The sequence below is a fragment of the Lagenorhynchus albirostris genome, chromosome 5 (genome assembly GCF_949774975.1).
Source record: "Lagenorhynchus albirostris chromosome 5, mLagAlb1.1, whole genome shotgun sequence".
In the NCBI taxonomy this organism is placed as follows: domain Eukaryota; kingdom Metazoa; phylum Chordata; class Mammalia; order Artiodactyla; family Delphinidae; genus Lagenorhynchus; species Lagenorhynchus albirostris.
The window spans coordinates 16,969,676-17,113,854 of record NC_083099.1 but is presented as its reverse complement, the minus strand read 5'-3'; the positions used below and the strand labels follow the sequence as shown (position 1 = coordinate 17,113,854).

General features: G+C 38.1%; 1 protein-coding gene and 1 long non-coding RNA gene across 4 annotated transcripts; one reads left to right on the top strand and one right to left on the bottom strand.

Moving 5' to 3' along the window:
• Nucleotides 1–59,407: 59,407 nt before the first annotated feature.
• On the bottom strand, nt 59,408–81,109 carry LOC132520868 (uncharacterized). Of its 2 annotated transcripts, none has more exons than XR_009540632.1 (3): nt 80,762–81,109; nt 63,083–63,408; nt 59,408–60,366 (listed from the first exon to the last, which is right to left on the bottom strand). It is a non-coding gene; the product is annotated as an uncharacterized LOC132520868 (long non-coding RNA). The 2 variants fall into 2 exon arrangements; XR_009540631.1 differs by lacking the exon at nt 80,762–81,109 and adding an exon at nt 73,245–73,280.
• On the top strand, nt 79,768–130,493 carry TSC22D2 (TSC22 domain family member 2). 2 transcript variants are annotated; one of them, XM_060149633.1, is made up of 4 exons: nt 79,768–82,711; nt 95,957–96,028; nt 127,960–128,011; nt 129,037–130,493. In XM_060149633.1, exons 1-4 carry the CDS (start codon nt 80,763–80,765, stop codon nt 129,295–129,297), a joined length of 2,334 nt encoding a protein of 777 aa, XP_060005616.1. In that variant the 5' UTR covers nt 79,768–80,762; the 3' UTR covers nt 129,298–130,493. The 2 variants fall into 2 exon arrangements, with proteins under 2 accessions (XP_060005616.1, XP_060005618.1); XM_060149635.1 differs by lacking the exon at nt 95,957–96,028.
• Nucleotides 130,494–144,179: the final 13,686 nt, after the last annotated feature.

Sequence of the window (144,179 nt, the reverse complement as noted above, 5' to 3'; positions counted from 1 at the left end):
CTATGTATAAATACTGACATTTTGTCACATGAAAAAAGTTACTCATTAAACTCAATCAAAGGACGTAGCAAAATTTGCAATATCCAACAAGTCATGATGTATAATTATAGCAATCAGTCATCTGTATTTTCTGGGGCAGTTTCCATTTTAAATGTTCTGCTCTATGATCACCCTGGATGACTCTCTAGTTCATCATTATAGACCCAGAAACTAGTACAGTGTCTGGCACACAGTGGCACTCAAGCAATGCATGCAAAATGAATGATTGTATAATACTGTTTGGCAGACTATGAGCTCTGCTTTGGATTTTAAAACTACGGTCACTGACTATTTTTATAATGGGCATATACAAGCAACTTAACAAATCTTTTTTTGACTTTTAAGTCTATATGTTGGCAATTATGCAAATGTATATAATTTTCCAAATCTCATCTGCAAAACAAAATGGCTTGGATTTCAACAGAAGACATAATATATACATTAATGTCTCTATCCTCAGTGAAACATTTCTTTCCCAGACGATTATACAGCCTCTTCCAGAATACTGTGTTTATTTTCTTATTCATGCGGAGGAATGCTTTTGTATCAATTTTGGCATGTAAATAGTTTTATTTTTAAATAATCTGTAGAGTTACAGCATTCTAACCTCCCACATAGTTCTGCTAAATGCTACAATTCCATTACACACACTCCAATTTTCAGTCTAAGAACTCATTAACTTTCAGTGAGCCTACGGATTCCCTCCAGCAAGTAGATTAACAAGGTGAGTATGATGAATAAAAATTTTTATGTAAATTATCTTAATCCTTCTAAGAATCCAAAAGGATTAATTATAATAAAGTGATGACCAGGAATGTCTTTGATTTCTGTATTCCTGGACCACACCAGGATTACAAATTGTTTGCAGCTTCTCCACTGCCTCTTGTCCCTACTTTTCTACTCCTTCACCCCAACGAGAGAAGTTAAGAGTCAACTGTTGGTGTTTGGGGAACACATTTGGAAAAAAAATAGCAAGCAGTTTTTTTTTTTTTTTTTAAATTTCAGATTGAAAATAACTTCTTGGGTCTAGGAAAATTTATAGCTTTGGAGTTAGTCTGGGGATGGAACCATTCATTTCTCCATCAGAATACCAGTCATTAGCACAGAGATATGTTCTCCTGACACCATTGGTCCTTCTCCCCATCCCGTCTCCCACCCACCCAAGAACACTCCAGAAGAAAGTTCTTTTCCTGTCCTCTTTTATTCACTACAAGTGAATTTGCATCCCAAGTCATACAAGAGCATATCAGCAAATCTCTTGGTCCTGTATTGCAACATATGTGGGTGTCCACTTCCTTTCCTGACTTTTAAAATAATCCCTTCCACCTTTATTCCTGATCTTTGACCAACAGAGTGAGAGATACAGCCAACTCCCTTCTCCACAGAGCATGACTCATGCCTTTCATGGCTGGGAACTTACCTGGAACAGACACAGAATGGGATAGATCTTACAGATTATTATTTTTTTATAAGTACATGAGTGGTCTCCACACAAGCTAGGAAAGTTGCTGAAAATCTGGAGAGGTTTTCAGAATACCTGAAAACCAGATTCCATTTAGCCATCCTTTGAAGAAAAAAGCTTCAGGCATTTCAAAGGAGCAGTTCTTTCAGACAACTGGCTGCTCCCTCTGCAAAGCAGCTCCCATCCCTCCCCCACCACCTCCCCACCAGAGGGCTATTAGAATACTGTTTGAAATGGTGGTGGTTTTCCAGAAAATACCAGGTTCCCCCACTTCAAAGAACAGCCAACAGAGCCGTGAGTTATTGCTTCTTCCTGGGGAGTTCTCCCTGCCAGAGTGTAAGGAGACATTCTCATCTTTCCCTATTCTTCCCAGGCAGAAGGAGAGGATTTTTTTCCTTCCTAGTTCTCTAAACTAGCCCAAAGAGAATTCCTTGTGAAGAGCACTTAAAGCAAGATTTCAGAAGATCTCAGGTCTACGACCTTGTTTTATGGTTAGAGAGGAGGAAAAGTGGGAATTGTGGGACAGGAGGGCAGTGGTGAATTTAGTGCTTTTAAAAAACCATGATTCAAAAGCGTCATGTACCACAATGTTCACTGCAGCTCTATTTACAATAGCCAGGACATGGAAGCAACCTAAGTGTCCACTGACAGATGGATGGATAAAGAAGATGTGGCACATATGTACAATGGAATATTACTCAGCCATGAAAAGAAACGAAATTGAGTTATTTGTAGTGAGGTGGATGGACCTAGAGTCCGTCATACAGAGTGAAGTAAGTCAGAAAGAGAAAAACAAATACTGTATGCTAACACATATATATGGAATCTTAAAAAAAAAAAAAGAAAATGGTTCTGAAGAACCTAGGGGCGGGACAGGAATAAAGACGCAGACGTAGAGAATGGACTTGAGGACACGGGAGGGGGAAGGGTAAGCTGGGACGAAATGAGAGAGTGGCATGGACATATATACACTACCAAATGTAAAATAGCTAGCTAGTGGGAAGCAGCCGCATAGCGCAGGGAGATCAGCTCGGTGCTTTGCGACCACCTAGAGGGGTGGGATAGGGAGGGTGGGAAGGAGACGCAAGAGGGAGGGGATATGGGGTATATGTATGCATATAGCTGATTCACTTTGTTGTACAACAGAAATTAACACAGCATTGTGAAGCAATTATACTCCAATAAAGATGTATTCATTAATTAGTTAATTAAAAATTAAAAACAGAGCACACTAGTGAAATAGATCATTTTCTCCCCTTCAGGAAGGGGGTGGGAGCAGGGCAGGGAGTGAGGCAGTCTCTTGATGACCTTGGTGCCTGGGTACTGGAGGAAGAGGAAGCAGTTCCATCTAGTTGCACAGAGATGGCCATGAAACTCTTTGCTCACTTACTTCCAGCCAGCTGGGGTCTTTAATTACCAGTCTGTGTTCACAGAAAAGAAGAACTCAGCAAGAGGCTGGGAACCAGAGCTCTAAACACTAAATCCTTTTGCCTAAGGCTTGCTGGGGCACCTGATGAATTCTTGACCTTGTTCATAAAACTTGCTTCCAGCAAAGTCAAATGGAGCAACCTTAACAGTTTTGAATATTTGACTATATTAACCATCTTGCCTTTTAAAGCAACTTTCCACTTAGAGCAGGAGCCTCCATCCTTCAGCCCTGGGAGAGACAACAACAATCTCTGTTATCCAAGTTGGAAAACCAGAAGCAAATTGTCAGTGGACTCAGAACACCTCCTTTCCAATTCTTCTTGGTCCTTCTCTGAATAACTGAGCACAAGCTCTGTCTCAGAAGCCATGTTGAAGGAATTCCCTGGTGGCGCAGCGGTTGAGAGTCCGCTTGCCGATTCAGGGGACACGGGTTCGTGCCCCGGTCCTGGAAGATCCCACATGCCGCGGAGCGGCTGGGCCCGTGAGCCATGGCCGCTGATCCCGCGCGTCCAGAGCCTGTGCTCCGCAACGGGAGAGGCCACAACAGTGAGAGGCCCGCGTACCGCAAAGAAAAAAAAACAAAAAAGCCATGTTGGGATGCCGTAGGGCTTGTCCCCTCCCTCCCTTAGTAGCTACTTGATCTCCGTGCCATTTCCTAAGAAGGAACTCCATGCTCTTAAGAAAAGGTAGGGATGGTCAAATCTTTAGGCATCAGAGAAATGCAAATCAAAACCAGTGAGGAGGTACCACTTCAGAACCACTAACTAAAAAGACAGACAATAAGTCAGACAGAGAAAGACAAATATCATGATACCGCTTACATGTAAAATCTAAAAAAATGGTACAAATGAACTTATTTACAAAACAGAAATAAAGTCAACAGATGTAGAAAACAAACTTATGGTTACCAAGGGGGAAAATGGGGGAAAAGGGATAAACTGGGAGATTGGGATTGACATATACACACTACTATATATAAAATAGATAACGAATAAGGACCTAGTGTATAGCGCAGGGACCTCTTCTCAATATTCTGTAATGAACTATATGGGAAAAGAATCTTGAAAAGAGTGGATATATGTATAACTGATATACTTTCCTGTACAACAGAAACTAACACAACATTGTAAATCAACTATATTCCAATAAAAATTAATTTTAAAAAAAGACTAGGGGATATGGAGAAATTGAAATTCTCATATGTAGTGGTGGGAATGTAAAATGGTGCAGCCATGGTAGAAAACAGTCTGGCATTTCCTCAGAAAGTTAAACACAGAGGTACCACTTACCCAGCAGTTCTATTCCTAGGTATATTCCCAAGAGAAATGAAAATATGTCCACATAGAAACTTACACATAATGCTCATAACAATGTTCTTCATAACCACCAAAAAAGAGTGGAAAGACCCTAACTGTCCATCGACTGTTGAGTGGACAAATAAAATGTGGTATATTTATACAAGGGGAAATTATTCAACCATAAAAAGGAATGAAATACTGATACATGCTACAACATAGATGAACGTTGAAAGCATTATGATAAGTGAAAAAAGCTAGTCACAGAAGACCACATGTTGTGTGATTACATTTCTATGAATTATCCAGAATAGGCATAGATACGAAGAGTAGATTAATAGTTGCCAGGGGCTAAGGGGTGGGTAGGAGAATGGTGAGTGGCTACTGACAGGTACACGTTTTCTTTCTGGAGTGATGAAAATATTCTGGAATTAAATAGTGGTATTGGTTGCACAATTGAATATACTAAAAACTGTTGAATTGTATATTTTAATGGATAAATTTTATGGTACATAAATCATATATCAATAGAGGTGTAGGAAGGAAGGAAGAAAGGAAGGGAGGAAGGGAAGAAAGGAGGGAAGCAGACTGGTTGGGATAAACACTGACTATGTTTAATCTTGTCCCCTCAATATATCTTTCCCCAACAAGCCCCTCCCAGAAGTTATGGGGAGGGAAGGCCCTCTTTCTTCAATTGGTCAAATTTGCCCCCAGTCAAGACCTCCAACCTCCTTGTAATTCCTGAGGCTGGCCTCAGTCACATCCCCCTGCCCCATCACAGCGGCTCAGCCACCCTGCTAAAGGCTTCCCCCAGAGCCCTGCCCTGGGCGCTCTGCTTGCAAGATGCTGTCAGGGTTTGCCGGTCACCTCCAGGCCATCAGAGCTTACCACTGCTCTCTGGTTGAGAAAGGTCCAGCCTCCTGCCTAGACAGGTAACTGGTCCTGTTCAGACTCACCTAGATAGCTGTCTCTGACTCAGGCAGAGCAGAGGGTGAACTGGCTGTTAGACTTCTGCTTCTTTTACTGACCTGACCTGCGTTTGGCTTTCCCATCGTACCTCTGTGTTGGGGTTTTTGCTCTCCTCATCAGGTTACACAGCCCCAAGCTGCTATACGTGCGCCGGGAGAAGCTAGCTCAGCAATACACACCCAACATCTCCAGTTTTCTCCTACTCAACCCCAGGTAAATTCAGAGTGGCTCCTGATTAAACTTGGAAGAATTGCTCCTCTGAGCCAGGCGCTTAGTATCTACAATTCCACTTAATCTTCACAACAGCCCCGTAAAGAAGGTACTATTATCCCCATTTTTCAGGAAGAGGAAACAGATTCAAAGAGGGTAAACAACTTAAAGTCATGTGGATTAGAGTCAGGATTCCAACACAAAACTGTCAAAGCCCATGCTCCTACTTCCTCAGATAACAATTCCTTTCCTTGGTTGAGCACCTGTCATATGTCAGGTAGTGTTCCAAACATATTAAAAATATTAGTTCACTGATTCTCACAAGTATCCCATGAGACAGGTATTAGCCTCCCATATAAATAAATGAGGAAACTGAGGTTCAGAGTGATTAAGTAACTCTTTCGAGATCATATGTATTTATCACTCACTGAATGCATGGGAGCTTGGAAAGATTTTTGCTGTTCTTGGTTAAGGTGAAAGATGCAAATGGTGCTATCCTTTTTCCCCTTCTTCTTGCCTTTGAGCAGCTGTCCTGGGACCATGAAAGAAAGACAAAAAAGAAAAAGTCAGAAATATTTTCCCAAACATCAACCTGCTAAAGAAAAACCTACCTTCAGATCTTCTGTTATATAAGAAAATTAAAATTCTATTTCTTTAATCTGCTGTGGGTAGGTTTTCTGTTAATTGTAGCTAAACATATTCCTAACTCACACAGGAAGGTCCAGTTACCGCCTTCTTACAAATTAAGAAATAGATTAGGGCTTCCCTGGTGGTGCAGTGGTTGAGAGTCCGCCTGCCGATGCAGGGGACAGGGGTTCGTGCCCCGGTCCGGAAAGATCCCACATGCCGTGGAGCAGCTGAGCCTGTGAGCCGTGGCCGCTGAGCCTGCGCGTCCGGAGCCTGTGCTCCACAACGGGAGACGCCACAACAGTGAGAGGCCCACGTACCGCAAAAAAAAAGAAAAGAAAAAAAAAAGAAATAGATTAAAGGGACACAAAGAGATTAATTTAAGTATTTTTCCAAAGCCACACAGATAGTGACTGATAGTTGACCCCCCTATTCTTCTCTTAATAACTTAACTTCCAAGGTTATAGCTGGGCACACCAGCAGAAGGTCACATTTTCCAGGCTTCCCTGAAGTTTCGTGGACCATATAACTATATTTTTGTTAGTGGGATGTGAGCGGAAGGGAGGCATGTGATTAATTTCCAGGTCATACACTCTAGTTCCTTTTTCCTTCTCCCCACCAGTGGTGATGATGAACCATCTTCAAACACAGGGACCAGGGTAATGACTCAGGAGATGGCAGAGCAACAAGGTAGAAGGAACCTGGGTTCCTGAATGACCTTATGAATTAGAGCTGCCCTACATCCTGGGATCGTCTACCAAATTAGACTTTTAAATGAGAGAGAGATAAATATCTCATTTAAGCCACTGTGTTTTGCTATCTCTTTAAAGCACCACCATCTTAAGTAATACCGCGGCTAATAAATTTTCAAACATAGGCCTGTTTAATTCCAATTTGGGTAATTTCCACTACAACTCCCAATACCTAAATCAGAGACTGCAAACCCCAATGCCTACACACGCTAGGTAGAAAACAAATCAGTGAAGAAGTCTGGGTGAGAACTATAGTGAACTAGAGAACACATCTGTGGTTGCTATGTGGTTACCAAACTATTTCCCTTCCTTCCTGATAGACCGTATTTCTCAGCTTTCCTTATAATTAGTTGGGGCCATTTGACTGAGTTCTGGCCAATATCATGTGGACAGAAGGAATGAATGCTACACCCAGGCCTGGCCCATGAAAAAAGTTTCTGTTTGATCATGCACTCTTTTTTTCCCCAAACTGAAGTGGTGAAGATGCCCAGGGAAATCTTGGGAGGCACGCCATGATGCAACGGACATGACAGAGCCATAGGATAGAAGAAGCTGGATCCCTGGGTCACCACTTAGAGAAGAACTGCCTAAATTACACTGACATGTAGATTTTGACATGAGACTAAGAAACAAAGTTTTCTCAGGTTGATTCTTTACATGCTCAGGTCTATTGTAACCACAACATTGGAGAGCGTCCCCTAATACACTAAGGCAGCCCCTGTAGGAATATCGGCCTAGTACTGCCAGATGGTTGGACATTTTTAAAAGAGAAGACAGAAAGCCTTATATTATAAGAAAGCTGCTGAATATCAGTGTTGGCTAATACTGTGAAGGTCAAACATGACTAAGATCCAGATCTATCCCAGGGACTACCTGTTTGTCCCCTCTGCCTCAGTATTAGAGTTGGGTTCTCTGATCCTGGGACTTCAGGCAGCCTCCCCACGGATCCCAGGCTCCTGAGGTACAGATTCAACTGTCCCTGAGAATCCAGTGGAGGTTTCCAATCCTTTCCACTCAGTTGGTTATGTGGGCTTATTAAACTCTAAGTCAATGGCCTTTGGAATATAACTGTGAAAAGGAGGAAAACACCTATTATCTACAGCTATTCTCTCATTGGATACAAGTAATTTTGCCAAACATTCACCTGGATCTCCAGTGTTTCTCTTGTGTTCATATATTCTATATTTTCTTTTTTAACTTTTTTTTAAATAGATTTATTTTATTTATTTACTGGCTGCATTGAGTCTTTGTTGCTGTGCACGCGCTTTCTCTAGTTGAGGCAAGCGGGGGCTACTTTTCGTTGCGGTGGGCAGGCTTCTCATTGCGGTGGCTTCTCTTGTTGCGGAGCACAGGCTCTAGGTGCGCAGCCTTCAGTAGTTGTGGCACGTGGGCTTCAGTAGTTGTGGCTCGCGGGCTCTAGAGCGCAGGCTCAGTAGTCGTGGCTCATGGGCTGTGTTGCTCCGCGGCATGTGGGATCTTCCCGGATCAGAGCTCGAACCCGTGTCCCCTGTATTGGCAGGCGGATTCTTAACCACTGCACCACCAGAGAAGTCCCCACATATTCTTAAAATTAGTCCTGATAATGTCTACAATTACATTCACCAACACAAAACTATTTCTAAATGTTTCTCTATTTAGCCACCTGCCAAAATTCTTTCCACTTAGTAAAGTCCAATTCAAAGGTTATCTCGTCTATGGAGTCTTTTCCGTAAAGGTCTTTGCCTCTCCCCGGGCGAAATTCACTCACCTCTCCCCGATGTACTCCAGCTCTCTCGCCCTGCCGAAGGAACATGTTTCCCTTCCAAAGTTTGAACTCCCGAAGAGGCCACAACATTTTCCTCTTCATAGAATCAGTTCCTGGAATGACACCTGACTCATAATTAGTGCTCAATACAAGGGCTTAGTATTTGTTTTGTGGTTGTTATGTTATTTTATTGTGGTTTTGTTTCACTTTGTGTGCACCTTAAACAATGGTTCATCATAATGGCGCCCTGCATTGTGTGGAAAAAGGTTCTCAAGGAACCAAGAGCATTGTCTGCAATAATTGAATTCGGAAAGGTTGACTATCTTAGCTAGTTAGAAGAGCAGACTCTGGAGCCAGACTGCCTGGGCTCCTATTCCATTTACCAGCTGTACAACTTTGGGCTAGTTACTTAACCTCTCTGTCCCTCAGTTTCCTTAACCGTAAAATGGGAGCAATAGTAATCGTGCTAGTGTATTCATTTGCTAGGGCTGCCATAACAACATGCCACAAACTGAGTGGCTTAAACAACACAAATTTATTGCCTAACAGTTCTGGAGGCTAGAAAAGCCTACAATCAAGGTGTTGTCAGGATTGGTTTTCTCTGAAGGCTGTGAGGGAAGGATCTGTTCCCAGCATCTCTCCCTGGGTTGTAAATGGCTGTCCTCTCCCTGTGTCTCTTCACATTGTCTTCTCTCTATGTGTGTCTGTCTCTGTCCAAATGTCCCCTTTTTTAAGTATACCAGTCATATTGGGTTAGGGCCCACCCTAAAGACTTCATTTTAACTTGATAACCTCTCCAAAGATGCTATCTCCAACTAAGGTCCCATTTGGGGTATTAGGGGCGTTAGGATTTCAACGTATCATTTTTTGTGGAGCGGGACACAATTCAACCCATAACTATATTACCTGATCAGATTGTTGTGAAGATTAAATTAACTAATACAGGTAAAACATTTAGAATAGTCCCTGGCACACCACAAGCCCTCAAAAACATTAGTTGATGGTATTATGCATCTTAAAATTTTGTTATAACAAGGTGACCCACCCTTAAAAATACATCGGTAAAAATTCTGCTATTCCAGGATAGATGTTTTAGGGGAGTAGTTGAAGAGAGGTAGGGATGATTTCCATTCTTGATCTTAGAATACAGCAAAATGAAAGAAGTACCAGTTCCTGACATTGATAACACAAAAGAAGATAGGACAAGAGATAGGAAATCACTGCACTCATCATAAGCTTGAAAATGACTCAATTTGAGGAGTATGTCACACACTGAGAGGCACACCACAGTTAGAATTTGTCCTTTGATTTATTATTAGGTATTATTAATTCATTTTTTTCAATAATCACTAGATCAAAAGTACAATAAAAGACTGTAGTTTGAAGTGTACAATTTTGGAATTTGACCTCCCTTAAACAGAGATTGGTTTCAGAGTCTTCTTAGATAGTCTAGAGTTAGAATTTTAAAATAAGTCTCTGAGGCCAGCTGATGGTTGTGTGATTCAAACAGATGGAAATATGGCCCAACAAGCCACTCAACGTACAAGATTTATAAATGTAAGAATTTTCTAATAATGCCCAGGAATGCAAATCCCTGAATTGTAAGCATCCCCACAAAAGAGAGAACTCTCCCTGTTGGATAACACTGATCCTTCTTTGAACAAAGGGGAAAACATAAAAAGCCAGGTCCCAATGTTTTCTCTCATTCTCTTGAGAATACACCAAAATTTTACTTCTAGTCCATCTCCTAGATCGTTCATGAATGCAGTTCTGTGATGATGTGGTTTATACATTCCGTTCAATTTTGACAGTATTTTAAAAGTCTGGCCTCTGAGTAAAAATTTCAGTACAGGTCCCATTGCATTTGTTGACTTTACAGTTGAATAGATGTTCAGTAGGGAGAAGTCAGCCTCCTCTCAAAAGCCCTCTTGAAAGCAGAGACTGCTTGGGTGGTGTGGGTGACCTTAATATTGCCTGTTTAAATGAGCAGTTAGTGATGCACATACCATCCAGTCACATGGATAACTTACTTATGAATTATTATACCAGATCAAGAAAATTGGCTCATTAGTATGCACCACAGCGATCCTCAAAGTCCTGATGTTGAATTTCAATTATATTCCATTTGCAAATCCAGACTTTTTTCCAAAGACATGCTTCCATAATTCTTGAGCTTTGAGAAAGGCCGAAGAGTACGCCTGAGGCCTCTTCTCCTCTCTGTTCCCACCTCCTTCCCTGTATCCTCCCAACATTCTCACCCTACTCACTTCTTCATCACATATTTTGTCTAAGGATTCTGGACCAAGCCAACTGTAGAATTCAGTTTTTCACCTTATGTATAGCCATCAGCCCTGGGGTTAAAATTGTTTTTGTTTTTGTCTTTTTTTCACTTTCCTTTGTTTTATTTATTTTGTGACTTTTAATACAGTAAATGAAGATTCAAAAGAAAGCCTTACATATACTGAAAAATAAATTATTTTCTTATTACAGAAGTAATTGTGCTTATTGCAGAAAATATAGAAACACAGATATGTATTTTTTTTAAAAAAAAAGAAATATAGGGCTTCACTGGTGGCACAGTGGTTAAGAATCCACCTGCTAATGCAGGGGACACGGGTTCGAGCCCTGGTCCTGGAAGATCCCACATGCCACGGAGCAACTAAGCCCGTGCGCCACAACTACTGAGCCTACGCTCTAGAGCACACGAGCCACAACTACTGAAGCCTGCGTGCCTAGAGCCCATGCTCTGCGACAAGTGAAGCCACCACAAGGAGAAGCTCATGCACTACAACGAAGAGTAGCCCCTGCTCACCACAACTAGAGAAAGCCCGTGTGCAGCAACAAAGACCCAAGGTAGCCAAAAATAAATAAATTTTAACAAATAAATAAATAAAGAGTTCTTAGAAATTAAAAATATGATAGTTTAAGCAGAAATTTCAATACACAGATTAAAAGATCTGTTTAATCTTTGATAAAATCAAAGAAATCTCTAAGAAAGTAGAAAATACAAGTAGATTGAAAATGTGAAAGGCTAAATTATAAAGTATAATCCAAGAGGCTAATGTCTGATGAATAGAAGCTCCAGAAAGAACAGACAAAATGAGAGGGGAATATAAACAAAGAAACAATAAAGATTTCTCTACTGAAAAGCATGAGTCTCTAGACTGAAGAAGGAAGGAAGAAAAAATATTACAATGCCAGATACAGTGAATGAAAAATGACTGACAGTCACAGAATGGTAAAATTTCAGAAGATCAAAGATTATTTTAAAATCCAAAAACTTTTCAGAGAGAAAAAACAAATTGTATTTTTAAAAATTCAGATTGGCATCAAACTTCTCTTTAGCAATACTGGATCCTATAAGTAATGGAACAGTGCCTTCAAAATTCTAAGAGAAAATTTGAGAGTAGAATAAAGATATTCTAAGTCATGGAAGGACTCAGTAAGTTTACCTCCAACATCCCCTTTCAATGAAAGTGATTCAAGGATGTGTTCCAGCAAAGTAAGAGAGTAAACCAAAAAATGAGAAGTTCAAGAAACAAGTAAGCCAGTCAGGAGAAAAATGGAAGGAAGACCTTTGGTGACAGCTTTTCATCAAATCTAGAGCACAAGGGCTCAATTTAGAGCTTGTGGAAGGAGGCCTCCAAAAGATAGTTGTCTGGGAAGAGAATGTATTTGAGCAGAAAGAATTCACAGATTTGATACTACCTTTGAGAAGTTGAATATCAAGTTGTGGAAAACTCAGCAATGCAGGAAATGGGGTGGGGAGGAGGAAACAATTAGAAATTCCAAGAAACACACAAGACTATGTAAGAAGGCTATGTAATCATAGTAAACTATGTGGCTGAGCTGTGAACAATCTTTACATAGTCATAATGTTGTAAACACTGTTGGTCAAGTTTTAGCTCCTGGAATCAACACACAAGCCACGCAAAAGGAAGACTTGGATCTGGTTGCAGAACAAGATCCATTTTTCTTTCTTGACATCATAAGTTAAAATTAAGCATTTTATCGTGATAAGAAAGCATACAGCAATGAAGGAAAGGGTAAGGACATTCATGTGTTCACCTCACAAAGTGAAGAGTCAAGAGATACTGTCAATGGTTGATGGAATTAAAAATGAGGATGTGAGTATATAAAACTATATTTTACATAGCTACAGAGGCAACTAATAGAAAGAATCTAAAAATAGTGGCATAATCTTATTGAAGTGGAAGAAAGGAAAGCCAGAAGATAAAAGATCGGTGAGCTAAATTCATATCCATCACCAGAGAAATCAACAGATAATGTCTAAAATTGTTAAATAAATAGGAAAATAATAGTAATGCACTGAAGGATTTATAATAGGTAGAAGCAAAATGTACGACCATAGCACGAAGGCCAGGAGGGAACAAATGGAGCTATCCTGGAGGTCTTACACCATACATAAAGTGGTGTTGCATCACTTAAAGGAAGATTATAACATGTTAAAGAAATATACAGTACTTCTGCTTCTAGTCAAATGGACTAAAGCGGTCAGATTTACTATCCTGTCTGAAAGGACTAAAATATCAGACAAAATATATGAAACAATGGCACTCAAGGCATTGGACATTAGTCAATAAGGGACAGTGATCATTGAAAGAGGGAAGAGAAGAAAATATATGTCCATACAAGCATTGCACACAAATGTTCACAACAACTTTATTTGTGATAGCCCCTAATGTCCGTCAAAAGATGACTGGATAAACAAAATTATGTTACATTCATACAATGGAATACACAACTTAGCAATAAAAAAGAATGAACTCTAAATAAATACACACAACTACATGGGTGAATCTCAAATTAATTATACTGAGTGAAAGAGCCAGCAAAAAACTAGTACATACTGTACAATTTTATTTACCTAAAATTATAGAAAAATGGGGACTTCCCTGGTGGCGCAGTGGTTAAGAATCCGCCTGCCAATGCAGGGGACACGGGTTCGAGCCCTGGTCCAGGAAGATCCCACATGCCACGGAACAACTAAGCCCGTGTGCCACAACTACTGAGCCTGCACTCTAGAGCCCGTGAGCCACAACTACTGAGCCCATGTGTCACAACTACTGAAGCCTGTGCGCCTAGAGCCCATGCTCTGCAACAAGAGAAGCCACCGCAATGAGAAACCTGCGCACCGCAATGAAGAGTAGCCCCAGCTCACCGCAACTAGAGAAAGCCCGCATGCAGCAATGAACACCCGACACAACCATAAATAAATAAATAATTTTTATAAATAAATAAAATAAAATTATAGAAAAATGAAACTGATCTGTAGTGACAGAAGCAGATCAGGGACTGCAGAGAGGAGGGGAAGGATGATTTTAAAGGGGCATGAAGAAACTTTCAGGGGTGATGGATATGTTCACTATCTTGATTGTGGTGGTTGTTTCATGGTGTATACAAATGTCAAAACTTTTCAAATTGTTCACTTTAAATATAAGCAGTTTAGGGGCTTCCCTGGCGGTCCAGTGGTTGGGATGCAGCACTTCCACTGCAGGGGGCTCTGGTTTGATCCCTGGTCTGGGAGCTATGATTCCGCGTTCTGCGCAGTGCAGCCATAAATAAATAAATAAAAGCACTTTATAGTATGTCGGTTATACCTCAATGGTTAAAAAGGAAAAAAAGTTACAGTGTAAACATTATGACAATAAACAATAATAAATAACTATGTTACATAGAGTTATCTACATATAACACCTAAAAATATAACAAATAAATAACAAAAATAAATCATAAACATTATTTTAGAGACATGGAGGTAACTGCCAAAAGAGCTAAAAATTAACTTAAAAGTTGTTGCCCATGTGAGGAAATACAGGGACAGGATTAACCGAGGGGAGGGGGCAGGGAACTGTTGTTTCAAATATAAAGCCTCCTGGATTAGTTCACTTTTAAGAATGTACACGTACACCCGTTCAGATGCTCACAGAAGCAGATGCTAAGATGGGCTTTGATACTTGAGAGATTTATTGGAGGAAAGCCTGTGAAGGGTGGAGGGAAGAGGGAGGAGGAATAGATGGGAGAGCAGGCAGACTGTGATCAGGTCTGCACCTGTGAAGGGAGAGAGGGAAGAAAAAAATTGGAGAGAAAGAGCCTCAGAATCCAGAAGGTTCTAAGACCTGCTGGGCTGGTGGGGAGTGTCCCAGCAGAAGTTCTCCATTCCAGGAATCCCGTGTCAGGCAGGGTGTATCAGCACTCACACCCTGGTACCTCAGCAGCGTTTAGTCATTGTCTGCCCAGGGGGCTGGGGCTCGGCCTGAGTGATGCAATGGTTCCAAACTTGTGGCAGCTGGGCTTGTCACTCTGCTAGGTCCCCACAGCAGGCATTGATTTGACTTTTTTTTTTTTGGTACGCGGGCCTCTCACTATTGTGGCCCCTCCCGTTGCGGAGCACAGACTCCAGACGCGCAGGCTCAGCGGCCGTGGCTCATGGGCCCAGCCGCTCCGCGGCATGTGGGATCCTCCCAGACCGGGGCACGAACTCGTGTCCCCTGCATGGGCAGGCTGACTCTCAACCACTGCGCCACCAGGGAAGCCCTGATTTGATTTTTAAATTTCAAAAAGTCTTTTAAGAGAAAGATAAATGCCTCTGATCAACAGGTGAAATGAATAAACATTCAGAGAGTAGCACAGTCCTTTATAGAGCCTATCACCTACCTGATTGGTACTGTAGATTTTGCATTCCTTTTTTGCCCAAAAGTGTTGTGTTGAATAGACTAAATTTATTTGATTCTCTCTTAATTGAGGGGTCAGGGTAGATGCTGGAGAGGCAGTCGTCTTCTCCAAAAAGTGTCCATAAGTTAAGGAATAGTGTTCCTGAGCACAAAAAGGAGAGCCTCTTGAGAACCTATGGATTGTGATGAAATAGCCCCGGAAATTCTATACAACTATGTGGAACAGATTGAGCCACTGGACACCCTCTAATTCTGTAACTTTCACAGCTCTGAGTTTCCCAATGACTTAACAGATAAGACTAACGCATAATAAATAAATTAGGTTCACGGTACAAAGCAATTGTTTTATTTTATTTTTTTATTGAAGTGTAGTTGATGTACAATATTATATGAGTACAAAGCAATTTTTAAAAACTGTTTAACTGTATATGTTTTGCAACTCAGAAACCAAGAGATATATCCAACATTTCAGGTCCTGAAACCTACATAATTTGGGGGGCCATCAAAAAAAAGAATACAAAATGTATGAAAAATAAAATGCCCACCATCAGTCGACACCACCCTGCGTGAAGGAAAGTATTTGTGTTGCTGGGCGGGGGCAGAGTGGAAGGAGATGGCAGTCTTTGCCAATTGTGATTAAAGTTTCTTACTTTTGCAAAGCTTGTAAAAATGTATGACCATGTGAACACATTGCTAGCATCGCTCTCCCAGGCCTTCGAAAGCATCCTGTTGCTTATGCTTCCTCAGCATCCCAGTAAATCCACGTCTCTAAGCAGCCTTCTTTGAAAAGGAAGAGAAAATAAAGGGGTATAGATTCCCTTAGGAAGTTGGTGGATATAAATATGAGTTGAGGGCAGGGAGTGACACTTTACACGCGTGAGTACTGGAAATAAAAAGAATACTCACAGAGACAACTGCTGGTTGGTATAAATCACCTTCCATGCCTCTGGCACCCCCAGTCACTGATCACTGCCTGTCAGGGCCTTGTTCCAACCACAGGACACTCTTCTGCACACTCAGGGCACAGTCACATCTGATTTCCTTGAGAAATTGTCACCCCGAGCAGGGAGCTGAATGACAAAAATGAACAAGGCATGTCATTGGATTTTATTAAGGAAAATGAATTTGGTTTGTCAAAAGCATGGCATAGAGCATATGGTCACAACTGCTTTTAAATACTCTGAAAGAAAGACAGCGGGAAATACACTCAAATGTTAACAATAGTTCTCTTTGGGTGTTAAAACTAGTGGTAATTTTTTTTAACTTTCCCCTCCACATTTTCTTTAATAAGCATGTAGTGTCTTTAAAATAGAAAATGAACTTCAAAAAGTGTTTAGAAAAAAATGCATTAACTTTGTCTATATATGCATATACATGGATATTTATATTAATTAATGCATGCAATGTGCAGGGAACTAAGGAGATTTAAAACTTCCCGAGACACCCAGTAAGAATATTTCCCATGGCAGATATTACCAGTGTGATATGAGAATCAGAGAATCAACAAATCCCAGGTTTGAAAGGAACCTTGTATTAGTCATCTATTGCTGTATAACAAAGTACCCCAAAACTTAGCAGCTTAACCCAACGAACATTTATTATTTCACTCACTTTCTATGGGTTAGGAATCTGGGTATGACTCAGCTGAGTGGTTCTGGCTCAGGTTCTGTCACGAGGTTGCAGTCAAGCTGTTGACAGTGCCTGCAGTCATCTGAGGCTTATGAGGGCCAGAAGATCTGCTTCCAAGATGGCTCATTCATATGGCTGTAGGTAGGAGGCCTCAGTATCTTGCCACATGATGATTCACAGGGCTGCCTGAGTGTCCTCACAACACAACAGCTGGTGTCCCTCAGAGGGAATGATCAGAGAGAGATTGAAAGGCAGAAGCCAGAATGTCTTTATGATTAGCCCAGGGAAGGACATACCATCACTTCTGCCAGATTCTTTTTTTTTTTTTAATTTATTTTTGGCTGCATTGGGTCTTCGTTGCTGCACGTGGGCTTTCTCTAGTTGCAGCGAGCAGGGGCTACTTTTCGTTGTGGTGCGCAGGCTTCTTACTGTGGTGGCTTCTCTTGTTGCAGAGCATGGGCTCTAGGTGTGCGGGCTTCTTGTGCGGGCACACGGGCTCAGTAGTTGTGGCTCGCAGGCTCAGTAGTTGTGACTCGTAGGCTCTAAAGCGCAGGCTCAGTAGTTATGGCAAAAGGGCTTAGTTGTTCCACATCATGTGGGATCTTCCCGGACCAGGGCTTGAACCCGTGTTCCCTGCATTGGCAGGCAGATTCTTAACCACTACACCACCAGGGAAGCCCTCTGCTAGATTCTTTTGTCACACAGGCCAATCCTGATACAGCATAGGAGGGGACTACACAGGACATAAATACCCGGAGGCAGGGAACACTGGGGGACCTTTGTCCCCTCCCCATGGTATCCCTGAGAAACTAAAAATGTTCAATACAGTGAGAAATATCAAGACTGTTAGTCAAAGTAGTTTAAGCTTATCAGGGAAAAAGGTACTTGAATCCAATTTTATATTCTGTCTGATCAGAAATGGCTCTTCTAGATATACAGATTACCAACAAACACATGAAAGAATGCTCAACATCATTAATCATTAGAGAAATGTAAATCAAAACTACAATGAGGTATCACCTCACACCAGTCAGAATGGCCATCATCAAAACATCTAGAAACAATAAATGCTGGAGAGGGTGTGGAGAAAAGGGAACTCTCCCGCACTGTTGGTGGGAATGTAAATTGATATAGCCACTGTGGAGAACAGTATGGAGGTTCCTTAAAAAACTACAAACAGAAGTACCGTATGACCCAACAATCCCACTACTGGGCATATACCCTGAGAAAACCATAATTCAAAAAGAGTCATGTACCAAAATGTTCATTGCAGCTCTATTTACAATAGCCAGGACATGGCAGCAACCTAAGTGTCCATCGACAGATGAATGGATAAAGAAGATGTGGTACATATATACAATGGAATATTACTCAACCATAAAAAGAAACAAAATTGAGTTATTTGTAGTGAGGTGGATGGACCTAGAGTCTGTCATACAGAGTGAAGTTAAGTCAGAAAGAGAAAAACAAATACCATATGCTAACACATATATATGGAATCTATTTTACCAATGTAAAATAGATAGCTAGTGGGAAGCAGCCGCATAGCACAGGGAGATCAGCTCGGTGCTTCGGTGCTTTGTGACTACCTAGAGGGGTGGGATAGGGAGGGTGGGAGGGAGGGAGATGCAAGAGGGGAGAGATATGGGAATATATGTATATGTATAACTGATTCACTTTGTTATAAAGCAGAAACTAACACACCATTGTAAAGCAATTATATGCCAATAAAGATGTTAAAAAAAGAAAAACTTAAATTATATTAACATACATGTAAATAAATTCTATTAAAAAAACAAAAAAACAAAAAAAAAGAAATGGTTCTTCTAAAAACTTACTGTATTGCTGGTAATAAGAGTAATGTGACTTTTTAAAATGTTCATTGGTTTTCACTTCCTGGAGGGTTACAGAAGGTTTTCCCCCCTCCCTTCAGAGAAGATTGGGTAGGACAAAACAGAGATTTTTTTTTCAAAAAAAATTTTTTTGGTTGTATGGCTGTCAGTTAATATTTTCATAGGCAAAACCAATAAAATAAAAACCCTATAGTGGTTGTTTTGAGACTGGCTAGATGTCTAACCGATAAAAAATAATCCATCTCCCTCATCAGATCAAATGTCTAATACTGTCCATGGATTCCAACACGTAGGAAAGGAGGCTCATGATATCAACAGAGAAACCATATTGTTAAAAAAACAACAATCAGAATGGAAGGGCTGTCTGACTTGGGATTTTCTTTTCTAATGAGTTAATTTATGTAGGTGAAAAAGCCTTATAAATAACATAAAAATTAAACCCACTTTTATAAATTTAATGAATTACCTTTATTTAAAAGAGTAAAATGCTGTGAAATGAGCAATGCCTTTAAATTAGAGACGTAAGGTTATAGAAATATGGGGCAGTGCATCCCTCCTTCAGAGCTGCTCCTCCTAATGAGAATGCGGACGGGTCGTTGGCCAGTATTTGAAAATATCTCCAGACTCCTTAAGAGCAAGAATTTTCCTGTATTCATCTTCAAATCCCAAATGCCCAGTAAAATGCCAGGCACCGAGAGGTCATGAAGTATTTGCTGAATGAATGAGGAAGGGAAAAGCAATAAATATTGGGGGGAAATGATACAACTACAAAGCCAGTTCTCACCCTAGAAAACCAGTTCTCACCCTAATTCCCATTCCCCTCTTTGCCCCATGTTCCCAACATCGCTTGACTTCAAAGAGAGTCCCCAGGAAGGGAACTGGCCTTGGCATCAGTAAATTACCAGATTCCCTGATGACTCCTGACTTGTCATTCCACCAAGTCCAGTGAATACCCTGTTCAAACTGATATTTTTAATTCTCATCCATAATACCAAAGGAAAATGAATCTGCCCAACTTCTTGGTTTGACATCTATTTTCAACACCATCTCATAAATTTCTCTGCATATACCTCTTCCGCTATTGTGAGAATTGAACATGGATTCTGGAGCTGATGGATTCTGTCTCTTGCTTTTTTGTTCAGCTGGAAAGCTACTTACTAGTTCATCTTCTTTTAGTAACAGATTCTCTCCCAGGACTCTGCGCTCTTGCTGTTAAACTTCCCAGCAAGTTCAAAGGCGCTCTCAGCTCCCCAGGATCTGCCAGTTAACTTACTGCCACTACATGGTACTGCCTTTGATAATTTAGCCCTGCCCAGAGTCAGGTTTTTCTCTATCTCAGGATAAAATAAGGTTTTCTCAAGCTGTCAAAGCCCTGGATTTTGGCATTGCTTCTAAAAGGGTGTTAAAACATTCCCAAAGGATGAACCCTCTTGAACTAAGGAATCACTGAGAGGAAAGGAATGCAAGCAGGTCTGACGGGCTCTGCAGCTTTCCCCTGATTAATTGCACATTGCTTTATAGGGACTAAATGTTCATTGCGCTGAGTTCAGTAAAGATGAGACACTCTCTGTGGATTGAGGGTTTCGCCACGTGCGAGGGTGTCATGCTTATCAAAACTCAGGTGTGCTCATCACCAAGTTAGTAGTCTCATTATTCACTTGCTTTCAAAATGTTTATCCCAGCACGTACTGTACTACTCCAGTACTTTTCCTTTTTAGAGTTGAGATTTTATCAGGCACCATTACAGTTTCTGATGAGCTCTTCAGAGTTTAAAGTACATATTTTTTAAAAGTCACAGTTCTACATCTGCAAGTACAAGGTGGTCCAGGATAAATCAGACTCACTAAAAAACACAAGCATTATGGTTGAACTTTTTGTTATTGTTGTTGTTAGAAAAGTAATTTCCCAAATTACAGAAAGAACAAAAACAGAAGAAAAATATAACAAATTATTCTAGGCTATTCTTTTGGTATGTTTTTTAAAAAAACAACACTTTGAATTCTTTTTTTTTTTCATTTAACCTGTTATCACAAGTGTTTTGCCCCCATTTTGCTACAGAGTTGGCTTCATTTATAACCATAGGTTTTATAGAGGTGGCTTTTGACAAGGACAGGTTTTAGTGAACAAACTTAGCCTAGGAATTACAAAAAAAGAAAAGAAAGAAATCCAGGTCATCCCACGTTTTTCATTACATTATTTTTCATCATTACAGTTCATCATCAAATTATTTTTCATGTGTATTTCAAAGTATTGCCGTTCCAAGCAATATTTGATAGTACATTGTATACATTTGAAGGGAAATCCTGAATTTGTTTTAAAGTTTATTTATTCAACCAGGTATCAATGGCACTTTTTTATCTTTTTTCTTAGAAATTAAAGAATCCAGTGACATCAAGGAGGGTGAACTCCCAGAATTCTGAGTTCTATAGGAAACTAGTTAGTTTGAAGGTGTTTCCCAAGGGATAAAAATGTTTAGCCAGTCCCAATTTTTTTTATTAAGGTATAGTTGACTTACAATATAAGTTTCAGATGTATAACATAGTGAGTCACAATTTTTAAAGGTTATGCTCCATTTATAGTTATTATAAACTATTGGCTATATTCCCTGTGTTGTACAATACATCCTTGTAGCTTATTTTATACATAGTACCTCTTAATCCCCTACCCCTATCTTGCCCCTTCCCACTTCCCTTTCCCCCCACTGGTAACCACTAGTTTGTTCTCTATGCCTGTGAGTCTGTTTCTTTTTTGTTATATTTACTAGTTTTATTTTTTAGATTCCGCATATAAGTGATATCATAGAGTACTTGTCTTTTTCTGTCTGACTTATTTCACTGAGCATAATACCCTCCAAGTCCATCCATGCTGTTGCAAATGGCAAAATTTCATTTTTTTATGGCTGAGTAGTATTCCATTGTGCGTGTGTGTGCGTGCATGTGTGTGTATATCATACCACATCTTTATCCATTCATCTGTTGATGGACACTCAGGTTGGTTCCGTATCTTGGCTATTGTAAATAATGCTGTGATGAACATTGGGGTGCATGTATCTTTTCGAATTAGTGTTTTTGTTTTCTTCAGATATATACCCAGGGGTGGAATTGCTAGGCCATATGACAGTTCTATTTTCAGTTTTTTGAGGAACCTCCATACTGTTTTCCACAATGTCTGCACCACTTTAAATTCCCACCAACAGTGTAACAAGGATTCCCTTTTCTCCACATCCTCAGGGTAAGAAGATCTTATTAGAATCTAATGAATGACACGATGCAGATAGCCCATCCCAAGTCCCTCGTGCCCTCAAAATTCAAATGCAGCATTCCACTTTCTCCACTCTAAAGTTTAATGAAGAAAAATAAGTGATGTATTGGAAGATTTGGGAAAGTGAACAAAGATGAAAGGAGCAGTGTTTTACGTTTGTATTGCTTTTATATTTGGTATCCTCTCGTATTAAAGAGGGAAAGAAAATATGCAAGAATACGAAGGGCAGTGTTTTTAATAAAACCTTGGCCGCTTGTCTGTAAGAATCAATGCAAGTAATTTTATCTCTTTGTGGGTCACTTTCAAAGCAAGGGGAAGAAATAGGTTGACAGGATCCCATAGGTACTTGGAAAATGCACTCTTGTTGTGCTTTATTTAACTCAGCTAGGGGGGAAAAGACTGAGTGAAAAGGCAAGATTCCACTCAGATCTAGCTCTGCTTCCTGTTACTTTTAGGAATGAGGGAAGGAAGGAAGAGAAGAAGAAAGGGAGGAAGGGAGGAAGGAGGAAAGGAAGGAAAAAGGGGAGGAAAGGGAAAAAAAAACCTATACCCTGTATTACAGTATTCACAGTGGACTTTTAAAAGGGTAATAACATATCTCAGTATTTTTGCAACTAACATTTGACTAATTGTACAAATTTGGGTTATGGGTTTCTTTAGTGAGGAGAATTGTATATAATTAGAGTTTTCTGACATGATTTGAAAACTTAAGTCAGCATGGAGATCCTGCTGTCGAGCTGAGCTGCCATTTGAGCTCACAAGGAAGGAAATCCTTGGAAAGGTATTTTAGAGTCCTGCCCTCAGCAATTCAGCTGTGCTTCATTTCAACATGCATTTCTGCCTCATGTGTTGTAATAACCAGCTAATCTTCTTGCCCCTTGGAGTGGCACTTTTGGAAGATCAAGAGGAGAATGTACTTAGGCCACATTCTCTCCTAGGACAGCTACAAGGCAGGCTGCCATAGAAAATGAAACAGGACACATTTGACTGGTTCTGGGTTTTCTCCTGAAGGCAGGATGTAGACAAAGCTTTCTGAAAGGGTCATTGAAGTTTGCAAAATCCTCTCTGCCGCTGGCTGATTGAGTGAAACAGAGCCAACTCATTGCTCTGATTGGAAATCATGTGAAACTTATTTATGCCATTTTTAATTTTCTCTCTTTAACTCCCTTTTGGACAGGGAGCAGAGGTTGCATCCGAATCTGGAGCTGGTTACAATCATACTGGAAGTAAAATTCAATATGGGGTGAGAAGCCAGGTGAACCAAAGTAAACATGGGCTCTTTGTGAACCAAATCACCGCTGTACACCCTTCTTCAAAGCCTACAAGCTCCGGAGTAGTTCCCATAAATCCGAGCTGCGTTGAAAGGATTCGCTCCAAGCCTTCCACCAGTAGCTTGCATCCACATGCGTCATATTCAGCTGTCTCTTAAACCTGCAAAACGTCATCTGCCTCACAGTGCACAAAACTACTGTCCCGAAGTGTATTCAATCCAGATGGGTGACTTTACTACTTCCTGACTTCCCTTCTATTACAAGTATGAAGATTTTGAAACCAGGCATCTAGGAGACCAATATCCCGACTGAATGGGATGCATATACTGTTCGGGGAAAGATTTCTAGTGGTCTCCAAAAAAATGAGGAAATAATGCCCCTCTTTCCTCCTGGATGTCTGCAATTTTCAATTCCCCAGAATGTGCACCAGATTACATTCACAAAAGGACACACTCTGAATGTGCCCAGGGTCACACACAATTCTCAGTGAACCAGCATGATCTCCACACCTTTGCTTTCACTCCCAAAGGCAAATTAGAATGCAAATGAGGGTAATTGTCACAGGAATAAGCTCTAATCTATTCTTAAAAATAATTTGCAAACAGTAGCACTTCACTATTAGTAACAACAATTTACTTGTGATGGCTAATCAGGCCCATAGATATTTCAGCCCTGATCCACTCAGCCTACCACCCCTCCCACAAGTACCTCCAACTGGGCACTTATCAATCATATATATGGTAACAATTGGTTTCTGTGTCTACTTCAGCCCCAGGGGTAGGGGCCAAGTCTTGGCCATAAGCTTATATAAACCAGTGCCCAAGCTGTAGCAGGGATTCAATAACAATTATGAAAACCAAGAGAAAGGTACATTTATGCCTAGCATATCCCTAGAAGGATCCCTAAGAAACTGGTAACAGTGATGGTCCCTAAGCAAAGGAACTGGGAGACTGGGGATGAGAAACTTGCTTGTCACTGTTTATTAGTTTATACTAATTGAAATTTTTACCTTGGGTTTTGTATTTAATAGAGTAGATTAGGATAGATATTTATTAAATGAATAAACAAACAGATGAATGAACACGCTAAAATCCAAGGTTGACACCTGAATATTTTTAGCTGTACCAACTTAATGGCAGTGGCTTTTCCTAGCCCTGAGTTTTGAATCCTTCTACTGACTCATGATAAGTTGTGTGCCAGGTCAAAAGGATGCTGACACCCTGACTGACTCAGTGTGTCCAGACATTCTTGGCCAAGAAGGAGACAAAGAACTGTCATAAAGACTAGACTTTACTGGTCCCATTTTGATTCATTCAGCAGAAATGGAAATGCTCACTGCTTCTCTCAATATTAGATGTTTCTTCTGTTGTCTGCAATGAGCAACTATGGTTATTTCTTTAAGATAAAGCTCTAATCCAAGTTCAAGGAAAACTGGAATTCTTTAGGAAAAAAACCATTTGTTTCATGACGTTTTGTCTCCTTTTAGCCCCAGAGAGGCATTTTAATACAGTGAATCCAAAAGCACTGGCTTTAGGGTCAAGCAGAACTTTCTTAACCGCCCTGGGCTCCAGAATCCTCAGTTTTATACAAACTGACAGACGATATGTATCTGACAAACTTCCATTAGGTCTAAATTAGCTAATGTGTTTAAAATCCCTGGGACGTAGTGCTCAAAAAGTAGTAGCTATTATTTTTATCCTCAAATAGTCTCATGGCCCCTTTCACCCCTTAAACTGACTGGGAACCAATACCAGTCTTTGCTATGAGACAGGCTTTGAGGCTTACCTCTGATGTCCACCTCCACTGGGAGCTGAAGGATGTTTTGCTCCCTCCTATAATGAATATATGCTATGCATGATGTTTTTTGACCTGTCGCTTCTTTTGCCTAAAGTTGTCGAGATTAGCAATAAGCTTACTAGTTCCAATAACTCCCCATGTTATCCGTCTGCCTAGCATAATCCCCAATCACCTTTGCTACCATCACTTTTTATTCAGCCATGACAAGATTATATAGTTTGGAAGATGGAGCCAGCAAAAAAAAAGATTATATAGTCTGATGGCTGCCCCAGTACTGTTGGAAATTTGTCAGCCCTGCTGTTTGAAGGGTGTTAGAAAAATGCCTGCGCTGGATCAGACTTCCTAGCCGTCTGCCATGCCAAGAGAATTTTTAATGAGGGTTTTGTTTTGGGACGTTTTTTGGAGTTGGGGGATGAGAGAGCAGAGACTAGACTTTTTGAAACCACAATCCCAGATTCCTGAACGTTTGGCAAGTTTGCCAGCGGGTGTAAGCTCTCTTCTAGCTAGTCTGGCCTCTGCTGTCGTCCAGGCCATCTGATGACTGGTTGGGGCCGCCAGGGGCCCTGCCTTTCCCAGCATGGAAGTGTGTGGCTCTCCCCACACTCCCTGCCCTGACAATGCCAAGAATCAGAAACAAGGGCCCAGAGTGTTAGCCGGCCCCGAATGAGTGGCAGCTTAGAGGGCCTTCATTGTGCTTGGTGCACCAAGAGCAGATTGTTATTCTGCAGGCATGAATTAGAGCCTGGGCCGAAAGCGCCACGCTCGCTCTTACCCCGACCGTGCCTTGCTGCTGCAGGGGAGCGGAGGGGGCTGCCACTGTGCAGAACCTTGGTGGGCCATGTTCCAAGAATTGTCTGGAGAGGGCCCATCAGAAGGGGAAAACATTTGTTTTCTGACTCCAAAACCCCCTCCAATTCCATTCGCCTATTATTTCCCCCCGCCTTCCCTATCTCCCCTGTTGCAAAACAGCATCAGGGCATCAACCCCACTTCGGTATGATTATATTCTCACTTCCATTTATCATCACTTGAAAATCTATTTTTGCATAAAGCTTTATTAGATAAAGATCTAAGTTGCATACAATTCTTCCCATGGTCTGTTGGATTGTCATTCAAACAATACTCCCTGGCGGGTTAGTTATAGATTTTAGCCCAGTTGCTGGAAGAATAAAGATACTCTGTTTTTATAGACTTTTTTCCAGACTCGAGGGCTCTGAGGCATCAGTCCATGAAAGGACTCCCTCTTTCCTTCAGGTATTGGAATCCCACCTCTCCATGCTTTCTCACTGGCATGAATGCATAACCACTAGATTTGTGTAAAAGACCTCAACGTCAGAGTGAACTAGGAACGTCTACAGAACCATCCATTATACTGAAAAGTTAAATGATCACTGTTTTTAAAAGTCGTCTTGATTTCTCTTCCAACAGAGATGTGCTAGAACCAGCATCACACTATTCTGCTAATGAGGTACCGAATGGCTTTGTAACAATAAAAAAAAAAGGAAACCATCTGGGCAAATTGAATGGCAGGACATGGTGACCAGGGAGATTGGCAAAGGCCATTTTGGGGAAAAATTTGTAAAGGATTCAACATACACATTTCATCTCCTCTACCTCACCTGTCCCCCTCCCTCTACCCTCATCCCCTCAAAGTGGAATACATCAGCTTTGAAGGAGTGAGAAACACCAAGTGCAAAAGGATCATCTAGGATGGAGTTTGCAGCATTTTCCACTCCACTTCTCCCACTCACTCCCCTTCCATCCTGAGCTTGGAGTACCAAAGACACCAACGGTCTTAAAACTCTTCTCTCACTGACTTAGCCTCACCATCGTGGGTAGGGACGGCAAGGAAGTGTGCATGAATTTCTCTAAGCCATTTTTCTGGTTCAAACAAAAGGCAAAGGAAATGAAGGAATCTGTCTGCTGCACAAAGCACAGACTATGATTCTCCTCTAAGACATGTGCCCACAAGTAGGCTATCATTATTTGAGGCAACTGTGAGTATAATTAAAAACCTTGCAGCACTCCAGTCATATTTCCTGTCAGTAGGGCAAGATGACACAGAGAACTGATCGGGCTTAACTCTTTAGGCAGTGAAAGTAGAGGGGTCATTGTATGAACATACCCTTGTCCACGTATATATGTATTGGCAAAAATGAACGTCCTTCAACCATTCTTGAAAAATATTACATTTTATTCAAATAATTTTTACAAGGAACAGAATTGGGGGATGTAGAAACCTTTCATTCATGCACTCACAATAAATATTTTTGAAATACATAATAGAGGGGATGTATTATTGAACAAATGAACCAATCATTTCTGTAATTCTAATTTTACTCTTAAACTCATGTACTTTAGTGGTGCATTACTTTTTTTTGTTTTGTTTTGTTTTGCGGTACGCAGGCCTCTCACCTCTGTGGCCTCTCCCGTTGCCGGACCGGGGCATGAACCCATGTCCCCTGCATCAGCAGGCAGACTCTCAACCACTGCGCCACCAGGGAAGCCCCTAGTGGTGCATTATTTTAGAATGACTTTGAAAATCACTCTCCGTCAAAGGGAATGTAATCACAAGGTGGTAATAGATTTTATTCTCTTTTTTCCCTCCTACTTAGCACAAGAAAAATTAATATGAAGACTAGGAAAAATACTGTTCACTTCATGAGGTTTTTGCCTGAATAGCCTGATGCCTGTTTTGGACGGTCTTCCCTCCAAAATAAGTTTGTTAAAGGTACACTTTTTTTTTTTTTTTTTGCGGTACGCATGCCTCTCACTGTTGTGGCCTCTCCTGTTGCGGAGCACAGGCTCCGGACGCGCAGGCTCAGCAGCCATGGCTCACGGACCCAGCCGCTCCGCGGCATGTAGGATTTTCCCAGACCGGGGCACGAACCCGTGTCCCCTTGCATCGGCAGGCGGACTCTCAACCACTGCGCCACCAGGGAAGCCCAAAGGTACACTCTTTTGAGAAAACTCACTCTCCAGAGCTCTGATGCCTAAGCTTTGTAAAAGGAGAACATATCACAGGTGGAAGATGATAGAAGAAAGTTGGTAGGAGCACCAAGGGTTCCAAAGCTTCTTCCCTCCTCTTCCCATCTGGAATCCAAATGTAGACCAACATGCACTTGCTTGAAGTGTCTTCTCTTCAAAATATCAAAGTGAGACACAGGAAACCTAGTTTTAAAAACGAATGATCTAATCAAAGGTGAGATTTGTTTATCTGCCTCCAGAGTAAGGGGTAACAACCGTTCCTTCCCCCAGAGTATGAAACATTGCAAACAATTTTAAAAGGACATTTATTTACTTCTTTTGTACTTTACTTAATTGTTAATGCCACAACTTGTTAAATCTGGTAGCAATGACTACTGCTGTTGTGTGATGTTCACTGAGCATTCAGTGTTTTACTAGCTGGAAATAGAATGTTTTTAACTGAAGTATAGTTGATTTATAATGTTGCGTTAGTTTCTTATATACAGCAAAGTGACTCAGATATATATTTTTTTCTTTTTTCCATTATGGTTTATTACAGGATATTGAGTATAGTTCCCTGTGCCATACAGTAGGTCCTTGTTGTTTATTTTATATATAGTAGTTTGTATCTGCCAATCCCAAACTCCTAATTTATCCTTCCCTTTCCCCTTTGATAACCATAAGTTGGTTTTCTATGTCTGTGAGTCTGTCTTGTAAATAAGCTCATTTGTATCATATTTTAGATATCACAACTACGTCATATCATGTGGTATTTGTCTTTCTCTGTCTGACTTCACTTAGTATGATAATCTCCATGTCCATCCATGTTGCTGCAAATGTCACTAAGAAATAGCATTTTAAAAGCATAGCCTCTACCTTGAAGAATTTTACCTAATCAGGAAGAAAAAAATATTGTTTGCTAGCTAGATGTGTGATTAATTATGACTCACACTTCTATTCTGAGCTCTGCCACTCTACCCTGGGTAGCCCTGGGCAAATCATTTAAATCTCCCCATGCCTCAGTTTTCTCATCTGTAAAATAGAACTAAGAATACCAGTCGTCCCCAGCCATTCAATGAAAATTAATTAATGCTTGAGATCCTCAGATGAAAGATTCTCTGGATGTACAGAGGGCTATTACACAAACAATAAAACTGCATCTATACATAGCTGGGCGTGATTCACGTGAGAAAAGACAAATTCCTGTAAGCGCTACATCCTGTCAAGGCCAGGATGCATATCTACCCCTTGATGGTGTAGGGCTTAGACTCTGTCCAGCAGAAATATAATGTGACCCACATATGTAATCTTAGGTTTTCTCATTGCCAAATTAAAAACACATAAAAATAATTTTAATAATCTATTTGATTTAGCCTAATATATCCAAAACATCATTTCAACCTGCAATCCATGTAAGCAAGTACTAATGAGTTCTTTTACATTCTTCTTTTTTTTTTTTTTTTTTGACTAAGCCACTGAAATCTGGTGTGTGTTTTGTACTCACAACACACCTCAATTCAGACTAGCCAAGGTTCAAGTGCTCATCAGCTACGTGTGGCAAGTGGCTCCCATACTGGAGAGTTCAAGTCTAAGAGCTCCTGCAGCTCCAGGTTGTAAGTAATGTCCGCTGATCCATGTAACTTTGGTTTCTCTTAGGTTATAGGTCAACACAAATATATTCTACATTTATCCTCTGTACTCTTGGGCTTGAGAGAGGATGACGCTAGAAAGTCCTGTTTCTGGTAGCAGAAGAGTGACATGATGGTAGTGGAAAATGCTCCAGAAAAAAATAAATAAATCTTCCCCACTTCTCCTATCCTCACAGAGGGGTGTCTTGAGACATTTGGGGGCAAGTTCCCTGTGTTTTCTACCATGATCTCCAGAATCATGACATCCCACAGAGAGCACACAAACTCACAGTGTTACCCCCACAAGTCTCCATTTAAGAACATGCAGTCAGGACTTCCCTGGTGGCGCAGTGGTTAAGAATCCACCTGCCAATGCAGGGAACACGGGTTCAAACCCTGGTCCAGGAAGATCCCACATGCCACGGATCAACTAAGCCCGTGCACTACAACTACTGAGCCTGAGCTCTAGAGCTCCACAACAAGAGAAGCCACAGCAGTGAGAAGCCCACGCACTGCAAAGAAGAGTAGCCCCCGCTAGTGACAACTAGAGAAAGCACGCGCACAGCAACGAAGACCCATCGCAGCCGATAAATAAATAAATTTAAATAATAAAAGAATAAGGTAGTTTTAAAAAAAAAAGAACATTCAGTCAACTTTAAATGACTCCCACTAGAGTTGATGAGAAGTTGAAGTGCAGTAAACAGAATCTGTTTTGGTTTTCTTTTCTCGTTTTATCATTTTGCAGGGAAGTTATTGTTGGATTTTTCTTTGGTTAGTTGGTTGTTTCCTAATATATATTATGAGGGACCTAAACCATTGTTGATTTTAAACTTGAAACACATTTGCTTTAGACAAGTCCTAACTCAAAAACCGTAAGGATTTTTCAAAGTCAATTTCAAACATCCAAGCCAAAATGTAATATTATATAATGGCTTGCATAGTGCAAAATGCTCAAGAAAAAATATGCATTATGTGGACACGATGGCCATTTAGCTCTTCCCACTGATCTTTGGGAAACTCTAATCTTTTCTTTCTTATTTCCAAATCTCGTATTGAAACTTTAGTTTCCACCTAAACTCCAGTCTTGAATTTTGCCCCAGAATTCTGCCTACTACCCTGCCCCAAGCACATTCTCTGTGATCCTCTTCACACAAATTGCTGTCTGACCTTGAGTCTTTCCAAGCTGACCTCAGGTCATCAGATGTTTATTGAACATCTACCAGGAGCAAAACCTTGTACAGGGCACTGCAGGGAACATAAGTATGACAAAGGACTTGCCCTCAAGCTGCCTATAACTAAAAGTACTAGAAAACATACATTATTAGAGGAAAAGAAGGGCCGACCCGTAACGGAAATACAAAGATTCCTTTATACAAGAATGTTTTAGTCAACTCAGGCTGCTGTAACAAAGTAGACTGGGTGGTTTAAATATCAAAAATTTACTTTCTCACAGTTCTGGAAGCTAGAAGTCCCAGATCGGGGTCCAGCAGTGTTGGTTTCTGGTGAGAGCTCTCTTCTTGGTTTATAGATAGCTGCCTTCTTACTGGGGACTCACATAGCCTTTCCTGAGTACACATGGAGAGAGAGCAAGCTCCCTGGTGTCTCTTCTTATAAGGACACTTATCCCATCAGACCAGCACCCCAGCTTCAAGATCTCATCTAATTCTAATTACCTCTCAAAGGCCCCATCTGTAATACCATCACATTAGGGGTTAGGACTTCAAAATATGAATTTGGAGGGGACATAAATATCCAGTCTATAACAAAGGGTCTTAGAGTAAAGAGACCCTACCCAATGGGTTGATCAGCAAAGACTTTATGAAGGAAGTTGTACCTGACATAACTATTAAGGTGCCCTCCCTTCTGGGCACTAAGAAATCATGCATCAAGGGCCAAATAGATGAAATAACTCTTGTACATCAGTGCAGCTATTTCTGGTCAATGAGTCTGTTACCCTAGCAATCAGCTCATGTGGCTTTTACCTCTCCTTTGAGCTCCAGACCTGCATGTCCATCCACCTTCTAGACATCTCCACCTTCATGACCCACAAGTATCTAAAACTCAACATTACCGAAACACATTTCATTATCTTCCACCACCCAACTTGTCCCTGCTCCTACCTTCCCCTACATTTTTGATACCAACACCCTCCACTAAGTCATTCAAGCTGGTTATACACTCCTCCTTTCTTAGTTAAACTGTCAAATCCACTCTTTATCCTTCTCATCTACATCCCCCTCCTCACAATTTCCACTGCCTGTGCCTTGGTTCAGACCATCCTTATCTTTCTTATAAGCTACTGAAAGATAACCATTGTTATATTTTCATAATAGCTAGCATGTATTGAGAGCTTTCTGTATGGCAGGCTCTGCCCAGAGTGCTTTATAGGTGTTGTTTCCTTTAAACTTCACAGCTATTACGATTTGCATTCTACAGATGAGGAAGCCAGGTCAACAGAGGGCTAAAAAGGCTTGCCCAAACACACAGCTGCTAAGATAGAGAAGTAGGTGCTTAATCCCAGCAGTCTGAATTCAGAACTTGCCCTCATCATGACCCTAATGTATTCTACCTTCTCAGCAGTGAACTCCCTCCTTCCAGACTACTCACCATCAGTTCTTCCTGTGTTGCCATAATGATCTATCCAAAATTCAAATCTAATGTTCTCATTCCTGGCTTCAAACCCTTCAACGGCTTCCATTTTCTATAGGATGAGGCTCCATGGGACCTAGGGCCACAAAGCCCTCCAGACAGCAGCTCTCTCTCTCCAGCTTTGTCTACTTTTGCTTCCCCACCTCACTCTTTTTGTTTTAGCACTTCTAAATACTTATCATTCTCAGAAGATGCCTTTCCACTCCATACCTCCAAGATGACCCATGTGCTGTTCCTTCTTCACAGAATATCTTTTTTCATCAATTCTCCGCGTTCCTTCCCTTTCAAACTCCTATGCATTCTTTATATCTCAGCCTGAACAGAGCCTCCCCTCAAGGAAGTGAGCCAGCTAGTTAAAAATCATTTGCTGAAAGGGAATTCCTGAATGATTACTTTTTCGAGGGACCAATTACCCAAATTGATCAAAAAATCTAAACTATTTAGAAAGTTTACAACAATTTATCTTGGATGGAATGGTTTCTACGCTTTTGAAGATTTCTGTGGGTTATAGTTGGCCAGGTTAATCAACTGATCCCAGGACCCTGATCTGCAGGGTTTTCCTTCTTTCTCTCTGTGGCTTCTGTGCCCGAGTCCACAGCTGATTGATGCACGTCATCATGTCTGAGATCCCAGGAGACTGTGAGCGCTACAAGAGTCTGGCTATGTATTCTTATCTCTTGTCCCTGTACCCAGTGGAGTGTAGAATATGGTAACGCTTTAACAAATATCATATTAAGTTGAAACTTAAGTAGTCAATAAATACGCACTTATAGGTACTACTACCTTTCATTCATGAGGAAAAGGTAAATTGTTAAACAAAACAAAATATACATTCTAGAAACTTAGAAGTCATAGAGTATGCATATTCAGGCCTGCTGTTAACAGATTTGGGGCCTACCTTGAGTACAAATGGAAGACCACATACCTACCACGTACAAAATATTTTGATGTTACAAAAGCAATCAAACAAACAGATATTAAATTAAATATATTCTACCTTTCTACCTTGAAAAAGGTAGCTTCAAAGTTATCTGGAAAACAGGATTGCATTCAGAACTGCCAATGGTAGTATGCAGATATCCAACCCCAGACCCTGACCCTTGGTCCCTGGTCCCTGGCCTATAGTCTGTACTTCTTTCTGCCCCCAGCTCAGTTTCACACTGTGAAGTCACACACACACACATTCATGTGGACATCCAGCCACCTGAAACAACTGGCCCTTGGCTACCTTTCGATGCCACAGTGGTGCAGCCCATTCCCCTCAGGAGATCAGGCCCTGGAGTGAGCTGAGGTCTTTGGGGCCAGGAATCCCCAGTCCCATGTAACTAGAATCCCCCTGGCTCACTGTCATTAAATATTATGTTGGAAATGGAAAGGTATCTATGGTATATTAAATTTTAAAATCAGGGTTTGAAGATTTTAAGACATCTGCCTGATACTCTATTTTTGTCAAAAATTACATATGTATACAGAGGTACATAAAAAATCCAAAGACGTATACATCAAATTTATTATGGTCGTTATCATCTCCAGGTGCTGGGATCAGGTGTGATATTTTTTTCTTTTTACTTACTTGTATTTTATGTTTTCACTATGAGCATGCATTACTTATGTCATTTTTTTTAATAATAAAAGTTAAAATCAAAAACCTTAAAAAATAATATACGTAACACTGGGATAATTCCTACACTGTTTAAATGAAACATGATATTTTTCAAAACCTCAGAAATTTAGCACTTCCTATCCAGGAATAGTAGAGGATTTGTAAAATATACCAGAGAACTCACTGACTAGTGAGCAAAATGCATGAGGCTATTGAGAACCTCCTATTTACAGACATGTGCTCATGAGGCTATGAATGTACACATTTATACTGAGTCATAGAAAAATACTCGAAGTATACAGTGCATATGTGTTCTTCCTGGTGCCGGAATTCTTCGGACAGAGAGCTACTCTGTTCTCCATAGAGCCTGTCACTAGCTCACTGTCTGAATGTGGGCGAACTGCTGTGGGCCCCAAACAGTGGAGTCAGGATATAAAACTAGTCATTAGCAAGATGCTTGCAGAGTCTCACAGAACGACCATCTAACTGACTAATATTACTTCACTAACATGGAAGGGAAAGATATTATTTGTAAATAATCCGTGTGATTTTTTTTTTTTTTTTTTTTTGCGGTACACGGGCCTCTCACTGTTGTGGCCTCTCCCATTGCGGAGCACAGGCTCCGGACGTGCAAGCTCAGCGGCCATGGCTCACCGGCCTAGCCGCTCCACGGCATGTGGGATCTTCCCGGACCGGGACACAAACCTGTGTCCCCTGCATCGGCAGGCGGACTCTCAACCACTGCGCCACCAGGGAAGCCCCTAATGCATGTAATTATAAGGAGTGTGTGTGTGTGTGTACATGCACATACATCATACCCCATATACATATGCAAATTGCAAATGGAGCCTGGATGCTTACATGCATGGCATTTTAATAACCTTAGATATTGTTGGGGTTTTTTTCCATTCAAAGTAAACTTCTGCCTAGAGATGGAATCAAAATAATCATCATATAAATTTTCAACAGTCTCAGTGAATAATAAATGGACCGAAATATTCCCTCAAAGTTTTCAAGCTATAAATAAATTCTAAACTAAGCTTCTCTGAACTTATGTTTCAGAGTTAGTTTTAAATTAGCATTTCCTGCCATTTGTAATTTTAAAAAAGTGTCACGTATAAACAAGAATGTGACAACATTTCTATTTTCAAGGGATTCTATCTAGACCATAAATACTCACTTCAGGATAAACACCTGGGGGAAAAAAAGTCCATTCGCAAAACAACTGTTTATTTTCTTCATATTCTAAAAAATGGATGTGTACAAAAATAAGAAAGTAGGGGCTTCCCTGGTGGCGCAGTGGTTGAGAGTCCGCCTGCCGATGCAGAACACGGGTTCGTGCCCCGGTCCGGGAAGATCCCACATGCCGCGGAGCGGCTGGGCCCGTGAGCCATGGCCGCTGAGGCTGCGCGTCCGGAGCCTGTGCTCCGCAACAGGAGAGGCCACAACAGTGAGAGGCCCGCGTACCGAAAAAAAGAAAGTATTATACATTCAGAAGGTTTATGCATTCTCTTATCAATTTTCTCATGATACTAAAATGGAAATATAATTGCCTTCTTGAGCTACACTGGTAGCAAGTGAGAAATCAAAAAAACATTCTATGGTGAAAGAAAATGAAAAACATTGAACATATTGCCATAACATGCCACATTCACAGTCAAAATCTTGTATCTATTCAAGATTTACTTGTCTAGGCAGTTCTCTACTGATTGGAAGGATGCATCCCCAAAGCTGGGCATTTGGACCCTGGAATATATATATATATATATATATATATATATATATATATATACACACAAACATACATATATACACACAGTCTTGGGATCAATACTAAATTTGGTAGGTAGGTATACAAGATAGCCTCAGAAGCCTATATCTAACCTACAACAGAATAGGCTAGCCTTGGAAATTCACCATGATTTATAACATTGTTACCACAGGAAATGAATTCCAAAACACAGCTCAGGAAATATTTTAACCATCCTCCCTCCCCACTTTCTTGCACTTTTGAACACAAGAAGAAAGGAGCATAGTGGCTGGGAATTGCTTCTGCCACCTCAGGGTTAGAGGTGGTCTCTCTCTCTCTGTGTGCTGTTTATTTGTTTGTTTGTTTAGTAACTGTGTTTTGTTCTAATTATAAAAGAAATCTATGTCTGTTGCTATAAAAATTAACAATGTAGAATATAGAACTTAAGAAGTGAACATCTCGCATGATCCTATTCTTCAGCTATACCCACACTAAAAGTTTGGTGCACAGTTGTCTTGTGCTTTTTATGTAATTGTTTATGAGTGTTGGTATCTTACATTTTAAAAAATCTATCATATCATACATAGTATTCTGTCAATAGGCACGTGAAAAGGTATTCAGCAACATTAGCCATTAAGAAAATGCAAATCAAAATCACAGTGAAATACCACTTCACACTCAGAAGAGTGGCTATCACCAAAAGTAGTACATACTATTATGGATGCAGAGAAGTTAGAACCCTTATATGCTGCTGGTGGGAAGGTACAGTGGTACATCCACTGTAGAAAATAGTCTAACACTTCCTTAAAGGGTTGAAGTAGAGTTGTCATATGACCCAGAAATTCCACCTCTAAGCTGTACTCAAGAGAAATCAAAACATGTGTCCACACAAAACTTGTACACAAATGCTCATAGCAGCATTATTCACAATAGCCAAAAGGTGGAAACAACCCAAATGTCCATCAACTGGACTGTCAAACTGATAAATGTTTAACTAAAATGTGGTATATCCATATAAAGGAATATTTTTTCACAATAAAAAGAAATGAAGTACTGATATATGCTATAATGAATAGCTCTTGAAAATAATATGCAAAGAAGCCAGACACAAAAAGGCTGCATACTGTATGATCCCATTTATATGAAACATCCAGAATAGGCAAATCTATATGGAAAGAAAGTACAGATTGGCTGGAACGAGGAGGAATAAGGAGTGAAAGCTAATGTATACAGGGTTTCTTTCTGGGGTGATGAAAAGGATCTAAAATTAGATAGTAGGAGTTTGTGACTCTGCAAATATACTAAAAACTACTGAATTGTGCACTTTAAAAAGGTGAATTTTATCCTTTGTGAATTATATATCAATAAAGTGTTATTAAACTATATATATTAGCTGTATGACCTTAGGTGATATAACCTCTGAGGTGTTTTTTTTTTTTTTTAATATTTATTTATTTATTTGGCTGTGCCGGGTCTTAGTTGCAGCTTGTGGGATCTTTTAGTTGAGGCATGCGAACTCTTAGTTGTGGCATGTGGGATCTAGTTCCCTGACCAGGGATCGAACACGAGCCCCTGGCATTGGGAGCGTGGAGTCTTAGCCACTAGACCAACAGGGAAGTCCTAATCTCTGAGTCTTAATTTCTTATCTCCGTAGGGTTCTGTAGGGTTCTGTTATTAATATATATATGAGTTTAATAAATATTGATATATAATCACTCATAGTTATGCATACATATACATATATAATCACTATTTTAAGTAATATGTATATATACATTTATATATATGCATATATTTATCTATACATCACTTAACACCATGCCAGGCATAGAGCAGGCCCTCTGATAATGATAGTTATTACATTAAATTCTTTATGCTACATAAAACCTCCTTTTTAACATCATTTTTATGTATTTTCTTACGTAAATTAGCTAGCCAATCTCCAATAATTTCCTCAGCTTATATTTGAAAATTATAATTATTAAGCTACTTCTCAGTTCACCTCTCTTCTTGATGAGTAAATCTAGCTTTACAACACTTACCTGACTGGTGAGTTTACATTTATCTGCTTGATTTCATTAATGTGTGTCTTGCACTAAACCATTCCAAGAAGGCAGGGTCCATGCCTGTTTTCATTCAACCCTGAATCATCAGTGCTAGCCCAGGGCCAGACACATGTTAGAGCTTAAGAAATAGTTGTTGAATGAATGAATGAATGAATGCATGGATAGATATTATATCTGCCCAGTGAGTGGCCTTCCTGGAAGTGGGTGGTTCTCAGCAAGGGCTGGGGTGTGGAGAGAAGGCATGTTGTCATACAGGATACAGGTTGTCATATCTGAATCACCTGGGGTGATTTTTTTGAAGTTACCTGATACCTTCTCTCCAGAGCTGCTTCTCTATCAGAGCTTACAGTGTGCTATTTCAGGGGCAGGAAGGCCCACTCCACCCAAAATACACCTCATACAACCAGTCACTAGTGACAGAAATTTCTTTCATAGGATACAAAACCTTTCATTCATAATCAGAGATAAATGTTAAGGTACAAAACCTTTCATTGATAATCAGAGATAAATGTTAAGGTACAAATAACTTTGGTCACTGTGATATGATAGAAACACAATTGACTCACCAGGAGTCAACAAAGCTGGTCTTTAGACCTGCCTTGACTTTGGATATGGGTATATGACAGGAAGGGGAATAAGTACACAGGCTGCTGAGTGTCCGAAGAAGTTGTGGAGAAGCAGAGCACAAGCAGGGGACAAGCACACATGGGATAAAGTGTTTAAGGCTTCATCTTCTTCGTAGTTTTGTTGGAGTCAAGCCTACCTTCTCTTGGGCTCATCTGCTTTCTGCTCTCAAGGGGAAAAGCTCATGTGTCATAATGCCCAAGTTTAGGATCTGCCTTGGCAATTGGGGATCTGACCACTGGCCCACCCAGTGATGTTGCCACACATAAGCTGGAAAAATTTCTTGTCTACTTCACTCTTATTTTCCTACATGTGTTCATTGTTTTTAACAGAGCCCTAATTGCTAGTTCATGTTCACCTTTGATGCAGCCTGATTCCCAAGATCCTCTGCTGTACTCCAACTCTATTTTTACCTTTTTAAACTGTAAAATATAGCACAGTTTTTGCATAGAACACAAATGTACAGTTTAATGGGTTATTATAAAGTCAACATCTGCATAAGTAACATACGTTTTACATTATACATTACATACATATATATATACATTATGCATATGTAAAGTGTTACATTAATTTTATTAAATGTGAGTTAAACCTCAATAAGAATGATGTTTAAAGGAAAAACAAAATGAAATAATATATCGTAGACACCTCAGAAAGTCCCTACCCATAGTCCCTTTCTAATCACAACTCTTACATTCTTCCCTAAAGAAACCATTATTCTGGCTTTTATGGTATTCACTTTTCTTGCTTTTCTTAATGGATTTATCACTTAAATATGCATCTCTTAAAAGGAGTTTAATTTTATCTGCTTTTGAATGCTCCATAAAGAGAATCATATAATATATGTTACTTTGTGAGGGATCTCTTCCACTTGACATTGTTTTTAGGATTCATTCACATTATTGCCTGTAGCTATAGTTTTTGATTTTTATTTAAATGTAGTATTCTAGTGATTGAATGCTCCATAATTTGTTTATATATTCTACTGTGGATGGATACTTGGTTTGTTTCCAGTTTCAGGCTATTATGAGTAATACTGCTATGAACATTCATGTACGTGTCTTTCAGTGTCCATGTACACCTATATCTGTTGCACATATGTCTTTATTAGGTAATATCAAACTACCTTCTGAAATGACTATCAATTTGCTTTCTGACCAAGAGTGTTTGACCTCTGAGCTTAGAAACTCTTGAATACTGACACAGCTTAGAAACTCTTGAATACTGACACCAGCTCCAGTCAATGCCCTTTGGATATTCAATATTGGATTACAAGTTACACCCCCTCAAGGGCCAGCCCTACTCCTACTGCTGGACCAGGTCTCCTGCTACAGAACTGGTTTCCTCTCTTTCCCACTGTACATGAGTTCGAAGGATACCTCATGGCCTACCTCACTCCAGTAATGACAGCTGGACCTTACAAAATGCAAAGAATTCCCAATGCCTGGTATTGTCAGACTTTAAAATTTTAGCTGATCTGGAGAGAAGTAGGTTCTCACCATCATTTTAATATGCATTCCTACCGCATTTGGGGGGTACATTTTCTTTCCTAGTATTTGCTCTTCCTTAGCATTTTCTGATGATTTCTTTCCTATCTACTAGCATGAATTCATTATCTGTTCCTGTGTAGCAAATTATACCCAAAATTAGTGGCTTAAAACAATAAACTTTATCTCGCACACTCACTTGTGTAGCTCAGGAATCCAGGAGTGCCTTAGCTGGGTGGCTCTGGCTTAGGGTCTCTCCTGTGGTTGCAGTCAAGGTGTCTACCAGGGCTGCAGTCATCTGAAGGCTTATCTGGGACTGGAGGACTCACTGCTAAGGTGCTCACTCATATTCCTTGCAAGTTACGAAGCCCATTAGCAGAGGACCTCAGTTCCTCTCCACATGAGCCTCCATAGGGCTGCTCGAGTGTCCATAACATGGCAGCTCACTTCCCCCAAAGTGAGTGATCTGAGAGAGGAAAAGCAAAGAGGAAATCACAATGCCTTTTATGAAATGGTCTTGAAGTCACTTCTGCCACTTTGTATTCATTAGAAGAGAGACACTAAGAATAGCCTATATACAAGGAGAGGGGAAGCAGGCTCCATTTTGTAAAGGATGAAATACCAAAGAACTTGTGGACATGTTTTAAAACCACCACACAACACAATTTAAAATCTCTTGACTTTCACCATTTGGCAAGTACCAAAGTAATTGTTATTTCAGGCATCAATGAATGTTAAAATAACCGAGTAAAAGTTTGATTTAAAAAACAAACAAGAGGGAGTTTTCTGGTGGTCAAGTGGTTTAGGATCTGGCGTTTTCACTGCCGTGGCCAGGGTTCAATCCCTGGTTGGGGAACTGAGATACTGTTAGCCTTGATGTGCAGCAAAAAACAAACAAACAAACAAACAAGAAATGTGTGTAGTTTCAAAGTATCTTCTCACAAGACAACTTAATAATTACAAAGGAAATGATAATAACTTTACAGTGGAAAGACTTAGCAAACGCGACCTTGACCAAGTTATCAACTTTAACATCATCAATAAGGAGACATATCATGTGACTTCCAATATGATGCACTTTCAGTGGTATTCTTGCCAAAAATGCATAACTTAAATTTAATCATGAGGGAACATCAGATAAGCTAAACCCAAGTTGGCAAACATTCTACAAAAATAACTGGATAGTATTCTTCAATAGTATCAAGGTCATAAAAGACAAAGAAGGGCTGAAAAACTGCCCCAGATTAAAGGAAACTAAGGAAACATAACAACAAAAAGCAAGGTGTGATTTTTGAACCAGAAAAGAAAAATACACTAATCAGACAATTGGTGAAATTTCAATAAAGTTGGTAGACTAGTGAAAAGTATTACGTCAATGTTAATGTCCTGATTTTAATAATTGTACTGTGGGTATATAAAATGGTAACAATTGTGGAAGCTGGATGAAGAGTATATAAGAATTCCTTGTATTCATTTTGCAACTTTTTGGTAAATCTGAAATACTTTCAAAATGAAAACAAAAATTAAAAATTATTATAACAAATATATATATAATTAAAGGATCAGTGAAAAACAATATAAGTGATATTGTCCATCAGAAGCTCACTCATCTTTAACAGTAGTAGCTACTGAAAAGAACTAGTCATTTTCTATATGGCCTCTATCTCTCCCTGTTTCTAGTCTTACAATGCCCTCCTGATGAAATCCACAACAGCTGCCTTTCTAAAACACATATCCGATCATGTCAATTTTCTGCTTAAACCCTGTCAATGGCTTCTCATATCTTAGAATAAATCCATCTTTCCTAGCAGGGAATCCTCACACAAATCCTTGGCCATAACTATATGGAATTGAACACACTCCCTAAGACATGCCAAGGGTCTCCCACCTCCAGGTCTTTGCGTATGTTATTCCCTCTTCTTTGCTAGAAAAGTCCTGTTTTTTCTTGTATATTAATCTCCAAATATCTGTTTGGAAAGCTTTTTTGGACTCTTTTTCTCTCCAAATAGAGGTAAATGTTATATCTCCTGTCCCCTATGGCACTTTGTAAGGGATCTCCTTTGCAGCATGTTGCATTGTGTTGTAAGTAGATGTTTATGCATCTGTTGTTGCTATTGGCATTGCTGTGCTGTTTTTCTGAGTACTATTAGCTTCTAGAGGGCAAAAATCTAAGCTATATTCATTCCCAGCACCTGGCACAGAAACAAACAAATGGTAGGCTTATTAGTTGTTTACTGCTATGTAAAAAATTACTCTAAAAATTAGCATCTTAAAGCAACAGTTTCATTATTATTATCGTACAGTTTCCAAGGGTCAGAAGCCCAAGAGCAGCTTAGGTGGGTGGGTTCAGGCTTAGGATCTCACAAGGCTAAAATCAGGGTGTCAGGCAGGGCTGCAGTCATCCAAAGACTTGACTGAAGCTGTTGAATCTGCTTCCAAGATAGCCTACTCACCAAACTGTTGACAAAAGGCCTCAATTCCTCATCACATGGGCCTCTCCACAGGCCACTTCCTCATAACATGGCAGCAGGCTTCCTCCAGAGAAAGTAGCCCAAGAGAGAAAGGAAGGCCGATATCACAATATTTTTAATAATCTATCTCAGAAGTGACCTACCATCACTGTTGCTGCGTTCTGTTGGTCACAGAGAACAACACTGGTAAATGTAGAAGAGTACTACGCATGGCATGCATACCAGGAGGCAGGGATCATTGGGTTCCCTCTTAGAGGCTGACAGCCGCAGTAGTACTTACTCAATCTAAGGAGATGAATGAATGAATGAAGTGACCTCCTCTGGACCATATCCCAAAGCACTTAGTAATCGAAGAAGCAAAATGAACTCATTTATCTTAAGGCAGTCTTGGCTATAATAAAGTCATCTCCAGATACTGACTAGGACCACAAACAGCACCTGAGAGAGGTTCCCATGTATAATTCACCCCCTCTCTGAATAGAAGGACCTTGTCATTTTTCAGGAAAATGAACTCAGACCAGGAAAGATGCGGTGATTGACCTGAGGTCGCTGCGAAGGTCAGGCGACCCAGGAATAGACTCCCTGTCTACTAAGGATGACCAGCGTGAGTTTTAGATGATCACACCTTCTGGGTGCTGTCCAGTTGTTTAGAATGATGAGTGTTCTCCTGTTTTCAGTAAAAGGTGATTCATGGGTCCAAGAAATGGCCAACTCATAGCACATCAATATGTTAACATTTTTCCTCTTCTAATTTTGGTATAAGACACACTTTCCCACTAAATCCTAATCTCTGGTATAAAACCTGCCATCCCTGCAGATTTTTATAGAAGGTTCTCACATTACTTAATAGCTGTGTACCCTAAAGAAGGATTCATGAACTTATACCTTCACCTTGTCTTTTTGTGTCACGCTAGCTCCCTATATGGACCGTCCTTTCTTTAACTTCTCATATCAATCTGCCATCCCTGCAGATTTTTATAGAAGATTCTCACATTACTTAGTAGCTGTGTACCCTAAAGAAGGATTTATGAACTTATACCTTCACCTTGTCTTTTTGTGTCACGCTAGCTCCCTATATGGACTGTCCTTTCTTTAACTTCTCATATCAACCTATTATAATTCTACCGGTTCTAGTTCCAGCCAAGTCTCTGCTCCTTCAAGAAGTTTCCCTGATTATTCTCATCCAGAGAGTTCACTTCCTTATTGTACCAACCCTAGCTCACAATTTGTTTCACTCTATGGCTGGCTTGAGTTTGTTTTGTAAGTATTTAGGTACATGCAGGACATGTCATACATGCTTTTAATCTCTAGTTCCCCCACCCATTATTATTTAAATAAATAAATAGATACATTTGATTTCCTTTAATTGAATAACATTTTTTTAAATCTCTTTACTCTTGAAAACTCTAAGGTAAATATTTTTGTAATATTCAAACTCTTTTTCAATCTTCTGTTGTTTTTTAGATTGTTTATTTTTGCTTTTTGTTGTGATTTCAGATTTTTTGAAGTTATTAGACTCTTGAAGGCAGGACAGATTATACATGTGCAGTGTTGGTACGCTTCTCCTTTAACAAAATTAAACTCACTAATCACATTCATTTCTAAAGCCCTTTGAAAATATGTGTCATGCCTATGGGTGGCCGCATTCCAGAGAACTGAATATGTGCTGCAAAACGAAAGGAGGCTGGGGGTAGGGAGGAAACACTTACAAGGCAAGAGAACTGAGCATGTGCAAAGCTCTGCACTAAGGGAAAGAGGGCAGAGAAGTACATTGTTGGAAATACCGGGGGTGGGGGGGGTGGGGGGAGAATGGAAAGAGAAAGGGAATTTAAGGGAGAGAGGGGAGTTTGGCCACATTTGGGAGATTTCCCCCAGAACCCCCAAATGGAGAGAGTGCATTGAAGGAAGGGTACCTCTTACTCAGAGCACTGCTGACTTCCAGGCCCCTTCTGGCATCTCTTTACCAGCTCCCACCCTTTGAGGATGCTCAGACCAAGCTGTAGCTCCTCACACACAGTGACTCCTGAAATTCCAGCCCTTTCCCTGACATGTGATCTGTCACTCTGCATCAGACTTGTAGCTTCGGATTTTTGAGGGGTAGTGTGGTATGATGGAGTCCGATGGACTTGAAAAACTCCTAGCTCTGCTACTTAGAAGCTGACAGGTTATCCAATCTCTTGAAGCCTCCATTTCCTCATCTATAAATTGGGAATAGTACTACCTACAATGCAGGTATCATTGTGGATCACAGATATCACAGGTATCACAGGATTGTTGTGAAACTTACACATTAGTAGGTACTCAATAAGTAACAGCTATGAAAAGCAGTGTAGCCCAGTTGTTAAAAGCAAAGAGTCTGGATCTAGACCATCTGGGTTTGAATTCTTGTTTCATTACCTATTCTCAGTGTGATTTGTTTTCTCTGTGCCTCAGTTGCCAAATCTATCAAATGGGGATAATAATAGTATAGTTTCTATCTCACATAGTGGATGAAAGGAAATGATGGTTATAATATAGTGCCTATCACATAAAAAGCATTCCGTAGATGGAAGTAGTAGTGGTGGTTGTTTTTGTTGTTGTTATTATTATAAAAGATGCAGTGGTGGGCCACAGTTAAGACTGTGTACTCTAGTGCTGAGCGACCTGGGTTCAGGTCCTCATTCTACTCTCTACCAGCTGCATGATCCCAGAGTCTTCATTCCCTCATCTGTAAATTGGGAATAATAATAGTTCATAAGATGAAATAAATTCCTATATGCAAAGTACGTAGTGCTTGTGCATAGTAAACAATAAACGTGAGCCATTGTTGGCATAAATTCCAATCAGCCTTAGCTCCAGTTTTTATGCATGCCTGTGGGTAATTGTAAAGCTCGATATTTTGTACAGTTAAATAAACTTAAAAGTTTATGTATTCTGCGGTGATTAACCTGAACTACTAGTTCCCTTGGAAATAAGCCAGGCTTTTAACCATAAAAGGTTTTCAGCTGGGTCCCAGCTGACCATCTCTTCAGTGTCTATGCGTCTAGCAGATGGTGAGCTGCATTTTTTAAACTATTCCTTCCAAAGAGAAGACTGTAAAGTTCTCAGAAGAATTAAATGCCCCCATTACAAAAGAGTGCCATGATCTCAGCTCTCTCACTCCACTCCGTCATGACTGGTACACATAAATGGACAAGACCCCAGAGTTAGCCTAGTTGGAGAATCTCCTCATGTGCTACAGACTGATTTTCAAAGACACACCAAAAGCCAGCCACTTCAACTCACATTTTTACTTCGCTCTCTGACTGTACTGCGGTCACAGTACAAGTTGTTCGTTCAGATACCGGAAAGGCTGACAGTCCAGGAAACTTTTATTTCGTTTCTTCAGCCAGTAATCTTGTAGGCCGGTGATGTCACTCAACAATTATGCGATATGACTTAACTGTTGGAGAGGTGACAGGAATTCCACTGACACCAAGATCACAATGAAACTGCTTAGCTACTAAATTAGTCATATTGTATATTACCGATAAGTCACTTTTAAACTGTGATTAACTGCCCGTTCAAACAGTACCATTGTTTAATGAGGGAAGTCAGGGCCCCATCACTCATAGTGTAAATGATCACATCCAGTTATTCCAGTGTCTGAATAATGCAAATGAGGTGGTTATCAAACTTCACAACATCAGAGGCCACTTAAAAAGGAACACAATGTAAAAAGGAAACACTTTCTATCCCCTATATTTAGGGGAAAATTTGTACAATATCTCCTTGACTGTATCCTAAATTAGTCATTTCAATCTCTTGATTTCCCCAATCCAAATAGGATGAGAATAGGATCTTGCTCCTCAATGATGACAGGAATTATTTAGTGTTGTTTTCTGTTCTAACACAAGTTGGCTTCTGTCCTACAATCCAGCTACGCTGTGAAAAGGGACTTTTTATTGACCGCAAGCCGCAAGGTAGGTATCACTTACTGCATAATTCAGTTGAAATTATTCACTTATTCATAATTCAGTTAAAATAATGCTTAAATTTTCCCATTCAAACAGTAATAGATGCGTGTTAGAAAAAGTTGAGGAAATACTGAAAAGTACAAAAAAAGAAGAAAAGGCCCCACAATCTCACCCTCCCCAAAACAGCCATAACTAAAACTCTATACATTTCTTCCAGTCTCAATAAAGAATGAATACAACAGCCTAACAAACTCCTTGCCTGGCAGTGTGGTAGGTGCTGGGTGTAGAAAGATAAATAAGATTCAATCCCTCTCCCTTAAGAAGCACACAGCTTACTGTAATGGGGTACCTGAACACAAAAGAGACATTTAGTGTACGCTGGAGAGAGAACGGAATGTGGAGTGGGGGTGATGGAAGGGATTATCAGAGCAGATTAGAGAAACCCTAGAGCAGGGTGACTCAAAGTATGGTCCACAAAGTGACACCAGATCTTACAAGCTACCTACAGAAACTGAAAGATGGCATGTGAAACTTTTGGAGCAATTTGACAGTCATTGTATGCCTTTTAATCCAATAATAATTTTTTAAATTGGTCCTGTATTTTGCATGTGTTTTTTATTTCACTTTTGTTGTATTTATTTTTATTTTTTTAAAATCAGTCCACAATAGATTAGAAATTAAAAATGTAAATCTCCTCTGTCACTATAAATAGTTTGAAAACTACTGTCCCCAGGGACACAGTAGCTTAGCTAAGTATAGGGTAACCAACTGTCCTGGTTTGCACTAAACCTGGCAAAGTCCCAGGCAAACCAGGATGAATTGGCCACCTTACAAGTGTTTAATTCCAAGAAAAAGTTAGCTTCATGAGAGAATAGATTAGATGAAGGGGAAGCAATCAGCAAAGAAATAAGAGAAGAAAATTTCTGTAGGGTAAAAGAGGTTTTAGTCTTTAGGTCAAGAGGGTTCACTAATAGCCAGGTAAGATTATTGAAAAGAGAACCACACTTAGCTACATCCTGTTATTCTTTCTAAATTCCAAGGATCAGGAGAGAAAAATCCGATGAGACTACACACACACAGCAAATTGAAATGAACAAAATAAACTAGTAAGGTGGCAAAACACAATATTTATATTATATTCCTTTAACAAAAAGATATTTGCTTTAGCTCCCTGAGCTAAAGAGAGAAAAAAAAATAAAGGATTGTCCTTTAAATACAAATATAACAATGAGGGTCATAAAATAGAAATAAAAAACAATACCACAAAAGAGGAAAATGCAAACATGTTGACCTTATTAACATAATTATTTGATTTGGCATCAAATTTGGCTCTAAGCTTCCTGGTTAGTCATGGGGAGGTTAGGAATTACAATCATTCAAAGTGCTGTTATTATGAGGAAGGAAGAAGTATATGAGTTGCTCAGCAAGACATTTTTTCCTGGAGCTGAAATTTAAAACAAATTCTCTCAAGGAGTTTAATATTGGGGGCATCAAGTGGGGTGATAGACTGTACTCAATACTCAACAGCATTTCTACAGCAAATATAGGACTGGATTTCACATACAGGCTTCTTATAAGAATCCTCATTAAAGTCAGTGAAGGGTTTCAAGATATATAAACACATTATAGCCTAAAAACGTAATTGGATCCAAGGATAGAACTTTGAGTATCCTTAGAGAAGATGAATAGTATATTACTTAGTGTTCTCTGAATATTATCTTTCTCAGCCAGACTCATGTAATAATATAATTTGAGGTGTCATAATGTCTGAAAAGAAGTTAACTCTGCTGTTCTTTATTGCTGATTGAGGGTACATAAAAATTCCAGTTTCAAAGGAAATACAGTTAGATTTTGTGTACCCAGAACTTTCAGCACTGTTATTAGCATTAGACATCAAATTTTTGTGAGATTAGGCTATTATGCTTCACATAATGAATGTCATTTTAGAGGATATAAATAGCGTTAACACTCGTTCGTTTTCCTTCTCCTCTGGCACTCTTAATAAATTTAATAAATGTAGCACTTTCATTAATGCAAATGGAATTGTTGATCAAAATATTGTTATAATAATCCGTCCTAAAAATTTGAAGGTAAAGACACTTCTTTCATGTGCCATCTGTTGAAAGAGCAAAAATCAGTTTGCAAATCAAGTATGTACATTATGATCACCTTTTGTAAAATATATATTTGTATAAACATAATATTTATAAATTCAGTTGACTGTTGAACAGCACAAGTTTGAACTGTGCTGGCCCACTTATATGCAGAGTTTTTTCAATAGTAAATACTACAGTACTACACAATCCCAAGTTGGTTGAATCCACAGATGCAGAACCTTCCATATGGAGGGTGGACTATAAAGTTATAGGTGGATTTTCAACTGCTCAGAGGAACAGACCCCTAACCCCTGAGTTGTTCAAGGATCAACTGTACATGAGCATACAAAAAAACATTAGAGAGATAAAATAAAAATATTAACCCTATTTATCTCTGGGTGGCAGGATTTGGGTGACTTTTATTTTCTTCTTTTTACTTGTCCATAGGTGTGAATAACTTGTATTATCTTTGCAAGTAGAAAAAAAACAAACAAAAAACTATTGTTGCTTTACTTAAGGGCATGTAGTGGGACAGCAAGGGATGTCTCTACTCATCCCTAAAGCACGTCAGCCAGGACCACTTTCCTGTACCAACATCTACCTCTTGCATCATTAAAGTTACTCTTTAAGGAATTACATGATGATTTTAAGGATGAGATAGTTTAAGAAAGAGTGCAATTTGGGTTGGCGACAATCCTCAACTTTGCTTCATAAGCAGCTGTGTGATTTGGGGCAAATTTTCACACTTTTGATTCTCTGGTTCCTCATCTTCAAAATGGAGAATGGACTGTTGTGAGCACAAAATGAAATCACTTGCACATAGTAAAGTGCCTGGAACAAAATAGGTGCTCAACAAATACTATATGCTAATTTGCTTGCCTCATCCCTCAGAGAATTTGTCCTGGGTCTACAGACACTAGTTCTCTTCTCTGCAGTGGTTTCACGTGAACCTGGTTTCACTTCAATAAAAGTGTTGGAAGAGTAAGGAAGTCTCTCTTTTACCGTGTTCACTAGTTAAGAGCAGAGAAAAGGAGAAAAAGGAAGACTTGCTGAGGATCTACTGAGTATCAGACACCACGTTGCCTATGTTACTTTGCTTAAGGAAGGCTCCATATTTTCCTAAACGCTTAAACATCTGTGAAGTCTCAAGTTTCTACCTTATTATTAATGCATTTGCCGCTTGAGAACTATCATCCATTATATCATCATTCACCCTAAAATAGCCTCTTTATTCCTACTTTTATCTTCCAGACTTCTAGTTGTGACATAGAACTTTGGTTGGTCATGTCATTATCACAGGTCACGTTTTCAGAACTTCATTCCGTAGCATTTAGGACCCTAGAAATGTAAGTTACATTTTTCCATCACTTCACCTACATGTCAAAATGTCTCCAATTTTTATTTTTTACATTAATCTGTTGTAATCAGTTCTTCGAATATATGTTAAGCATGACTTACTTAAATGAACCTGATTCTATATGGAGAAAATTAGACAGAGAGATAGTGAAATGGGTATCTCTAATCATCAGGCCTTAGTATTGAAAGTTTGACTAGCTTGACCCTTCTAAAAAGAACTGAATCTCCTCAAATTTATAATGCAGAAAAGCATTCCAGAATGTTTCTGGGTCTATGACAACTTGTTCTCTTTATAACTTTGCTTCAATATTTCAGACAGAGACAGTTAAGCAATTGTAGAGAGGCCTGCAAGACTTGGGAATGGGGCCTCCTTCCTAATGATCTATTGCAGTTGTATTACACAGTGCTTGCACAACAAAGGTTTCTATTTTCCTACTTTTTTTCTGTATCATGTGCCAATGAAGCCTTTTTTTTTTCTTTACTCCCTTAAAACCTCACCCTTTCTCATCTTTTACGCTTTTGTTTCCCTGACATGAAAACTCTAAGAAGGCAAATTGCTAATTGCATCCCTCAAAAACCCCAAATAAATGCAATTAGCCACACAAACATGACCTGCATCTGCTCTCCTGAAAGCTTTCCCAGCAATTTATCTCCTAAAGCTCGGATTTTCTCCAAACACATATCCTAGGAAATGTCCCCAGATGGCATGTGATCTTTCCATTTTAGACAAGCTGCCTTGATCAGGTGTCACCCAACTGACCTGCTTTTCTCCACCTTTATTCTCGACACAATGTTGTCTCAACAGACTATCCACTAAGTCCTGGTTTTTCTCCACTGAATTCCATTCTCACCTCTCTCCCTACACCACACCTGCCACATACACTGGTTGTTAATGTACTTTGTGTTATTCCCTCATGATTTTCACAGGGCCTCTGAGTAACCTTGAAATTTCGTAGCCATTTCTCCAGTGTTCTCCTCCAATATTTTGCCTGTACGGAGCTTGGCTCCAGGTTTTCATCTCCTCAATTCCATTTTTAGTTTCCAGTTCGTTGGGAAACTACCTCATGCTCTCTACGCCATGCTCACCTTGCAAGCTACCTATCCAGGTCATCTTTATTCATATTTCCCTCACTACTCAAAAGAGTAAATCCAACTCAAAACAGTAAAAGTGAGGAAAGGGGAAGAAATCCGTAGGGGGCCCGAGGATGCTCTTAGATCACAGATCATAGAGTTGAAGCGATTCTAGTTGCCATCTAGTGCAATTCTGCCATTTAACACATGATAGGGCTGGGATCTCAGAGTTTAAAATCACAGATAATTCAAATGAATCAGTACGAGAGCTGCCAGAAAGAGCATTTCCAAGTGTATAAAATTGTTGACTTTGGATATACAGACTGCCAACAAACACATGAAAGAATGCTCAACATCATTAACCATTAGAGAAATGCAAATCAAAACTACAATGAGATATCATCTCACACCAGTCAGAATGGCCATCATCAAAAAATCTAGAAACAATAAATGCTGGAGAGGGTGTGGAGAAAAGGGAACCCTCTTACACTGCTGGTGGGAATGTGAATTGGTACAGCCACTATGGAGAACAGTATGGAGTTTCCTTAAAAAACTACAAATAGAACTACCATACGACCCAGCAATCCCACTACTGGGCATATACCCTGAGAAACCCATAATTCAAAAAGAGTCATGTACCAAAATGTTCATTGCAGCTCTATTTACAATAGCCCAGAGATGGAACCAACCTAAGTGTCCATCAACAGATGAATGGATAAAGAAGATGTGGCACATATATACAATGGAATATTACTCAGCCATAAAAAGAAACGAAACTGAGCTATTTGTAATGAGGTGGATGGACCTAGAGTCTGTCATACAGAGTGAAGTAAGTCAGAAAGAGAAAGACAAATACCGTATGCTAACACATATATATGGAATTTAAGAAAAAAAAAATGTCATGAAGAACCTAGGAGTAAGACAGGGGTAAGACCTACTAGAGAATGGACTTGAGGATATGGGGAGGGGGAAGGGTAAGCTGTGACAAAGTGAGACAGTGGCATGGACATATATACACTACCAAATGTAAGGTAGATAGCTAGTGGGAAGCAGCCACATAGCACAGGGAGATCAGCTCAGTGCTATGTGACCGCTGGAGGGGTGGGATAGGGAGGGTGAGAGGGAGGGAGACGCAAGAGGGAAGAGATATGGGAACATATGTATATATATAACTGATTCACTTTGTTATAAAGCAGAAACTAACACACCATTGTAAAGCAATTATACTCCAATAAAGATGTAAAAAAATAAATAAATAAATAAAACTCTTAAAAAAAAATTGCTGACTTTGGAATCATATGGATCTGGGTTCAAATCCCAAGCCGCGTGGCCTTGTACAACTAATTTAAACCCCCTAATCCACAGTATCCTTACTATTAACATGGGGATGATAACAGTTGTTTTACTGGATTGTTGAGCTGGATATATGGTAGTTATTAATTATCAACTATAATCCTGCTCTATTGACTTTTAGTCCAATGCTCTTTACAAGATAATTATTATGTTTCTAGTGCCAGTCTTCCAAGATTCCATTTTTAATATTGACTAATAGTGGTGTGACTTTGGACACCTTATTTACAAAACTGTGTTTCAATTAATTAATCCATAATGTAAAGCTAATCATAATACCTAGTGTACAGGTAGTTGTGAGGATTAAATAGATAATCCTTATAAATATAGCATTTCACACACTATCTGGCATATAGGAAACAATGAAACATTGAATGGTTCTAGATAGTGCTGAATGCTCAGAACAAATGCATGAATGATCAGGATAATCTCCTGCCATGTGCCCTCAAAAACAAATGCAGGGCTATATATTTTGTTCTCTTTGGCCCACAATGCCCATATTCATTCATTCAAGTTGGGCATTAAACAGAAGGTAGCATTAGAACATGAGAGATGAAAGAAAAGATGTTTTCCACCAAAGCAACAACTCTGAGCAAAGGCGGGAAAGGGTAAGGTCTCAAACACTAATTAATTCTATTTGGTTTCAAAGGCTTCAAATTGACCTCCCACCTATAGTTTCATGCCTTCCTATCCATCAACCTTGCTGCTGCCAGAAATAAAACACTAATTTGAACTTGATTATAATCCTTCCAATTTTACTGCTGTACATCAAATTCAGAATAAAGACCCAACTCCTTAGCCCAGCTTTCCAGTCCCGTCACCATCTCTTCCTGCCATCTTTGCCAGCCTCAATTCCTCCACTCTGCCAACTGCCTTCCCTCAATCACTTGCATTTATCTGCATCATCTGATTCACCTTCAGCCCTTTGCATGGGCTATTTCCTTGGCCCCAAACATTATATGTCCTACTCGGCCTTTAAGATTCAGTTCAGAGGTTGCCTGTAGGAAGTCTTCTATGACATCCTTTGCCCACCCTCACCACTGCTGTCCAAGAGCAGAGTTCCTTTCTGGAGGTCCCAGAGCAGCCTATGTTTACATCAAGCACAGCTGGTAGCACGTGGGATTTTATATTTGTTTTTCTTTCCCTTCAGAATGCACGTTCCCTGACCACAGAGGCTAGGCCCTTTGGAGAGCCCACTGTGTGTCAGGCACCATTGTAGGAACTGGAAATACAAAGAACAAGAGAGGGAAAGTTCCCAATATCTTGGGGTTCATAGTTCAGTGGGGTAAATCAGACAATTAACAAATACATAAGGAATTCTCTGGCGGTCCAGTGGTTAGGACTCCATACTTTCACTGCCAAGGACACAGGCTCGATCCCTGCTCAGGGAACTAAGATCCCACAAGCGGCGCAGCATGGCCAAGAAAAGAAAAAAATAATAAACCGCAAATACATAAATATTTTCAGATAGTGACAGGTGCTATGAAGATAATAAAATGGCATAATGTGCTACAGAGTGAGAAGGGAGGGGAAAGACAGCATAAGATAAAGTGGTCTAATCGTGGCATTTGAGCAAAAAACTAATGAGGAGCTAATCATCCCTGGGTATATTAAAGGTAAGATTGTTCCAGGCTGAGGGAAGAGTAAGAGCTTGTCAATGTTTGTAGAAGGAAAGAAGGGATTGGTTGAGATCAAGTTCAAGGATGTAAAGGGTACTCAAACTCCTCCCGTATAGAAACCAGGATATACTAACTTTTCAGTAGAGGAATAAAAGGCAGACAAAAGCACCAAAATTATCAGATCCATCTTAGACTTGGGGTTTTTTGCGGGGTAAGGGAGGAGTGGTCAGGAGCTGGCTGAACTGGTGACCTTAGGGTGAAGTAGGTTTCTATAAACCAACATTTCCTGAAGAATGTTCCAGAAACATTGGACTAGACCCTGGAGTCCCCCTAGAGTCACTCTGAAGTCTCAGTTTGGTAAGCACTTCTCTTACACTGCTTCTCCCCACCCCCTACGTCCCCACCACCTGGGCACTCACAATGTACGTTAGCATATTAAAGGCTCTGAATAACTCAACATTTGGAAAACCTGGTTAACTTTTATTTCTCAAATTGTTTTTGAGAAACAAAATTGTTTTGTTTTGTTTTAACACAATACTACTTAAATCCTGCAGACCATTATTTTGTAAAACACATTTTGGGAAGCTCTAGTCTAAATCACTCTCCACAACCCACAAGCCTTGCTGTGGTAATTTCTAGCTTCCAGTTCCATTTTGTGCAGTGGAAGCAGTAAATAAATAAGGGGATATGATTTTTGAAAAGATACAATAGATAGTTTGTTTGCAAGTGTGAAAGTAAAGAATAGAGAGTCTCAGTAAATTTAAATTTCACTACATTTAGTCACCTTAAAATAATTTCAACAAAATTTAAAAATGGTTATTACTTGTAAGGATAAATATGTGTAATATATACTAATATATGTTCTACGAAGAATAGGAAGTTTAATTACTAAAGGTTAAAATCCAGTTTGAATGCTTTTTTATGCACTGCAGCTTAGTTAGACTTTTTAAATTCAAATTAATTTCTGCTCAGCCAAGTGCAAAACAAATTAAGTCGACTCATCACAAACCCATCTTGCTTATTTTGATTACAACTGTTTTAAATGGCAGAATTATTAAGCACTTTAAGATTAATTTTTAAAAATCAAATGCATTAGACTTCATAATAATATAGATACTTAATAGAGGGAAGAAATCGATGTCATAAGCTAATTAACAATGCTGACACTCTCCCAGTAGCTAAAAATAAGACTAAAAGCAAGTTCCTCCAATATCAGGCTGTATTATAATATATTTAAAGTCCATTTGGGAAACTGAATTTGTTTCATGATTAGATTTTTTTCTAGTAAGTCTAATTGTGCAAAACGGTTGTTCCAAACATCTGAAAATGTTCAATTTCAATCATAAAGTTCACCTATATATCATCAGAATATACAGAACCCACTTCCTAACTATTATCACTATCTTTGTCAAATAGCTCTTCATAAGTTTCCATTTTCTAATACCTTTAAAATTATGAGTCATCTCAAATAAAAAGCCTCCATGTCAAAATAAGTCACTGAGGGAATGAATGCTAATAGTGTAATAACAATAAACATTAGTAGTATAATTTATTCTGAAACAAAGTTTCCTCTGGTAAATATCAAATAAGTTGTTGCATTCTCAAAACTGGTCTTCAAAATATAAAAGAGAAGCTTAATTATTCAGCTGATTAAAATACATTTAATCTAATAAGATCAGTACATTGTTAGCTAGAATTAACCCAAGGCCCCTGAAATATTGATTTATACAAGCTTCCAGTCAAAATTCACTTTTTAAAGTCTACCTTTTATTTGGTTGGTAATAGTCAATTCAGAATTAGAACTAAGAGGGTTTTTTTAAACCATATTTTAGCAAATGCTTGGCTGTTTTCAGCATCTTGATATTTATTCTTTATAGAATAAAGTACTTTAGCACTTATTCCAGTAATATTTTTTGGAAGTGACTCAGGCAAGGAAGAATATGTAAGAAAATGCTCAATTAAAATGCTCTCTCAACTGGTTAAATAGCATATCTACATATGGCCTGCATGAACCCATGTAAAACTCACATTGTTTAGGGAAGGAATGGTATCTTCAACAAATGACACTGGGTCGATTAGAAACATAGATAAAAAATGAAAAAATAGTCTTGTTCCTCCACCTAAAACTACACATAAAAATCAACTTTAGATGTATTATAGATCTAAATGTGAAAGGTATAATAATACGACTTTTAGAAGAAAATATGAGAAGATCTTCATGACCTTAAAATAGGCCAAGATTTCTCAAACAGAACACAGAAAGCACTAACCACAAAAGAAAATATTGATAAATTGGATTACATTAAAAATAAGAACTTCTATTCCATAAAAAGTCACCATTAAGAATGAAAAGGTAAGTCACAGAGAAGGAGAAGATATTTGTAGGACATATCCAACAAAGGACACTTCCAAAGATATAAGGAACTCCTACAAGTCAGTATGAAAAAACAGACAACTCAAGAGAAAAATAGGCAAAAGACTGGAACAATCATTTCATAAAACAGAATATTCAAATGGCTGGTAAACATACGAAATGAAAATTAAAACCACAATACGATATTACTATCCTCCCATCCAAGTGACCAAAATTTTCTTGGATTTATTTTAAGTGAACATATCGCCATTGTAATTAAAAAAAAAAAAAAAGATCCTTATTATGCATATACTTCTGGAGAATTTATACAAAAAGAACAAATACATGGGCCAGAAATTACATTCAATGGCCTGGAATTTTTACATGAAAATACCAAGTATTAGCAAGGATATGAAACAAGTGGACCTCTTAGACATTACTGGTGAGAGAGTAAAATTGGAAGAGCCACTTTGGAAAACTCTTGGCATTATCTAGTAAAGCAAAACATATGTCTCGCCTATAACCCGACGATCCATTTTTTGGAGAGAAAAGAGGCATATGTCAACCAACAGATATGTACAAAGATGTTCAAAGCAGCACTATTTATAACAGCTTGGGAGGGGCAAATGACACAAACGCCCATCAAAAATTGAATGGTTCAATAAATTGTGGTATAGGCATACAATGGAATACTACACAACAATTCAAATGAGCAAACTACAGCCATACACAAAAATGGAATGAATTCACAATCATAATGATGAGAAAAGCTAGATGAAAACAAAAAAAACCTACATACTGCAGTTTTCATAAATACCATATATTTTATAAATATACCATTTGTATAAAGTTCAAAACTGGGCTGGGGTGAGAGAGGAATCTATGGTTTAGAAGTCAGGATAGTGGTAACACCTGAGATGGAGCACAGTACTTGGAGGGGGGCAAGAGGGAGGCTTTGGGGTGCTGGTATGTTTTGTTTCTGGGGCGCCTGTTGTGTTTTCTTGGTTACATGGGTGTGTTCACTTCATGAACATTCATCAAGCTGCACACTTAGAATTTGTGCATTTTCTGGATGCTATACTGCAATAAAATTTATACTTTAAAAATCCTGTTGCGTACATAGGAATGGGTGCGTGGCATAATGTTAAATAAAAAGAAAGGTGCAGAGTAGAATAACACTATGGTCCCTGTTGGGGGCGAAAGAGAAAGGAAAAAAATGCATGCGTGGACAGTGGCTGGATGAGCACCAAATATTAAGAGCAATTCTCTCTAAGCGTTGGTCCTCTTATTTTTATTTTTGGTACTTTTTCTGGATTTCCTTAAGTGAACATATCACCACTGCAATAAAAAAAAATAAGTGTTCTCTATACACTCCTGCCAGGATTTATACAAAAAGAATAAGCCAAATTTATCAACACATAGGCTTTATCTATATAGACGAAAGCAGGAGTTTTAAGCAACTGCCATTAATGGCCTGGAAAATTGAGCCAAAACATCAACCTGATGGGAAATATGTATTATATGAAATATATTATTGAGAAGCTGGGAAGTAAACTTGGATAAACATGGTCAAGAAATGACTGTCTCTTCAACGTCAGGAACTTCTCTCTTTAGGAAGTATCTGAAAAATTGCCTCATTTTGCCCATAAAATCCTAGCACATCAATAGCTCCCCTACCATTTGGGCATTTCAAATATCTCACCAGAGGTCCAGTGAAATGCATTTTTATTGCAAAAAGGCACAGGATAATCCAGCTGCCTTTTAACAGAAGAACTCGATGAAAAAGTAAATGTTTCCCCCTCCTCACGGTCTTCCTCCTCCCCCTCTGCTGTCTCTTCTCTCACGGCTCCCTCCCTCTCCTCTCATCCTCCTAGGACTGCTTTGCTATGCCCTGGTGCCTCCTCTGTTTCCTCCCTTGCCCAGTTTGGTCTCAGTCCTGTGGATGCAAATGGGACTGACAGGTCCTAAGCTTAGTTCTCCTAGTGTCCTTGAAACACCAGCTGAGTGAGAGATTTGCCTCTGTCGCTCTAAAATTGGAAGTGCAAAGAGATAAGAGAAAGTGAACAATTATCGGTTTCTTCCCCCTCTCCCAGCTCCGGCCCCTCCCCCTCAGTTCCCCAATCCAGGCCCTGCTATAGGGCGAGATGAATGCAGCTGCTAGCGCTGAGATGCTAGCTGTTCACACGGCCCAACACTTTTCACGTGGTAGGTCACAGAGCAGTAGGGGAAAGGGAAGTGGTGATGCAATATCTAATGGCCATGCTAAGGGTGGGGGTCTAGAAAGTTAAGAAGAAAACAAGATGCAGGCAGTGGGATGGAGCTTGTACCCAAGTGGCTGACAGTGGCCCTTCCCACTATAGCAACAGAAAGTGCAAAAGCAGGTGCCCTGCACGTTACAAAAAGAAAAACAATAAATGCTTGTACAAGTGAGATTACATATATCTAAGTTATCTGAAAACGCTGAAATTCTCCAAATATCAAGGATTCATTACAATGATGAAGATAAATGCTTTAGGGACTTTCAGAGCAACTCATATATTTAAAAAGAGTGTAAAAACTCAGGAAAATAAATAGGCATCCCAGAAATTCCCCCAACAGAAACTCTGAAAGCTGCATCTAGACTTTCCATTTCACAGAGACAAGGAGGTACGGTGGTTTCCACTGCGCCTCAGAGAAAGGAACAGAAAGGTCGTCTCCTCTCAATCTGCAAATACCTGAAATCCCCCCACTCAGGATTGTGATATGAAGCTAGAAGACGCAGAGCACACAGGATGAGACTTCAGGCCAGAGCCAGGAAATCAAGAATCTGCTCACAAAAGAAGCAAGGGAAGCTGCCTTTTTGGCTCTGCTGGTACCCCAGCCCCCCAGAACAGAAACTCAGTAGACTAGGATTGTGCTGTGGCCAAGCATTTCATGTCTGAGGGGGTTTTGGTGTGAGGCAGAAAACAAAACAATTTGATAGGAAAACCATGGAGGCAGATGAAAATGACAAGGTGGAAGAGGGGATGCCAACTGCAGGGGTGTGACGGTCAACAGGTTGAGAGACAGACTTTGAGGGGTAAAGGAAAAGAGTGGAAGGATAGAGGGGAAGGAGGAAAACCTCCCCAGAAGGAACAGAATTCACTGCAGAACACAATCTGAGGTCCGTATCTGAAATTGTTCAGGCCCAAGAGCTGTGGTTTGAGATGCCCTTGTTATACTGGGCAGAGAGTTTTCTTTTTAAATAAATGAACCAGAAATGACCCAAAGGATTTTTGTAAACTTTTTATTATAGAAAATTGAACATGCGAAAAAAGCAAGCAGAATATAGGAATGACTTTCATGTACCCATTACTCTGAATCAATAATTACCAAATCCCGGCCAGTCGTGCCTCATCTACTTCCAACCATTTTCCCCCTTCACGTAGGTTTTTTTTTAATTATTGTGGTTAAATATACTGTCATATTAGTTTAAAGCACATTCCACAAATATTACATTATGTATCCCTAAAACACAAGGATTCCTTTTATTCTTTTAAAATAACCACAATATCAACATTATATCTTAAAAACAATTTCTTAATACCAGGAGATGTTTCCTTTTTCTCTTTTTTTTTTTTTTAATTTATTTTTGGCTGCATTGGGTCTTCATTGCTGTGCTCAGGCTTTCTCTACTTGCAGCATGCGAGGGCTACTCTTCGTTGTGGTGTGCGGACTTCTAGTTGCGGTGGCTTCTCTTGTTGCAGAGCATGAGCTCTAGGCGCGCGGGCTTCAGTAGTTGTGGCACACGGGCTTAGTTGCTCCGTGGCATGTGGGATCTTCCCAGGCCAGGACTGGAAACCATCCACATCACCTGCACTGGCAGGCGGATTATTAACCACTGCGCCACCAAGGAAGTCCCAATACCAGAAGATATTTCTAAGGCATTTCTACATTAAAGTCTTCTCTCCTGTTGCTGTACACAAAAGCACTTGTGCATTTCAGAAGAGCTTAGAAGAGTGAAAACAAATTTTACCAAGAGAAGGGGCCAGGAGATGAAGCTGTAGCAGGAACCCTGGGAACAGCAAAGATACAGCAAAAGAGACTGTATTTGATGGTTTTTCATATAATACTGCTCTTTCTGGGGCTGTGAAATGGGAGACAAACATGTTGCAGGACTTCACACATCGCTCTAGAAAACTCTGCAGCAAATCAGTAGAAATGAAAAGCCAACATTTGAGCTGTTTTGATGACCATAAAGAATCAAGAGACCGAAGTAATGGGAAAAAGGGTCTTTTCTGTTCTGCCTATCTCAAAGCTTGTGAAGATTTTGATGATGCATCCCCAACCTAAAAAAAAAAAAAAGTCTATTGTATTAAAATAGCATGTGCACCATAAGATATTTTAAAAACAGATATCGTCAGAGGATGAGATTCAAAAATAAAGATAGATGTTCTCATATTTTTCCCATAGCCTAACAAGTCATCTTAGGCCTCTCCCTTTTAGACCACTGCACTTGGCTGTCAGTTTTCCCAAGAGCAGTCCTTGAGTGGGTGATAGGGAAGTCAAGGTTAGCAGATTGAAAATGACCCTGGGGATACCTGTACAGAGAACAGTAGAGGTCAGTGGTCTCAACCCTGCGGTACATTAGAGCGAGCCTGGGAGACTTTAAGAAAGGTGGACAACCAGGCCCAACCCCATACCAAGCAAATCAGTAATTCTGGAGTGCAGACTGTGTTTTTTGTTTGTAGGTTGGTTTGCTTGGTTTTTTTCGTTTGTTTGTTTTGGGTTTTTTTGTTTTTTAAGTACTCCAGGTGATTCTAATGCATAGGCAGGGTTGGAAAAACCACTACTATAGGTGTTTTAAAAAAAAATGGTTGCTTAATGTGAGAATATTAGCTCTGATTTTAAAGCATTCTATTCACTACTTCCCATTTAAGAGTGGGGAAAATATTTTACTGTACATTAAAGAAAGGGTACAGGATAGTGGGAAGAAAAGAAATGCAGAGAAACTTTTAAGTAAAAAAGCATACCTAATAAAATAATAGTGAGGTTCTCTCAGAAAAGGGTGGTTTCCATTTCCATATCCCAGATTCTAATTTATTACATCTTAAACTGCTCCAATTTTGACAGACCTTATTTTCATTTAACCCAGAACACTCATCCTATTAGATTAATACAATTATCTGATGACTATTTCAAATTGCAATCATGGTTATTTCATATGTCAAAATAATTAATTCAGGCTACTTAAATCTTTTCTGTTTAATCAAATTTATCTCTCAATTGGGAAGGAAAAAAAAAAAACCTGACCTTAAAAAAATAAAAAGACATTTTCTATCTCTGAGGAACTGACTTCATCAAATTATCCTGAAGGGAAAAGCAAGTACAAAAATGTGAACTACAGGCAGCTGGAAAGCAAAATTGTGTACAATGAATGACACACCAAATCCTGCAGGAAAATACGTCCCACAATACATTATTTCCTGTGGCTTCCTGCCTGAGGAACACTGAAGAACAGTAAAAATTCTTCCAGAAATTATTTCCTCAGCTGTCTCATTGATGGATTTAGCATAGGTGTTTGGTCAAAATGTTAAATCATGGTCAAATCCAAACATGCGTATTTACCAATGTTTATATATCTAATCACAAGGGCCACTTGGTTCCTTAAAATGAAGCTTAAAAGAAACTTGAACTGGATTCCATTTTATCACAAGCCTGGAATGCTGAAATGCTGTGACAAAGCTATCAATTCATTCATCTGAGTGAAAAGCCTGTAAAATAACAGGCCTTAATTTTCACATCCTTAAATGTCACCATTTTACCAATTCCACAAAAGTTATGTAGACATGATTGTACACGCTAGAAGTAAAGTTAATTGTCGTCTGCAGGATACTTAAAATCAAATGGGCAATCTAAGTTTATCTTATGATGTTTAAAGAGACTAAAACGAGCTGGTTCCACAAATTGCTGACACGATCAATTCTGGGGAGTCGCGAGAGGACCGTCTGATGGTAGCACACCTACTGTAGATGGTATTGTGCATTAGACTGGCCACGGGGAATCTTCATTTAACTAGGGATAGCTTGTCACAACACACCCCAAGTTATGACAGATAATCATTCCAATAATTAATATCTTTATATGATATAGTGCTTTACATTTTTAAATGACTTCTGATTCCTTACCATCCCCTCCTTGAAATGCTTATTGCCACAGTTAAAGAACTCCATAGCTCTCTCTTGGACTACTACCTATTCTCGCACCTCACTCTAGCCCATTCTCATTGTCATCAGTGTTTTCTTGACAATCCATCTTGAAGCCTGTCAGTCATGTTACTTACCTATAGGATGTCCTACCTCTTGTTTCTTATCTCCACCACCCTCCCATTTTTACTCCTTACCCTAGCCACATGGAGCCTCATGCCATTCCCCGAACACACTTTGGTTCTTAACTCTATTCCTTTACCATATACCTTTCTTCTGTCATCCTTCACAAATGTCTTCAAGGTCCCCTTTGCCTGACTGGAAAACTCTCACAAGGCTTTCAAGACCAAGCCAAAGCTTCACCTCGTCTGTGGGAGCCTTTCTGAAGAGCCCCAGGGTTAGTCTTACTAGTTTTTGTGCTGTCTTAACCTTTGTACACTGTTTTATTGTCATCTTATCATCATTGTCTATTTCCAAATCTAGGTTCCTCTGCCTCCACCATCATCCCTAAATAGAAAATGAGATCCTCCAGGCCAGCTACCCTGTCACAGTCATCGGGTGTCCTCAGATTGCAGCAGGTTCTCAATTCAAGGAACCAATGAATCTAGTTGATAAATTATTGAAAGGATTTTTGTTCCTGTTTGAAGTAGAGACAAATGGAATAATACAAAGGAGAAACTCAATGCTCTTTCACCTAGCTCAAAGGTGAGAAACCTACTTTACTGTGAACCAATTCTGGAAAGATTAAAATGCTTACTGGCTGCTTTTTTTAAAATGTATATAAGATGAAAATATTTTTATTGATTGAAAGAATCGCAGTGTGAAAATAGGCACTACTGTCATAGTGAACTGTTAATACCTGTTAAGAGCATATTTGAGAGATGGTTGTTGTTATTGCTGTTGTTGTTGTTTAATCTTTCAACTGGAAATCCATTTCAGGCAGAGTCACAAAGCTGAGGAATGGCAAGTGGCTCTTCATCAGCCAGGATCATTTATTCTTGGCATCTGGATTAGGAGGACCACAGGACCATGTGGTCCTTATTCCTTAGGAGGACTTTTCTTCAAAGGCTGACTTTTCTTTGCCATCCTCTCTCTATAAGGGGCTTCTTCAGCTTCTCTTCACAAGTGGGTTCTTCTCCAGCATTCCACCCTGCTGCCCTTGTGAGGCAGGTGCCAGAGCTAATACTTAACAAGGCAAAAAAAAAGCAAGTTGCTCTTTAGCTGCCTCACATAAATAATACCCTCAGGGAAATACCTGTATCTATGAATGGTTGTTTATAAACTATGATTCACAGGTTCTCCAGGGGTTATGTAGCAATTTGGGAGATTGGTTGGATGGGACAAGTTTTGACTATTCCATCACCTACAGGCCTTGAGCATTTCTGAAGTCTTCTCACGGTACCAGATCACATGTAACACATACACACTCAAGGTGTATCTACAAGACATCAAAATAGCTATATAATTTGAGCAAATCAGTTATTTTCAAAGCATATCCATTTAGAATGGGAGAACTGGTTGTTCTGCATCATTTTAAAGGTAAAACAAGCATGTGTGTGTGTGTGTGTGTGTGTGTGTGTGTGTATACATGGGACTAATAATCTACATTCAACAGTCTGGCGTGGCTTATATGCAGTGATGGAGTAAGGCCCGAGTTGCATTGCCCTGGCTCATCTTCTGGGTTCCTTATTGCTCTATGGGTCTCTGGCAGAGGTGCAGTATGAAGGGCAAAGCACTGGCTTTGTAGACACACAGACCTAAGGTCAACTCCAGCTCAATCATAGGCTACTTATGTGACCTCAGAAAAGTTACCTAACCTCTCTGAACTGTAATTTCTCATCTGTAAAATGGGGCTATGTGATACCCACCTCATAGCAGTACTGAGTGACTAAATGAAATTATGTTTGTGAAGCACTTGGCAGATACTCAAAACATGTCAGTTCCTTCCCCTCAGAGGTAGTACTCTCCTCACAGGTGCAGAGGAATAATAATTTGAATATTTGTGTGTGTATATATATATATATGTATATTTTTAAATTCTATACTTGACTGTAGTAGAGTTGAATAGGTGTCATCATAATATGTTTCGAATTATTATTGCTCTGTCCTTCACACCACACCTCTGCCAGGGGCCCACAGAGTTCTAAGGAACCCAGAAGATGAGCCAGGGCGATGCAACTCAGGCCTTACTCCATCACTGCATAGAAGCCATGCCAGACTGTTGAGTGTGGATCGTTAGTCCCACGCAGCTCCCGGAAAGGAAAACCTCGTTTGTTTAGAAGCTCCTTTAGATCAACCTTTACTAGAACACAGCGTTAGCCAAAATCCTGACTTCACAAATACAACAAGCAGTTAGTTATCACTATTAAGAAAAGACAAATTTCCCCACGTTTGGATATTATTAGGTGACCTCCTAATTATATTTTTATGTATTGATAGTTAATTTGATTTCTTTTTTGTTTGCTCCTTTTAATCAAAGTGATACATGCACATAGTTTGAACAATCCAATTTATACAGTTTGCTGCAACAAATAGCAGCCCCTTGTGCCTCCCATCAGCACCTTTCTCCCTACATCAAAGGCACCCATGTTCAGTGTTTTTAGCTATTTTATTTTATTCATTTGATTAGTTGGTTGGTTGCTGTTTTTGATGTTTACTCCCAGAACTTTAAGTATGCTATATTTGCCTATATTGCTAATTTGATTTTTTGAAGTACAGACATATGCTAAGACTTCTCACTGTGGAATATAATACATAGCTTTCTTCCACCACCCTCTCCCTTCCCATCACACACTTCCCCCTCCTCGTCTCTTCATCATTCCATATCACCAGATCATAATTTTGGTTAAATTAATACTTACTGTTTATGTTAGAGTCGGTATATAAGGGTTATTTATTGGTAAGTTCTACCATTTATATACTATAATTCGTCTTCCTTTCTTTTTGGCTCCAACTTGTTTCCTTGCAGTTGGTTTTTGTTTGTTTTGTCAAAAATTCTGTGTACTATCATAAACTGAACCTCAAACTCTCCATCAATTTGTTGAGCCTTTTTTCTGAAAATGTTCAAATGCATTAGAAATTTGATTTTCCCCTTCTTAAAGAAGACTCTCCTTGAATCTTGTAAACTGCATCAGCGAGATGGATGGTCCTGGACCAGGTGCACACTGGCCACCCAGGTTGTCCCTTCCCTATCTCCTGGAACTCCCTTTGCCTGGATGCTGGATCCATTGTCTTATCCTGTCTTGCTCCGTCCTCTCATTTTGGTGGAGCACATTTGGAGTAGCTTCGGAGAAAGGGTGTAAGAGTGGTAAACATTTTTTGGAACTTACATGACTAAAATTCAACTTGTTTTCTGTTTTTACATTCCCAAATTTCTAACCTTTAATTATTTTCTAGATCCTCTGAATCTCATCCACTTTGTTAAAAATCTCTTCAACTGGTAGGCCCAAGACTGACAGGAGTATTCCAGTAACAGTCTGGAGAATGTAATGCAAGAATTACTCTCTGATTCCTGAATTTGTACTCTAAATTCCTTTCTGCCACAGTTGCACATTGCAGTTATCATGCATTTGTCCTTCCTGCCTACATGTGTTCCTATTTAGGATTATCAGCTCTCAATTTTGCCAAGGTCATTTTGAATTCCATTCTTATATTCTGAAGTGTTAATAACCCTGATACTTAGCGTCAGCCATAAACTGAGCTTCATAAATACCATTCAAATTACTAATAAAGTACACACGGTACTTCTAGACCCTCAGACTTGCTGCCTTCTCTTCTAATGGCTAATTCCAGAAGATTCCAAACCATTAAACAATGGCAAAGCTTGATACATATGACATAATTGTTTCTTCATAAAGAAAAGAATACTTTGATGGTTGAGTTTGTTTTTGTTTTTGTTTTTTTTTGATGGTTGAGTTTTAAATCTGGGGGACTTATCCTGGTATTTTTGCAATGGTGTTCAGCTTCTGCTTTTCAAAGGCAATCTCTTCCCTTATTTAAAAAACTAGGTGGTACATAATTCTTTTTCCAGACCTGAAGCATTCATTCTGTTAATACTAAACAGATATAATGAAAGAGGCAGCAAGGCATAGTAAAAGAGCACTTACCTGAAGAGTGAGAGGACTAATGTTACTAGTGTTTTTTTATGATCCAATATTTGTTGGATGTACTAATAATCCAATATCTATTAATCCATCAATGTGTATTGAGCACCCATTAGGTTCAGGTACTGTGGTAGGCACGGGGGCTACAGAGTGAAAAGGACAGACATGATCTCAGCCTTTGCTAAATAGAACCACAGATACTGAGCAAATAACAAGTTGACCATTACAATAACTTAACCTCTATGAGGCTCAGTTTCCTCGTGAGTAAAATAAAGAAAATAATAGTACCACCTCATCAGTTCAAATGAGGTAATGCAATAGAAAAACTTTATTAGCTCTCTTTTTTTCCAGACAAACTACAAACATCTACTAGCTATGATTTCCTAGGCGCAGGGAGCATATCTTACTCATCTTTGTAACCTCAGCAAGTAGGCAGCGCTTGTCAAGTTAGCAGGAACTCAACACATGTACAGAGCAAACGACAACTCCGAAAGAAGATGAATCTATATTTTCACGCAATTACAGGTCTTTTCATTTTCTCACCAAGGTTATCCACCCGTTTGTGAACTAATGAACTTTATGTAGTTCAAAAGCACAATGTAATTTTATAGTAAAATGTTTCCACTTAGCATGTATTCATCATTAATGTATATATGTTTGAATAACTGAAATAATGTAACATTTAAATTTTCATCTATTCCATTTCATATAGCAAGCAATTTTTCCTAAAATAATTTCTGAGGGTGGAGTGCAATTTCGGGGGTGTTTGACAAAATTATTTGAGATTTTAAAAGTACCTAAATAGGACACTCAAAACAAGTCAATTTCAAAATGAAATACTAAAAAATTTTTTTTAATTTGACTCTCAAGCAAAGTTTCAGCTTACAGAAAAAATTCTTAACTTCACTAAAACACATTCAAATAAGTGTATGGAAATGTCAACTGACCTGCTTCCCAGCAAGTCTTCAGGATCAATGGACTTTAAATCTTTGGATACTAAAATTTGTATAGCAGACAGAGAGTTTTACCATGGAAGGTAATTCCTTCCATATTGGCTTTATTCCCCCAAAAGGCCTAAGGGATAAACTGTGATTTCTGTTCTTCTCATGGAACCACACAGTGGAAGGGCTGGAAGGGGGTCCAGGAATTGTCCGGTTCAGCCTACTTATTTTTCAGAGGAGGAAAAACAGAGGCCCAGAGAGGTAAGATGATTTGCCAGTTGCACAGCTGGGATTAGAACCAAAGTCTCCTCTTCTCTGGCACAGGAAGTAGCAGCAGCCTGCTGAAAACATTGCCTGGTATCCCGGGAATTTTCTTGTCTGCTGTGTGGAGATAGTTTGACCCTGGAGAGTCTAATTCCAAGACAGTTACACATACATTCCAGCTAAAGATGCATCTTCATTTTAATTGAAATAGAATGACAGACCCAACACTTCCAGTTGTTTTGTTTAAGAATAGAAAAATAAAATTCTCTATCTCGTATCATAAATGCTCTACTCCTTAATATAAGCACACAGAAAGTCCTCCAGGGAGCCTTATTCAACCACAGCAGAGGTTCTCAACATATCGGCCTAATTGACTGGCGTAACCCAAAGCCTGAGCTGGTCCATTGCTTCCTTCACATGGCAAGGAACTACCTCCTGCCAGCTTTCTTCCCCACTCAAGAACCTCACTAACAGCAACCTTTCTCCTCAAATTCATTCATAACAGGTTTAACCCCTTTCTCTTGGCCTCTCCTTCCACTGTCATGAGATCTCAAAACAAAACAAAAACCCAGAAAGTAGTTACTCTTCACGAGTTTGGGAACATCTAATCTTGGTGGTTCATAAATTATCAGACGGAGTCATGGCGGGAACATGGACCTGGGGAGTACTCAGATCCAGTTCTAACATGGTTCTGATTCTAATCTCTTCAGGAAGTCCTCAGTCTCTCTCAGGTTCACTGTCTTCATCTCCAAACTAGAGGTGATTCAATGAAGACACATTTAAGCATCTACCACACTGCCTGGCACATGTTAAACACTCATTCTTTTCAATCTCTCTCTGTTGCTCACTTCTCCATTTTCAAGGAACCCCGCTGAATATGCAAGTATTGTCATTCGTTATACAATTCTTTCTACTTTTATGTATATCGGAATTTTCCATTATAAAAAAGTTTTTAATAACATAATTTAAAATGATCTTTTTTGGAGGTTAGCAATGTTAGTAAATACAAATACTCTTTCAGTCATGTACATTTGGGTAATAATACATTTTAAAAAGAACAATAATGTAGAAGCTAGAGAATATCATGTCATTCAAACTGAGACATCTTATAAAATATCCAATGTTCTTAAGGAGGTTTCATTCTAATATATAAGCTATATGGTAAGGCTATATTAGCCAACCAAGTTAACTATTACGTATGAAATATTATTCTGATTATGTGTATACATATTTGGAAAATATTTTTATCAAAAATATTACCAGGGCTTCCCGGGTGGCGCAGTGGTTGAGAATCTGCCTGCCAATGCAGGGGACATGGGTTTGGGCCCTGGTCTGGGAAGATCCCACATGCCATGGAGCAGCTGGGCCCATGAGCCACAACTACTGAGCCTGCGCGTCTGGACCCTGTGCTCCGCAACAAGAGAGGCCGCGACAGTGAGAGGCCCGTGCACCGCGATGAAGAGTGGCCCCCACTCGCCGCAACTAGAGAAAGCCCTCACACAGAAATGAAGACCCAACACACCCAAAAATAAATGAATTAATTAAAAAATATATATATTACCTATTTCTCCTTTCAGTTTATGTAATTCAGAATAATTATGGGATTAATTACTCCCAAATTGGGTATCTTTTCAAACAAATTGGTTTTGCCATTAGTTGTCATATGTATGTAGCCTGAATGTTGATCAATAACTGATAAAATCATATTCAGTTTGATACATTTAAATAAAATTAGTGGGTTCATGGTTCAGAAGAAATATTTGTTTTTATTTTTTGGAAAGTACTATTCTCCACTTAAGAGGCAATATTTTACCCTTTGTGATAAAAGCTCATGCTTTTTATCTAAGCTATAAAATATAAACATTTTAATCCATGGTTCTATGTGTTTCTTGGGAACAATGTGGTTAAATACTTAGGGCCAACTCACTTGTTCTCTCTAAATTTCAGTTTCCCAAGTTAGATAAATAATAATACCTTACATTTATAATAATACCTTTCTTTTAAAGAGTTCATAATGCATAGGACTACTCTATTTTTAATTCTGGAACATTCCTGTAGACTTAGTTAAGGGCATCTATTAAATGCAGTTTACCAAATAGGAACCATAGCCATGGGCTGAGTGACTTGTCCAGGGTCACACAGATATAGGGTTATAAGGGTCAAATGATATGACACATGGCAAGAGTTTGACAACCATAAAGTGTTACATGAATGCAAGTTATGATCAGAGATATGAACAGATTCATAATGAGTTCTTATAGTTATTGACTGCCATTCTCAATACTCTTTTCCCTTGATTTTCTAGCCAAAACTAAAATAATACCTGCCACCAAAAAATCTCTAAAACATAGTGAGGAATAAGGAGAAACAGGGAAGTATACAGAACTCCATGGAAATAGGGTGCCATGTTATTTTTGTGGATATTAATAGTGACCCTGCTATTGAAATAGCCTCCATGATTCATCTATTTATTTTTTAAGAATAAAACAATTAATATACTTCAATTTTTTAAAAAAAGAATAAAACAATTAAGTTTGGAATTCTGACCAAATTCTAACTTGGGGCTTGACTTTCAGTACTTCTGAATGTCTCTTGCTGCATCTACTCAATTTCCTAATTGATTAGAGAATTACTGAGAAATCTTGTAGTGCATTTTCAGTATTTGCTACACGATGCTCTCTACACAGCTACAGAATATCAGCAGAACTTGTATATTATTCTCCCTTATTCTCAGAACTGTTTCAGAGTATAATGAGCTGCTTCAAAGGGGTCCGAAAACTTCTAATGAAAGGTGTTTAGGACATGCCAAATACCATGGTTGCTATGAAAATTATCAGCCAACTAGAAACATTAGCTATTTTATGCCAAAAACAGTGTTTTAACGATGATTCATTTTTAGTCATTAGATGATTATTCTGAATTCTTATCATCTTGAAACTACATTGGCACCAAGAAAAAAATATGTTTTCATATTTGGCTTCTTTTATGTGATGGTCCCATCTCTCATGTACCAACCATAAATTCTTTGCCTCTGGGACTGCAAGTGCTTCAGGATGTAATGGAAAGTTGGTATCACATGGCAAGACATTTGTTCCCATTGCAGAGTGAGGCCAGCTCTGAAATTCAAACCCTAATGAGAACAAGTATGTAAATGAGAGCAGCCAAACCAAACATGAAGAAAACAAAGCCCAAGGAGTCTATAAAAGACATTTTTCAGCCTAGGTATTCATTAATCCATAGCACTTAGACTCTGTGAATTCAAAACAGAGCCTTTTTTCCAAAGTTTGTTACTATAGTGACATATTATAAGACCTACATTTAAAAAAAAACAAATGATAAGGACTTTTTAACCCCTAGAGTGGCTCTATTTATTAAATTTTCCTGTGTAAAGGAAGTGTTATTTAAACTAGACTATTATACAAAATATTAAAAATATTTCAATGTGCCTTGAATTAAATATGATTAAGAATGGCTAGTGTCAAAGAGTGTGTATTCTTAATCAAAATTTCAATCTTATGGTTTCTACAGAATGCTAAAGATACTGTATTTTCAAGGACTTCTGCATATGATCCAATATACATCTTGCATATTTTCTGAAATTTCTGCAAAAAATAAAATTGCTTCAATAAAAATGTTTTTAAAATCTTTGTCTAATAATTTAAATATTTTCTTTTTCCTTTTTTTTTTTTTTTTTTTTTTGGTACGCGTGTCTCTCACTGCTGTGGCCTCTCCCGTTGTGGAGCACAGGCTCCGGATGCGCAGGCCCAGCGGTCGTGGCTCACGGGCCCAGCCACTCCGCAGCACGTGGGATCCTCCCGGACCAGGGCGCAAACCCGTGTCCCCTGAATCGGCAGGCGGACTCCCAACCACTGCACCACCAGGGAAGCCCCCTTTTTCCTTTTATAGATATATGTTTTTGCAGGGAATTTCCCACTGTTCCACGATTTTAGGCATATTTATTGTTTTTCTTTCATAATATTGAATGAAAATGTAAGATGTTGTAAAAAATGGAAAATTCATTTATTTATACAATATCTATTGAGAATCTAATATGTCAGGCTCTATTACAGATCTTGGAAATACAAGAATGAACAAGACAGGTAAAAAGCCCTTGACCTCTTTGGAACAATCCATTTTAGTGTGGGAAGGTAGACAACAAATAAGAGAAGCAAATAGGGCTTCCCTGGTGGCGCAGTGGTTGAGAGTCCGCCTGCCGATGCAGGGGACACGGGTTCGTGCCCCGGTCCGGGAAGATCCCACATGCCGCGAAGCAGCTAGGCCCGTGAGCCATGGCCGCTGAGCCTGCGCATCCAGAGCCTGTGCTTCGCAACGGGAGAGGCCACAACAGTAAGAGGCCCGCGTATCACAAGATAAATAAATAAATAAATAGACAGATAAAAGAAGTAAAGACATAATATATTAAAAGGTAATAAGTGTGATAGAGAAAAACAAAGCAGGAAAGAGGGATGGGTGTGGGAGGAGCTTCTAGTTTTAAATAGTGTAGTCAGGGTAGTCACCTTGAAACGGTGACATTTGAGCAAAGATTTGAAGGTGAGAGAATTAGGCATGCAAATATCTCAGGGAATGAGCAGCACGTACAGTAAGTGCAAAGGTCCTGAGGCAGGAGGGTTCCTCGGGGGAATCAGGCAACCACTAGCATATTTGAGTCTTACCAAAGCTAAAGCTAAAACGTTTTGTGGACCCATTTATATGTTGGCTGTTGCACACAAAACCAGGACTCCAATCTTGTCCTTTGGAAATCTAGATTTATAAAATCTTAAAACCTGGTGCAGGGAGATCCCACATGCCACGGAGCAACTAAGCCCACGAGCCACAACTACTGAGCCCACGTGCCTAGAGCCCGTGCTCTGCAACAAGAGAAACCACCGCAATGAGAAGCCCGCGCACCGCAACGAAGAGTAGCCCCCGCTCGGCACAACTAGAGAAAGCCCGCACACGGCAAAGAAGACCCAATGCAGCCAAAAATAAATTAATTAAAATAATTAATTTAAAATTATTTTAATTTAATTAAAATAATTAATAATTTTTTTTAAAACCCACCAAATTCTATATGAGATGATGGATGATCACAAAGCTTATTGTGGTAATCATTTCATGACGTATGTAAGTCAAATCATTATGCTCTACACCTTAAATTTAAAAAACAAAACAAAACAAAAACTACCATCAAATAATAAACAATATATTTCAAAAGTATTGGATAAGGTAAGCAAATCTTTTCCTTTTTGTTTGGAACTTATACCAGTCCGTTCACATTTACATAAAGTCCTATGGTACAAAACATCTAGGTGTTTCTTCTCCCATGTTCAACTAGGAAGATAAATGAACTTTGTGTGCTCCAGAGAAAGTAGTAATGGCCTATGCGTCTATCTCTGCTGAAGCTATCAGACTTGATGGCCCTGCTTTGGAGTTTACCACGGTAAGAACTAATTTAACCTTCATATACAACGGCCTGGAATTGGGAGAAGATAAAGGAAGGGGTGAAGAAAGTGGCCAGGTCACCAGTGGCCAGTTGTCACCACCGGTCCACCAGGGTATAGCCTCAATTAAATAATGCTATCTTAGCATTCTCTTGCTAACAGAGAAATAGCCCATGAAACCGAGTAAAATTCCCTTAAAGGGAAATACGAAGTAGTAATCTCTAAAAGAAAGTTAACCCACCAATACCAAAATGTATGGCCTTGCCTCCTACCTCTCCCATAAAGGTTCCTCCTCTGTGGCTCTTTTACGACTCACTGAATGCTTCCAAGTGTCCCTAGATTTATCTATGTATATTTTTATCTCACTGGGAAAATGAGGCTCAGCTCTGAGCCTCCCTAAAATTAGCTCTACTTGTTAGAAGTTCTTCTTGTCAGGTGGTTCTATCACACTTATCTAATAATTGCATTTAAGCAAAACGGTTTCCTTTTTGCTTTTGTTCACAGCTGTTTTTTCTCTTTCTTTTTCTTTTTAAATGGGGCATTTCACGTTCTTCTTGAGTAATCAAAATCACTGCCATTAACTTAGTTTAGGGTTTCATTGAGAAAAAGATTTCTCTCTTACAGGTATTAAGCTTTTGTTTTGCTATAAAGTTATTAAATGTCTATGTAAGAACTGTCATGTAGACTCTTAGATATTTCTACCACTTTGGTATGACAAAATTATAGCCCTATAAACTTATCTTTGACTATATAATGAGAAGTTTAGATCTGTCTAAACATAACACACAACATAGTCTAAACTATGAGAGACTAAGAAAACAAAAAGGGTTCTTTTTAAATGTAAATCAGATCATGTTAATCCTCTCCTTATAACCCTCCTGTGGCTTCCCATTATACTTAAAATAAAATACAGGTTTTTTCACTTGGCCCTGCTCCCTCCAGATGCCTCCAGCTCCCTCCCCACCACACATTGGTTTCTACCTCAGGGTCATTGTCTGCACCTGTCTCTCCTCCTTAAATGCTGGCTATTGACAACGAGCTTGCCCTTGGCTCAAAGAGGCTTTCCTAGGGCCCACCTGGCACACACCTAAGGTGCCCTGGCTCCCACCTTCCATGACTGCTTTGTTTCTTCTTAACACTTATGAATATGTGAAATTACAACTTTTTTATTTGGTGTCTGTTTCCCTACTAAAACATAAGACCTATTAGAACAAGGGTATAAGTGTTTTCCCCAAGTCTAGCAAAGAAGCCAACATATAGTGGGCTTCTAAATATGTTTTGAATGAAGGAACAAGTAGATATTTAAAGCTGTTTGTTCAAAATATAAGGCTGGTGCTACTAGGAGATTTTTTTCTTTCACCAAAATATAATATTTCAAATGAAATATTAAAAAGCAAAATTATTTTAAACACAGTAGTTAAGATGAAAGAAATTCAGTAGAGAATATTTGGATAATGTGAATGAATTATTACCACATAATTTCTTTCTTGAAAATATGCATTTCTGTGGAAAGGGTTGAATATTTTTTCCTTCGAGGGTAGAACCATTGTATTGATGGAGTACCTATACAGCAAGTAAGAATGAAATTTTTATAAACAAAAAATCTAGAATTAGATCAGTCAGTGAATAAACATTTGGAGTATGCAGAAAAAGAAAAATTAGTATCAAAATCCAGAAAAGACAGGGTGAAGATGGAGAAAATATTCTAAATATTTGAAGATGAAAATATATTTGTATCTAGTCAATTTAGGTTAAAAATAGGTATGTGCCACAAAATGGATGTCATAGTAATACTATTATGATTATTCATTAGGGATTTCACGGCAGCAACTGGAACGACCCTATGGTTGACATTTCACCTTGATTTTGCATTTTTCCTTTATTTCCCTTCTTTTCCAAAGATCCCAGGTAACAGATGGGGAAGGGAAGTGAGTATTAATTTGCAGAGAAGCAGCTCATTACACGGACATCTTAAGTAATACCCAAATCCTTGTGCAAACATGGATCATGAGTTGAGATTTTAATGAGAATGAATGCTGTCAAAGTAGGATTTCAAGTATTCTAAAGTTAAATGCTAAAAGTGTTTTGTTTCCAGTGATGAAAGAACTAGTTTTGAATTAAAATGTAACTTCAAATACCAAGTAGTCAAGATTCTATCTGTGCCTTTCAACCCTTTGTTCCTATGAATTAAAAGTAGTCCAATTAGCCAGGTTAGAATGACCAACAGATTATCAGTCAACAACACTTAGACCACCTTCGTGTCCATATAAAGCTTATTCAAGTTTCTACACTCAAACACACTTTTTAAAAACTTTGTAAGATGATAATAGTAACATACATAGGGAACTATAACCCAGAAGTCTAGAAATTGGCAATGTCCTTCAATGCTCTTCTGTGAGTGTTAAAGTTACAACTTAAAAGTAAAGGTATGTCATCACTTGAAATGATACATAATCACATCTGTGCATATACCAAATTCATATACACAAGGACAGAATAGATGGTGATGATTTCACATTACCAATGATAGGCCATTAAATGTCTGTAAATAACTAGTTCATCTATGACAGAATATGGCTTCTTCCTAAAATCATGTACACTTTGTAACTTTCTTTTTAATTAACAAATTGTATTGAAAACGTTACTGCCAATAGCATCACATTGAGTTCTATCTTTCCAAAGATGCCAAAACACTGCCACATGTTATTTTTTTCCATCCATTCTTTCTCTGGGGTTGGTGGTTTACGTTAAACCAAAATGTTGCTTCTTTTTAGTAATGGGGAAACTGAGGGATTAATATAGACTTGTCACCAGCCAGAAAACAATTCCATAGCAAAACTGGAGCTTACTCTTTTTTTTTTTTTTTTTTTTTTGTGGTACGTGGGCCTCTCACTGTTGTGGCCTCTCCCGTTGTGGAGCACAGGCTCTGGACGCGCAGGCTCAGCGGCCATGGCTCACGGGCCCAGACGCTCTGTGGCATGTGGGATCTTCCCGGACTGGGGCACGAACGCGTGTCCCCTGCATCGGCAGGCGGACTCTCAACAACTGCGCCACCAGGGAAGCCCTGGAGCTTACTCTTGATCTCAAGTTCTCTCCAGTTAGGCAACACAGATTTCTTTTATCCCAAATGGTAACATATAATGTTAAAAAAAAAAAAGAATATAGTCATTAATACATTTTCTATTGAAGTTGCCCTACACTGCAGCATTTAAGCTAGATTTCAAAACCATAGAACTAATGTTTTAGATTCTAAGTTAAGTTCCATAATAAAAGAAAAAAAGCTTTAATAGGACATTGTATTTATTATTAGTTCAAAATTCACCCTTTTCTTCCACCAAATTGCTCTATTTTGCCTGAACTTCAAAGGTCTTTGGAACTCAAGGAAATCTTCACTATTAAAAAAAGACATCATTGTTTGATAGCATATTGAACTCTAGAAGAGTAGCTAATAGAATTTTTCATACATGTGAAAACTTTACACACTTCATTCTCAAAGTTTGTACATCTCAATCAGATTATGTTTTTCTTTATAAGAGTATTCATGGAATTTCATTAGCCTTTGTCCTCTTTTGTTACCTTTTTTTCCCCCTTTTTGGATAATATTACACAACGGCTTCACTGCAGGGGGTTATTAATAAGATATTGTCCCAGAAATGGAACCCCAGGTAAAACATAGTAATAAGTCCAGTATTACTTGTTCAGACAACTGATATTTATTTCCAGCAAACGCTTTTTGGAACCTGAAAACTAGTCCTCCACTTTGTATTTCTCTAACAATTTAGTGATAAAAATATAGAAAATAAATATGTTATTTCTAAATCCCAGAAAAATTTGTTGGCTGGGATACAAGCTACCCAGTTCCTAATGCACACAAGGGAACGCTCAATAAATGTCACCGTCTGACTGACAGTACTAATTCTAAAGGTTACTTCTCTTAACCTAGACAGTTGCTTCATTTCTACTGAAAATATGATTTTCTTTACTCTATCCCAGAGTGTTTGGATTAATGTACCATTACTAATTTAAATATGATACACATTCATTGGAAAAATAAAAAGTCAGGTTTTCTTGAGTATTTCTGTAGTTTACATTCCAGGATATTGTGACTATGAAACAGTTTTCCATCTGGTAACTGATATGGTTAGATGATAACCTAGCAGAATTTGGGGATAGGATTCTCTCAAATGATGAAAAGATCTTGCTGACATAGTTGTTTCTTGCTTTGTTTTGTTTTGTCTTTTTCCAATCAGCGGAAACAGTCCTTAGTTTCTAAGTCATTTTCCCCCCTGCATTGTTCTTTCTAAATATGCTTCTCATACATTGCTTCAAATTAAATCTTTGAGGGAAGAAGAAAGTGTAGAACAGTCAAGTTGGAGGTCCTTGAGCAGTAACCAAGGATTCCCACAGTTTCCACCTAAAGTTTCTGGGTGCAGACAGGAAGCCAGGATAGTTGCAGTAAGACCCCTAGTCTTGAGGTATGGAACTCCAGGGATCTCCCCAGTTCCAGTGTGTTAGACTACAGAGCTACGAGTTACTTATTATGAACTCTCCACACACACATACTTGCATGTATATCCTGCTTTCTATCATTTTAATTAGTTACGTGACAGCTTTTAATTTTTTGTGGAACAACCAGAAATTACATAGCTTTTTGCAGTTATATGATTCTTTGCTCTCTATAAAATGATTTCACACTTATTTGCAACAACCAGAATTCTTATCATTTCTTAATAGAAGTTTTATGCAATAAGTTCCTTACATTTTTAAAGAGCAAATGTATAAAAGAAGCTAGGGCCTTTAAAGCTTTTGGAAAACTTACTTTCAAGAGAACTATTTTATTCGTTTAAACACACACAAATCCTTAAACAGATAAATAAAACATTTTAACTTTATAAATCTTATCTTTTTGCTAGATGTCTTTTAACATCTTTAACCCCGTCCTTACCAGAAATATAGCCCATTACTGATGTCTTCTAAATTATCTTTGTCATCATTTTCATTTCATAATAAATTCTTTACATGTTCTTTAAGGAGAAACGGTCTTACAGATTACTTTAAGATGATTCCTTTAAATGTGCGACTTAAGAGTATCATAACAAGTAATCAAGAGGTTGATGTTATAAAATAATGTAATGGGACAAGCAGGCATACAATACTTATTTTTCCAAAAGCCGCACAGTCAACATCACCCAATGGTCACCCCTTTTAACAATCTGGGAAATTAATCCAAAATGAAATTAAGTTTTTATAAATTCATATTGGATGTAACCAGTTGATCTACCTTACTGATGGAAAACTGTCTCTAACAATTACTGAAATTACAGATTTAGAACTGAAACATTCCATTAGCTATCTCTGCCACAATAGCAGCATAATGTTACACTTTGTTACTTTACTCTCTCCCACCCCCTTAAGAAACAGGGATGTTATTATGTGGTCTTATTTCACATCCTGACCTCAGTCACTTGGGTATGGAGGACATGGGTTCTACTAAAGTTAAACGACAAATCTCTGTATATTATTTACAACTAAGGACCTAAAAAATTCTCTGTAAATTTTAATTACCAAAACATCCTTTGGGATAAAAAGTATTTCTATTCTTCAAAGATTAGAGAACTGAGTACAGTGATTAACTGATTTATGTCACCCATCATGGTATGACTGCTAAAGCTGTAATAGATATGAAATTTTGAATTCCATCAAGACATTTTAGATTTTACCTAAATGATGTATTAGTATGTCAAAGTTCAAGAGCCGCCTTCCTCTTTTTTTTTTTTAACTGTTTAAAAGAATGGCCTTACCATTTTCTTTCACCAGAAGGCAACTAAATGATAAATTCTCCAGTACTTTCATAGCTGCTTTCTGGACAGGAAAGGGTGCTTTCTAACTTGTTCTGATTGTTCATGGCCCAATCCAAAACATCTAACACTCTGGCTCCAACTAGGAGTTTTAGAATAAACAAAAGAAAGAGCTACAACTATTTAACGCAGTAGGTTCTACATTTATGGAGCCCATAAGCTGATTTCACGCTGAAAGTAAAAACAATCTCAAGGTGTTTAAATGAACTCTTCGATGCTGGAATCACAACAAACTCAGGAAAATTAGGAATATGTTGGTAACCTCCAATCTTTTTTTAAACTGACCTCACCCTGGGCAAGAAACCATCTCCTGATGCCATTGTTGGAGACAGAATTTCTGGCTATAAGATCCTTTTTCTGACTCAATCTGGCTTGCTATTCTTGGTTAATCATCCCCATTTCTCTCAACGTTTCACTCCTCTGACTATAGTGGATAACATTTATTATCAGGAAAGACTTTTTTAAGTGATTCGGTTCCTCCAGCCGTCTCCCTCCTTATCCTAGCTAACCCCCCCCCAACCCCCATTCCTATCGCCTTGTTTCACTAAGATTTTGCTAAACATTAGACACAGCAAGCACATGACCTCCAGTCTTCCAGTGTCTCGGAATAAACCGATATAAAAACATTCGATTGGCGCGGCTGTAAGTTTTTCTAGGCTTGGAATTTAAGAGCCTTTAGTTCTTCAACTCTTAAAGACCTATAGCGCAAAATTTAAATTTAAAATATTTTTAAATTAAAAAAAAAACCGCTCCCCTTTTTTAACCTTTAGCCCCGCCCATCGCCCCCCCAGCCTCCACGCGAAAACTGCAGGAAACTGGAGGGGGCGGGACGGTGACGTCACGACGCCGGTGCGTCACGGAACGGCGGCGGCTGCGGCGCTGGCGACGGCTGCGGCAGCGGCGGCATTTTAGTCAGCAGCGGCGGCGGTAGCCGGGCTGCTGCTCCTCCCAGCATCCCTGGCGCGGCCATTTCAGCCCCATCTTGGCTGAGGGGAGGGAGCTGCAGCCACCGCTTCAGCAGTTTGAATTTCAGTTTCTCCAGAGCCTGCAAACCGGCCGCACCGAGGAGGAGCCGAAGAAGCTACCGCCGCTACCTCACACAGCCAGAGCGCCGCCGCTTGCCGGCCCGCCGGCCGCCGCCCCTCATTCTCTCAAGAGCCGCGAGGGGAGGCCGAGACCGCCGCCGCCGCCCGCCCGCCCGCGGGGGTGGCTCCCCCTGTAAGGGGAGGACCGAGCCGGCTTTCCCCTCCCCCGGAGCGGGTTTCCGCCAGAGACAGTCGACATGTCCCTGGGGCTGAGCTCCGGCTAGAGCCGGGGAGGGAGGGCCGCCCGGCCGCACCGAAGCTCCGCCGCCCGCCCGCGGCTCCTGGCTGAATCAGGAATCCCCGGCTCCGGACTCGCCACTCCTCCTTCTTCCCTCTCGGCGTCCGAGAGCCCGGAGCTGACGCCGGCACTGGCTCGAGGAGCGGGACAGCACCGCCCCTCACGCCGCCGCCGCCTCCTCCCCTTCGCCCTCCCACTCCCACCCCCAGCCTAGGCCTGCTGACCGCGCGGGGCGCCGAGCTGGACTGACCACGGCGGCCCGGAGACGCGAGGAGGAAGCAGCCGGCCCGCCCCTGGGATCGCGCTTTCGCCGCCACTGGGGGTATTGAATTGAGGCACCGCGACTGCGGGAGGCGAGAAGGAAGGAGGAGCCGGCGCGCGAGTGAGACGGGGGCAGAGCCGAAGAGACCGACACGGAGAAGGAAACGGGAGGAGGATGTCTCGCGGAGCGACCGACGCACGGATCAACCCGTGACTCTTACAGCGGCGGGCCTCAGACCCCAGCGCGGACGCGGACTTTGTCTTTGGGGGCCCTGCTCTGCCCTTCCTGGTCTCCGGCAAGATCGCAGAGGAGGCGGCGTGCCTCTCTGCCCTCCAGCCTTCCTCACCATGTCCAAGATGCCGGCCAAGAAGAAGAGCTGCTTCCAGATCACCAGTGTCACCACAGCCCAGGTGGCCACTAGCATCACCGAGGACACCGAGAGCCTGGACGATCCGGACGAGTCACGCACAGAGGACGTCTCCTCCGAGATATTCGACGTTTCTCGGGCCACGGACTACGGCCCCGAGGAGGTCTGCGAGCGCAGCTCCTCCGAAGAGACGCTCAACAATGTTGGGGATGCGGAGACTCCCGGTACCGTCTCCCCCAACCTCGTCCTGGACGGGCAGCTGGCGGCCGCGGCGGCCACTCCCGCCAACGGAGGAGGAGCCGCTTCGGCCCGCAGCGTGGCTGGGGCGCTGGCCAGTACCCTAGCGGCGGCCGCCCCCTCGGCCCCCTCCTCAGGGGCCCCCGGAGCCCCCCCGGTCGCGGGCCCCTCCGCCGGGCCAGGGACTGCCGCCCCCTCGCAGCCCCCCACCACTTGTAGTTCCCGTTTCCGCGTGATCAAGCTGGACCACGGCAGCGGGGAGCCGTATAGACGCGGCCGATGGACGTGCATGGAATACTATGAGCGGGATTCCGACAGCAGCGTCCTGACCCGGTCCGGGGATTGCATTAGGCACAGCAATACTTTTGATCAGACTGCGGATCGGGACAGCGGCCTGGGCGCCACCGGAGGGTCCGTGGTGGTGGTGGTGGCCTCCATGCCGGGGGCGCACGGGCCCGACTCGGGAACTGACAGTTCCTTGACTGCTGTGTCACAGCTACCCCCGTCGGAGAAAATGAGCCAGCCCGCCCCGGCCCCGCCGCAGAGTTTTGGCGTTGGGCAGCCGCAGCCGCAGCCGCCGCCCGTAGGTGGGGCTGTGGCTCCGAGCTCGGCTCCGCTGCCGCCGTTCCCGGGAGCCGCGGCCGGGCCGCCGCAGATGATGGCAGCCCCGCCGCCCAGCCAGCCCCAGGGCGCCGCGCCTGGCTCCGTCCCCCCGGGGCCCAACGGACAGGGGCTGCCGCTGACGAATGTAACCCTGGCGCAGCCCGGCCTGGCCCTGCCTCCGCAGCCCGGCCCGGCCGTGGGCGCTTCTGCCGCGCCGCCGCCCCAGCAGTTCGCGTATCCCCAGGCTCAGATTCCGCCGGGCCATCTGCTGCCCGTCCAGCCCGCCGGCCAGAGTGAGTACCTGCAGCCGCACGTGGCCGGCCTGCAGCCGCCCAGCCCGGCGCAGCCCTCGTCCGCGGGCGCTGGAGCGGGCCCCGGCCAGAACGCCGCCTCCACGGGCGCGCAGATGATGGGCGCGGCCTCCCTGCCTGGCGAAGCCGTGGCCCCGGGGCCGGGCCCCGCGCAGGGCGGACCGGCCGCGCCCGGTCAGCCGGCCGGAGTGCCCCCGGCTGCCGTGGGAGGCGCGGCGCCGTCGGGCCTGGTTCCCACCGGGGCCGGGCAGCCTCAGCCCGCGCCTCCGCCGCAGATGGGTGGCAGCGGCGCGCCATCGGCAGTGCCCGGCGGCCCTCACGCCGTGGTGCCCGGAGTTCCGAACGTGCCTGCAGCCGCGCCCGCTCCCAGCGTGCCTAGTGTGTCTACCACTTCTGTTACTATGCCAAATGTACCCGCGCCCTTGGCCCAGGCGCAGCAGCTGGGCAGCCATCCTCCGGTCAGCAGGAGCGGCAGCATCATCCAGCACGTGGGGCTGCCCTTAGCGCCAGGCACGGCCAGTGCACCGACGAGTCTACCGCAGTCTGACCTAAGCCAGTTTCAGACTCAGACCCAGCCTTTAGTCGGGCAAGTTGACGATACTAGAAGAAAATCCGAACCCCTACCTCAACCACCACTTTCTCTCATTGCTGAAATTAAGCCTGTTGTGAAGCCTCCTGTTGCAGATGCCCTGGCAAACCCCCTTCAGTTAACACCTATGAACAGTCTCTCCACCTCTGTATTCAGCATAGCTATTCCTGTTGATGGTGATGAAGACAGGTATGGAAATCTTATTTGAAATATTTGATGGGAATGCTTGACCGCACATTGTAGTTTAGGATGCAACTGTGGGAGGTTCTTTTCTCAATTTGAGGCCCTTAATGTTTCTAAATATAAAAATTAGTTTGTGTTTAGTAAAATTGATTCATCGGTTCTTGAAAAGACATTAATTTTAGATTACTGATGCTAAAAAGGATGTGTAAGGAGAGAATTGGTGTCACAGTTGTTCAGAAGCACTAAATTGGATAGGAATGCAACATTGTTCCTTCAGAAGGGCGGATTTTAGTTTAATCCTCTCAGTTTAGAAGTGGTGGCTAGTAGGTTATGCCGTGTAGGTTTGTCCCTTTATTAGGTATCAATCACACTTGAACACTTAATGGCAGAGTGTTTTGTCAGTGTGAGTTTTGAGACAGAGATAAAATTAGTTAAACATTTCCCATTCTGGAAAAACAGAAAGCCCTCTAGTAGAGAAAGAGCCACGTAAGGTATCTCCTCCAGTGTATCTGGAAAGGCTGGAGAGATAATGGTGAAATGTCAAATCCGGCTTTGAAGATCATATCTTCTTCAGCCCTTTAATAAAAGAGGATAGAAGGTCTGGAGGCTTCCCAGTGACTTCTTTAAGATGCTTTTTTTTTTTTTTTTAAACGCAAAAAGTGTATTGGAAAGATGTTCTTATCTTCCATCAATCTTTTTACTACAGTCAAGGGAGGTGGGAGACTCTTGACAGTAGTGAAAGCTGTAGTTCTTGAAATTAGAGTAATTTTATAGTAAAAGTATAAACGTTAACAATTGGCTCCCTGTATTTAGGGGGGATGCTTTTAAATAGTTTAAGGGAAAATTGGTGTATTACTATACCAATTCTACTACAATTGATGTTTGGTTATGGTTTAATGAGGATTTTAAGTGGTTTTGAGGAAATGTCACATGAAAATTTGATGTAGTGTGTATAATGCAAATGTTTAAAAACTGACTTATTACCAGATATTACATTTAAAAATTACAGAGAAAGTTTCAGGTACTTTACAGTTGGAAATTTATTTTCTGAGGTTTTTGTTTTGAGAGAGGTTAATTTTAGATGTGTTGAAAGAGCAGAACTATTTTTATAGATTTCTTGAATAATTGGTATGTAGACTACAATGAGAGCTGTTAAAGCTTTTTCTTCCTATTTTCTTCTGAGTTCCTTCACATTCTTTTCTTTTTCATTTCGAATTAGCTTTGTATTTTTGTTATATACTTCTTTTCGTTTGAAAAATGCTCACTGAAATTCATCTTCTTTGCCTTTTATAATTCAAAGTTCATCTTTTTTTTGTAGGTGACTTGCTTGTGGGGAGTCTTTCTTCCATTTAAGAACTCTTAGAGAGTACCACGTGTCCATGAGTGAGCTCAGCTAGCTAGTCATGGAGAGATTTTATATGGATGGGACTACCAAGTAAAGACACTGATTCCACAAGCCACTCAAATACCCCTCTTTACATTTTCTGCCATGTTTCATTTTTCACACGTAGGGGCACACCTGAAATGCCACTTGAGTTTATTTGTTCACCTTTGGTAATAGTCAACAGGCATCTTCCCTTTTCTAGCTGCCAGAAGCCAGTTTTTTTGTGATGGGTTGGTAAATAACCATTTGCTTACTACCTCTCTGTTCCTGTTGTACACTGTATCTCTTCAAGAAATGATGACTGGTTTTCTCAACCCCTCACTACCCCAAAAACACATGCACACCTATGAATGAAAAATGTGTTTTCTCTCCTCTTCACACCTCTCAGTTTACAGCATTTGTAATTACATTCCCCAGAACTTTTTGGTGACGATATGGTATGAAGCAGAAAGATCTGCTGATAAATGGAAACTCTGGGATGTATTCTTTAGGGTATGACCACAAAGATGCATTTATTTCTTCTCTTACTTTATTAAAAAAGTTGAATTTCAAGAATCTCATATCCAAACTTGTGACTATTTGAACTACAGATACGACTGTATTAGTGTTCTTATCAATTGTAACAGTTAATCCAGTGCAGGGGTTTTCATTTGTGTATAGTCCTATTTTAAATGTGGCGCTTCCCTCCCCCACCCAATCTTTTAAAATCTTCACTGCTTATCAAATGTGCATTTCTAATTTTTGTTATAGCCTTTTCATTGGTTTCTAATTTAACATGCCAGTTTCCAAGATGTAATCTTACACATTTGACTGTTTTTGTCACTGGACCAACACACCTGGTGAAGGAATAAATCCATTAAGTAGAAATAGTTTGGGGGTCTTTTTAAATTTGTTTTTTAATGGAAAGCCTTTGTAAAAGAGAGGGCATTTTTAAAGTTGTATCCTTGAAATTAAGTAACACAGTTTTTCCAGGCGTATGTTTAAATTACTGAGATGACTACTTTTGAGGAGATAGTACTAACAAAATCGTGATTTTAATGTGATTTTCGGTTGCCTTCTTAAATTAAAATCTTCGTACAATTTTATTTGCAGTCATTCAGATGTAAAGTAAAACATATTGGAGTGAGAGGTCTTGAGTAATTATTAATAGGTTGACGAATTTCAGATCCTTAGAAAATATTTGTAAAAAAAGATGTTTGCCTTTTTAAAAACCATTAAGACGTTAGTAAACACAGTCTATTTCGTTGAGAAAAGGAAGGAAAATGGAAGATTAACAAAAAGATCAGGTGGTTTAAGTTGATATATTAAGCACTCTGTCTTGTGATTTTGTTTGCATCACTTAATACAAGGATCTGTATTGGCTCATTCTGAGACCATTTATTTTAAAGAATCAGACCTTATATACTATCATACCTTTAAAAGAGCTGATGGTTGTATATACAAAATAAGAAAAGTGTTAAATTTGTGAGTTAACATTGCCGATTGACCATATGGTATTAATTAGCATGAAGTTTATATATCATTCTAGTTTATGGTCAGTTGTTGAGATTCTTTAAACTGGAGGATATAATAATGGTTGAAAATATAGTTCATAAAAAAATGCATAGACACTTTTACAGTGAACGTTACAAAATTTGTTTAAACTACCTACATGCTTAACAGACTCCTATTTGGTAAATAGGGGGAGGTGCAAAATATTACTGGCCCTTTTGGAAAAGGAACACGGTACAGATCATTTTCCATAGATAGCTGACCAATGTGAACTCTGTAGGCCACATGCCAGGAACTCTTATGAATGGCTGCAATTGTGAACTGTCAACTGCAACCAAAAGACTGTTGAAAACCTGATTGTAAGGATCCTCTAGTGGCAGATGTCTTTATATCTTGTTAATAGTTTTATTTGTGTAGTTTGCTAATGACTGATAAAATATTATAAATTCTGAGTGTTAAATAGTGTGTCCTGGTATGTGCTATAAATATAGATTTTGTTTGTACACTTCATATATATCTATATAGATGTATGTATGAGATATACATATATACACACTTCTTTTAATGGAGTTTTTTTTTTTTTTAACGTGACATTTAAGAGAGGATTATGTAAATGTATATGAGGAGGCAGAACTGTCACTCTTACTTTGTTTCAAAAATCTATAGGGAACTTTTTAGAACTCTGAAAAAGTCTTAGTGCATTTAGTCTTTAAAAATGAAAGCTCCTTAACTTGAATCTGTGTTTCTTTGGGAGCTTCTGGTTCTTTATCAGTATTGAAGTGTGGAGGTACTTTTGTCTTGCAGCTTTATAGTTGATGTTTAAATCACATGCCAGGTACTATCTTAGGCCTATCTAAGTAAGTAAGGATTTTGTAATCAAAGTGTAGTATCTCCTGTGTATGAGTGACATCATTATTTAGTAGAAAAATGATACTGATGCATTCATCAGAGTGCCATGTTGATATGCTTTAGTCATAAACGTGGCTCTAAGTTAAGGAAATTATCATAGATTTCCAGAAAGGCCGATGATCCAAAAGTGCCTGAAATTCCTAAAACCAAGAGTTGTATAAGTGGGAGCATGGCCTTTTTTATTCACAGTGATACACCATTGTTTAAAATTTTGTGTGAACTAAATTGTATAGGCTGAACATTGGTTAACTTTTTAGAAAATATAAGGGTTTTTATGTGTGTGGAGAAGACACACTCCAAGTAACTAATTTATTAACAGTGTCTTTTTCTTGTAAGGGATGGGGAGGGTATCTTGAACTTAATTGCCTTTATGAGAAGTCATTTTTGTTTTTTCACAGTGCTGGTAGTGGGATATATGCTTTCTCCTTTATGAGAATAAATGTAATACCAATCTATTTGTTCTTTGAGAATTCTGATAGCACTAATTTGGAAATGATAAAAGATGATACTGGATTTATGGATCTGGTACTTGGTAATTTAGAATAGAGTTTAGTCTTTCTCAGCACCAAAAGAGGTTGGAAGCAGTCATGCTCTATAGAGTCCTCTAGTAACAAAGAGCAGCCCCACCAATCAGATGGTAAAGAAACCAGTGAATCTCTTCCCTGAGGAATGGTTGATAGGGGAGTATAAAAGGATCTTGACTTTTCTCTCCTGAAATGGTAGAAGCTGGGGCGTTGTGGAAGTAGGAAGTAATGGCAGGTAACCAACACAGAAGTAAAGGTAGTGAAATGACATGAAATATGGTCTCAGAAGGAATAGGAACACATGTTAATAGTGAGGAGTAGTGGTCTAATTCCTTCTTTTAATAATTGTTTTAGACCAGTATGTATTTCCTCTTCCAAACAGATACATTTATTTCTTAATTGCATTACTCTTGAAATACAAGAGAGGCTTTACAAAAACAGGTGTGTCTGGTTAAATGTAGCCTGAACCATGATGTTTCTAAGTAATTTTTTATTAATGGGAAGAGCAGATTTTTAATAAGAAATCTTAATTGATGACAATATTTAAGGGGTCTGTGTAGCAAATTTCCTGAATTGGAATAAATCCTTTAAGTTTGTTTTTTCTCTATACTAAACCAGTAGACTTGTGATTTGAACCTGTTCTTTTAAATGGTGTAATACGAATTACCACATCACAAAGAATATGCATGCCTGAATCATTGGTATAATTTAGGCCTTTCCCACAGCAATTCTGTTGTTGTTTTTTTTGTTGTTTTTTTGTGGTTTTTTTTTTTGGCTGCATTGGGTCTTCGTTGCTGCTCTGGGGCCCTCTCCAGCTGCTTCGAGCAGAGGCCACTCCTCACCACGGTGCCCTCGCGCGGCCTCTCCCGTCAAGGAGCACGAGCTCCAGGTGCGCGGGCCTCAGCAGTTACGACACACAGACTCAGTAGCTGTGGCCTGAGGGCTCCAGAGCGCAGGCTCAGCAGCTGTGGCGCAGGAGCCCAGCTGCTCCGTGGCATGTGCAATCCTCCCAGACCAGGGCTCAAACCCACGTCCCCAGCATTGGCAGGCGGACTCCGAACCACTGCACCACCAGGGAAGCCCTCCCACAGCAATTCTTGAACATACCAGATTGAGATTACTCTATTTGTTATATTCTTTATCTGGCATTGCTTAGGGTAAAAATTGGGACTCTTCCGTAAAGATTTAGGAACAGTAACCAATTTGTATCATTCCTATACATCATTATGTGACTTTCATGATATAATTTATACACTTCAAATTTGGCTGGTAATATTAAAGGTATATTGATTATCTGCTTTACCTCTAAAAAGTATGTGCATAAGTTCTACTTTTAAATCAGGTAAATTAAATTTCATATATGCTACTCTGGATTGCTTATCTCTCAAATTTAAAGCCCCAAATCAGATAAAAGTATTTCGTTTTATATCTTTGTACTCAAGCTACCCTTTGTTAAAAAGAATGAACTCACATTCTTTAAGTTGTACATTTGTATATGACAGGTATGTGAAAATTCTGTAGATGATTGAGTTAATAATTTTAATAGTGTTCACCTCGGACATATACGATTAGTAAATGTCTTGATGATTTATACTCATCAGAGTAGGCAAGACAAATAAGTGAAGTCTGAATGTTAAATTACTTAAAGCCTCCTTTCCTATAAGCTCTCACTGTAATTTGACTAAAGAGTATTGACGTATAGAAGAGAAACTACGATTAATGTGTCAATTATTATAAATAATGCTGGTGTGTTTTAAATGTTCTTTGTAAAGGTTTAGGCTATCCATCTTCATTATTACACAAGTAAATTGTTTAATCTGTGCATGAAGGATACCCAAAACAAAGTTTAAGGCTGACTAATTTCTTAAGTAGAATTAGAATTCAGTTTTACTAACAGGTTTTGTAAGTTAAACCAAAACAAATCCATGTTATATGGTCTACCTAACTTTTGAAAACAAAACAAAAGCAAAAAAAGGAGAGGGGGCTCCTGATCAAATAAATCAATAGTGTGTTTAATTATGTACTATAGCGTATCATATGAGTAACCATTATAGCCAATGGAGTCAGGCATGCCTGGGCTGAAATTCAACTGTGCTGCATACTTGAGACATTTGACGTTGAGCTAATTATTTAGCCCTCTAAGCCTTGTTTTCCCATATGAAAAATGAGGATAATACCTACCTTGGAGAGTTTGAGAGGATTAAATGAGGTATGCAAGTGATTTGTGAACAATCATGCATAACCTAAAACAGTATGTGTGGCAAACATACATCACAGAAACATCAGTGTTTCAGTGTCTACACTGTTTTTCCAGATCAACTCTTGACATGCTACAAACCATACCAAGAATGTTTAGTTTTGATCCAAAAATGTAATTGGATGGCATGGATATAATCAGAGAAAAGGAGACATTGTTTCAGGCCAGAAAACTCATGATGTAGTTAAGTGGTACAGCAAATTGTGTTCTAATCCTGGCTCTTCCACCATTTAGCTGATTTCTTTGGTCAAGTCATTTAACTTTCTTGGTTTTCCTCATTGGTAAAATTAGAATTTGAGCCTTTGGTCAGATTTTAAGATTCCCTGAGTATGAGTCCATACATAGGCATGTTTCATGAGAGAGCTGCCAACTTAAACCTTCCTCTTGGTCAAACCCTTTTCATGCCCCCAGACTATTATGTGACAAAAAATGAAGTTTGCAGATACTCGTTAAGTAGGTTGAATGCCCAGGAAAACATTTAAAGTGGCAATATGTGAATCATTCAACTTTTCTTTGTGGTTTCTGAGTAGTAAGTACTGGGATACAGAAATAAAACTATCCTGCCCTCCAAGATCTCAGGCTATGTGAAAATAATTACGATTTGAAGTTGCATACTTTGATATACGTTATAGGCTGTGATGGAGTAAATTTATTAATGGGAACAATTTAGGACATCAAGTCAGATTTGTGTGGGGATGAAGTAGTTAGACTGATTTCTGTTTAAAATCAACTTATTCTCTGCATAGGCAATACATTTATACAGTTCAAAATTCAAAATATATGACTATAAATTGAAAGCCATTCTGCTACCTCTGTCTTCCAGCCACCCAATTTCTGTCCTCAGAAGCAACCCATTATTACTTTTGCTTTCTTCTGAAGCTAACTCTAGAGTTGAATCTTAAGAGTCATTCAGATTAGGTCACTGATGAGAGAAGCAGATGATTTTCCAAGTAGAAGGCAGTTTTGTGTAACAATATGGAAGAGTGAGAATATGTCAGATTTGGAACATGATGTGGTTAATTTGACACTAATCAGAGTGAAGGGTTTAAATGTCACGGAGAGAAATGGAAATTTTTATCGTTTAAGTCTATGGTTGCTGTTAAGGTGTTTCTTGAAGCTTTTATTGTTAAAGTAGTATGTATCTTGGAACCATTTCAATACGCTTTTTAGTGATTATTGTATTTTTAATTAAAATCTTGTGGTAAATTTGTGTATAAGGAAATCCTGGGGGAGCTCTGAATCCTAGAGGTGGAATTCTCCAATGGAATGTACTAAATAGCTTGGTATACCTGGCTCTAAGTTTATGAATTCTGTTTGCCTTAAGTGTTCTGTTTGCCTCAGTAGTACCTTAATAATGATGAAATATTTGGTATATGTTAAGATACTGTACCAAAAGTTGATCTTTATACAGCATATTTGGAAATCATAACCCTATGTTAAACATAGACCAGGCTTAATTGTTTCAGACCGTACGTATACATAATCTCATTTTATCTTTTCAGTAACTGTAATGAGTGTTTTTCTCCCCTTTTTTATGGATTACGGAAACTGAGTCACTGAGGATTTGAGTCACACAGCTATTAAGTCACACAAGGCATAAGGTCAGATTCAGGCGTTCTGACTCCAAAGCCAGTGCTCTTGGATATTCCCGGAGTTAGTTTTGTTTTATTACTTTACTGACTGTAAGATAGGATGAAGGAAAAGCTTCTGTTGCCCTGATCTGTTGTGTTGTAACCCTTTACCTAAAGGATATTTTTTAAATCATTTAAAATCCCTAGATGATAATGTTGGAGATGGCCCTTGTTCCTCGGCTTACTGTATTTCCCTGGTTTCTATTTAGAGATTTCTGAAGTTGAGCTTTGACATAAGAGAAGGAGAAGGTATTTGCTGAGGAGAGGGCTCATGTACCTCATTCCTTAAGCGTCAAGAGTTTTTTAGCTTAGTTTTGAGGTAGAATATATACGGATGTTTCTCCTCGCTATTATGTTAGTTACCCTACAAAGATAGTATCTTAGTTTAGCAGGTAGACATATGTCACATTTAAGTTACTTTCTCATGTACTACTTTATGTACTTGGTGATTATCATGACAGACTGTTCAGTATATAAAGTCAAGAAGTATTTTGTTCGTTGGTTTGGAAAATTTTCTACAAATAGGAAAATGGTGTTTTAGGTGAGTCTTCCTAAGAAGTGCTTGATTGGCTTTGTATTGAGTTCAGTAGCTTACGTTGACATCAAATATGTTGTTAGAGAACTGTTTTCAAATTTTATTTCTTGAGCAGAAGAGAATTTGTGACCAAAGCTGCATAAAATTCAATATTTCTAACACATTTTTAATATCATTTGCCTCTTGGTGCCTTCAGATTTCATAGACTGTAAACTTGAAATGATCCCCTTAACAGTGTTTTCCATGAACTCTTAATTTCCTCAATTTTATGCCATTCCAAAACAGAAGTCTTTGATGATCAGGCCCTTCAGTACTTATAGATGGCTCTTTTGAAGTTCTTGATCAACTATGTTTCACAGACATGACTCCTTTAATCTGTGCTGCTAATCAATGTTTTGAGACTAATTGTTGCTATTTGCGAAAAATCAGTTTATGGATAACATCCCAGCTTAAGTATTCCAGAAACCAGAAATTTCATATTTTATAGTAAGACTAAATGTTTATCCGTGGAATCTCAAGTATTTAAAATTTTTTACACTACATAGATTGTATAACTCCATATGGCTTATTCATTTTGAATATATATGTAAAAAGGAATTGTTAACTGCCAGCTTTTACAACCTAAGTGTATTTGTTGACATGTTCTAAAGACTTTTAAGTCCATTTATAGTGCTGTATTTTATTTCACAGTTATTTTTCTCGCCCCCAAGATACACGACTAACTGCAGATATGTTCTCTTTTCACTTCTATATTTGACCTATGAGAAACATTTCGTTATTAGTATCTATGCTGTAAAAATACTGGAATTTCATAACTAAAGTCATGTGACTTTATTTAAAACCAATTTATTTGGCATTTGAACTTGATTCAAATTACATATATATGTATATATTTTTCCAAGATCAGGGGATCTGAAGTTCTTCTAAAGAATATCTCCCTTAAAAATATATTGTAGGGGGCTTCCCTGGCGGCGCAGTGGTTGAGAGTCCGCCTGCCGATGCAGGGGACACAGGTTCGTGCCCCGGTCTGGGAGGATCCCACATGCCGCGGAGGCCCGCGTACCGCAAAAAAAAAAAAAATATATATATATATAGTAGGGCTTCCCTGGTGGCGCAGTGGTTGAGAGTCCGCCTGCCGATGCAGGGGACACGGGTTTGTGCACTGGTCCGGGAAGATCCCACATGATGCAGAGCGGCTGGGCCCGTGAGCCATGGCCGCTGAGCCTGCGCGTCCGGAGCCTATGCTCCGCAACAGTGAGAGGCCACAACAGTGAGAGGCCTGCATACCGCAAAAAAAAAGATATATATATATATAGTAAATGTTCTTTAATGAATTTTGAATTCCAAACTTGCAGAATAACTTCCAAGTTTACTCTTTGTTATTTTCTTGTATTTACTACCTTCCTCTTTGTGTCACTCTGTTTATTTTAAACCCAAAGTCTCCACACAGACCTGTGTGAATAGCAGACTTATTCCCATATGGTCTTGGGTGAGCTGGTAAAAAAGCCAAATTGAGTTTTCAGTTGGTTTAGTTGGCTTTCATTTAATTTGGCAGACTGATTTTCTAAGTACAGTGAAAAAAAGGGGCCTGGCAAATAGATCTTGAGAGGATACAAGCTGTTAAATAAACAGTAGTCAGCAACCTCTTAATTCTTTCTTGATATTAGTAGGTCCAATCAGTGCCTTTAATTGCCTTAGACCTAGTCAGGAGAAAAGTAGAGAAACAGTTAAAAGAACAGAAAGGAGTTGAAGTAGGGGAAGCAAAAAGAAGTACACACACTGGAGACTCCTAGTTAATCAAACAGTTGCTTTGGTGACACACTGGCATCTAGTATCTATCTGCCTTTCCCAGATTTGGATCATCTAAAAGATACCCTACTGATTAAAATTTAAAATGCCTTCTAGAAAATATTTTTTTTTTACAATTCAGTAGATTAATATATGTCTTCTTAAAATTTTATTTATTTTTGGTTGCGTTGGGTCTTCATTGCTCCATACAGGCTTTCTCTAGTTGTGGCGAGCGGGGGCTACTCTTTGTTGCGGAGCATGGGCTCTAGGCACACAGGCTTCAGTAGTTATGGTGCACGGGCTTAGTTGCTCCATGGCATGTGGGATCTTCCCAGACCAGGGCTCGAACCCGTGTCCCCTGCATTGGCAGGCAGATTCTTAACCACTGCACCACCAGGGAAGTCCCCAGTATGTGTCTTTTAAGTTTTGTTTTGTTTGTTTGTTTATGTATTTATTTAGTTTTGGCTGTGTTGTGTCTTCATTCCTGTGGGCGGGCTTTGTCTGGTTGTGGAGAGCCAGGGCTACTCTTCATTGCAGTGCATGGCCTTATTGCAGTGTCTTCTCTTGTTGCTGAGCATGGTCTCTAGGCATGTGGGCTTCAGTAGTTGAACTCGGGCTCAGTAGTTGTGGCTCGTGGGCTCTAGAGCACAGGCTCAGTAGTTGTGGCGCACGGGCTTAGTTGCTCCGCGGCATGTGGGATCTTCCAGGACCAGGGCTCGAACCCGTGTCCCCTGCATTGGCAGGCGGATTCTGAAGCACTGTGCCACCAGGGAAGTCCTGATAATATATCTTTTTTTTTTTTAACATCTTTATTGGGGTATAATTGCTTTACAACGGTGTGTAGTTTCTGCTTTATAACAAAGTGAATCAGTGATACATATACATATGTTCACATATCTCTTCCCTCTTGCCTCTCCCTCCCTCCCACCCTCCCTATCCCACCCCTCCAGGTGGTCACAAAGCACCGAGCCGATATCCCTGTGCCATGTGGCTGCTTCCCACTAGCTATCTACCTTACGTTTGTTAGTGTATATATGTGATAATATATGTCTTGATGTCCTGTGAGTTTTGAAGTCATGGAATTCTATTGAGTATTTTATTTGATGATCATTGATACTTGATTGCTATTCCAGTAGAAGTTGGAAATAGTTTTCTTATTGTACTAATAATACTGCAGATTCTCCTAAGGCACTAGTTAGGGTCTCAGAATTGCCATGTTGTATCTGAACCTCATTTTGACGATAAAGATAATAACTGTCATTTATTGAGCATTGACTAAATGCCAGGAGCACTAGTTACCTATTACCCTGCAAGGCTAGATGGTAATACCACCATTTAACTGATGGAGACAGACCTAGAGAGGTTAAAATTTAACTCTGTTATATGTTTAGCATAGTGGTTTAAGAGCATAAACCCTGGGACCAGATTGCCATTTAACTAGCTCTGTGACATTGGGCAAGTTACTTCTGTCTGACCCAGTTTCCTTATCTGTGAGATGGGAATAATAACAGCACCTAGCTCTTAGGGCTGTTGTAGTATTGAGTTAATAAATGTAAGGCACTTAGAATAGTGTCTGGTATACAGTATTCTTAGCTTGCTACTGTTATTCTGCTACAGCACCGGTCAGGAATTTTAGAAGTGATGTGGCAAGTTTTTGTTGGCTCCCTATTGTATGGGTTGGGAGTGGCGGAGACCATGGAAATATGCTGAGGTGGAGACAGAACTGTTAGAGAGCAGGTTTGTCAAAGGTTAGTCTCCTGAGAACTTCTGAGATGTGAGGTGAAACCAGCATGCTGAGAGCTTGCCCCATTAAGATTCTATAGTTATAGCCCTAGGGAATGTGTCTCCAGGGAATAGTAGAAATGGATGGTGATAATGGTGTATAAGTTCTTACCCCTTAAAGGGGCACTGTACAAAGGCAGGAAGTTAGAAGGCTGCCCTCCAATTGCAGCACCATTTTTTGCCTTAACCCAGAGAAACCACCCATAAATAAATGAATTCTGAAGGTGGAAATTGTGTCAAGTCCAACCCAGAAAAGGACTCATTGGTCACCATCAAATCCTGTCAAATAGGTCCTATGAAGAATTTTCATATCATGAAGCTATTGTTTAACTAATTTTACATGAATACTGTACCTGAGAACAGCTTTGTTAAACTGTTAAATGTGTAGGGATTTATAAAGGCATCTGATACAGAGTAGTTGTTGATTTTGGCTATGAACTGGTCACATTCATATGTATGTAAATATATACACACACAACTGGGTGCTAGTTAGTATTTCATTTTATCTGTATTACACCTTTTTTTTTAGAACTGTGATCCTGAATTGTTAGGGTCTGCTGGATTTTGTCCAGTTTTAAAATTTCTTTCGAAATGTTTTTAATCAAGCTTATGTGGGTTTTTCTTTTTATTAAAGCAGTTGCATGGTATTAGAAATCTAAAATCGTTTTCTTTAATTTTTTGGGAAATGAGTTTATTTTATTTTTTTAATTTTTATTGGAGTGTATTTGCTTTACAATGTTGTGTTAGTTTCTACTGTACAGCAAAGTGAATCAGCTATACGTATATCCCCTCTTTTGGATTTCCTTCCCGTTTAGGTCACCACAGAGCATTGAGTAGAGTTCCCTGTGCTATACAGTAGGTTCTCATTAGTTTTCCATCTTTTTTTGAAAAGTAAGTGATTTTACTGTACTTTCTCAACTTCATTTCCATTTGATTCTTGGATCTCACAGGAATCCTTCAACTGCTTTCTTCCAAGCGTTCCATTTGAACACGATTCAGGAATCAAAGAACCTCTGGGATAGGTATGAATACTTTCATATGGAATGCATACATGCAAAAGTGTATGCATGAACTGCTTTGTACTGTAATGGTTTCTCATCATTAAAACTGATGTTTATTATTTTAGGAGGGGGGAAAATCACATGGTATCTAGCATGGGACAAAGCAGCAAAATAAACCAAAAGGACAAACTATATTTTAAATAGAATATAGACATACTTTCCTTTTTACTGCACTTAAAAGTGTATTTTTTGAAGGGCTTTTTCTATTGGATTTTATTACATGAAATATCCCCTTACCCATGTGTATTTAATGTAAGAACATATTTTATAAAATAAACTACCTACAGTTATTTTAATTTTGTGCCATTTTATATGATTTCTCTGTAAAAGCCTTAGTAACTCAAAGCAAAATGTTATTTCATATTAAGAAATTGGAGGAAGGAAAAGACTAAGGTATCAAAGTAGTAGTCATTGTTTAATTCTCGGCAAGAAAATTTAACCTTAAGCTTGTTTGCTAGAATTTACCAGATCTGCATTACTGTTTTATAAACCCCTAAAACAGTTTGTTTTCTCACAGAAATGTTGTATAAATTTTATTTTTAACTTTTTAAAATATAGACTGAAGTCTTGGAGTTCATGTATGGCAGCAGATACTTTGGTTTATCTTTCTGCTTAATACACATTTTAAGTAGTATATGCTCTGTTCACTTATTTTGCTGAATATTTATTAGCACTCCATCATTCTGTGTCTAATTAATAGAAGTTGAGTGCAAACAATGTTTTTAAAACTCACACAAAGCTTTGTTAGATTCTTTTAACTCTGCTTGGCAGTGCATTTGTGTCCTTTGGCATATTTTGGATAACACTCCTAGACTCAACTGCATCTCTTTCATTAGAATAGAGTATTGCTATGTGCATGTACATGTCATGTGAAGACATGGTCTACATTGCTCAGAAATGATAACAGTGTCTTAATTCTTAGGCTTGATTTACCGTATCACTCAAGAAATTTTCTAACAAACTGTCTTTTTGGTGATGTGTTCCTTACTTAACTTAAAAATGTTTTTAAATGGTTACTTGTAGAACAAGAAGTTTTAAAATGTATAGTGCTATGTTTATAAATTCAATTTTTAAATTGTATAGCTGTAGCAATATAAATTGAGACATAAATGTAAATTGTGGCATGAAACAAGCATGAAGTTTTAATCATTCAAATGGCTTACCAGATGTAGCCAGGGTGAGTACTTTGGGGCGTACTTTATACTTTTCCCTTAGAAAAAGGAAAAATAGTACTCTTTAGAAATGTTATAAAATAGTTTTTAGATATATGGTAATTTATTTCAAATAGCTAACTTTCATGAGCTACCGTGACATCAATATGAATAATACCTATTATTTTCATCAAAACAATGTAGAAAGTTTTGAGCTTTATCTTTTATAATTTGGATCTAATTAAAAGATTTCTTTTCATTATAAAGCAGCTGTAGAAGTTGCCTGCTCATCATTTGTTACAGCTAAATACTCCTTATCTGTTTTCTTTTTTAGATACCAGAAACATTTAAGGTATCAGAAATCAGGCAGGCTGCTTTATCTATAGTTTCTCATGGGTTGAAAATATTTTCTCTTCTTCTTGGAGCCTCTTGTCCAGAACCAAAGAATTTTAAGAGATACTTGGATACTTGTCTATAGTGTGTTAGTGCCAAAATATAATCAAAACTTATATTCTATATCAGCCATTCTTCACTGTAAGTTGGCATGTTAGTACCAAGGTGACAAGCCTAACGCAGTAGAAACTGACTAGTGGCTTCCTTTTAGCTTTTCAACTAGCTTAATTAATTTTCAGTTGAGAAGAGCAGTAGTGTCTGGCCTTATTAGTTCTAACCATCTACAACTTCAGTTGGCAGGTTTCTGCAAACTTTTTAATAGGCTATGAGCTAATAAAGTATTGTGGGACTGTTTATTTGTTTTCTTCGCAGACAGGGGTTGAAGATTAATGTGTGTTAAGCTTTGAAAAATATCTCACCAAGCTGCCTTGTTCATTTTTGACTATTATAAATTTAAGACTTTTTAATATTATTAATAATTTGGCAATTATCAGTATTTTTCAAGGATGATTCTATTAAATAGAACCATTCAGAGATTTAAGGGACTATAAATTCCTTACATTATTTACTTAAGAGGTATAAATTTGCCTATCAATGTGGATATATACCATATTTCAGGCTCCTGTTTATGAAATCTTAGAAATCATTTTCAGTAGGGGCAGCTTTTAAGCTCTGTGCCAATTTTTATTAAACCTGCCCTAGGTATGTGAAGATTCTTGGTTTTTGCCTTACTTGAAAGACTGGTATATTTTTTTCCCCAGAATTCTTTCAGCAGACTATCTTTTAATCAAAATATAAGTAACTAGTATACCTTCCTCACATTGACTTAGAGCTCTCTAATGGCCCGTTTGTTTTCTCCACTATTTAAATTAGAGTTAGCAAGTTGAGAAGCTTTCCCTCAGTCTGCTTCTGCCTATATTTAGATATTCTCTCTTTCCATTGATACCCAATGTTTTATTCAGTTATTATACTAAAGTCGAAGCTCCTGTCAAGCCTTCCTTTCCCTTTTCCTGTAGGTGCCATCATTTTCTGTCTTCTGCATTGTCATCAGGGAATCAGTAGGCTGAAATCATCACCATAGATACTGATAGCTAAAATAATACAGGGAGCCCAGATTATCTGCATTGACTGTTTATTAAAATGAATAATGTAGCTTTCTGGAGATTACCTTACTCTCCAGAAAGCTTTTAAGCCCTGTGCCAATTTTTAGTGATAGCCTAGCCTATTGGCATTTCAGAATAGTAACTTGAAAATTTGACTTCCTGTTTTTTCTTCTTTAAAAAACAGCTTCCCAGACTTAATCATTATTGGCATTACTTTGTTAAATCGACAGAATTAGTTTAGAAACCTATCCTGATGATCACTGGGGAGCAGGCTCTCGTTGGGAGTCCTTTGTCTGTAAAAGCTAAGGGTAAGAATTTATAGCAAACAACTTTACCCTCTTGTAAATATCAGGTCAGTAAGGTAAAGGAGTACTAGAGGGAAGAAACTTTACCTCAGGTAGCCTAAAGGAAGAAATCAGGTAGCTCGTAAGGATTTACCCTTATTGATAAACACTTAAAAGTGTTTCTGCCTCAATGAAGAAAATACTTAAATGTAGTTAACAAATGAGAGTAACAGTTGCTAGGTGCACCATCTCCTTGAGTCAGCTTGTCCTTCCTCATGATAGCACCAATATTTAAAGAGAAATGAATAAGGAAAGTAGTATACATGAATTATTAACTTAAAATGGATGTCTGAGTAAGTTTATGTCTTTTTCTAGATACTTGATGATTTCAGTTAAATTAAGTCTTTATAGTGATTACTTACATCTATTTACATCTAGTTTCACAGTTGTTGCATTAAAACGTTCTTGTTAAATAACCTCAAGTATTTTGTGTTAGAAAAGGCATCCAATATTTCCTGTCATTGTGAGATTTCATTTTTGAAGTTAGGAGTAAATCAGAACTAAACTACTCCTATGACACGATTTGTTTTGTTTCGCTCATACTCCAGGAAGCTTGGATATATCATTAACATCCACTTGTTAACCCAAATTGTAAAAACTCAGGTTTCAGAATTTGGATAATCTAGTTTTTGAATGCTCAGTGCTAATGACTTTTTAAAAATCTTTCTATTGAAGTATATTTTGTATCAGAAAAGTCCACCATTCATAATTGTACAGCTCAAACTGAACACATCTGTGTGACTAGCACCCAGATCAAGATACAGTAGTATAAGCTCTTCATGACCCCTTCGTGCCCCCTTCCTATTATTTCCCTCCTCTATCTTAATTTGCAGTAAGTGGAATCATACACTATGTATTTTGTGTCTATCCTCTTTTATCCAGTATTATGTTTGAGGTTCATCTATATGTTTCTGCATAGTGGATCTGAACTACATAATTTTAAGAATCACCATGGTGGGTTACTTGTTAGAGATTTTTACTGGTTAAATGTTGTCTCCTAATAATTATACTCTAAGTACCTTGAGGATATAAGCCCAAACTGTTATGTAACCACACCAAATATATTTCCTAACAATTTGTACCTAGTACTTACATAATTTATTATCTGATTATATTTTGACCAATTTCAGTTAAGGGTATCTAGTAGAGGGTAATCAGAGATGCTAAAAATTAGAGGAAAAGTTTTTAATGGCCTGTCATCTTTTTAGGACTGGATCTCAGATTTAGATGAAAACCTAAGAACATGCTTATAAAATGTTCAGATGACGTTAAAGCAGGAAGTCATAGCTATTATTGGATGAAAGCATTTGTGAATTTAACAGTCTAAAGTATGTGCAGCAATTTAGAAAGTGAAAGAACGTGTATGTAAATTCAGGGAGGTTGAAACTTAAGTTGAATAGGTAGAGTAAAAAGTACCTAGATACTGGTTGGCTGCATTTTACAGTAATTGGTTAGCAAGTGACAAGCCTGCTACAAAAGCTAATGTAATTTGAGGCAATATTTATCTAACTAAAATGAATAGGAAAAGATGGTGACAGACCTATTGTACTCCATTTCTATAGGATAGTTACTCTAAATACAAAGCTAACTAGAAAATCTACTTTCTTTATATTCCACCTGGACAGCCAGGTGGGTGTTTCAAGAGGCAGGCTTGAGCTTACTTTCTGAAAGGAGATGGGCCCCCAGGGAAATAGTCTTGCCAATCACTAGAAATAATAAAGCTGTCATCCTATTAATCAGGAATGTTTGACTTTGAGGTTTAGAGCCAATTACTTTCAAAATCCCTATGTGTGGAGTTTTATTGCCCCACCACTTAATTCTAAAGGAAAAAAGAAAAGAGGTAAGAAAAGTTTTGAAATTGATCTACTTTACTTCTGTTTTGTCTTTGTTGCCCATGATTTTAAGAAAACCTCAAAGAGCTGTGAATTTGCTTAAGGAATAGAAGGCTAACAAACTATTCTCTATTAGGGAAGAATTCCCATGTCAGAGACAATTAAGCGGTGGCCACAAATTGGGAAACCAATGGTTGGGTAGAATTTGGTCGTGCAGAGTGAAAGGACCAAGGAAATGGCACCTTCCAGTTAGAGGAAATAGTGTGAACTACTGTGGAAGTACAGGGCATATGTGATAAGGATGGTTAAATTTGATTGGTGCATAAAACATTTGAAGACAACAGAGAAGAAATGGTGGATTGGGTAGAGATCAAAGATATTAGAAGGGTAATGAAGGCCTGAATTAGGCAATGGAGATAAGGAAAGAATGGTTATCAGAAGGTTAGAATTAAAGAATTTTGCTACTGATTGGATATGATAGGGAAGCAGTCAAATTTGACTCCAACGTGTCAGACCTAATTGAGGGAATGGTGGTACCATTAGGAAGTATTAGTGAAATAGTTGGTTTGGGAAGGAGAAAATAGTGATGAGATTTTGTTTTGAGTCGAAGAGCCAGTGGAAAGTCAAGGTGGAAGTAAATACTCAGGGTACAGCTTTAGCTGCAGACTTGCAGCTTGGTAGAGAAGTTAAGGCTAGAAGAGATTGAAGAATCTTTTATTTATTTGTTTGTTTGTTTATATTATTTTATTTTAGAGTTCAAGCTTTAGGAAAGGCTAACATTTCCTAGGAACAGAGTAGGGAAAAAGGGTCAAGCCAGGACCTTGGGCAGCACTACCTACATTTAGAGAACAGCAGAAACTTTGAAGAAGATAAGTGGTCTTAGAGACTAGAAGATTCTAAGAATATTATTTCCTAACCAAAAAGAAGGGAAAATCTTTGAATCTCTGTTTTGAAAAAATTTTAAATTTTCAATAATCTTACCAAGTTCAACATTTGTTAACATTTAGTCATACTTGCTTTATCATCCTAACATTATTTAGGAACCATTTAAGAGTAACTTCAGATAGCATGTCTATTAACCCCAAAATACTTTAGCATATGTTTCCTATCACGTAAAAAGTAGTATAATTACCAAATTCAGATTTGTTAGACTATTATCTAATATGTAACATACAGTTCATATTCACATTTTTGCCAGTTGTCCCAATAATGTCATTCATGACCATTTTTTACCTGATCCAAGAGCCTAAACAAGATCACAGATTACATTTAATTATGAAACACCTATCTTTTTTCCTCCTGTCTTATATAAATAAATAAGTACTTCACTTCTATTAGCCTCCTGTAAGATTGTTTAAATATTCACCAATAAAGGAAGTGCTAATGTTCTGGATGAAATACTGGGAAAAAATGCATCTGCTTAACTAGTCTGTATTATAAGGGCTGGGGAGAAGAGAGAGGAAAGGAAGTACTGCCTAAAATCCAGCTAAAACAACTACTGGGATTAGAGAAGTTTTTAAGAGGAGTCTTTTATTTCTCAAAGTTTAGTAGGGGGGTGGCAAGAGAAGAACATGTGGCTATTAATGTGGGTATATCCCTTAGAACAGAAATTGAGGTATATTCTTGTACTAGTTTTTTCTGTACTGTGATTTTTATACATATGTATTAAATTGGGATTTTAATTATCTTGAGTTGAGAAAAAGTAGTATAACTTAAAGACATTTTTACTCACCACTTGGGTTCACAAAGTATGTGACTGCTATCCTTTATGGTTTGTTGTATCCTCCTAGTTTTATTGTGATAGTTGCCTAAGGTGGATTGTCTGCTGCCAGATTTCTAACCATAGATCTGTATCTCATTGTTTGAAGTGGTGTTTCAGTGAATCCTAAACATTTCTTCTCCTCTTAGCTTTTCTGTGGCTAGCTGAAATGGGACACCTGACATGCTGATATTATTTTCAGCACATGATTGGGCTTCAGAATTGGTGATGAGAAATTATTAACTGCTCATCCACTGTTACATGCTTCTGTTCATGTGCTTACCACCTTCTCCTTTAGTTAGTAAATTTTCTCTACATAAGTCACCACAGCCTACCTACTCTGAGAGGTCTTGATAATTATTTTCAGGATGAAATTTGAGAAACAATTAAAAAACTCGGAAATAAGGTCTCTTTGTTATTGTTGTATTTTAACTTTTCACCAGATGGGTTTTAAGTAAACCAAGCCTTTGAACAGAACAGAAACGTGTGTGTATAATTTGCTAAACCCATCTTATTTTTTTCCTGAAGAATCTAGAACTCTAGCAAAGCTTTTTAAGAGAAGACTCTTACTGAACTTGTTCAGATGAGAAGGAAATTTAAATATAGCCTGAAATTATTGAACCAGAACAAACATATAACATCTGTTTGGGGTTTTTTTCCATTCTAGTTCTTCAACAATTTAAAAGTATGAACTCATACCTCTTCTATGTATTTAAACCTGCAGATAGTTTTGGCAGCCTATTGAGAAGAAAGAAATATTAAGTGGAATTATTTTAATATTTTGTTTTCATTAAGATTTGGGTTGATAGGTAGTTAGATGAGAGAAATGACTGACTGTATTCTAGCTGACATTCTTTGTGTGTGTGTGTGTGCACTTGTACTAATATTCTAAATCACGCAAATCAGGAAATGTGTTAGATTTTTGTGATGGATATAGAGCATTTAAATGCATTTGCTTACCAGAAATTAGCTTCTGTGTTTAGGCTTCACTTGACAACTTCTAAAATGTTTTCCACATTTGACAAGTAAATTTAAATAGGTGGTAATAATTTAGAATGTGTATTCATTGATAAATATCCTCAAGAAATAACGTTTTTATGCTGTTTTGTTTCCTGGTTATTGTCAAAGTTTGAAGATCCTCGGTGATAAATACTAAAAAATTTGGAAGGTGCTCATTGTATTTTTTTCGGTTTTTTTTTTTTTTTTGCGGTATATGGGCCTCTCACTGTTGTGGCCTCTCCCGCTGCGGAGCACAGCCGCTCCCCAGCATGTGGGATCTTCCCGGACCAGGGCACGAACCCGTGTCCCCTGCATCGGCAGGCAGACTCTCAACCACTGCGCCACCAGGGAAGCCCTTTTTTCGGTTTTTAATTGTGATATTTGGCCCAGAAATAGTGGTGCTGTAACCTGTATCCTGGAAGCCAAAAACATCTTTCTATTAATACATGTCTACTAGTGGTAATATCAAGATAAAGAAGGTATTCTCTTTCTAGACCTACACACTATTAGAAGGAGAACAGGAAGGGAAAAAGAGTTGTTGTGTCTGACTAATCCCACTCATGTTCACAGTGACTATTAACCATTAATCTTCAGAAAATTTCTGTCTTTATTTACAGCAGCTGTTTCTTAGATATTGCTAACTTAGTCCAGAAAATGCTGCTAAATGTATGTCTGGGATGGTCATAGCGTAGTTTGTTTCAAGAAATTAGACGTTAACTCTTAGGCGTAACACGTGTTGATATTTAAAATTTTAAGAACAGTTACATTTCTTTTATGTTAACTGTTGTTATAACAAGAGCTCGAAGTCAAATATATAGCTCTGTGTTATTAACAAAGCCTGCAGGACCTTATTGCATATATTTGAGTAACACACAACTTGCTTCTGCTTACTTTGTTTTCCCATTTTTATCTTCTCCCACCCCCAATTTCAATTTCCTTTTTTTTTCTTCTTTTTTTTGGTCTCCTCTCTATAAGCTGTTTCTACTCCTTTTGAAAGAAAGAAGAGTATGAATCATTTGTGAATAAACATGATCTGTTAAAAAATATCTATCACTATCTTGTTAGAGCTGCATTTCAAAGCTGCACCAGTAGGTGCATTTGATACAATACATAAAATGCTAAACATCTTTTTTTTTAAGTTTTTGACATAACTGATCATTGTCTTAAATTATATCTTGGCTCAACCACAAGTACAAGTTTCCTATAATTGTGTATGTCTTTTTATATGTGAGTTTCTTGGAACACTGTGTCAGTGTTCTTATTCTGTTAGGTACGTTTGGGCTAATTTTTTCCCATAAGTTTATCTTTGATATTTCTAGCCTCATTTCTCCAATACATATGGAAAGACTATATGTAATTATCAGGGGCATGCAGGGTTGCCCCATTTTCCCCTTTTCACCATTAAACAATAAGTTTTTCTGACTTTTACAGAAGCAAGCATTGATCTATATGATGTCTAAGAATTCTCAAAACAGTGTAGTAAACTTATTAAAGAAATGTGTTTTACGCTTTGAAAGTGAAATTTTGTACCAAAAGAAGCTAAGCACATTCATTCAAATAGCAAGTTCCTTTAGGAACTCTTAGGTATAGGTTTGTCTGATTTCACGTATCTGTTTTCAAATAATGACTTGGAAATTGCAAGTCATCTACCTCTTTGCCCCTGTGCTCACTCTTTTGTTCTATTAATATAAGTTTGCCATAAAATAAGCTAAATAATGGTAAACTTAAGCCTAGTTATTGCTGGACTATACTATAAGAACTTTCAATAGCACATTCTCAGTTAAATGGGATTTTTTTTCCTCAGCAATTAAAGAAGAATGAAATGATATCTATAGGAAATGTTCAAGATTTGTTTTTGATAGCAATCTTGCCAGAGATTCAAGATTATGATTGATATATTAGAACAGCTTTCTAAATAAATATTCAGGAGAATTCTAATTTTAAGTTAAATTTTAAAGGATATCTAATTAATCTTAACTCTGTTACTCATCCACAAGCACTTCAGTTACTCAGTTTTATTTCAGATTTTTAATAAGGATTTCCTACATGTTGGAATTTAGTGATTGAAACTCTTCAGTTGTGAGCCTTTTACTCGGTAACAGCTAATTTTGAAAATGCATGCTCGGGAAAAATTTGATACAGAAGTTTTACATACTTTCAGTGTATACAGCTCTTACGTCCTAAATTTCCTATACATTTGTGTGGTGCACACACCCTTAAAATTATCTTTTTTATAAGCATCACAGTAAAATAACTAAGTCTGCTTTATATGGCTGGTTTAATTCTGTCTTCCAAAGATTTTTTTTTCCAGGCATTTATCATAACAGTGCTTGTTGTTGGCTGGTCCTTTAACAAAGGACCAAGTAGTCTGCCCTTTAAATGACTAGTTCATCAAAGCCTTACAGACAAGTAAATTACCAGCATTACTGATAGATATATCTCAGGAAGCATTTACTTTGCTAAATAAGTATTGTATCTTCTCATGAGACTTGTCCCTCAAAAGAGTAAATCATTAAAGTGTCTTCTTTTGTTTTTTAAATTATGGTAGTATTTTGGTTGATAGGAGACAAGAGTTGCATAAAAACTTTCTAAAAACATTTTGGTAATAATGTTGATGAAATCACCACAACCCTAAACTATTATTTATCCAAATAAATATGGATTTTTGCCTTCACCAGGTGATTATTGTCTTTTCATAGCCCAGCCTTATAATGTAGTTGTGTGGTTTTATTGAAGTCAAATGTGTTGTGAGATTACATTTGGAAAGATTATATTTGTAAATTGGAAAAATTCTAATAGATCTTCGGATTGTATAGAAGACTTTTAAATGACCGTGTGTGTTTAATAGAAAATTTTCGTTAAAAGTTAAAATGTATAACAACGTAACTCCATCCCCCTGTATTTGGGTCAAATATCTCTGGAGAGATGGCTGCAGAGTTTCCTTTACAATGCTGTCTTTGAGTTTTCTATCGGTTTGCACATATTAGTCTTCTTGAATAAGGGCCTCCTCCTTTCCCCTTCCCCCTTACCCCATTATGCCATTTTATTTAGGGGGTTAATGTAGGTAAAAATATGCCCATAAATATGAGGGTTGCCTTTTCTGTGGATTACTGGCAACTAAAAATATAAATCAGCATTCTTATCAAACAGAAAATGTTATTAATATTACCTTCCAGCGATTAAAATAGGTGCCCAATTGAAAGCTTTGTAAAAAAATTTAATAAATGTAAGATTATATTCTTAAGGAAGTAAGTTTTACCATTATTAAATCCTCCTACCCCCAGTTTTCTTCCATGCCCATACGCAGATGAGCAGTAGGATTACTCCTGAACAGGATACATTGTTATATCTATTATATAAAACACATAATAAAATTTCATTCTTTCCATCATGTTCTCTGATTTTAAAATTGGGGATGATAGAGATAGACTAGGATTTAGGTGTAAAAATTGAATGCTGTCTTGAGCATTTAAATGAATGATATAGATTATTACTGATCCAGCCACCTGTGCTGTATAAGTCTAGAAATTCATATATGGCTGTGGACCAAACAGTAGAACTCAAGTGCCATTCTGCAGGACTACAAAGCTGTCTATACCAAGTTATGGTGTTAAATCATAATTTCTGGATCATGATCTTAAACCTTTGATTGGTTCCATTTCTACTTGACTCTTTACTAACAAGTATTCTGATGGCCTCAAAGTCCATGTTATTTAAAGTTTGAAGTATCCATATCAAATATGAAATTATTTTACATTAAAATACTTAAGTACAAAATATCAGTTGTGTAATCATGGTAAAACATACAACTTTGCTATAAAAGATTTCTAAAGGCTATTTGATTAAAACACTTATTTACTTAAACTCTTTGCTAGAATTTTTTTTAGAATTCAGCATCGGAGGAGGAATGTGACATAATAATGATCGAAAGCCGAAAGTTTAAAAGTTGTGATGCCCTCACATGGTTGGAGGGTTATTCTAGCTTCTAAGGACTGAATGTTGTCCACAAGAGTGTCTCATCAGGTCATAAATTGGTAAGACTTAATGGATTAGATTTTATGTATTATACCTGATGTTATTGTATTGAGATGAATATTTATGAGCAAACTGAGCACATTGTATAACTTAAGAGTATAGTATTAAATATATAAGTTAAAACTTGGAGTTTTAAATACTTGGAGTATGTAATTCTTTCAGAGTCTCATGAGACTCAAGACCCTGTCTTTGCAGTGGTGTTTAATAATCAGTTTAAAAAATAAAGTGACATCCTATATTATAGTAAGATTATTTAAATATTGCTATTGCATCTGCTGTAGATGCTTACAGTATAGTTAGGGGCCCCATATACCTTCTAGTTAATATCCCAAGAGATATTTGAGAAATAATATATTAATCTTTTATTTTTATAAAAAAATTTTCATCCATTTTCTCCATGAAATATAATTTAAATAGTTTTATTACTTGTGGGATTTTATTTTTCTCAATAAAAGACATTTTTCCTGCTGTCTCTAAAAATAAAAGCCAAAGAAATTGTCTCAATTCCTAGTTGAGAACACCTAAGATGACAATATCAAATGAAAATGATATATTTGAAGTCAATATACATTTTTTGTGTGCCCTGAAAAAACATTTCCTTTCAGAACTGTATTCTGCTTAGAAAGCAAAAATTTTCAAATTTGTTTTGTATACCTTCTTATTTTGCTTTGTTTTACACAGCTGTATTTTGTAGGGGGACTCTCAAAATAATACAGTTTAGATTAGGATAATACTGTTTAGATTAGGATATCATAATCTTCAACCTGATCATCATATTTTGTGTATGAAGAAAAAGAATCTGGGTTAAGTTATACTTCCAAGGTTACACAGAAAATATTAGAATTAATATTTTCATTAAAATATGGTGCACATATCCTACAAGTCTATCAAAGTTATTTGAAAGTATCATCTAAATAGGCTACAATATCTATTTCTGACCTTATTCTTAACCAGAGATATGTTATTCTCTTATACACACACATACCCGTTCTGTCTTTTGAATAATATTCTAAATTGTTTCAGATAATAGTATTCCATGACTTCGTGTTGATCATATTCTGTATATAAACTTAAGGTTCTTAAACCAGTAATAACAATCAATGGTATTTTGGAAGGAAATACAACAAAACTGTTGTCCCTTATTCTATATATATTTTTCATTTTTATTTTTTTATTTTGTACAATATATCCGTAAAACTTTGGTAGTTAGGAAAATACGTTCTGATTTCTTTAGTAGGATATCCATATTTAGTAGTCAGTGGGTGGCCTTCAGGGGATCCTGAAGCCTGTGGAATTTTGGATAGAACTTTATGTATGTTTTCAGTGGAAAGTTCAGAGTATTTGCCAGGTTTTCAAAAACAGTTGAGTGACATTGCTAGTGAATGTTTGTGTCTAAAGGACAAGCCTTGTTAGACACCCAAGTATGTGACTTATGAAGAAAGTTTTTAATGAATACACTGATCTGTTAACTCCTACTGATATTTTTCCAAGGCTAGTTTATTATAAGTGACCATTAGACTGATAGAACAAATCAGAGCCTAATTTCTTTTAGTTTAGAACTTGCATTCTGTCCGTCTCTGTGCTCAAGTGTTGATTGGATTTCTCCACAGAGTAGTTGCTTTTTTTTGCTACTTAGTGGTTACTGTGTCTCAGGGACTGCTAAGTAGAAATACTTAGCATGATACCATAGTAAGTATTTTTGACATGTTATCTCATTTAATGTTCACAGCAGTTGTATAGATACTATCAATAGCCTCAGTTTATAGAGAAGAAAATTGAAAGCCTGGAGAGATTAAGTAACTTTTTCGGGTCACATAGCCATTAAGTGGTAGAACTAGGATTCAAATCTAGCTTTCTAAGTGGAGCCTGGGCTCTCAATTGATATGCAGGTATAGAGAGTAACCCTGGAAAACTTGAAGGATAAGATAAGGGAAAATTTCATGTTGTATGAAGATGTGAATACATAAATTTGATTTCCTTTGAACTTAAGTATTAATAGCAATGGGTCATCCTAATTATAAAACCATCTTTTAAAGCACTTGCCAAAAAATAAATTTGGTAAGTTGCTTACTGTCTAAAATCATTTATTGTATGGTAAAATAACCCATTCAAATTTAATGCTTATAATTATAAGCAAGTATATATGTATTAGGAAAGTTTTAGTACTTACTAGAATAGTATTGTACTAACTGTAACCATTAAGGAATTCACCCTTTAATATTTAGGATTTATAAATAGCAAACACTGGAAGCAGTTTAAAAAGCTACTTCAAGCCGCGAATGTTTCTTGGGATAGGGACATGAATCACATGAAAAACCCCCTACTAAACCACATCACATTTGCCCTTAGTTGTGAATAATTCTATAAAGAAACCTCTTTTATGTCTACTTTTAAAACATTTTTGCAGCAAAATTTATTTGGGGGGGGTGGATTTTATTGAGCACCTACTTTGTGCAAATCCTTTTCATTGGTTTAATTTTATCCTCAGATGAGCTCCAAACCTTATAACCTTTTCCCTGTTTTTAAGTGTTTATAATAAAGTTCCTGAGTCTAAATATGGCTTAAAGGTAAATCTACAATAAAAGTACTGCTTAAAACAAAAACAAGTAAAACTATAAGAATTTTTTTTCTTCAGTTAAATTGAAGTAGACTGCAGGTCAAGTATAAATTTGATTGAAAATATACAAACAACATAATAGGTCATCAGAATATGAGAATCCTGTATTAAAAGTCCCCTTTCAGATAACATATTTGTACCCCAGCTTTTTTAGTAGTAATATATGTACCCTTTCAAAATTAAGCTATGGAAGTTTGGGAAATAGAATAAGAACAGTTACACCTAATCCATGTTTTAGCACAATTGCTGTCTCAGTGTTTACATATTCCCTTCCAGATTTTGAGCACATATGCATGGATATTAATAGTTGCAATCATGGTTAAGTAGCTTTTAAATAGTTTTTAGTGTTCCAGATATTTGTCCATTTGTACAAAGCTTATACTGATATATATAAGTTTTGAATTTTGGACTGATATTTCGACAACTGTGAAACCGTCCTTTCCAGTTTTTCTTCCTATCTCTCTGGTTGTTTCTTCTCAGTCCCCTTGGCAGACTTTTCCTTTCTTTTTGTCCTTTCAAGTATTATTGGTGTACTCAGGATGCTGTCCAGACCCACTCTTCACATTCTTTATCATGCTAAGAGCATATAGATGGCTTTGGATGTCCTCTGTATGCTGTAGGAAGCCATGTATATGCACCTGGCACTCAAACTCATTACCTGTGCATCTGTCCTTACGTTCAAATTTCCCTGATTTTTCACAGCCAACTTTCATAGCTATCTGATCTTTCATAACCAGTTAATGACAAAGTGCTGCCATGTCTACCTCCTGAGTATTTCTTCAGCATATTCATCTCTCTCATCATCTATTCAGGGCACAGTCCTTTATTAATTGGAATTGCAACAAACTTCTAACTGGTGTTCATTATTTGAGTTTTCCTGCTGTTCTTTTTACTTGGAACATTTGTGTGTGTGTATCCTTTTCTTCTCCACCCAGCTGTGGCACTTCCTCTACTAAACATTTTTCCTTGACCCTAGATCTTGATTATATGCTCCCAAAACACCCTCTATAATCTTGCCCTGTCTGAGCATTTATCACATCTCTGACTTGTCTGTCTCTTTCATTAAATTATAAACTCTGGGATTATGTTTATTTGATAGTGTATTCCTTAAAAAGCAAGAGTCAGCTGTAAAAAGTAAGTCACCTAACTCCTAAGTCAATATTCTTTGAGTATTTTATGACATTCAGATTTAGGCCGCTATACCTAACTAATACAGATTACATAGTTAACGTATTAAGTGCTTACCATGTGCCAGACATTCATGTGTTATCTCACTGAATCCTAGCATCTGGTCCTATTATTATCCTTTGAAGAGGCTAAATAACTTGTGTGAGGTCATATTGTAAAAATGATGGAGTTGGGATTCAAACCTGGGTATGACTCCAGAGCCAAAGCCCTTTTATTTGATACCACCTCCGAGTTTATCCTCTGAGTCTAGAATTATAAATCTGAGTTGGAGGGGAATTTAATGGTCATTTATTCCAACCACTTGTCTCATACTTGAATCATGTCTGCAACACACCTTCCAAGTTTTCATCTAGCCTTTGAACACCTCCAGTGATGTTTATCTTAGCATCCTGGTCTTCTTTCTTTTTCCATTTCATGTTTAAACCTTTTATAAACCCTTCCTGTACAGCAGAGAATCTAAAATGTGAAGCAGAAAAATATCTTGCCATCACTTAAAGATTTAGGAAAGAGATTAGGTTCATGTAAAAATGTAAGCTGCAGTACAGTCTATGGAAACACTGAACCGAGCATATTCTCTAGTTATTCTGTTAGTTTTCATATCTGCTATAATCAAGAATATGGGTTCTAGTTCATGGCCTTAAGTCATCGGTTTTAGTTCTAAAGCTCTTTTTCAAAATGGATAAGGAGACATTGCTTAACATCTTAGAGATCGCAAGGATGTTTCCCCTCTTCGAAATTATTGATTCTAGTGATGATGTAAGAGTTTCATGGGACTCCTTTATATGTGCTTTGATCCACCAGTGTAAAAAGAGTGAAGTACTTCTGAATTTCTTCAGAATCCTGGATCTAGTTCACTTAGAACTTTTACTTGTTCATGACACATACTCAAAGGCATGACAGTTTGAGTTGTCTTCTTTCTCTGACTTGACCAAACCGGCAAGTCTTTGGTCTCCTCTTTCCACTTTCAGGATAGCTGTTGGTTTCTTTTACTTTTTCCCTAGATTCAGTTCTGTCTGTCTATAGAGAATGATATTGGGGAATACCCCATAGATGGATATTTATGAAGTGTGATTATATAATTAAGCCTTCACTAGATTTACAAAAAGATTTTCCCCTGAATCCATGATTCTAATGTAAAAAGACATTTGTCAAGATTTTTATCCAAAAGATCATTGAGTTTTTAAAGTCCGCTTTATTTTCCACAAAGTCTACTATGACTTTGTCATCACCATGTTCCATACATGGAACTGCTAAGTTTCAGTGGCATAATTTTGTCAGAAGTAACCTGAAAATCCATAGAGCTCTGACTTTTCTTTTCCTCAAACTTAGACAGTTTCTCTACTTACTTCAGTTGCCTATATTATATAAAAAAATGTTATACTTTCTTCCTTCTCAGTGAGAAACAGTCAATCAGATGCTTTCATCATAAAAAGGTTTATTGGCTTTTTATTTAAGCTGAGTTTGTCAGGGAGAGGAAAAAAACAAATTCTCAGGAGGTCTTCCCATTTTCACTGTGTTCCAGTGATACCCTTAATTAGTTTCTAATAGTTTAAGTAGCCGGTTAATTTCTGAACTCTTTTTCCTGGCACAGTAAGCTCAACTTGACATAAGTTCATGTTGAATTTACAAAATATAATTAGATAATATATTAAATACTGTATGTTTTATTCCATCTTTTTCTTCAATTAAATGTTCAGTATCAATTATATGCAGAGTGTTGCAATAAGTAGACCCTTGAGATGGACACAATTCCTGCCTTTAAGGTTTAATTCAAGGGAGAAGAACATTCAGTGAAAACAACAAAAACAGAATTATTTATGGAAGAGTCAGAGGGATGGGGCCTACCGGCAAGAAATGAAGAGAGCAAAGATTATGTTGGTAAAGCATCCCATTTCATTTCATTCTTATCTCTAGAATCTAAATTGATTTAACAAATTTCAAGTCATGATGTAAGTCTAGAAATCATCATAAATTTTTTACATAAATTGATGCCTACAAACTATTGTAAAGTTCTGCCATTAACCACGTCTATCTTACAGAATTGTTATTGCCTGGAATAATTCCAGGATGTGGATCTAGATTGAAATGAGAAGAAGTAGGGAATTCCTTGGTGGTCCGGTAGTTAGGACTTGGTGCTTTCACTGCCGGGGGGGCCCGGGTTCAATCCCTGGTTAGGGAAATAAGATCCCTCAAGCCGAGCAGCCAAAAAAAAAATAAAGAAAGAAGTAAGAAAAAGTAGTTAGCTGTTAAAAACTTTTTGCCACTGAAAATGTACATATCTGAGTATAGTTCTCCTTGAGTAAAAAAACCTTATAACCCTTTAGATTTTATAATAACTGCTACTTTATACTTTTCTTTATTGTCCTATACCAGAATTCCTTTTTGACTTAGGTAATTCTAAAGCAGTGATTCTCAACTAGAGTAAATGTGGTTTAGAAGCAAAACAACACTTTATCTCTCTCCTATGAGTTGTTTTTAGTAATATTTATTGTTGTAATGTCATGTAACACTAAAGAAAGGCATGAGATAGTTTTAGTTAAACAGTTTTTTGGAAGTTTTATGTTGAATTAAACCAATTCAGTTATATCTCAGTGGCCTTTGGAAAAATTTCCCCCAGTAAGTTAAGATTATTTATATTCTGAACAATGAAATTTTGAGATTCTATCGAGGATCAATAAGAATTTTACTAATGTTCAATCCACATAATGCTGTGCTTAATAAATATCGATGTAAGTTTAAATCTCAAGTCAATTTTTATTAGCATATATTTTGTGACTGCATTGAACCTTTAACATTTGATTGAGTACAAAGAAATCAAGTAAATTTAAAGCATAACTAGGATTATTTCTTTATTTGGGTGAGACATAAATACAAAGGTTGTTTCCTAATACTAATCATAATTTTTATTTGTACGTCACTGCTTCATTTGTAATCCAAGATACACTGGAATAGTAGACCTTATATAGTGTCAAAATCCAAATTGATCCAAACAATTGAAGGAACAAAAATTTTTTAAGTGTCTACTATTGTAAAAAGTCTCATATAATCCTCACAGTAATCCTTTAAGGTAGTACAACCATGACCCCATTTTACAGATGAGGAAACTGGTTTCAGTATGTTAACTTGGTAGGATCACCTCATTAGTAAGTAGTGGAGTTGGGATTTTAAAACCAGCTTGTCTAATTCTAAAGCCTGTATTCTTAAACCACTTTATTACTCTTTGAGAATTCAGCGTTTTGTTTCGGCAGCTGCTGAGAGGTAAGCTGTCTCACCCCCACAGTGAAGTGGAGAACAAAAGAGAGTTAGGCCAAGTGGTAGTAAAGTGATAACCTAGACAGTTTCTTCACAGTACTTTTCTTGTATTTGTTGAAGATCAGCAATTTAATTCTTTGCTCAAACCCAAACCGACCTAAATTTTTAAAACATCGCAAATGCAAAACATTCATTGATTTATTAAAAGTAAAATAGACCAGACTTTTTCCCTGTTAGAATATTCTCTTCATTTTTTAAAAAATATTTTATTTTTTATTTTTGGCTGCATAGGGTCTTAGTTGCGGCATGCAGGATCTTTCACTGTGGCATGTGGGCTTCTCTCTAGTTCTTCTCTCCAGTTGTGGCGTGCACGCAGGCCTAGTTGCCCCATGGCATGTGGGATCTTAGTTCCCTGACCAGGGATCGAACCCGAGTCCCCTACATTGGAAGGCGGATTCTTTACCACTGAACCACCAGGGAAGTCCCTATTCTCTTCATTTTATTGAAGGGTAATGACCGTGCTTTGGTGCTGTCCCTTAATGAAGCAACTATCTCTTTAAAAAACCTCATGATACTTTTATTCTTCTGGGTTTATCCCTATTTTGAAACAGTTCCTTGATAACCTCCATTTTCATTTATTACTATCCTTTGGGGGACTTTGGGGACAGATTAGGAAGGGACATAAGGTGACAAAGAAAGATTAATTATTAACCTAGGAACAAAAGCTGGGTTTTAGTCAGATAACTCTAGTGGCTAATTTTGCTTTGTCAAATATATTGTCCATAGAATTATGTTTTTTCTGTAAAGCTATTTTAAATAATATCTCTGCATCTTCAAGAAATGGACATAAATGAAGAGATTAGCTATAACATGAGGAAAAATTATCTCTGTGCTCTTCACTGGTATTTGGCATTTAATATTCAAGGGGATAGTCTCATTTTGACTCATTTGGTTAGGCCTCATCGTGGAAATGGGATTGAGAGGATTTGTTCAAGAATACCTCCTGAGTTGGAAAAAAATAGTACGTGGAATGCTTGAGAAAGAAGAGGCAAATGTGAGGCCATTCAGCAAAAGAAATAATTAGCTTTCTCAAGAAGGGCAGTTTCTTCCCATCCCATCTTCTACAACTCTTTACCTGCTAGTCTCCTCCAGTGCTTTGGCCCTTATTTGTCTTCACTGTTTAACCAAACTCATCTCTCACAATTTGAGCTACCTACCACATTCTGATAACTCTCAAATCTAGACTCGTCACCAGAGATTACTCTAGAGTTCTAGATGCCTATTTCTAGCAACCTTTCCTTATTTCTCCACCATGATCTATATCCCAGATGTCTCAAAATTCAAAAGTCCCAAATGTAACTTCAAATTTCTCATTTTCATCTCAGGTTTCTCTGCCACTCACTCCCCATCCCTCAAAAAAATCTAACCATCTTCCTGTGACACATTAACTATTTCCCCATTCCTTAGTTGCTCCATGCTAAAAATTGCAGTCATCCTTGGCATTTTCTTTGTTATAGATGAGTCTCTTTCATTTATCATCCCTCTGATTTCTCACAGACTCTCTGTGCTTCAGTTTTAAAAACTTTCCTTTTCCCTTGCTTAATCCCTGTGACCAAGCATTTGGCAGTGTCCTGCTATCCCTTATTCCCCTTTGCTTGCTTAGGTAACTTTTTTAAGACCTGTCTTGAGTGTTACTATCCTTCCTTCTCACTAACCCTGCCCCCCACACACACACATACACAAAACACCACATTTGGTTACAGTAAGTTTCATAAAAAGTCTCTAAAACTAATGATGAAAGAAAAAAAGCCCAATGAGAATAACTTACCTCCGGACACAGCAAATCTGAGGTGAGGCCAAGTTGCAATGTGTATTTGCTAATTCCACATCTAGTGATCTTCCCACTGGTGGACACTATCTAACTTCATGTTCTTCCACCCAGTAGTTGTTGAGTATTGGGCATGTGCAGAGGCGACAGATTGGAACTTTTTTTTTTTAACAAAAGTGTCACCTAGAAAGGTAAATGTTACTGAGATTTGGCTATTAGGAAATAAGAAGCAAAAGTTTGTTTAGGATTTATGACCTGTTACCTCCAAAGGAATTTGGATTACCTCGGTATATGGATTAGATGTTAATATTAGGCAGCAAGAACATATGGCAAGTGTAGTTTCAGACTGAAAATGAAGAATGAGATTAAGGAATGTTTCCCCAATTATTTATTGAGTTTAGTTAAAATAATAGCATTACCCATGTTTATTAAATACCAAGGAGTGCTTGGAAAAAGTCAGTTTTGCCATTAAGTGTAGGAAGTGGCTTTGATCTAATACAGCTACCTCATGTTATAGCTAAAAAAAAAATTTTTTTTAAAAAGGGGCCCCAGAGTAGCGAGTGATATATTTAGGACTCAGATTCCAAGTACACAGTTTTTGAGTCCAAGTATCTGTGGCATTCTTTATTAAATGGCTGCCAGCCTCATGATAGATGTTTGTACGGCCAGTAGAGCTTTGTCTGGTAGGAGATAGCTGCAACCGTTAAAACATAGCCTGTGTGGTTAGTGCCATAAGTGTAGTGTGGAACATGGCTTACTATACTACTTCTGGAAGGGTTAGAGAAGCCTTTACAGAAGAGAAAATAGGGCTTCCCTGGTGGCGCAGTGGTTGAGAGTCCGCCTGCCGATGCAGGGGACACGGGTTCGTGCCCCGGTCCGGGAAGATCCCACATGCTGCGGAGCGCCTGGGACCGTGAGCCATGGCTGCTGAGTCTGCGCGTCCAGAGCCTGTGCTCCGCAACGGGAGAGGCCACAACAGTGAGAGGCCCACGTACGGCAAAAAAAACAAAAACAAAAACAGAAGAGAAAATATTTGAGCTGAAATCTATAAAAGAATGGTAGAGTTTCTACAGTACTTAGAGAGTGAGAAACAGTATGAACAAGGAGAGTAAAAGTAAACCATGGAGGGTCTTAAAGGAGTTTAGGCTATCCAGTTCAAAAGTGGAGCAGGCATTTGGAACTGGGAGGAAGTGGGGTGGGATAATGTAAAGGTTAGCATTAGAAATTTATACTAAACTAGTTCCTGATTTTTCCCCCCTTTGCCCCATTTGTATGTCATTGCTGAAGAATTCTGAGTTACTTTAGAAATGTTAGATGAATTTAGCTACGTAGGTTGTTTTTATAATAGGCCCACTGCCAAGTGAAAATTTATTCAGTGCTTGTTGGTCTCTGAAATGAAATGCAAATCTTAAGAGCTTTACGTTTTTGTTTTTATTTCCCTTGACATTCTTTTTTTTCTTTTTGAATTTTATTTTACTTATTTTTTTATACAGCAGGTTCTTATTAGTCATCCATTTTATACACATCAGTGTATACATGTCAATCCCAGTCGCCCAATTCATCCCACCACCACCACCACCCCCTGCTGCTTTCCCCCCTTGGTGTCCTTTGACATTCTTTTTTATTATGTTCTTTCTCCAGTTTTGTTCATTTTCATATACTTACACCATGAACATTTCCTTAGTTGGGGAAAGTGCTGTGATTTCCTCATAGTCAAAGGGAAAGAATACTATATTGTTAACCTTTTAAAGGACAACTGATCTTAACTACAAAATGGCTGTTAAACATAGTCCTTTCCCTGGAAGGCTTTTTCTTAATCTTTATCCTTTTCCTAACACAGCTGGAGAAATTTGAACTCATGTGTTTTTAATGTCTTCATTCACATTAAGGATTTTCATTGAATTTTTCTCTTTTATTAAACTTTTGTACTTTGTAGGACAGATAGTCCTTAAAATCAGTATTGAAAACCATAGATCTTTTACTAAAGTATACAGTACTTTAATCACTAAATTCTGATGTTTTTATTTATTTATTTTTAATTTTATTTTATGGCTGTGCCACGTGGCATGTGAGTTCTCGCCCCCTGCATTGAAAGGGTGGAGTCTTAACCACTGTACAATCAGGGAGGTCCCATAAATTCTGATGTTTTTAGAAGTTGGTTAACCATCAGCTTCTATCCCAGCAGACTAAAGGAGTGGTTTTAGAATATCTAGAATGAATATATGAAACTATCAATACATCCACTATATTACTTTTCAGTATAACTATGTTATTTAGGTTTTCGTCAGTTATTCTGAACTAGACATCAGTTGGCAAAATTCCTTTCTAATCCCTCTCCTTTTTTTTTAATCTCAGGTACCAGTGTACATCTCAGTCTAGATAATTGTCAATCATAATACTGTTTTCCCAGTCTCCAGGAAGTAAATTAAAGTAGCCAAGACTATAGTGTAAAATTTTTAATTTGGACTTAAGCCCCTTGGTTATGTATCCTTCACTCCCCCATAATTATGATATCATCAAATTACCTGTTGCTGCTATGTAAACAGTAAAATGAAATCTCTTTCAAGAGAGTCTGCTCTAAATGTAAGCACTCCAACATTGGGGAAAATGCCACCCTCCTCCTACCCCTTTCTCACACCGTTTTCTTTTGCAGTCTGACTCAGAAGAAGGAAATAACTTTCATTGTGTCAAACCTTGTCTAATGTTAGTCTAATAAGAAATAACTAACTAGTGTATAAGCTCATTTATCTTAAGTAGATATGATTCCATGTTCTTATTCCATTTAAGTATTTAACTTGAGATAATAGAGTATTAAACAACTTCCTTAGTTTATTGGACTGTTTGGCCTGTAGTGGTAAAATTGCTGCTATTTTACTTTTGTATAAGTCTCCAGTCTTTCCAGACTAAATTTTTACATCTTCCATCTTGACTGTTTTAACAGAAAAAAATGTTTAGTTTGGCTAGTTTTTAAGTTGTTTCCTTGGAGTAGCTCTTCAAGAAAAAAAATAATAATAATTATATCAGAATTTTACTACCAAATACTAAAATAATTCTGCCAAAATATCATAACTTTGAAGTGTAAAGAGATCTGGAAGAAGAAGGTAAAGTTAGTATTAATCTTATCTGTACCTTCTTTGGAATTCATTTTTAATGCAACATTGTGTAAGGTTATGTAGCCTATTGTATCTTAGATATTTATTGGAGAGACTTTTACTATTTACTTACTAGCATCACTTTGAACAAAAATAACAATATACTGGGAGTTATAAACATTATTTATACTATATTTTTAAGTGATTTTAATTCACCCTAAGCCAAGGAAGTAAATTTTACAAATCAGAAATGTTATTTATATTGATTGTTTTTTTGTATGTTAAACATAGTACCTAATCTTTCAGAAGGAAATAGTTCCAAATACAAGTGGAGCTGTTGGTCCTCTTCCCTTTTTTCCTTTCTTGTTTCCTGTCTGCCATTTGTTCATGTCTTGAGTTCACACTGTACAGGGAAATAACTCCTTCATGAGTCATTTTCATTTTGGAATGTGTTTTTCAGTATTCTTCACAGTGTAGAGAAAGTAGTCTTCTATCCCTGTTCCCCTTCTGCCTGCCTTCCAGATAAGCACTTACCTAAACAGATAAGCACTTTCTTAGTGTGTCCTTCTAGTCTCTTTTTTGTATACACAAGCAAATACAATGTGTATTATCTCCCTCTTCACACAAATGATAATATACACACATCTGTACCTTTACCTTTAAGGATCTTCAAGATACATTGCTTCCATCTCAGTACACAGAAAAGCATCCTTGTGGTTTTTTTAAATAAATGGCTAATATTAAATTGAATGGATGACTATACTGTGATTTATTTAACCCCTTCCCTATTGCTAATCAAAAGCCTGCTGTTATAAAGTATTGTAATGAGTAGTTTTGTAAATACATTATTTCCTATGTATGCAAAAATATCTATAGGATAAATTACTATAGATATTTTTGCATACATAGGAAATGTATACATAGGAAACTGTATACATGTATTTTTGCATACATAGGAAACTTGTAGGATTGCTGGCTCAAAGAGTGTGTTGTGTATAAAATTTATTAGATATAACCAAATTGCTCTCTATACGGGTTATACCATTATACCACTTTGTACCAGCACTGTAAGAGAAGGCCCATTTTCCCACAGCCTCACTGACTGTGTATTATATTTTAGTATATTTGCCAGTCTGTTAGGGAAATAATATCACATTATAGTTTTAATCTCTATTTTTATTATGAATGAGATGTTGAGTATTTTTTCATGTCTTGTGAATGTTCGTGTGAATTCTACCCATGTTTCTATTTGGGCTTCTTGTCTTACAGATTCCTAGAAGTACTTTATATTTTAGGGAAATTATTAAAGAAGCTTTAAAAAAACTGTATTTTGAGGCATATAGTTAGAAAGTCCTCTCCTACTCCTCTCCAAAATAGTAAAGAAATTCTTCCTAAATAGGCCTTTTTAAGGTCATTAATACAGATGTTATGGTTGACTCTGGACAAAGGGGGTCTGAGGTAGGAGGGGAACTTTGTATTGATGGTATACTTTTTTGTGTATACTTTCTGAATTTATTCTTTACCATGTATATGTATATTTTTAAAAACTTTTATTTTGAGTAATTATAGATTAATAAGTTGCAAAAAAAAAGTGCAGGGAGGTCTCAGGTACCCCTTTAGCCAGTTCTCCCCCAGTGATAACATCTTGCATGGCTATAGTATAATACCTGAAGCCAGGAAATTGACATTGGTATAATCCACAGGTATAATCCTTTTTTCCTCTTTTTAAATATTCTTTTCTGGTCAGGATTTTGACCTGAAATTAATTAAATGAATGTGAAATATGCTGAGGGCATTGGTGAGCAAAGATTTTATAGATGATAAAAACAAATATCAATCTTCATATAAGTATTTAGCTCAGTTTTTTGTTTTTTGGGGTTTGTTTGTTTGTTTTTGCGGTACGCGGGCCTCTCACTGTTGTGGCCTCTCCTGTTGCGGAGCACACGCTCCGGACGCGCAGGCTCAGCGGCCATGGCTCATGGGCCTAGCCGATCCGTGGCATGTGGGATCTTCCCGGACCAGGGCACGAACCCGTGTCCCCTGCATCGGCAGGCGGACTCTCAACCACTGCACCACCAGGGAAGCCCTTTAGCTCAGTTTTTAGTAGTTCCTTGGTAAAAGCTTTTTTTCACAGTAAGATTGGTTACTTGAGAAAATAATATTTAGTTTTGTGAGTAGCCATTTTCCCTGCTTGTTTAGCATGAATAATAGCTTTTATCATCCACAAAAATCACTTATTTTGTGTTACTGATAATAAAAATCTCCATGGGGCCTTTTTGTGAGTTTTTTAAATCATGAAATTAAACAGGTTGTTTTTACATTGGTAGAACTTATGGTTAATAATTAGAATATGTGCAGTTTTGAGTTCTTAGCTTAATTTACTGTTAACTTTGTCTAATAGTTTTATTCTTAACCACAGAGGTTTGCATTTGGCCAGAGATTGTCTACATGAATTTTATCTATTTAGGCTCTTTTTTGGAAAGAGGATTGTTATTTGCCCTTAAATTGTGTTAGAGTGTAAATGTTCTTTAAATTCGTCTTACAGAAGGGTGATGGGGTTTTTTTCTTTTTAACCTTGATAGGCTTGCTGAGCTGTAGATTCATTAGATTTATTTTTTTGCAATCAGTGACTTAACAGTTTCTTTCTAAAAAGCAAAACATACCTTTCTTAGAGAAGAGGCAAAATGTTGCCCAGATTAGAATTAAAGCATTTTTAGCACTAATGATGTTATAGAGCTTATTGCAGTGGGGCAAGGGGATTAAGGTTGTAGGTGATTTACTGGAAACAGTACCTGATTCCTGAGGACTGGCCTCCAAGAAAGATTGTAGCTTCAACTTGTAAGTTTAAGAAGAATTGATTTTACCTGGTTTGGGTAAGGGGGCTTTCACATAAGTATTGATATACGAGATTTGCCAACTCAAATAAGTTCTCATCACAAAACATTTTATTTTGTAATTTGGGGAATTCCTGTAGTGGATTTTTAATTGTGTTGTGATTCAACAGAGAAAGTTAGGAGGGTCTTGGAGTAAAGCAAGGTAAATTTTTTTTATAATATTCTGCATATAGATCCATATAATCTTAAGATATCTTCATCTTTCTAACAAACCAAAAGAACGTTTTAGTCCTTAGCAAATAGGTGAACTATACTGGCTGTCTAAAGATCACTGAGCAAGTCCCTTTTCTAAGAAGTGACCTCCCTTGTTTTCAGAGCTGAACCTCTCCTAGGAATATGCTAGATAAGATAAATGGCATATTATGGACATAGTTTAATCTTTGGATCCACAGTTATGGTTTGACAACTAACGTGGTACTTGGTTAAAGCACTTTTCACAATGTACACAACGCTGGATTTCTTTTAGGTCATTATAGATAGTTGCTTTCTTCGTTTCACAATCTGACTGTTATGATAGGAAAAGCATATGTTTTGACATTAATTAGGTTAGGTTTTAATCCTCTCCCTAGGGTTGTGTCTGAATAACTTACTTGGCTTCAGTTTCCTCAGCTGTAAAGTGAGAGTGTTGCTCAGGCTTGTAGTAAGGACTCACTTAAACAGCGTGTGCTGCCATGAAGTGGGCAGTCATTTGTGTTCTTTTCCTCTACCCTGTTGCTTTGTTAATAAGCATTTGTGGGATTTCCCTGGCGGTCCAGTGGTTAAGACTCAGTGCTTCCACTGCAGGGGGCACAGGTTGGATCCCTGGTCAGGGAACTAAGATCCCACATGCTGTGTGGTTGTGGCCAATAAATAAATTTTTAAAAAAAATTTTAAATAAGCATTTGTATTGAGAAAGGAGAAGAAAGACAGCGTAGCCAAAATGTAATAGAGAAGAAATTTGCACTATTTTTTTCTTAAACAGTAGCCATGATGTCTCTGTCCACATTAATAAAGAAAAAAGTTGATTTCTCATAAAAAAATTTTCTTAAATGTGAGATCAAGTTAGCCTAACTGTGTCACTGGTTTTAATTTTTAGAGAGGCAAGACGGGATGATTTGCAGAGTCACTGAGCTGAGAGCATGGATGAAACAGTTAGCCTATTAAGAAGGATGCGGGCTTCCCTGGTGGCGCAGTGGTTGAGAGTCCGCCTGCCGATGCAGGGGACACGGGTTCGTGCCCTGGTCCGGGAAGATCCCACATGCCGCGGAGCGGCTGGGCCCGTAAGCCATGGCCGCTGAGCCTGCTCATCCGAAGCCTGTGCTCCGCAATGGGAGAGGCCACAACAGTGAGAGGCCCGCGTACTGCAAAAAAAAAAAAAAAAAAAAGAAGGCTGCAAATGTAAGAAACTTGTGATGCCGCAGCAGAGGTTCCTATCTGGCCTCTTGTCTTCTCAGTGAGGTTGCAAGTAATCTATTGTGATAAGAGCAAGCAGGCCTGGGAAGAAAAGCTGTGGTGGGGAGCCAGTTGGGATGAACTAAAAGATGAACAGCATGGAAATCCAATCTAGCTTGGTGTGCCATTGATACTTTTAAGGTTTAGTTTTCTTATGAATGTGATTGTAATTTACTTTATTTAAACACTAAATTCAAGCTCATTTGGTTCTTTTGGGAGCCGCAGTTCCGGTAAATGAAAATTCATTATATAAAAAGTCATTTAGTCATTCTTTTTTTCCCATAGTTCTGTATTTCTGTCCGTTCCCTCCATACCCACAGTTTTTTATTCATCTAGTAAATGCTAATCCAGTTACGATTTTATTCTAAAAGAGAGACCCATGGTAACAGAATTATCCCTTTTTATATAGCACTCTGTAGTTTAACAGAATAGTTACAAAGTCTTAGGAAGCCTTCCCTTAAGGAACTTAAGTTCAGAAACTGGTTATAGCGTGGTGAATACAATAATAAGAAAGAAAACAAGGCCTAATACTATAACATTAGGTCAGGGAAACAAATGAAAGGAAATTATTCATTCTGCTTCAGCTGATCATTCTCATTTTAAAAGAGCATAAAGCCCAAACCACTATGTTGACTTTGAACACAACGGAAAATTTGGTTCCCTCATTGAAACAATATTCTTAAACCATGTTCTGGGATCTTGAAATAGAATACACTCTTATTTGGTTATATTTAAAACTACCATATTGGTATCTTTATTAAAAATCAGGCTATTTAAGGCAGTGGTTCTCAAACTTTAGTTTCTTTCAAATCACCTGGAGGAGTTATTAAAATAGATTTCTTGGGTCCCACCTCAAAAGTATCTAATTCAGTAGGTCTGAATGGACCTGAATATTTACATTTCTAACAGGTACCCAGATGATGCTGATGATGGCTCCTGGTCCAGGGACCACACATGGAGAGCTACTGATTTATTCAAACTCAGAAAAATGTAATGGCTTCCTAACATGAACCAGTAATTGTTTCTAATCCAATTACTATCATATTGACTCTTTCAGTATGCATTTGAGCTCCTATGTGCCAAGCACTGTTCACTTCTTCACAGAGGTGAAGAAGATAAGCCACCTCCCTCAAGGAGCTCAGTCTAATAGAGTTAACAGTGGTAGTATTATTTAGACTCACTTAATCCTCACAGGAGTTTTGTGGATTGGGGTATATAATCCTTATTTTAGGTTAAAAAAAATAAAATGAGGTCTAGAAAGGTAAAATAATTTCCTAGAATTCAGTGATTACATGGAGGAGCCAGAATTTCCTGGTTATGCACTATAAAAAGTTTGTGATGATTTTAGTGGGCCACAAAAGGGATGGAATATTTGGTTCTACCTTAGGAAATCAGAAGGTGTTGCAGAAGAGGTGGCACTGAGCATCTTAAGGAACAAGTTAAAGATAGCCAGATGAATTGGAACTGTGAGCATTTCCAGCTGAGGGAACAGTTTCTGCAAAGCCATGGAAACCTGAGAGAACATATGTTCCACAGACTGCAAATAGCTATGTAAGACCATAACACAATATACCACATGGGGTGTGAGAGGAAAGGAGACCATAGAAAGCTGAGGTCAAGGTCGTAAAGGGTTTTGTATACAAGGCTAAGAAATTTTTTAAGTAGTTAGGGTGTTTTTATTACTACTCTTCTAATTTTCATCTCTAAGCCAGTGGTTCTCAAAGTATGATTTGTCTGGCAGCAGAATTGGCATCACCTGGAAACTTGTTAGAAATTCAGGTTCCTGGGCCTGACCCCAGACCTACTGAATCTGAAAGGTGGAGCCCAGCAATCTGTGTTGTAATAAAACATCTAGATGACTCTGGTACATGCTAAAGTTTGAGAACCTCTGCAGTAGGTTGTAGGATTCTTGATAACAGCCTTCAGAGTGGCCAAAGGTGACTATAGTGATAGTAATTGTATCTGTGGCTGATTTGATTCTGTTAAAGTACAGTGTTTAACAAAATTGGAATAGTAATACCTTTTAAGGGAAACATATCTTCAACATGATCCATTTATACTTTGCAAACCTGTTCCTCCATAGCAGTAAAAGAGATCTGAGTCAGGACTAGAGGTTATTATATCAGCAAAGAATAGGATGCTAATTATTGTTCCTTAGCCGAGGGAATGGTTTGGAAACTGACTAGGTTTTGTTTTAATTATCAAAAAAGAAGAAGAAGTAAAACTTTTTTAAAGGTTTTTGAGGTTTATTTGGGTTTTTTGTTTTGTTTGCTCATTAATATGTAAAACTGGTGTTAAAGTTAGCATTTAAGATATCCTATTTAAAACTGATGTGTTAAAAGAATTGAATGTATTTAAGTCATGAAATGACTAAAACTATTTCATTTTTTCCTTGACATAGAAGTAAAAAATAAAGTATAATCTAGGATTCTCAGGCAAATTCTGATCTAAATACCTATCACTATCTTTTTTGCCAAATCATGACCAGTGTTTGGTGAATTTATCTATGTGGTGTCTGAATTGAACTTTACATTAAAGTTTATATAGTTCTGTAGTTTTTAGTTACATGAAGCCATACTTTGCTGTCTACAAGCAGTTAAAGCCTAACATATATAAGTATTTATTAATGATCTATATATCCTTTCCAGTTATTAGGTATACAGAAGCCCCTTTTCATCTTAGCAACAGCAGCAAGAAGTGAAGTAGTATGCTGTAATTAATGTGCTTAATGCACAGATAAACAAGCTTAGTGTTTTCCACGCATTGACTCAGGATTTAAAAGTTCAAAGTCCACTGAGGCATTGACACCAGCCCCTTCATTTTACAGATGAAGAAACTGAGGTCCAGGGAAGTTAAATAGTTGATTACTGATGGTCATATAGGTAGTGAGTAGCAGAACCAGGATTATAACCAGATCTACTTAGATTATAATAAAAAAAGGCACCACTACATCAGACAGGATATTTCTGAGGCTCAGTCTGATAGAACATTGAGGGTCCACATCATCTAAAGCAAAATAGTCTTCAGATATATTAGCACCTAAATTTAGCACTACACACTAAATGAAGAGTATGTAGTAAAAGTTTTGTATAAAAGTGGTTTAAAGACCTCTTTTTGTATTGATACAGTAGATTAATATATCCGATTTATATTTACAAGAAAATCTAATAACTATTCTTTAAAGTTTACAAAAACACCAAGAAAAGGATATAGATCCTCACTACATACATGGGAAAATATAAACTGCCAAAAAGGACAATTATTCAACCTCCTGTGTCATTATCACAGAAATGATAAGGTGATATTTAAACTTGGGATGTACTTACCAGCTAGACTATTTCCAATTATTTCTAGGAAAAATTGGTCTAAACCACATACCTTAGTAGGTGATTTTTGCCAGCTAGTAAACTACAGTCAAAGCATACAGGTCTGCCAGAATGTTCAGTTCCTTGTTAACCAACCCTGCAAGTACTGCTTGCCCAAAAGCCCTCTGAATCATTTTTACAAGCCAGTTTTTAAAATTTAAAAACCAGACATTAAAATATAAAATCTGTAGTAGAAAAATCATCATCTGAATTTAATGCAATAAGTGACCACTGGAATTTCTACATGAAAGGCAATTAGAATATATAGTTGGTAAATGAAGAGATGTGGAGGGGGTACTGTTCATTCAAAATGTATCTTAAGTTCACTGAATTGAGAACTCCTGGATAGAATTGGGAGTTACTTTTTAAAGTAGCATATATATGTCATTGGCAAATTAGAAGTATTGAAACTACAAAGATTTTTACAAGCCATCTGTTTATTGAGATCATTTTCAAAATGAGAGCTCTGAGTATGAAATTCTGAGAATAGACTAATAATCTATTTTAAATTACTATTTTTGGTTTTAAGTAAAACACAATTATTTTAAGAGTTGGAAGGGAGCTTACATTTTTTAGAATAATTTAATGAAATATTCTAATTTTTTCCAGTGCATCTGGGGGAGGTGGTGTAGCCATTGACAACAAAATAGAACAAGCAATGGTAAGTAAAAATTTATAGTCCTCTCATTTCAGAGATTGTTGGGTTTCATCAGTTATAAAAAACAAATACCTAATTTCTTTAAACCAAGATGACCAAAGTGTATTTTTTGATAATGAGATTTGGTTGAAAATGCTAGAATGTTGAGAATTTTTAGTCTATAAATACCAGTGGAATAGATATTTCCCCTACTTGAACATGTTACATTTCATGCCATTTTGGGGAATATACATAATCAACATGCATTTGATCCCCTAAATATCTCAGCATCAAAAATAATTTAGAGACAAAAGACTAATAAAATGAAAACTTCAGCTGGAAATCTTTTCCATCCTTTGGTTATTTACAGTGACTCTTTTACTCAGCTTTAATAAATAGACTTGTTTCTGTTGATTCTGATTCTGATTTCTGCTATTACTATCAATTTTTTGGTTTTCTTAAAGATATTCTACTCATATTATTTAAAATATTTTGATTCAAGTTATTAAAACCATAGATAGATTATAAATAAAGGCCATTGGTCTCAAACTATTTTGTTTTTTAATCCTGAGGTTTTAAAGTTGGAAATTGCAGGTCACTTCATCTCTTAAAGCAGTACTATAACTAGTTTATTATTAGACAGTTTAATATCCTTTGTTCTCTTCGTCTGACGTCTAAATATATGATTTTAAACCTTTTTTTAAATTCTAATCTTATATTAATTGACAATTTAAGGAGCTGGTATTTTTTGAAATCACTCCAAACTTTGAAAATAAAATCCTGGGCTTGCTGCCCTAGTTGGGAGCTAGATTTTTTCCACCCCATCTTCCTTAGTGTCAATCAAGAAACAGTAGAAACATTAAAAGCAAGAGCAGGAAAACTATATAAATGTAGTTTAAATAAACTATATTTATAGTATAAATATAAATATATAAAACTATATAAATATAAAACTGCCTAATGTTTATAAGGCACCAGGTAGGCTAGAACCAAATAGCAACTCCTTTCCGTTTCACTCTTTTTGACATTCCTAATTTTGTTCTTCACAGGATCTGGTGAAAAGCCATTTGATGTATGCAGTAAGAGAAGAAGTGGAAGTTCTAAAGGAACAAATAAAAGAATTAGTTGAAAGAAACTCTTTACTTGAACGAGAAAATGCACTGTTAAAATCTCTTTCAAACAATGATCAGTTATCCCAACTCCCAGCCCAACAGGCCAATGCTGGTAGCACTTCTCAACAGCAAGCAGTGATAGCACAGCCTCCGCAGCCAACGCAGCCTCCGCAGCAGCCGAATGTGTCCTCAGCATAAAGCTTTCTTGCCTCATTAAGAAAAAAACTGAAAGCAATCTATCCTTGTGTGCCACTGGTGTTCTTTCCACTTTATACGAAAGCAAGTAGCCATGCTTCAGTTGTGTGTTTGGCCTTTTCAGTATTAGACAATCATTCTACAAGAGCTTTTCCTCTCTTTGAGATGTCATGCAGTGCTGTTGATGTCCAGTTTATGTCATCAGTACACAAGGAGAATAATAGATGGGGTGTATTAAAGAGAGCAAAGTTAGCATTTTACCTGGTGCGCACGAGTGGGGTCTTTTAAGAGCTTTGGTGGCTCTCCCATGTTTCCTATTATCCATGGATTTACCCTGAGCCTTCCTATCGCATTATAAATAACAGTTCATCTAAAGAGCCACTTTTCTTTCAATATCAGTAACATTTGCCTACATAAGTTTTCATTTATTTGTGTTTTATTTATTACAGGGCTGCTATTTTCATAATGTACATGAACAATGTCACAGAACTTTTTTAATTTTTTTGAATAATTATAAGTATCAGTAAAGGAATTGAAAGGCAGGATTGCATTTAATAGATGAAACGTTTAGGCAATAATTGAACAAAAGAATCCTGGCATATTTCTAACACTAATGGCAATTTACCTTCGGTATTTATTTTCAGTAGTAAAGACCCAGCTTGAATGTAAATTTTGTATAGTGTAAGTATGAAGAACATAGTGCAACTGTACAGGTAGTCACCAGTTATTGTGATATAATAAATAATTGGGCTATTTTGATGAAGAAAACTTTGTTCATTTGTTTCTACTTTCTAATAGAGAAATTGCCACGATTCCTCTGCTTTTTGACATTTCGTATGACTTTTTTTTCGGGTGGGAATAAAAAGCTGTGAAATTGTTCAACCTACTTTGTAACCAAAGAAGCAAAGCTGTGTAATGGAGTTTTGTTTTTTTTTGTTTGTTTTTTTTTTTATAATGCACATTCTTTATGTATTTTTATTTAGTGTTCTCTCGGTCACAATTTTCTTTGCTGTCTAGCATGATCTGCATGACCTATAATCTTTGAACCACTTTCGTACCTCATGTTTTTATCCAGCACTCTTATTGTAATATGTACTAGTCTGTGAACAATGTCAAATAAAAAAGAACGAACAGGTAGTATGGTGGAGCTGAGCTAGTGTACTATACACTAGTTGTAAAAAAAAAAAAAAAAAAAATAATGAAGTGAGCCATCTTTTTGTTCATTTAAAATGGTGTTTTGAATTTCGTATGCAGAAAACGTTTTGTTACATTGCGGATTTTAATGTATTTAATAAATGCAACATGCAGATTAAGTGCAGTGTATACTGAGTATTTAAATTAAAATGTACATTTCATAAATACAGTTTCAAGAGAAAGCATCATTTTGTGTATACTAACACATTAAGTATATGTCAGAAATTGATGTATAAATATATATTTTAACACATTTTCTGAAATTAAACTGCAGTTTTGTTGAAATATTTGGCTCTCATATGTGTTCAAAATTTAATTTGATTAGATTTGTATTTTCAGAGTTCCAAATATTCCTTCAATGAAAACCTATGTTATTAATGACTTAATGATGGTTCTTAAATTTTCCAAGTAAAATAATTTAAAGAATGCAAGAATGGTGAGCAATATTTGTACTCAATATTCATATTATGTCAATGACATTTAAGTAGGAAATCCTTGTCTACCAGAACTTTTACTTGAATTCAGAAAGGTGCCTGTAGAAATTAACATGCTCTGTATCTATAGCTAACTAGCTAATCAGGAGTTAATAAGAATCAATAGTTAGGTCTTTGCATTAAAAGAAGGTAAATAAGTGTTCTTTATCTATCTAAAATTAAAACTTAAGTCACAAACTAAATGCATAAAATCAGAGTGTACATGGGATTTCCAGTTATTTTATATTCTAGTTATGCTGCAGGATATATTCACTAAAAACACAATTTTAATGTTAATAGAACTAACTAAAGGAACTAAGTACTTAGGCTTGAAGAAGCAACCTAAAGATATGAAGTAAGATTTTTTAATAGAGCCATCCCACGTGAGCTAGAAAGTGAAACTTCCACGTTGGAATGTTAACCAAAAGGCTCACCGGGTGCACCCCTCAAGTGCGAACAGTGTGATATATAATACAGGTGGAAAAAAATGTATTAGAAAAGGTTGGGGTTTATGTGAAAATATAAATTTTGGTGTTGGGGGTAGAAAAACATTATAAATGCTAAAGTAATAGTCACAAAGGAAGTGATTAATATGCTTTAAATGGTAATTAAAAGCAATTATTACTACTTCTACATTTTAAAAAATCACAATAGAAGAGAAAACATGAATAGTTCACAGAAGAAGTAAACGGCAGTTTCTAAAGCTTCACCCTCTAGTAACCTAAGAAATACAAGTTCGCATTTAACAAATTATTTGTCCTTTAAATAGCAGGACCTAATGTAGAAAGGCAAGCTTTCCTGTGAACTTCTAGAAAGTAAGATGGCAAAATGTATCGAGCCTTAAAAAACTTTTCAACTTAATGACATGAGAAGATACTCAACTACTGGTGCCATGTTCAAAAAATGCAAAACTATAGTAGTTCCTGTCCTCTGCTTTCCCAACTCCCCCCCACCCCGCCGCTTCTCTTGTATGACCCATCCCCCACCATACAACCCCAAAAATAGCTGTGAAAGGAAGCCTGTACATCCAAACCTACTCTCATGAGGCATGCCCCCAATCCAAAGTCAGGAACAAACTTAAGGGTGGGAAAGCTATGTGCATTTCAGCATCAGATATACTGTATATTTGAAAACAACATCAAGCATTCCTCCAAATGATTAGTTTAGGATCTTAAGTAAATTTCAGTTTTTCCTCAGATATTTAGGGTCTCTAGTTAGCTGGAATATTAATTTATTGAGATGCCAATTTGGGAGCACAGTCTTGTATGAATGCCATCTGTAATTTTCTCAGTGAAATGCTCATAGACCAAGGTGCCACATAAGTGTTCTGTTGGTTTACTTCAACCAACCACAAGATCATAGGTAGAAAATATTTCTGATGCGGCAATGTGTCTTCAGTACAAACCTAATTTTCCCCAAAGAAAAATCATTTCAAGTAGCTACAATGTGATTTTATAGCTTGATATACACCTCCCTCCCCCCAAGAAATAGAGCGATTGTGAGATATTAAATATATGGTTCCTCTCATAATTTTTTGTTCAAAAATAGCTGGATATTTCCGATGTGCTGAGCTAAGCATAAATAAGTATAAAAACAGGAATGCTTTACCATCAAGCCCTCAGCGATGGGTAATTAAAACTTCGATTATTCACAAAGAATTGTCACAGGTCAGAGATTAGGGTATTTCTCCAAGTTCCAAACCATAGTCACTTCTGGACGTTTAAAAAAACGGGAAGTGGGGAGGGTGGGCGCAGTATCCTTCCAATTAAAGTAACCAAAATACCTGTTCATGAGAATTCATCCTTGTAGAGCCAGAAATAAAATATCACCTAATTTTCTAGAAACCAATTTCTAAGATGGTCGGAAGTCACATATTTTAAAGGAAGATTTATAGCTCAGTGGCAGGCATTTAGTGACATGACTCAATTCTCTTCAATAATCCTTTAAAAGGACAAAGCCCAGCCCTCAAGTTTCAGAGTTTAATTAAGGATATAGACAAACGAATAGATACGATGCAATAATAAAGGCTTGTTATACACAGTCAAGGATGGCTTTGTTAGGGAAGGTTTCTTCAAGGAGGTGACACGTGAGTCTTGAAGGTCGCAAAAGTAAAAGTGCTCAGAGGCTTAAAGGAGAGCATAAGCAAAGCTCCTTGAGAAGCCACAGAACTGTTCCACAGGAGGCACGCAGGCAATGACTGTCTCACTCACCTGAGTAGTTTGGCATCAATTCGGAAAACAGGAATGATTTATTGAATGATTTTAAGCAATGGGATTGTAATCAGAATTGCATTTCAGAAAAATTAATCATTCCAGTGGCACATGAGAGGTAGTTGGAGAGCTAAAACTAGAAACTGAGAAATAATTTGGGAGAGACAATCCAGAACAGAAATGATGGATAGGCAAAATTATATAGGCAATCTTGGTTCATGAAGGAAGTTTGTCTTGAGTTCTTCTGTACCATTTTTCTCTCCACGGTGAACATTCCATTCCCAGCATCAGGTACCTGTTACTTCTTGCTCCAAGGAAAGATCAGAGAACTCCAAGTCTTAGAAAGTTTAAGACTTTTCCTTCCAACAGCCATATATCTCTATGAAACGAAAGCCTTTGTTTCCTGTTAAAGGAATTTCAAGAATTTAGCAAAGGGGTAGGGGGGACTAGAGGAGGCTTAGCTGTCCCTTTATGCCTCTGTGTAAATCCAGCCCTAAAGGTAAACCAAATTTAGTCCTTTTATAGTGGATTAGGATTAGAATGGCCCAGAAGCATGAATTCAAAGTCTGCCCCTCAGAGTTAGCCCTTCCTCCCAAGAAAGGATAATACGGGTTCTAGCCCCGCTGCAGATATTGACAGCCCGTCAGAACAGGTTTTGCTAGGCTTTAACCTTTCATTCTTTGACACAATTCAGAAGGTTTCTTTCTGCCCTATAAGCCCCCTGCGTAAGCAAAACTGGACCTTTTCTCCCACCTCCTCCTGCCTGGTAATCCATGTTTTTATTTTCTAGCAATACTAACAGTGTATTATTTAGTGATGTGTATTTGCATCCTATTTTTCCCTTTTTGAAGTTCCAGTATGCATTCCTGTTTCATATATTTCTCTACCAGTTCACAGAATTTTTAATGGTAAAATCTGTTCTTTAAATGCAAGTATTCCTTTCGTCAGTAGAGAGATTACTGTAAAGTGTAGTTTAACGATTTCCTCAGTGGTCTACAATTAGGCTGACGTGCTGTGTTCACAAATAAAAATGCTAAGTGAGGCACTATACAAAGTAAGTTAAAGGTCAGAGACATCCTTTTTTTTTAAGAGAATCATCAAAAATAAAAGCAAGACAGTCTTTCAGGATTGATGATGGTAAGGTAAGGAGCTGGCATGTTGCACTGGTACAATTTACTTGGTCACAGAATTTGCTCACCACACTTGGGTGGTGAGCTAGCTTTATTTTTCCTTCTCCTCACCAGGGGAACTGAGAGTTTAAGTAGTTTGGGGAATTTTCCCATAGTCTAATGTCTTGTGTTGAGCTGTAAAACAGAGCAGGAAGTTTATGGGCTAAGGCATTACCCATGAAAGCCAAAGCTACCCCTTTGAAAGAAGGAAGGAAAAGGTGTGCTAACTCACATCATAAAAATAACTGAATTTTAAAATGCGGCAAATGTCACACTTCTACTTTCCTATAAAAAAAGTTAAGTTTACCTTCTTTATTTCCTTCTTTTGCATGTCTGAGATATTTCTGTATAACAACTGTAAAGTATGCTTGCCCACTGCAATCCAGAATGTTTTCCAGATCACAGTTCTTACTGTCATTTAACAGGCAAGCAACATACCTATACATAGATCATACCTGAGGAAGTCCACGAACAGCAAGGGAACATTTTTCTCACACTTGGGCATGGATTATCAGGTCAGTGTCTAAATCTAGCGTTCCTACTTTTAAAAAAGAAAAAAATATATATATATATATAAAATTTAATCAGATGGGCAGAAAAAAATAAATATGTATAATTTCGTGATGCCCCTGAAGTAAAGGTTTTGTTTTTGAGAAGCTTGAGTTTTATTTTTTATTTTATAGAAACATTGTTGAAATGCAGTTCAATTCTATTTCAGTTCAGGGTGTGCACCCTGTACTGGATGTTTGGGGATAGAAAGATGAATGAGACATGATTTGTGCACTCCAGGGGCTCATGGTCCAATGTAAAAGTAAAAGCTAGAGTGTCACATTGTTTTTTTCAAAGTATATGTCACCGTTTGTGGACCTCAGATCATTTGTTGAATGAAAGGTTCTTATAAATGAACAGTAATATTGCCGTGCCACGTGATACCATTTGACATTGCCAAGAAAAAACTTTAAATCACCAAAAAGCTTTAACATCAAATACTTCTAGAAAGAGGGGAGCTGGTAAAAAGGATTCCATCTCTATATTTAGCCTGTGAGGTGTCCCCTAAAAAAAAAAGAACTAATCTTAAAGACAAGTTTACACATTTCTTAATACTCTGTTTGTAGATAACAGAACTGATTTAATTGAATAGAATTTGTGTGTTATGAATTACATCATCGACTGTCTCATGAGGAATACATTCATTATCTTGGCTGATAAAATCAGCTACCATTCAATGAACCAAGTTAAGAATAACTCAGGTACCTGATGCCAAAATTAAATCTGATAAAGCTGAGAATCCAGAAACGAACACAAATATATATTGAGTAAATGATGAAAGTGACATTTCAAATCAATAAGGGAAGAATGGATTATTCAACAACTAGTATTAAGACCACATAACCACTTGGGAAAAACAATTTTAGATCTCTAACTCACAAAAATTAAATTCCAGCCAGACTAGCAGTGAGCCTTATGCTTTTTGGTCACATACTCCTTTTAGAAATATCCTTGTGAAAACGCACGTGAGCAAAAAGTTTTACAAATAGGTTATGAAGAGATGCCCAACTTTAGCAAAATAAGGGAAATGCACATTGAAACACAAGAAACTGTCTCAGATCCAATTGGCAAGTATTTAAGATAAATATGAATCAAGAGTGTGGGGAAACAGGAATCCTACATTGCTGGTGAGCATATAAATTAGCATGGCCACTTTTAAAGGCAGCTGAGTGGTATCCATTACAATTGTAAATTCACATGCCCTGTGACCCAATAATTCCAATTTTTAATGAAACACACTTTACACATTTTTGTTCACAAGGTGGCTTGTATAATGATGACTGTTGTACCTTTGGTTGTAATAATATAAAATTGGAAAAACCAAAATATGCCTCAAGGGGACGGAGCATGGTACATGTTATAAAATACTAGGCATCAATGAAAAAGGAGAGTCCTACATGCACTGACATGAGATGATCTCTAAGATACAATGTTAAATTTTTTTAAAGTTTAGGGGACAATGGAAGGACAATACATGAAATCCACAAGATACCATTGATGTTAAAAAACATACCACATCCATTCACATACACAAATACTGTATAGTGTACATCTTAAGTACCTAATTGTGTATTATAAAAATGTACAGAGAAGCTCTGGAAGGGTACTAACCAAACTGTTCACAGTAGTTTGGTGGAGTGCATTAGCTTTACCTGTAATGTCTGATGTTTTTGAGTATGCATTCATGTATTGTTTGTGTAATGACAAATTAATAAATTAGAAATAAAATCAAATAGAAGGTGTTCTCTTCTTGTCGCTGCTAAAGTCTCCCGTGGTACTCTGGATCTTATCATCTTCAGCCTTCTCTCCTCCCCACGATTGTTTATCCCCCTCTCTCCCATTCCTTCTACTTGGCTCTCTTCTGGCTTCATCACATCAGTGCGCACAGAGGCTGGGAATGTGCCCCCTCCACTTGCTTTTTCTGTTCCTTCTGCCTTTCTACTTTGTTCTCTTCTGCTCACCACATGTCACATGCAATCTGGTTGGGGTCCCCATTGTGACCCCAACCATTCTTGTCATGGTCACCAATGGTCACTTTTCTACTACAGTCATTCCATTCAATACGTTTCATTCTTATCTTATTGAACTGTTTGACCTAATTTCAGTTTCTTATCACTTGTTTAGTCTAGTAGATATTTTCTACCTCTTCGTTTTCCTCCTTTGCATTTTTGTAGGGGTTTCTCTTGTATATATATATGGCTGAATTTTTTTTAACCCAATCTGTCTTTGTTTTTGGTTTTTTTTTGGCGGGGGAGGTGGGGCCCGCTCTGCACAGCTTGCAGGATCTTGGTTCCCTGACCAGGGATCAAACCGGGGCCCCCTGCAGTGGAAGTGTGGAGTCCTAACCACTGGACCACCAGGGAAGTCCCCAATCCGTCTTTTAATAGATTAATTATCTGATCCCATCTATTATCATTACTGGTACATTTGGATATATTTCTGCCATCTTGTTTTGTGTTTTCTCCTTGAAATGCTTTTTAGATTCCCCCCCCTCCTTTTTTCCCTTTTCCTGTCTTTTAATTGATTGTTTTCTTATTCATTTTTTATCTCCTCTAATGGTTGGGAGTTATACATTCTATGTCCATTCTTCCGGTGGTTTATCTTACATTTTTTTATCATTGTTTTGTGGAAATTTTCAATTATGTACAAAAGTAAAGAGTATAATGAATTCCTACATACCTATCACCCAGCTTAAACAGTTATCTAATCTTGTATTATTTACACTTGCACCCATTTCCCCCATGATCCTCTGGATTATATTGAAAGAAATTCAAGATATCGTAACACTTAACATATTTCTAAAATATAACATTTCTAAAACATAAGGTTTCTTTTTAAAAAGAAATAACCATAATAGTATTATCCCACTACAAAATTGACAATAATTCATTAATATCATTAAAAATAGAGTTAATGTCTGTTTTCCCCACTTGTCTTAAATTTTTTCATAGTGCATTTGTTTGAATTCTAATCAAAATAATGTCCATACATTGCAATTGGTTTGTATGCCTTTTAAGTCTCTTTTAACCTACAGACTCCTCACTCCCCTCTTTTTCTCTTGAAATTCTTTAAAAATCAGAGTTTTTTGTCCAGCAGCTTTCCCCAAGTCCAAGTTTTCCTGATTGCGTTCTTGTAGAGACATCTACCCTTGTATTTCCAATAAATTAGTAAGATCTAGGAGCTTAATCAGATTTGGGTTCATATTTTGTCAAGATTAATTCATCAGTGGTGGTGTATACTTCCATCACATAAAGTCTGCTGTCTCTATTTTGTGATTTCGGCAGCCTTGATAAGCAGTACCTAGACCCATTAGCCTATTAATTCTCTCATTCCTTCTCACTCATTAGCAAAACACTTCTCTAAAGAGAAAATTGCCCTTTTCAGTTATTCAGTGACCCTGAGGTACAGTTCGTATAAGGAATACAGGGACTTAATTCTTTCCTTTTATTTCTCAGTTTTCAAAATAATAAGCTGAGTGTCTAGAAAGGAATAAAAATAAATAAGGAGTGATTGAGGAAGACTTCCTCAGATATTTTATTCTGAGAAGAAGGAAGGGAAAATAAAGTGAGTTGATTTGGGATGGTATATTTCAGGTGTTGGTAGGGAGAAACCAGGAAATAATAACCCCAAAAAGTTGAGGATGGGAAATGGCAACCTGAAGACTTGTCTGTTTACAGCTGAGTCTGGAAGTAACTTCTGAGTCAAGAGTACCTTGAGGGAATGCGGGAAGGAAGCCTGTATCTGGGCAGAGTCGGGGCTGGTTCAGAAGCAGCAACAGCGACCAGAAAAAGCAGGTCAGGGTGCCCTGAGGATCCAGGGAGTAAAGAGTTACACAAACGAGCAATGGATTATTGTGTGCTTAGTCTCTGCCAAATGGAGACTGGAGATACTCCTCTTACAAGCTGACAACAAGCCAGGAAGTTTCCTAAGAAACACAGCATGGGATGGGTAACACTTAGCTTATGCAGCACTACTTCTAAGCAAGGCAATGAAGATCCAAAACACTGGTACCCAAGTGTTCTATTTATCGCCTTTGTTAACCGTGTCTTGACTCTCCTCGAAGATCAGCTTCTTTATCATTTTTATGGTCTTGCCCCCGACACAAGAAAAGGCTTCTTCAGTGTTGAGACATGAGCTTAAGAACCTCCTAGTAACCACTCCTCCCATCTACCTTTCTTCAGCCCACCTTCCTCTCCTCTCTCCCCACCCCACCTTGCCCCCTGTTGACTGTCCTTGGTAAACACTCATTGGGAAAGATTGAGAAGGAACCTCTTCCCAGGAATATCAGCCGTTTTTAAAATTGGGCTCTTGAAGTCTACCCTGTCCTGCTCTCCAGAGAGAATGAACAAGTGAAAACAGCAGCAGCTGCAGAAACATGGCCAGCCCCTGGCTTCCAGCGGCCTTGAGTTCCAAACCTGTGAGTCTTGGCTTTTTCCCTGCCTGCAGCTTCCTGAACCCATCCAGTTCAGCATTAGGTAATGGCTGTGATGACAGCTGACTCATCTGGGAATGCAGTTTTCCTGGAGGTTTCCTCTGCTCAGATAATCACACCTTGGGAGAAAAAAACTGGTTAACAGAGTCTTCTACCGCTGGATATTCAAGAATGTTGGCACAGGGGGAGGAGTCTCAGGGGAGGAGGAGAAAGGACATCAGGGTTCTGGGACCAACATATGGGACATAAAGTAAATACTCCAAAAAACGTGGGGCAGGAGGGTACCATTGCTTAGAGCCAGAAGCTGACTGGTATATAACTGAATGAGAATCCCTCCTTTGCCTTTGATAGCTGGGGACCTTCAAACCCGGTTGCCCTCAAAGGTAAGATCTGTGAGAGCAGGGTCTTCTGCTTTTTTATTCACAGTTGTACTCCTGGTACCTAATACTATTACTAAATGGATGAATGAATGAGGGTTCGCACTTAGGTTACACATTCTTTCTTCTTGAGTTTTCTGATCTGTAAATGTAGCCTGAGATACCAAGTCATAGGTGTGTTGTGAGGATAAAACAAGATGAAATATGCACATTGCTTAACTGGGACCTGGCCCATAGTGAGCAAGCAGTAAATGCTTACTCTCGTTTTCATTTTTTCCTCTTCCTAGGCCATGCTGTCTTTCCTCATCACTTCTTGACCAACAGCTTTAGGAAAAGATTGGGTGATTTTTAGGACCTGGGAATAGCACCTATGATAATAGAGGTCACCTAGATAAGTTAAACCATCTCCTCCAAAATCTTTTCCCCCCTTTATCTCATTAGATCCTCACAACTATCCTTGTAAGTTTGGGGAAAGCAAATATTTTTCTCATTTGACAGATAGGGAAACAGGTTTAGAGAATCCAGAGAGCTTGTAATCTGCCCAAGATCTCAGATCTGGTTAGTGGTAGAACTAGATTCCAGGCTCTGGAGCAAAACCATATCCCATGTTTTTCTCCCCATTGTACTCAAGTGAGTTAGAGGTCACAGGAAGAAAAAACTTTTCTAGAACGAATTATGTTGAAGATTTACACAAATTATTCCTATTCATTGATTCATCTATTTGATTTCATTGAGGCAGCTCTGTGATCACATCTGTGATTCAGAAGATGGCCACGTGGGATGGGTAAAATGAACAATATATGACGATATATATCCTCCTTAGATGAAGAAAGGTAAGTCACCATCCATAGAATACCAACCACTCTGCAATCGGCTTACTGATAGCTGATTTGTTCAGCCTCAGTGCAGCAGAGGGGTACTGACTATTGTTTATTTGTTTGAAGTGTGAATTTTCTTAAGTAGCACATACTCATTAAAAAAATTCCAATGAAGAAGCTTACCTTTAAAAAAAAAAGTCAAAATACCCTCTCCCTACTCATCCTCAACCCCACTCTGCAGAGTTAATCTTTGCTAACAGTTTTCTCTGCATATAATTAAGCTACATATGCATACACACATTTTGTGGGGTTTTTTAAACATAAATGGGATCATACTAAATATACTCTTCTTCAACAAAGAAGCATTTTATAAGTAGTAACTATCAAACCTAGCACAGATATGGTAAATAATCACCTTCATTTATTTATGATGGGAGTCAAACATCATAAAATACCTTTTTATGTGATTCTTTTTATTTATTTATTTTTAATTGAGCTGTAATTGATATATAACATTATATTTCACTGATTCAGTATTTGTATATATTGCAAAGTTACCACCATAATAAGTCTAGTTAACACCCATCACCATACATAGTTACAAAATTTTTATTCCTGTGATGATGACTTTTAAGATTTACTACTCTCTTAGTAACTTGCAAATATGCATTACAGTATTATTAACTATAGCTATTTGATGTGTTATTAGAACAGAAACTCAGTTCCCTAACACCAAAGCCCAGATTTCCTTTAGGCTCCAAATATATTGATATTCTAATGATAAGATATCAAAAGTCTATATTTCTTTTATTTCAACCCCTTCCCCTCTATTCCACTTAGCTACACAACCACCTGCCTCCAGGTGAAAAACTGAGTGGATAAAAAAGCAAAAATAGCGAGAATCTCGGTGCTCCCGGGAGACTACTCAAAGCATTTAAAATAGTTCTAACTTTAACACCTTTTAACCAACTATACTGAAGTGTAACCTGTACAATAAAATACACCCTCTTAAATAAAGAGTTTGATGAGTTTTGACAAGTATACATCGTCATGTAACCACAACCACAGTCAAGATGAAGAGTGGTTCTCTCACCATAAAAATTCCTTCCTGTCCCTTTGCAGTTGAGTCCTACCCATCCCCTGCCCCTGAGCTGTTTCTTGTTGTTTGGGTTTTAGGAAGGTTGTTTTTATTGTTGTTTTGGTTTGGTTTTGGTTTTTTGAAATTTTAGATTTCCCTTATGTTAAACTTCATATAAATGGAGTTATGCAGAATTAATCTTTTGAACCTGGTTTCTTTTGCTCATTGCAATATTTTTGGAAATTCATATGTGTTGCTCTATCAGTAATTCATTCCTTTGCATCACTGAGTACATACAACACAGTGCATCCATTCAGTGATAATGAGTAATTGGGCTGCTTCCTATTTGGAGCTGTTATGAATAAAGCTGCATGAACATTTGTGTCCAAGTCTTCGTATGGATATATTGTTTCCATTTCTCTTGGATAAATACCCAGGAATGTTTCATATGGTGAATATATAGTTCTCTTGATTTTTAAAACGGCAAAGTGTTTTCCAAAGTGTTTACATGTTTTACTTTCTCACTGAGCGTTCCAGTTCTCCACATCCTTGTGAGGACTTAGTACTGTCACTCTTTAATTTTAGACTTCAAAGAAGTATGTAGTGGTATTTCATTGTGATTTTAATTTGCATTTCCCTTATAACTAATGATGCTGAGCATCTTTTCATGTGTTTATTGGCCATGAATATATCTTTTGTGAAGTATCTCTGCAAATCTTTTGCCCATTTTTACTAGCTTGTTTGATTTCTTATCATTTAAGTTGTAAGATATCTTTGTATATTCTGTATACAATCTTTTGTTAGATATAGGTATTGCAAATATTTTCTCCCAGCCTGTGACTTGTCTTTTCATTTTGAGCAGAATATTTTAATTTGATGAAGTACAGTTTATCAAAATTTTCTTTTATGGTTCATGTTCTTTCAGTCTAAGCTAAGAAATCTTTGCCTACCCCATAGTCATGAAGATTTTCTCCTTTGTTCTCTTCTAGAATTTTTATATATTTAGCTTTTATATTTAGGTCAGTGATCCATTTTGATTTAATTTTTGTATATAGTAAGAGGTAAGAGCTTGAATTTACCCTTTTGCATATGGATTCCAATTGAAAACATTATCCTTTCCCTGTAGAATCTCAGCATCTTAGTCAAAAATTGGTTGACTATAGATGTAAAACCCTTACAATGTAAACATAACCCTTAATTCTGTTCCATCGACCTATGTGTCTATCTTTTTGCAAGTACTGTACTCTCGATTTCTGTAGCTTTATAGCAAGTTCTTTTTTTCCAAAGGCCATCCTTGTATTGTTGATTTATAATGTGTTAATTGCTCTGTATAGCAAAATGATTCAATTATGCATATGTATACATTCTTTTTACATATATATTCTTTTCCATTATGGTTTATCATAGGATATTAAATATAGTTCTCTGTGCTATACAATAGGACCTTGTTGTTTGCAAGTTTTAAAATAGGATAATTTAAGTTCTCAAATTTCTTCTTTTTTTAAAAAAAATCATTTTGGCTATTCTGAGTTCTTTACATTTCCATTTAAAATTCAGAATCAGTTTGTCAATTTCTACCCAAAAAACAAGTCTGATGAGATTTTGATGGGCTTTATTAAACATGTAGACCAAGTTAGGGAGAAATACCATCTATGAACATGGAATTCCTCTCCATTTATTTAAATCTTCATCTTACCAATATTTTGTACTTCTCAGTGTACAGTTCTTATGCGTCTCTTGAAAAATTTATTCCTAATTACTCTTTCTGAGGCTTTTGTGAATGGAATTTTTTTCAAGATCAATTTCAGATTGCTCTCTACTATATAGAAATATAATTAATTTTTGTTTATTGATCTTATACCTTGTAACCTTGTTGAACTCATTTATTAGTTTTAGCAGTGTGTGTGTATGTGTTTGGGAGGTGGGTGGGTTTCTTAGGATTTTCTACATACAGGCCTATGTCATCTGCAAATACAGACAGTTTTACTTCTTCTTTTACAGTCTGAATGCCATTAATTAATTATTTTATTTATTGCACTGACCAGAACATCTAGTAAAATGTTGAAGAGAAGAGGATATCTTTGTCTTATTTCTGATCATAGGGGAGAAACTTTCAGTCTTTCATGATTAAGTATATTGTTAGCTGTGACTTTTTTTGTAGACGTCCTTTTTTCTTAAAAAAAAAAAGAGCCCTTTATATTTTCTATTTCCCTCTTCATTATATTAACATTCTCGGCAATCCTTGTGTATATTTGTAATAGCTAAAGTGCTTACCTGCTATTTTCCATTGTTCATCCTTTCTGGGTTTGATTCTTTTTTTTTTTTAATTCACTTTTTTTTAAATTAATTAATTAATTTAGTTTTGGCTGTGTTGGGTCTTCGTTGCTGCGCGCGGGCTTTCTCTAGTTGTGCAAGCGGGGCTACTCTTCGTTGCGGTGCGCGGGCTTCTCATTGCAGTGGCTTCTCTTGTGGAGCATGGGCTCTAGGTGCACAGGCTTCAGTAATTGTGGCACACGGGCTCAGTAGTTGTGGCTCGTGGGCTCTAGAGCGCAGGCTCAGTAGTTGTGGCGCTCGGGCTTAGTGGG

Bases quoted from the DNA above. Each gene is read 5' to 3' on its own strand.
- TSC22D2 (XM_060149633.1), top strand. From the start codon at position 80,763: ATGTCCAAGATGCCGGCCAAGAAGAAGAGCTGCTTCCAGATCACCAGT. The intron at 82,712-95,956 runs GTATGGAAATCT...TGGATCTCACAG, and splicing joins GTTGATGGTGATGAAGACAG to GAATCCTTCAACTGCTTTCT. The intron at 128,012-129,036 runs GTAAGTAAAAAT...TGTTCTTCACAG, and splicing joins ACAAAATAGAACAAGCAATG to GATCTGGTGAAAAGCCATTT.